The 144,179-nt window shown below is 44.3% G+C and overlaps 2 protein-coding genes across 2 annotated transcripts; one reads left to right on the forward strand and one right to left on the reverse strand.

Annotated features, from left to right (window-relative positions):
- Positions 1-1,321: 1,321 nt before the first annotated feature.
- On the forward strand, positions 1,322-80,509 carry LOC132590513 (eosinophil peroxidase-like). Its single transcript, XM_060263422.1, has 17 exons — positions 1,322-1,354; positions 4,719-4,839; positions 51,646-51,742; positions 52,315-52,490; positions 52,579-52,711; positions 53,911-54,040; positions 54,809-55,015; positions 55,140-55,500; positions 58,548-58,708; positions 61,997-62,255; positions 64,106-64,276; positions 64,392-64,629; positions 67,394-67,605; positions 69,262-69,426; positions 71,057-71,188; positions 73,647-73,743; positions 80,422-80,509. Exons 1-17 carry the CDS (start codon positions 1,322-1,324, stop codon positions 80,507-80,509), a joined length of 2,781 nt encoding a protein of 926 aa, XP_060119405.1.
- A 2,461-nt stretch (positions 80,510-82,970) lies between these two features.
- Positions 82,971-112,561, reverse strand: LOC132590518 (guanine nucleotide exchange factor for Rab-3A-like). The gene is made up of 9 exons (XM_060263428.1): positions 112,301-112,561; positions 110,412-110,507; positions 105,091-105,168; positions 100,435-100,650; positions 93,604-93,732; positions 93,363-93,475; positions 89,756-89,855; positions 88,400-88,466; positions 82,971-86,763 (listed from the first exon to the last, which is right to left on the reverse strand). Exons 1-9 carry the CDS (start codon positions 112,397-112,399, stop codon positions 86,681-86,683), a joined length of 981 nt encoding a protein of 326 aa, XP_060119411.1. The 5' UTR covers positions 112,400-112,561; the 3' UTR covers positions 82,971-86,680.
- Positions 112,562-144,179: the final 31,618 nt, after the last annotated feature.

Below are 144,179 nucleotides of genomic sequence, written 5' to 3' on the forward strand. Positions count from 1 at the left end.
CAGCCAGTCCACCTGCAGTCAGTACAGTAGCCTTATTCTCATCAGTTCATGGAAGGTACCATTAAAAGTTTTTCATGTCCATAGGAGACTGTGCGCTACCACTGTATCTAGGAAGTGACAGTTGATCTGGTGGTAGCTGTAGAAACTCCAAGCATTACTATTTAACACAAACAACAATGTTGCTGGGACAATCCATAGAAGTAGGGGCCAGTATGTAGCTGTACTAAGCAATTCCTTTATTGAAAATGTTACAGTGTGTCCTAAAGGGAACAATATGGGGACAGGAAAGCGACTCAGAAAAAGCTCTTCCTCTACTGAGACAAATCCAATGGCTGTTTTCATTCAAATCACAGAGGTATTCTTGCTCTTTTGGGGGGTGGGAGTGGGGTGGATCTCAGTAATTGAAATAAATGTTAGTTTTTACATTTAGGAGATATTTGAGTGTTCTGTTTCTTTCCTTTCATCCCAGGACGCAAATCACTGAATCTGCAGTTATGGCCAAGTATTTTATCAGTAAACTCAAATGCACTTGGATTGGTTATACATTTTTACACCAGGTTTGCCTTTCAGATCCCTCCCAATGAAATTACGTGTTGAAAGCATAGAGTTCTTGTCCATTCTCATCTACAGCCAGCTTGAAGGAATTTTATTATTCCCAGTGGAATTCATATCTGTAATTGCACTCATTTCAGATCTGCCACTTGGACAAAATGTCATTCTGAGGAGCAGAAGTTGCTCCATAAGACGCACTTCCCCCCCCCCTCAAAAAAAAAGTGGGGGGGGAGTGTGTGCATCTTAAGGAGCGAATATTACAAAAAATTCACACAAACGCCTCTAAATTCACACAAACGCCTCTAAAAACTAGGTGCGTCTTATGGTCAGGTGCATCTTATGGAGCAAAAAATTCTGCATTGAATTTGACATTCTAACTAGACTGCCTATGAGGTTTGCCAGCATTATTGGGCTAATACGATGATTGGCTCTAGTGCTGGACAATCGAGCTTCTTTTGGTCCAGGGATCTTAAGAAGATTTTGAGACCCTGAATGTAGTGCTCTCTGGGGTACATATGGGGAAAGGCGGTCCTGAAGGTAGACAGATCCCAGGCCATATAAGGCTTTAAAAGTTATAACCAGCACCTTGCAGCGAATCCAGAACACCATAGGCAACCAGTATAACGCTTTCAGCACAGGTTGAATGTGCTCCCGTACGGATTAGTAATTTGGCTGCTGCATTTTGCACCAGTTGTAGCCTCCAAAGTTGAGTCAAGGGCAGCCCCATGTAGAGGGTGTTACAGTAGTCTATTCTCGAGGTAACAGTCGCATGGATCACTGTTGCCAAGTCATTGTGTTCCAGGTACGGAACCAACTTCCTTATCTGCCTAAGATGATAAAATGCGGATTTGGCAGTGGCTGCTACCTAGGCCTCCATTGTCAGCGAAGGCTCCAGGAGCACCCCCAAGCTCTTGACCCTTGACACTAGTGCTAAGAGTGTCCCATCAAAGGCCGGCAAGGGGATATCCCCACTCAGGCCACCGTGACTCAGGCACAGGACCTCTGTCTTCACTGGATTCAATTTTAGTTGACTCTGCCTGAGCCATTTCACTATGGCTTGCAATGCCAGGTCCAGATCTTCCAGGGCGCAGCTGGACTGGCCTCCTAACAATAGATAGAGCTGGGTGTTATCTGCATACTGGTGACAACCCAGCCCATATCTCTGGGCAAGGGGGCACATGTAGATGTTAAACAACATCAGGGAGAGGACCGCCCCAAGGGACACCACATACAAGAGGTGGTGAGGCGGCGGGACAGAAGCTGGTGGCCGACTGTGTCAAATGCAGCCGACAGATCTAACAACAACAGCACTGCCGAGCTGCCCTGATCCAGATGTCTCAAGAGATCATTCATGAGGGCAACCAGTACCGTCTCCATCCCATGGCATGGCTGGAAGCCAGACTGAAATGGGTCTAAGACAGAAGCATCATCCAAGAATCCCTGTAATTGTACTGCCACTGCCCTCTCAATAACTTTACCCAGAAAGGGCAAGTTTAACTTTACCCAGAAAGGGCCGATAGTTTGCCAATATGGCCGGGTCCAAAGATGGGTTTTTTGAAGGAGAGGGCATAGCACTGCCTCCTTAAGGGGCGTGGGAAAGGTTCCTTCAATCAGGGACCTGTTTATAATCACCTGCAATGGGGCTCACAATTCTGTCCAGCAAGCATGTATCAACCAGGATGGACACAGGCCCAGATCGCAGATAGTGGGACAAACAGTACAAAGGACCTTGTCGACTTCCTTCAAGCTAAGTGGAGTGAAATGATCCAGGATCAAACCAGAAGATGCACTTAGGGCCTTGAGTTCCCTCACTGTGTCAAGGTTGGCAGGGAGATCATGGCAGAGCAGCAGGACCTTATCTGCGAAAGCCTGACAGCCAATTTCCTTATCTGTTCTGTGGCAAGTTTGTAAGCATCTGAATTGTGCTAAATAATTGGGCCAGGCGAGAATTCGCAGACGTAATCTGCGAAGTAAGTAATCTGCAAAGTAAGCCTTCTTCGCAGCCTTAACTGCCATCTCATAGGACTTCATAAACAGCCTATAACATGTTCTTGTTGCTTCGTCACGGGTGTACCGCCATCACCTATCTAGCTGTCTTAGTTGCCATTTCATCAGCCACAATTCTGGGGTATATCACGGTGCAAGCCGTGAATGGCAGCGAAGAAGATGCCAGGGAGTGATCTCGTTGATGGCTGTGGAGAGTTGTTGATGCCACGTCTCTGTTAGTTCATCCAGCAAGTCGCCAGGGGGCCAAGGATCCTGCAGAGCCATTTGAAGCTGCATAGGGTCCATCTGGCTTCACGGGCGAGTCGAAATATGCTTGCCACCTAAACAGGGTTGTGGCAGCACTACCATACAGGCCTTCAGGGCATACTGGTTCAACCATGGCACTGCCTAGGCAGCTATCTGGTCCACCATAACTCCTGCTGCAAAGATCAAATTCAGCGTGTGCCTGGCCTGATGGGTGGTAGTTACATGTTAGGAGAGTCCCATTGTCACCATGGATGACATCAGGTCCATAAAGAGTTCACATCATCAGCATGGATATTGAAGTCACCCAGGACTAAAAGCCACCGGTACTCCAATGCCCAGCCTGCTACAGCCTCCATCAGGGATGGTAAGGCACTGGCCAGTGCATTAGGTGGATGGTACACTAGCCAGATAGCCAACCTCTCCCCCACATCCCATAACAGGCCAGCACACTCTATGCTGGTAATCACTGGAGACAGGAGCACCCTGAAGGAGTAAGCCTCCTGTATAATTAGTGCCACCCTGTTGTAAGGAACCACACAAGACACGTGTCCTGGAAGAATTGCTCTGCACCACAGGGCTCTTTTTGAATCCAAATTAGCATTTTCTTTGGCCAATTGCATCATCAATTCTCCTGCTGCATCAGGATTATCAATCTGTCTGCTGATTGCTGCCTGAAGACAGTTGAGAAGGTTCAAATAGAGCTGTTGTGGCTTGTAACAAACCGTTGCAAAAATATGGGCTGGCTTCTCTTCTGTAGCTACCTTAGCAAAGTCCTGTAAAGCACATTTCACATTATGGCCATCAGAGAGTCCTTCTAAAAGATTTTGCACATTGGTTCCCTCTGTGGCAATATCTCTGACAGCCTTTTGAGTTTCACTCAAAACAGAGTGGGGCAACACAGTATAGTTAACAGCGTGTTGCCTATTTTCATTCTGTATAGATGTTACTGGGCATACTGATAAAGAGTCAGACAACTCTTCCCCTGTCAAATCTACAGGACAAACAGACAACATTTCTACCAATTCTGGGGCATTTTTCAATTTAGTCTGATCAAGTTCCTTCTCTAAAACTTCACAGACCATGTGTCCGGGGCGTTAGATAGTGAGCCCACGGATGGATCTGTTGGTGGAAAGCTGGCCTGCCTAGCCAAAAGTATGCCTCTGAAATAGACCTTTTCCCCTACATATGCATTTTCTGGATGAACAAAAGTTATATACTGCAATGTGCCAGTGTGAAAGCACCTGTCTCCTATTTCCCACTTATGACTTATCCAATACCCCATTTTTATCAATATATTTTTCTTATCTCATTTTTATGTTCCTTCATTCCTTCCTGGGGATGTCAAGCTCAAATTATTATTTCACTGCCCCTTGTATGCAGCCTTATAACAAACAAACAAAATAATAAAAAAGAATGGCATGTAGTACCATACAGCAGGAACATGGTCCCTTGACCCAGTGACACATAGCACTTACCCACCATGCAGCAGGGACTCGATATCTTGCCCCAGTTACATGGAACAGTTACATGACTTTTTGACCCAGTAACCACTAGACGAGTGGGAAGATCACGAGCCTAGCTACCCAGACTAAGGTCAACAGGGAATGTCCTAAATGTGGGGAAATAAAGATGTTCTCGGGTCGTCACGTAGAGACAAGTTATTTCTGGAGAAATGTACTAGGGTAAATTCCGGTAAATGCCTTGCATGTCTCATGGGAAGGTCTTGTGACTTCGGTGATGAAACCTAAGAACTGAACGCTATAAAATAAAGAGTGCTGGCTTGCAAGAAGAGCAATTGTTCCTGGACACGTGTCTTTTGTGGTTCCTTACAACAAGCATGTAGGAAGCAACCACTCTGGGGATACCATGAGCATCGTTGTCTAATTTCTTTAAGGAGATTCTGTAATTGATAGGAAGACACAGACCCGCTGGTCTTCTTCACTAAGAATCTCAGTTCCTCTACATGTTTCTGCTCAGCCTGTGATAAATTTGAACCCATTACTTACCAAGTGAAAGGGGTCGTTGAAAACGACGGTGAGTGCGCTGCTGGGGCCTGTCTTTCTAGGCGGTTGGTAAGTAGAGCTGAGCGGCTGCTGAAGCTTCCCTGCTATCGGAGCCGAAGGGCCCCACGTTGGGCGCCACTTGTTGTAAGGAACCACACAAGACACGTGTCTTGTGTGGTTGCTTCCTACACCACCCCTTTCCCCCGCCCGCTAGTCCGTGACTGGTGAAGGACCAAGTACCCAGGTGGAGCCATTTGAGAGAGAGCTACAGTGTCTCCGTCTCGCACCCAGGTCTTGGTTACACAAGCCAGGTCCATTGCCTGCTCCTGCAGGAAGTCTCATAGATGATAGAGTGTCCCCCATGTGATGTGCCCAGCATGATTACATCACCTCCAGGTGATGCTATCGCATTGGGCACAGCAGAGCTCTTCAGGATGGATTGTGCTGGTGGATTGGAGGGCCCAAAAGCAGGGGAACCCCGCCCCAGTTGGGGAAATGGGAACTCTAAAATGGTGAGTCCTGATTAATGCACAAACAGTAGTCGTATAGTACAACCCTATGCAGAGTTACTCTTGCCTAAGCATGTTGAAATCAATGGCACATGACTCTCCATTTTTGCATAATGTTAAAATGGGTTCAGAGTTATAGCAAAATAAAACAAAAATCCCGAAACACTAACTCAGAGCTCACTTCCTCAGATATGCAAATTTATATCCAGAAACAAACAGTTCAAATGCTAAACCTTGTTTTATAAACTTAAGTCACAATACATATATTTGCAGAGAATAAATTGTGTAATCATTTCATCAGTGACTGATCGATGCATGCATAATATTGATCGAAAATATGTTGCAAGGCTTCCACCTGAAATGTTGATCCTTGAAAAAACATCATACCCTGTCTTTCCTCCACAGACCAACAGTAAGCTACCTGATTCATGTATCCCTGCCAATTTCTCTAGGAGACGGTTTAGTAAAAGAGAGATACCCACTCAACAGGCAAGTATTTCTGGCTCAGTCATTCACAGTTTCTACATTTGTGCATCTACCAAGGGCTTCTTCTTCCTTTGCTGGTACTTTCTGGTGGCTGCTGCAAAGAGAGAAGATATGTCATAATTAACACATGACACTGCACACTGGGGGAGAGGCAGGCCCAAGAAATTACTCCTGCCTTTCCCACTGGCCTACCTCATAGGTTCTTTGTGGAAATCTATGGTACAGCTAGGTTGGGCAATGAACCATAAGCTACACTGATGCACTCATGTAGAACTGGTGTAAAATATTGGATTCTATTATGAGTTTCAAATAGGGTTGCCAATCCCCAGGTGGGGGCCTGGGATCCCCCGGTTTGGAAGCCCTCTCCCAACTTCAGGGTCATCAGAAAGCAGGGGTGGGGGGAATGTCTGCTGGACACTCCATGATTCCCTATGGAGACCGATTCCCATAGGCTATAATGGAGAATTGATTTGCAAGTATCTGGGGCTCGGGGAGGATTTGTTTGAATTAGAGACACCAAATTTTCAGCATAGCATCTGGTGCCTCTCCTCAAAACACCCTCCGTGTTTCAAAAGGATTGGACCTGCGGGTCCAATTCTATGAGCCCCCAAAGAAGGTGCCCCTATCCTTCATTATTTCCAATGGAGGGAAGGCATTTAAAAGGCACGCGGTCCCTTTAAATGTGATGGCCAGAACTCCCTTTGGAGTTCAATTATGTTTGTCACAACCTTGCTCCTGGCTCCACCCCCAAAATCCCCAGATATTTCTTGAATTGGACATGGGAGCCCTAGTTTCAAATTCTGTCATAGTTAAGGAGTGTTTTATCACTTATGTCAACAACAGCAGCTAAAGTTAAAATTTAAATTGTATCTGTGCCAGAAATGCATCCAGTTATTGCAATGTACATATACATAATTTATTTTGCTTTACTGTTCAAGTGGTTAGTCCTTTGCCTTGGTCCCCGTCAGGAACACTGGATGTACTTGTCTTGCTGACGGAGTGCGGTGGGGGGTTGGCAAAATCCTAACTGACATTTCCATTGAAAAGGAATCTCAAGGTTAGCATGATAATATGATTAAGGCAGAAAGATTATCTCTCTGTGAAGAAGGGAATTTAAAGACAAAGAAGGCTGCTCCTAAGCTACATTATCACTGGCCTTTCAGGAAGGAGGTTTATAGCTGTAAGTGGCTTGAAGGCATATGAGAGCTACAGGAAATGCAAACCCAGAATTAGGCATATACTCTGCAAATGTTTTTTAGAGCATAATAATAATTATGATCTGTCTATTTCCAATGCTACAAAGTCTGTAAGGGACTGCAAAAACAGGGGATATGGCTTTGATCACAAGCCCTTAAATAAAGATTTCTTGAGGGCCCCACATATTTATTTATTTGCTTGTTTCCTTACTCTTCTATACCTATCTCTCTGACACTCAAGGCAGAGTTCAACTAAAACAATGGCGTCAACCATACAGAATATACTACCAACAAAATTAGAAAACAGTTTACTAAATATCACAGAATAAATATAGGCAATAAAAAAGGAGTAAAAGATTGGAGAACAATGCAATAAATAATGAAATAAAGAGGGATTACAAAAATAGATAATGCAATAAATTCCACATCACATATAGACTGAAGACTACTTGAAATTCCACAGACATTACCTACAACTTCATTAATTTGACAAAAGCACTCTCTTGAAAACTGCCATTTTACACTTTCTGTGGAACAATAGGAGAGTGGAACAAAGCAGTTGACAAGGAGCACCTTTAAGACCAACCACGTTTTATTCAGAAGGCAAGCTATTGTATGCTCTTAAACAGACTTCATCAGACAAAACCTGGAATCAGACAAAAATTCCAGTTTTGTCTGATGAAGTCTGCTTAAGAGCATACAAAAGCTTACATTCTGAATAAAACTTAGTTGGTCTTAAAGGTGAAACTTGTGTACTGCTTTGTTCTATTGCTTCAGATCAACACGGCTGCCCACTTGGATCTATCTAATAGGAGAGTGGGGGAGGCTTCTGAACCTCACCAGGCAGGCCCTGATTTCTTGTCTTGCTTATTTTGGAGTTCCCTAATCCTGCTCCCCCACCACTACTATACAGTGCTAGATCTTATCTGTGAAGTTTTTTTGAAAGGAAACAGTAACCTCAAATTCATTAACAAATTCAGAACAATGTACCTCCAGGGCTTAACAGGGACGTTTATTTATTAATTTATTTAGTGAATTTTTATACTACCCTACTCCGCAAATGGGCTCAGGGTGGATCACAACAAGTTCGTGGTACAATAGTTAAAATCAATAATTAAAACCATCTAATTTCAGAGCAGGAAACATAAATTAAATTACGTATAGTTTCAAAGCTGGAGCCGATGGATTGGCAAGATGTAATCAAAATCTAATCAAGTCACCTGAAAATGGAGTACTTCAGCAAGCGAGGCCAATTTAATTTGGACCCCCACTGTCTCATTCGAAGGCCTGGTGGAACAGCTCTTTTTTGTAGGCCCTGTGCAATAGTAGCAGATCCAGCAAGGCCCTGATGTCTAATGGGAGCATGTTCCACCAGGCTGGGGCCAGCGCAGAGAAAGTCCTGGCCCTAGTCAAGACTAGGTGGACTTCCCTGAGGCCAGGGACAACCAGCAAAAGTTGATTTACTGACTGTAAACCTCTTTGGGGCACATATGGAGACAGGTGATCCCTCAGATATGTCAGTCCCAGGCCACACACGGCTTTAATACCAAAGTCTTGAAGTGAATCCAGTACTCAATAGGTAACCCCTGCAATTGGCGTAGCACAAGCCAAATGGTCGCCCACAAAGGCAATGCAGTCAGCAGGCATGCCACCACATTTTGCACCAGCTGGCGTTTCTGGTTTAGCCCCAAGGGCAAGCCAATGTAGAGCAAGTTACAGTAATCCAGCCTGGAAGTGACCATTGCATGGGTCACTATAGCTAAGTTCTGAGGGGAGAAGTAGGGTGTCAGTTGCCTGATCTGCCGATGATAGCAAAAAGCTGACCTGGAACCTGTGGTGACCTGGGCCTCCATAGAGAGTGAGGCATTCAGGATCACTTCCAGGCTCTTCACCTTCTGGGCCGGCACAAGTGGTGTGCTGTCCAGGACTGGGAGCCTGATACTGATTCCACCACCCTGGCTCAGGTATAGGACCTCCATCTTCACTGGTTTAAGCTTCAGTTGGCTCTGCTGCAGCCACCCAGGCTTGGCTCTCAATGCCGCAGCCAGATGTTCCAGGGTGGAGTCTGGGAGGGCATTGCTAACTCACCATAACTGCTAATGTCTCCCATCTCCCACCCTTACACGTAGTAATTTGTTCCACTACTGTTGTTCTATTGGCTGTACTGTTTTTTTTCCCTTTTGTGAATGCAATCTGCTTTGATCTCTCATCTGAGAAAAGAACAGAAGTTACACGGAAAGAGCAAGTAAACACAATTGCCAGTCCCAAATTCCCCAATTCTTGAGAAACAGCTGTAACTAGGTGGGTTATTTGCAGTAATGTAAAGATTATCTTGATGTGATGGTTAATATGGTTCAAGGTCCCCCTTCCCCCACCTCCCCAGGGTGCTGTTGGCTGGTTTTGGTGGAGTGACTACACATTTACATAAATCCCTGTTCAACTTTAACCATTGACGTTGGCCTTTTAGAGAAGTTATGTGACAGTCCAAAGTCCAGCTGCTCGGATAGATAGAGTGACCTCTCTATTTCAGTGGTGTTTTATCAGTCTTTTATCAGCTAGATAAATAATTCAATAGCTCTTGTTTAAACACCTAACAACTCAAAGCATGTCTAATCACAAACAGGGGAAACTGATCTCTTGCTCCAGCAGATGATAGCCCAAGGGACAATACCACCAGAACACCTTTGCAGTGGCCTAGACTTGTACCTTCCTGGCTTTCAAACTCACAGACATTTAAAGGGATAATAAGGGGGGACATTTAAAGGGATAATTAAGAGGATCCTTTCCCTTCCATCCACCCCAGATTTGTCTCCCTCCAACCAGCCCCAGGATTGGAGCTATGAAAGCAAGGCAGGATGTTTCAAACTGTTTGAGAGGATCCTTCCAATGGGAGGTGAGTCCCAGCAGAGGAACCTGGCAATGCAGAGCAGCAAGGCAAAGCATCCTTGGCAGCAGCCCCTGTGCCCTCCTCTCCCTGCCACCTGCCACTCACCACATCTGCTCCATGGCCAGGAGGCAGCCCTGGCAATCTAGGAGATGGAAGGTGAGTGAGTGGCTGTACCACAGAGTCTGGAGGCCTCTGGGGCTGGGGCTGGATCTCACTCCCCTCCCCAGCTATGTGCAGAGAGGAGGGGGAGAAAAGGAGGGGCGTTAATTAAATTACCTTAAATTAGATTAGCCAGTGGCCCCCTAGAGATATAAATGCCCCCAAAGCAAAAAAATTCTAGCTACAGGCCTGCTTAACAGGTCAATTGGAGAGAGCCCTCAAAAGCTGCAACATGTTTGGAGGGTAGTGTTCCTAATCCAGGAAGATGCCTGGAGATCTTCAACAATTACTGCTGATTTCCAGAAGACTGAGAGCAGTTCCCCTGGAGAAAATGGCAGTTTTGGATGGTGGACTACATGGTTTTGCGTCTCTGCTGAGCTCCCTCCCTTCCCCAAACTCCACACCCAAATCTCAAGGAATTTCTCAACCCAGAGATGACATTCATTCAGAGGGGTTCAGAATATGAGTCCAGGGCAATGCTGGCCCTAGTGTGCATGATACCCTAGGCAGGCTTCCTGCTTGCAGCCCCCCCTCCCCGCTGCTGCCCCCACTGCTGCCGCCTCCGCCTTCCATCCTCCCTCTGCAGCATTGTGTTCCATTGCCCCTCCCCCCCATCAATCAGACGAGCGTGTGCCACAATGAGGCTGGGCCCTATTGGCTTTGAGGTGGCCAGCATCTGAGCATTCTTTAAAGACAGCACTTCTCCCCCCTCCTTTCTGGAACCGGAAGTGAAGGAGGAGCAAAGCCTCCTCCAGCTCTGTCTTCAAAGAACACTCAGATGTCGACTGCCTCGAAGCCGGTAGGGCTGATCCTCATTGCAGCCTGCTCCTCTGATCGTGCAGGGGGCTTCAGGCAGAGTGCGGCATGGTGGGATGGAAGGGAGGGGGCTGGCGATGGCAGCGGTGGTGGGGGGGAAGAGGCAAATTTAGGCATTTGTCTTAGGTCCCGCCCCCCTCCTGGCACGCTAGTTCACCTAGTGGGCGAGCCGACCCTGGTTCAGGGGGAAAGTAGAGCTGTATCCCAGTGCAAGAGACTTTACAAAGACTGTTAGGAAAATTTCTCCTGAACATGAAGGGAACAGAAACCACCTGGATGCGTCCTTCAAGCATAGTCCCTTCTTCTTTGCCTGGTGAAGAGCAGGGCTTTTTCTGTAGCAGGAACTCAGTTGCATATTAGGCCACACACCCCTGATGTAGCTACATAACACCCCTGATGTTGGCTACATAAAAGGGGTGTGGCTTAATATGCAAAGGGTTCCTGTTACAAAAAAACCCTGGTGAAGAGGAATCACAGTTTAGTCTTAAAGGTACCAATGAACTCAAATTTTGTTCTGTTGTTTCAGACCAACACAGCTACCCACTAGAATCTTAGTTTATATGGTCACCATTTTTTGGATTTAATTCCAGGTGAGGTTGGGGAACATAGTGAAGCAAATAAATATATCAAAATTGGAAAGTGATGTTTAAATGTACCCTTAATTGTGGGATACTGACAGTAATTAACTGAGACCCTGTTGTTATGTTTCATCTGTCTTGAAAGAATGTTCAGTTATCAGGTCAGACTCTTCGGTATTATGTTCACACAAAACTAAATAATCATTTGTCTTGGAATTAAAACTGGATCATCCATGATTTGGAATAACATGCTGGACTTGCATAATTTCTATTAATAAATAGATTTTTTATCTACAAATAAAACCTGCTGTGCTCAGTTTTGAACTAAAACAGACAGTAAACCTTTTTACATAAAGATCACCTGTCGATCACCCAAGGGCAGGATCTCTAGTTTATCTTGGTCTAGTGACTCTATCAGATTTGATCCTAGACATATTAAAATTTTTGCCTGTGATCCCACTCAAAGAAAAAAAGTTTTTTAAACTTCGTTCTCTCTCTCTCTCTCTGTATTGTGCATATAATACAGTTACCCAGGGGTTGTTTTGTAGAAAAATAGGTGGTGGAGCTCATTAGCATAACTCATTAGCATATGCTGCCCCCCCACCAGCCAAAAGCAACCCGATGTAAGAAAGGAGAGCCCTGGGCGAGCAAGGCCTGCTTGGGCTGGCTAAAGATCCAGCCAGCTCAAGCAGACCTAGTTCACCTGGGGCTCTCCTTGGCTGCTCCCCCCACAACACTCAAAAGGCCAGCAAGCCCCCCGCTGCCCAAAATCACATAAGAAGTGGAGAAAGGATGGTGTGGCTTTCTTCAGGGGTTAATGAGGGCTGCTGGGGATGGCTGGCTGGCTGACTGCTCTCCTAATCCAAGGATTGTTATGCAGCTGCACCTACTATTCAAAGGACAAGATAGGTGGGGAGGAAGAGGGCGAACCATCAGAAAGGTTCAGGAGCTTCACTCCTGTGAGCTCCTGCTCAATTCCAGGCCTGCAGTTACCTCAATATGTTTCAGGTACCTGAAAGCACTCCTATCTGGAGGACAAATTAGGTAGCAAGAAGACAAAGGACAGATATTTCTGCTCCATAGGTCTGTCTAGGAAAAAAAGCATCACATGTTTCTCTACAATCACCAATGTAGACTCTAGACTTGAGTGACGAACAGTGCATTCCTAAACAGAGTTACTTTTCTAAATCTATTTAAATAATGCGTCTGAAGACTGACTTTGCACAGCATTTCACAGTTAGTGTCAGGATTACAAATTTTAAAACAAACATACCCCCTCGCCTTCGTGTTTAACAGCAGCAAATGCTACTAAATCCCATTCCTCTTTTTGATTATCCCCACTTTTACTGTATATTAAATCCCAAGCTTTCCTGTAACACAAATCTCTGGTCTGCATCTCCAGGGACAACCTGACCTACTTTGTAGAGCTTACCTGCTTTGGAATCTATTCAAATCTTCAGGATCATTGAGAGGAGGCGGCCTGGGCAGCTAAGATCATTCTAGAGGATTAGTGTTAGCTACCTGCTACTACTTTCAGACCTGAAATTCCACTTCCGTTTTGCCCACAAAAATAAAAACATTATCAAATATGTACATCGACACATTAAGCTGCCTAATGCTGAACCTAACCACTGGTTCATCAAGGTCAGCATTGTCGACAACTCAGACTGGCAACAGCACTCCAGGTTCTCAAGCAAGAAGTCTTTCACAGCACCTAAATTCTGCATCCTTTTTTAAACTGGAGATATTAAGGGATTGAACTCGGGACTTTTGTACATGCCAAGCAGATGCTCTTCACTGAGTCATAATTGTTCCTAAGGATTCCAGTAAGGAAAGGGACAATGATACAATGTTTTACAAATTACCAAATAAATCATTCACTTCAATATGTAGTTTTGTTTTTGTTCTTTTTGCTGTCGTTGCAGCCAATTTATGGTGATCCTGTAGAGTTTTCAATGCAAGAGATGTTCAGAGTAGGCTTCCCAACCCGAGGTCCCAGCGGGGGATCCCCTGGTTTTACAGGCTTCCCCCCTCCCCCAGCCAGCTGGCCAGCGGGGGAAGCCCCACCCCCACAGCCATCATGCACCTCCATGAACAATTCCCATAGGGAATGATGGGGAATTGATCTGCGGGTATTGGGGGCTCGGGGGGGGGCTGTTTTTTGAGGTAGAGGTGCCAAATTTTCAGTATAGCATCTAGTGCCTCTCCCCAAAATACCTCCCAAGTTTCAGAAGGATTGGACCAGGGGTCCAATTCTATGAGCCCCAAAAGAAGGTGCCCCTATCCTTCATTATTTTCTATGGAAAGAAGGCATTTTAAAAGGTGTGCTCTCTCTTTAAATATGATGGCCAGAACTCCCTTGGAGTTCAATTATGCTTGTCACACCCTTGCTCCTGGCTCCGCCCCTATGTCTCCTGGCCCGACCCCCAAAGTCTCCTGGCTCCACCCCCAAAGTCCCCAGATATTTCTTGAATTGGACTTGGCAACCCTAGTTCAGAGGTGGTATGCCTTTGCCTGCCTCTGTGTCACAATTCTGGTATTACTTGGTGGTTTCCCATCCAAATACTGACCAGGGCCAACCATGCTTAGCTTCTGAGATCTAATGAGTTCAAGCTAGCCTGGGCTATCCAGATCAGGGTGGTAAATACTTGTAATTGTGGCACAAAATTAATTTAACACCTTACTTCACATTGCCAAGGCTGTGCACCTGATGGTTTGTATTTAGCTGTTGTGGGAGTGTGCATTCAAGCTGAGAATTTTGTTTCCATGTAGAGGTTCTGGAAACCTGTTCCATCACATTCCCCCCAGAAAAAAACCGACAATCCTGCCACCAAGATGTCTTAAATTTGAGATTGGTTTTCAGTGCTGGACACTAAGCAATGTGAAAATTTGAAACTCTTGCCCGATAGGCGCCTTGCATAAAGCTTACTCACAATAGAAAGCAAACATTGGGTGGTAGTTTTTTTTTTAAACAGGACTACAGTTTTGTTGATCATGGTAAAAAGAGTCACCAGATGAGAGGCCCACCATTCAGAGTTGTATTTTTTAAATATGCCAATAAAGGTGCTGAACTGAACTCTTACCCTAAACCATGCTATAAATTATTCAGAGGCTGACAAGTAATATAAGATGAAAAGCACAATGCAGATAGGTCATTTGCTTGCTTTCAGAAGCCATCTCAGCCACCATGAGGTCTAAACTATTATTCTTTGAAAAATCAATAAAATGATTATACAATTCTTAGAAGAGCCCATTGGATTTCATAAAAGTACATTAAAAGCTGCATGTGGTTCAGGACAAAAGCCTCAACTTGAATGCCCATAGACTGTTGGTTTCTTCACCTTGGCTTAAAAGGACTAAACATTTATTATTATTATGTTCATGAAGCTGCTATATAAAAATGCATTTTTATTTTCAATCCTGACTTGCAGCTCTCCTGACTATGCCAGTTTTTGAATTCTAAGATATCATTTCTAATGCTTGTCTTTTACTATTGTGAACATTGTTTTAATCCCAGCTGTTCCCAGCATATCATGGAACTAGAACAAACCTTGTTATACTTGTCAAGAGAGCTGACCTCTCTAGAGTACAAATAGGAGGCTAGTAAAGGATCCTCAGGGAAGTAAATAAAGGGGAAATTGGGCTAAGCAAATTAGATGAGATTCCTGAACTCCAGGAGTAGATGACTAGCTTTCTGATGAGCAGCAGTTGCCCAAAAGGTAAACAGGAAAGAGCTCACCTAGTACCAAAGGGAATGCTGCAAGGAGGTAAAACTGGTAGGGGGATTTTAGCATTCAAACCCTGTTTGTAGGCTTTCTGGGGCATTCTTTGTAAAACTGGGCTCTGGCTAGGTGAACTGATCTATTCAGCACAACTGACTGTGTGTTCTTATGTTGGCCTTAGTTAACTTGAATAGGTTTAATTGAACTAAAGAGAAGCTGTATAAGAGTGCAGTAAAGCTCACTCACCATTTCCTCTCATCTCTCATTTCCTCTTGTCCTCAAAATTAACTCAGCTGGGTTGGAGGAAGGTGCTGGGAGCTGGAACAGAACTACTGGTGAGGTGAATGTTAATTTTGATTTTTCTACACTGCTGGGAAGCATTAACTGATGTTGCTGTGTGAGAGAACTGTGAGAGGGTTGCTGCGTGACAGGTGAATGCTTGGAGCCTGCTGGAGAAGGGTTTCTGATTGCTTCTGTGTGTCTTTTTGACTGGTTTGTTGCTAAGAGAGAATAGCCTGTTTGCCTGGGGGTGGTTGCTGGCCCTGCCCTCTACTATTGCTCTGGCTGTTGAGTCAGAGGTACTGAGCTTGAAAGAAATTTTTCAGGACCCTGTGGATAAGAAGACTCGAACTTCTGCTCCCCAATATAGAAAGAAAGTTGTTTTGAGAGGTATGCTGTCTACTGGGTGCATGCATCAAGGATGTAACAGAAAGAATAGGAAGACTCATCAAACCCATGGGTTATTATCCTTTATTGCTGATCCATGTGGGAACAAATGATACTGCCCGACACAGCCTGGAATCAAAAGAGACTATGTGGCTCTGGGTCAGAAGGTGAAAGAGCTGGGAGTGCAGGTTGTATTTTTGTCAGTTCTTCCTGTCAAAGCCTGTGGTTTAGGATGGAAAAGAAGAACACTACAAATAAATGACTGGCTTTATAGATGGTGTCAACAGGAAAAGTTTGGATTTTTGGACAATGGCTTTCAAGATGAAGCTCTTCTATTGGGAGATGGTTTGCACCTCACAGAGGTGGAGGAAAAGGTATTTGGTAAGAGCTTTGCTAATCTAAAAAGGAGGGCTTTAAACTAAATTGTATTGGGGAGTGAGACAGGCCCATAGCCAGAAAATTTTTGGTTGGGGGGGCGCAGAATAAAATTTCCATTGGAGGACCCCCCTACTCTGGCAGCTCCTGCTCTCGCCGCCGCTGCTCTTGTGCCCCGATCTCCCCCAGCTCTGGTGGTCCCTCCCCCCTCCGCAGTACCTTCCCTCTCCCTCCCATCCAGTAAAGCGCAGCTCCTGGGGCTCTTTCAAGTCCCCCCCACCCTGATCAGTCGATCCGTGGGAAAAGCTGCACCGAGGCCAGTGCTCATATGCCAACCTTTGGGCGCTTTCTGGACTAGCAAGCTGCTGAAAAAGCGGCTACTGCCTCTGCTCTCTCCCGGGGAGGGAAGTAGGGAGGAAGCAGCAGAGGCCACTTTTTTAACAGCTTGCTAGTCTGGAGAACGCCCGAAGGCCGGTATAGGAGTGCCAGCCTTGTTGGGGGGGGGGGACTTGAAAGAGCCCCAGGAGCAGTGCTTCACCGAGTGGGAGGGAGGGGGTTGCCAGAGTGGGGGGAGATTGGGGCATAAGAGCAGCGGTGGAAGAGAAAGCAGGGGCCATGAGAGTGGGGGGGGGGAGAGCAGGGCTGCCAGGAGGGGCCATAGAAGTTGAAGGGTTTTTTTAGTGGGGAGGCCAGTCCCCCCATCCCCCCATGGCTACGGGCCTGGAGTGAGACAATAATTCAAAGCCTAGTATGATGCCAATAACTAGAGATGAGGATGCTAAAGTTTTGCAGGGAGTGGCACATACACAAGGTAACATTAACTCGCAGGTATGTAAGGAAATGAAAACATCAGGGTGTATAAAACATGGATTCCAATGTCTCTACACTAATGCACAGAGTATGGGAAGCAAGCAGGAGGAACTTGAACTCCTAATACAAGAAGGAAACTATGACCTAATAGGCAACTACTGAAACTTGGTGGAATGACACTCACAATTGGAATATTAGGATTGAGGGGTACAACTTATTTAAAAAGGACAGACAAATAAGGAAGGGTGGAGTCATAGCATTACATGTGAAGGTAGAATATACTTGTGACATTAAGTTGAGAGTCTCTGAGTGAAAATAAAAGGAGTAAGAAATAATAGTGATATTATGGTAGGGATAGACCACCAAGCCAGGCAGAGGACTTAGATGAGATACTCCTACAACAGATTGCAAAGTTCTCAAAGAGAGGGGACACAGTCGTCATGGGAAATTTAAATTACCTGCACACCTTCTGGAAGTCCAATTCTGCTAAAAATGAAAGGTCAAATAAATTCCTGACTTGTCTTGCTGACAACTTAATTTTCCAGATAGTGAAGAAGGAAACAAGGGGATCTGCTATCTTGGACTTTATTCTCACCAACAGGGAAAAACTGATTGATGAGGTGGAAGTAGTGGGCACCTTGGGTAGTAGTGACCATGTGATTTTGGAATTTACAGTCTTGAGTAAGCGAAAAGCTGTACATAGTCAGACATATAGGTTGGACTTCAGGAAAGCAAATTTTGACAAACTTAGAGTGATGCTGGGTAAAATCCCATGGTCAGAAATACTTAAAAGAGAAGGGAGTTGAAGAGGGGGTGGAAATTCCTTAACAATGAAATATTGAGAAGGAAAAATGGGAGGAGCCCAAAGAAGCCAAGGTGGCTCCATAAACAGCTCTCTAAACACATGAGAAATTAAAAAAAGAAATTCGTTTAGGAAATGGAAAGAGGGTCCTAGGAGGAATATAAATAAATAGCCAGTCTTGTAGAGAAAGAGTTAGGAAAGCTAAAGCTCAGTATGATGCTAAAAACAACAAAAAAGAGTTCTTTTCTTATGTTCAGAGTAAGAAAAAGAGCAAGGACATAGTAGGTCCATTGCGGGAACAGGAAAGTGAAATTGTAACAGGTGATGAAGAAAGGGCAGAACTGCTCAATTCCGACTTTTCCTCAGTCTTTTGTGAGGGAAACGGTGCTCAACTTGGCAAGAACAGAAAATATGATGAGGGAAAGGAGTTGCAGCCTAGGATCAACAGAGGGGTAGCACATAAACACTTAGTTTCTTTAAATGTAACTAAGTCCTTGGGGCCAGATGAATTGCATCCAAGGGTACTAAAACAATTTGTGGATGTAATTTCTGAGCCTCTGACCATTATGTTTGAGAATTCTTGGAGAACAGGAAAGGTGCCAGAAGATTGGAGGCAGGCAAATATCGTATCCCCATCTTCAAAAAGGGGGGAAAGGAGAATCCAGGTAACTACCAACCCATCAGCTTGATGTCTATACCTGGAAAACTTTTAGAAAAAATAATCAAACAGTCAGTCCTTGAGCATTTAGAAAATATGTGATTACTAAGAGCCAGCATGGATTTTTCAAGAACAAGTCAAATCAATCTAACCTTATCTCTTCTTTTGAGAAAGTTACTACCTTGCTGTATCAGGGAAATGCTGTAGACATAGTTTATCTTGATTTCAGTAAAGCTTTTGATAAGGTTCCACATACTGTCCTTGTTGACAAGTTGGTAAAATGTGGTTTGGATCCTGTTAGTTAGCTGGGTCTGTAACTGGTCGACACATCACACCCGAAAAGTGCTTGTGAATGGTTCCTCATCCTCTTGCAGAGGAGTGACAAGTGGAGTGCCTCAAGGATCTGTCCTGGGACCTGTTTTGCTCAATATCTTCATAAATAATTTGGATGAAGGAATAGAGGGAATGCTTATTAAGTTTACAAATGATACTAAATTGGGAGGGGTTGCAAATACAGTAAAGTGGCCCCCAACCTTTTTGGCACCAGGCACTGGTTTCATGGAAGACCATTTTTCCATGGACTGGATGGAGGAGAGCAATAGTTTTGGGATGATACAATTGTGCACTTTATTTCATTTGTTACATTGTAATATATAATGAAATAATTATGCAACTCACAATTCAAATAGGCCTCGGACTGGGACCGATCTATGGCCCGGGGGTTGGGGACCTCTGCAGTAGAAGAAAGAGACAGGATACAGGATGATCTTGGTAGGCTGGAAAACTGGGCTAAAACACAAAAAATGAATTTTATTGGGGATAAATGTATTTATTTTATTTAAAATAAAATAAAAATGTAAAGTTCTGCATTTAGGTATCATTATAGGATGAGGGAGACTTGCTTTGGCAGTAGTTTGTATGAGAAGGACCTAGGGGTCTTAGTGGACTGTACAGTGAACATGAATCAGCAGTGTGATGTGGTAGCTAAAAAGACAAATTCAGTTTTGAGCTGTATCAACAGAAGTATAGTGTCCATATCACATGAAGTGATAGTATCGCTTTACTCTGCTCTGGTTAGACCTCACTCAGAGTATTGCATTGTTTTGGGCACCACAGTTCAAGAAGGATATAGACAAGCTGGAATGTGTCCAGAGAAGGGCAACAAAGATGGTGAGGGGTCGGAAGACCTAGTCCTATAAGAAAAGGTTGAAGGAGCTGGGTATGTTTAGCCTGGAGAGATGACTGAGAGGTGATATGATCACCATCTTCAAATCCTTGAAGAGCTGTCATATAGAGGATGGTGCATAAATGTTTTCTGTTGTCCCAGGACATTGGACCAGAACCAACAAAGAGTTTCCGGGAAAACATTAGGAAGAACTTCCTGACCGTTAGAGTGGTTCCTCAGTGGAACAGGCTTCTTCCGGAGGTGGTGGGCTCTCCTTCCTTGGAGGTCTTTAAACAGAGGCTAGATGGCCATCTGACAGTGATGCTGATTCTGTGAATTAGGCAGATCATCAGAAGGAGGGCAGGACAGGTTGAATCAGTACTTAAGTTTTTATGGCTCTTCTTACTCACCCAGGGAAATGCTGACTGACGCTTTGGGGTCAGTCAGAAATTTGTCTCCAGGCCAGATGAGCAAGGGATCCTGGAGGTTTTTGCCATCTTCTGGGCATGGAACAGGGGTCACTGGGGATATATGTGTATGTGGGGGAGGTGTTTGTGAATTTCCTACATTGTGCAAGGGCTTGGATTAGATTACCCTGGAGGTCCCTTCTGGCTCTATGATTCTATTATTCTACCCTGGTACCACACAGTGAGATTTAAGACTACAGACCCAGGTTGAACAATTTCATAAAAATCATGATGACTTGAATACTTTGGTTTGATTTGCAGTCTTTCTCCTTGTAGATGAGGTATAAGAATTGTAACTGGGGGCTATGGGAACAAATTGTGAGCAAGGAAGATGCTCTTAGGTAGTCACTGTAATCCATGCAACAGTCACCTCCAGATTAGACTACTGTAAACTGTATGCTGTAAACTGTAGACTACTGTATGCTGGCCTGCCCTTGAGACTCACCGAGAAGCTCCAACTGAATGAATGTGGTGGTGTGAGTCCTGATGAAAACATCATGGACAGCACATATGCAACCTGTAAGGAAATGCCCCTAATTTACAGAACATCGTAGTCACCCATCTGGTTGCCAGAGTGCCTGGAGACAGAGCTCTCACACATCCGCCAGAAGGACATGGGTTTGCCTACCAGACTGGAAAGGACTTAATGAGTACCAACAGCCGCTAAAGCAGCACTCCGTGTCCCTGGAAGAGCGCCAGCAAGGAGAACGGATGGTTTCCAGTTGTTTCGGGCGAACACCATCTCTACCTTGGAGCAGAAGAAAGTGTGCCGTTAGGAGCTATCCAGGCCATGCGGTTTTCAGCCTTGACCATAGAATCCATTTGGGGAGGCTAATACCAGCTATCCTCCAGCAGTGCCAAGACTCCATTTCAGCACAGTGGGAAGCACACGTACACAACAGAGGTTACCCACCCATGGAGCCATCAAGCTTATCCAGGCATGGACCCTGCCGAACCACCCAAGCATTTGTCCAACGGAACCCAGGACAAAGACTGGTGGCAGGAAGAACACTGAAGAAGAGGAAGACCATCTTCAGCCAGAGCCAAGTTCCTTTGTGCAAACTGGGTGTTACCTAGGTAGTAATTTGGCCATCTATTGTCACCTTTTTAGATAAGTTTAATAATCTTAAGCACCCCTCCACCCAGTAATTTCTTCCATTCTTCTCCCCAACTGTCAGTCTGGAGCCTTCCCCTTGACCCATGGTTACCTGTACAGTCAATCAGGTAACCCGGGCCCAAGCTTGTTCATTGGTCAGTTATGGGCACCCAATTAGGTGCCACCAATTAACTTGCTATTGGCTACTGCAGAAGTCCAGCCCTTATGGTCACTGCAGAGCCTCCCCTTTTTCCTCCCCTGTACCTCCCATCCCCAGAGGGTCTAAGGTAGTCTATTTAACCTCTGACCCAACTCCACTCAGGTGTGAATCTAGCAGTACCCTATCTCCACTGTCTAAATCCATCCCCGATTCTTGGCCAGTTGAGGGTCCCATTTCCCCCGTCCTCTTACGTCACCATTGGAGCCTTCCCTGAAGACTACGATCGGTAATTATCACCCTGTTTGTCTACCTATGTGTTGTCTCTATATCTCTCTCTATTTTTCCTAGGACTGTATGGATGATTTTATGAGTATTTTATCTTGTATGTAAGCCTATATTTTCTGGAATAAATTTTAATTGTTTTACTTAATTAGAGTCCCTAATATTTTAAGCATTAATTTCTGGACGTGGAATCCTGTATACACAGGTAAAAGATCCTGATTAAGCCAGGTGCCCACCTGACAATTCCCCACCCTCGTTTTGAGGGCATTTTGGCTTACAAACCTGTGCTGCATCAGCTGCACTGGCTCAAAGTGGACTACAAAGTCAAGTTCAAGGTTTTGGTGTTGACCCTTAAGGTTTTGAGCTGTCAGGGATCAAGGTGAAATCAAGTCTCTTTTTGTGGAAACAAATCACATTGGTAATAAACTAGCAGCAACACAGGATACCTATTTGACTAATGAATAACTGTCTTGAGATAAGTTTGAGTCCAATGGCACCTTTAAGATCAACAAAGTTTAATTCTGGGTATAAGCTTTCAAGTGCATGACCACCCTCCCAAATCTGTCTTGAGACAAGAAAGAGAAGAGTGAAAAGAGGAGCCTTGCTGTTGTTTCTCATTCATTCCACCAAACTGCAGGATTCCCACAAGAAAGGGAAAGTGTTTTCTGCTTGCAAATCACATGTGGGGGCAGAGAAAAAAACCTATGGTATGAGATCATTGCTTCAAGGTTAATCATGGTTAACACTATAATTAGCTTGCAAATCAGGAGATAACAAAAATAGCAAACAGCAGGAACCGGAAACAACTGAGTGAAAGCAGCAGCCCGAAGGGGCCATGTAAGGTTGGAGCAAATGAGGAACGAACCATACTTTCTTTTGGGTGTAATCTCCTCCCTACTCATTCGAAAGAAAGATTGAATTCTTTGACAAAAAAAAAGTCTCAGAAATCACTCTATCACAACAGTATCAGCCTGTGCAAAATCAATCCTATATTATCCTGCATAAAAATTCTAAGTAAAAATAGTCTAAATGATTCCACAATGTACCCATGAGTCTGCATTAAACCGAGTGAAACTACTGCTGTTTTGCAGCGCATTCTGACAGGCAGCAATGCCAAAAAAACCTCCCCCGCCACAAGATCCTTCAACAAGAGATCCCAGGGATTTAACTGGGAACATTCTGTCCTTCAGGTATGTTGGCCACAAACCGTATAGGGCTTTGAACCAGCAAGGCAGAGCTCCTGACAGTGGATTAAGTTTATTCAACTATTTGACCCAAAAACAGCAGAGAGACTTACTTCAGGCTACCTTGCACACCATGGGTCAATGTGCTAGTTGGAGCTAGTGAGGCCCAAATGTGGGGACAAGAAGACGGGGCCCCGCAGAACAGTCAGAATGCTGACCAGAACTGGCTGTGGCAGCATTTTCCAGCTCAGCTGCTGCAGTGTCCATAGTTTCTGTTGCATCATTCTTGCTGGAGGCCACCACTGCCTCCATCGCTGCTGCCTGCAGGTCTGAGAGACTGAGGGCAGAGAGTGTGGTGGTTTAGTCCAATCATTGGTGTGGCCTCCTTGGAACATTCCAGCTTTATCTAGGGGGCCAAGGAAGGAGAGCCAGCCTGCCGATGGGTGCTACCACTGTGGCGTTGCCCAGCTTTGCCACAGTGTGTATTGCCCTTGCCTCAGCCTCTTCCAGCATTGCCATAGCACCCACCTCTGCAGCAAGAAACAGGTCAGTGGTGCCTTCTGACACAACCAGGACATTCTTCACTCTCACCATAATACCCCCCATCACCAGGGTGGCCATGGAAGAACTATTGGGGCCCACAGAAAGGTCTGCTCTGTTCAATCTGTTCAGTGGACTGGGGGACCTGTAGGTTAACTGGCCCCAATCTGGTGGAATAAGCTTCCACGAGAGATGAGGGCCCTACGGGAGCTTTTACAATTCTACAGGGCCTGCAAGATGGAGCTATTCTGCCAGGCTTTTGGATGAGGCCGTGGATGTCAAATACTATCTGGACCCTCCTGTTATTATCTACTACAAGGTCTTCAGTTTTCAAGGACTCAGTCTGGACCAGTCTGAGTAGACAATACTGACTTTGATGGACCAAGGGTCTGATTCAGTATAAGGCAGCTTCATATGTTCATGGGAAGGGATGGTGGCTCAGTGGCAGAGCACCTGCTTGGCAAGCAGAAGGTCCCAGGTTCAATCCCTGGCATCTCCAAAAAAAGGGTCCAGGCAAATAGGCATGAAAAACCTCAGCTTGAGACCCTGGAGAGCCACTGCCAGTCTGAGTAGACAATACTGACTTTGATGGACCAAGGGTCTGATTCAGTATAAGGCAGCTTCATATGTTCATATGGACCACTACTCTCTCTAAGCTATGGAGTCTTGTGAGCAAAAATTCTATTTTGTGAGCTATTGCCATTAAAGTTGTGAGCTATTGAATAAATTAGTTTGTTCTGAGACCATTTTTCCTGAGCTAAGACAAAAATGTGTGAGCTGGAGGCTAAAAATCTGAGCTAGCTCACACTAACTCACCTTAGAGGGAACACTCCTCTGAACAGCAACTCCCACCTTGACTTAGCTGAGGGCAGGGCATCTGCCATCTGGAATCCCTTATGGGATTTAACCCTCTCTATTTTTTTTCGGTTGAAACAGTCTGAAGTAGTTGAACAGTATTGTTTCAGGAGGTTAACGATTCTAGTTTTTAAAGTTTGCTTTTATTTTTTATAACCAATGTTGTAACCTGCCCTGAGCCCATTTGTAGGAATGATAGGATAGGATAGAATATGAACCAAATAAATACATAAAACAAACATCTTGAGACCTGACCTGGATAGCCCAGGCAAGTTCAATCTCAAAAGCTAAGCAGAGTCGACTCTGACAAGTACTTGGATGGGAGACCTCCTGGAAATACCAGAAGTCAGGAGGACAGAGGCAAGTTTATTCAGCCACCTCTCTGAATATCCTTCAGGCTCCAAGTAGGGGTCACTCACCAGAAGTCATCATGACTTCCAAGTGTAACACACACAACATACCAAATGCAACCTCCCCCCCTCAAAAAAAATCCCACTCTAACACCTTGAATTGTGCTCAGAAACAGACTGGAAGCCAAAGAAAATGGGCTAAGGCTGGAGTGATATGATCCCTACATCACACTCTGTTCAATATTCTGGCAGTAAGCAGGGCATGGACCCCAGCAGCAAGTTCTTTTTCTTACCAGGAAAGGCTGCAGCTAGCTAACCAGTCAGGTTAGTAAAAGGCACTTCTGGCCACAGCTGCTACCTGCTTATTCAAGCAATAGGCCTGGCCCCAAGAGCATCCCCAGATTATGGACTTTTACCTTCAAGGGGCATGAGACCCATTCAGAACTGGGGACACCTTAAATCCTGGTCAAGCCTTCTTCCCAGCAGTAACACTTCCAGTTTGTTGGGATTAAGTTTCAGTTTATGAAGTCCACCACCTAGCTGTGCTCCAGTTATATCCTAAACTATTAATATACCCCTGAGAAGTGTTCCTCAGGGTTTTTATTTTATAGTGTGAGAGTAGGAACTCATTTGCATATTAGGCCACACCCTCTGGCACTGAGACAACCGGAACGGCATTCCTGTGTGTTCCTGCTCAAAACAAGCCCTGCTCCTTTCTACTCTTCTTTTACTGAGTATTATTGAATTGTTTTTTCTTCAGTCTTTTTCAGACTACATTTGTGGACTTGGAGGCCACCTATTCAGTGTCATTTTCCTCATTTTATTTAGGTTTTTGCTCCAGTAGTTCTACTAGGCCTCAGAATAGTGTGGGTTTTTTTAATTAGCTTAACAGAGAGTTTTTATTTAGGTCTATATTTTAAAAATTTGCTAGCAGCCCTAAACTGTGACTTTAAAAACGTTATGTATTTTATTATATGTATTTTATTTATTGTTAATTGCCTTGAGATCAGGGCTTATTTTGTAGAAAAATAGGTGGTGGAACTCATTAGCATAACTCACACTTTGGCAGCTCAGCCATGGCAAAAGAGAGGGGTGGGCAGGCAGCAGGTGGAGAGGAGAAAGGTGGAGTAGTGGGAAACCACATGGAATGGGCCAGGGAGCTGCTGGCTGCAAAGTGTCAGGGTAGGGGAGAGAGAGGTGAAAGGAAACCGCCTTGCTTGCATGCACAGTGCAGTCCCTTCTTGATTCCAAGGTTTTAGGGTTGACTGCCTCAACTTGGCCACTTTCAGAGCCTCCAGCTTTTGCTCCTACTCCAGAAAGCTTCTAAGAAGCAGCAAGCCCTGCAATGAATGGGAAAGGGTGCCCCCTGACTTTTAAAATCCTGACTACGGCCCTGAGGTGAGTGAGCAGAAAAGGGGCTCTGGGGGGCAGGGCAGTTGGCAGCCCAGGGAAGGGGCCCTGTGATTCCTCCCACTCCAGGACCCCTGCTTCCATGACAATCCCCTATTCCTCCTGATTTGCTACCTTTAAATATTTCTTCTCAATATAACATCCCAGGCATTTCAGAAATCTAGGGTTCTCCCCTCTCCCCCTCAATTGTGGTGGTATTTGATTTGGCTTCAGGGATTCCCCATAACATAGTTGTGCTTCCAGAATCTTTTGTTTTTCCTCCAGTTTTTTTGCACGTTTTCTCCAAACCTACTTTGGTATAAATTTTTCCTGAGAGAGATTGTACCCACATTGGGTTCAACAGAGCATGGAAAAGGTCTCTTGGTCTCAACCAACATTCTGATGTGGCACCCAGCATTATACTCCCCATTCCACTGGGATTTTTGCCTTTTAAAAATTATCAGTACTTGCACATATTACAGATAATTAGATGACAAAAGCCCTCTTGCACTGGGGGTGGGGGGGTGGGATGGCGGGCAGGAAGGGAGAGTGTGGAAGAAATCTCCACACAGAAACAACATTGTTGAAGCTTTTGCATGATGTGTGGGAAACAGGAACTTACCCCCATACTGAACTAACCTTAGAAAGAGTATTAATTAGATAGCATTAAAATAACAGACCCAGAAAAAATACATAAGTGGAAGGAAGGAAGGAAGGAAGGAAGGAAGGAAGGAAGGAAGGAAGGAAGGAAGGAAGGAAGGAAGGAAGGAAGGAAGGAAGGAAGGAAGGAAGGAAGGAAGGAAGGAAGGAAGGAAGGAAGGACTATTGGACAGATATTAAAACTGCAGTTCAGACCAGATTATCATTGGAAAATGTCTGACTGTACATGAGTCCTGTCCATTTGTGCATCTGGTCACTGTAGTCCTCATAAAAGGACATGTGATTCTGTTTCAGGGGTGTATTAAAACTGTAGTCAGGAAGGAGAGAGGGAAGTCTTTAATTAGTCTGTTAAGAAAATTATTTTTTTTAAAAAAAATCACATTGTCAGCTTTCTCCTTAAGAGGCTCTGTGCTAGGCAGTGCAGGTAGTAGAAGACATGATTTATAGAAAGCAGTAAATTCAGTCTTATTGCGAAATCTTGATAAGCATGTTCTTTATGGTAGGGAAAAAGGATTACTATACTAGAGGTGGGGGTGGGGGGAAACAAAGCAGTTGTTTCTGTTGGTTTTGCCTGCTGGCCACTGAACAAAATAAACACTGAAGTACTTTCCAAACTTCCGATATCTCTGGCAATTAGACTCAGACACACTTCTCTCTTACACCTAAGAGGATGATTTTATGGTCAAAGTAGGCTTGACATCTGCAGATAAGTGTATTGAAATACAGATCTACTGCAGAAAAGGGGAAAAGAAAGCCATTTTAAACAGCAAAAGCGGCATGCAGATAGATTATTGCAGAACCCTCCACTACTCTCCCCAAGATCCTTTCTCTGAGATAAGTGCAATTCCCTAGGCATAGCATGAGGGGAGTGTTAGATCACAAGAAGGTATGTCATAGGAACTGGGAAGGTTCCTCATTCTCCATTTGTGCATCCCTTTTGACATTAAAATCAGACTCTTTTCACATAATCCCTGTTCTACAGCTGATGTAAAAGGTAGGGTTTACTGGCCTGTAGAGAGGCCCAATCCTTTTTTAAACAATCCAGTGGATTCAGAGAAGCAGCAGAATCATCTGGCATCTGTGGTTGATGCTTGAAAAGAGTCACTGTGATTAATGTTGTGTGGCAATGAGCAGCTTCTACTGCGGAAGGAGGCATTTTGGTGCACAGGAGCCTTCACAGCCATGATTCTATAGCCAGAAAACATAGACATTGTGGGAATTTCAGAAACTCGGTGGAATGAGGAGAATCAGTGGGACACGGTGATTCCTGGATATAAGTTATATCAGAAGGATAGGGAGGGAAGGGTTGGAGGTGGGGTGGCTCTGTATATCAGAGAGGGTATATGGTCCAGCAAGACTGAGGTAAGAGAATTAGATTCCCTTCTAGAAATGCTTTGGGTTGAAATAGAGGGCCCAAAAGGAAATTTAACTATGGGAGTTTGTTATCGCCCACCAAATCAAAAGATAGAGGACAATTATAATATGATGGAAGGATTAAAGACAGCGGCTAAACGTAAAAACTGTGTCATCATAGGTGATTTTAACTACCCGCAGATTGATTGGGTCCATATGTGTTCTGGTCGAGAGAAAGAGATTGAGTTTCTTGATGCTCTCAATGACTGTGCTATGGAGCAGATGATCTCAGAACCTACCAGGGGTGGGGTGATCCTGGATTTGGTCCTAAGTAATGCCCAAGACTTGGTGAGAGATGTAAAAGTGATCGCACCGCTTGGGAGCAGTGACCATAACATTATTGATTTCACCGTTTGTATAAATAGAGAGTTGCCCCAAAAGATCGGCACAACCACATTTAACTTTAAAAAGGGTAAATTCTCTGAGATGAGGAGACATGTGAAGAGGAAACTGAAAGGAAAGGTAAATACAGTCAAAACCCTTGGGGAACCTTGGAGGCTATTTAAAACTACAATCCTAGAAGCTCAGATAAAATATATACCACAAGTTAGGAAAGGCACAAACAGGTATAAGAAAAGGCCTGCATGGTTAACAAAGTAATGGAAGCTGTAAAAGGTAAGAAGGACTCCTTTAAGTGATGGAAAGCTAGTCCAAGTGAGATTAATAAAAGGGAACACAGGCTGTGGCAAATCAAATGCAAGACTGTGATCAGGCAGGCAAAAAGGGACTATGAGGAGCGTATTGCAAAAAACATAAAGACCAACAATAAAAATTTCTTCAAATATATTAGAAGCAGGAAACGAGCCAGGGAGGCAATGGGGCCCCTGGATGACCAAGGGGTAAAAGGATTACTGAAGGAGGATAGGGAAATGGCTGAGAAGCATTTTTTGCCTCTGTCTTCACTGTGGAAGATAAGAAGTGTTTGCCCACTCCAGAACCACTAATTTTGGAAGGGGTGTTGAAAGACCTGAGTCAGATTGAGGTAACAAGTGAGGAGGTCCTACAACTGATAGATGAATTAAAAACTAATAAGTCACCAGGTCCGGATGGCATACATCCAAGAGTTCTGAAAGAACTCAAAGTTGAACTTCTGGATCTCCTGACAAAAATATGTAATCTTTCATTGAAATCTGCCTCCATTCCTGAAAACTGGAAGGTAGCAAATATCACCCCCATCTTTAAAAAGGGTTCCAGAGGAGATCCGAGAAATTACAGGCCAGTCAGTCTGACTTCAATACCGGGAAAGTTGGTAGAAACAGAATGAGTAGGCGCATTGATGAACACGAGTTATTGATGAAGACTTAGCATGGGTTCTGTAAGGGAAGATCTTGCCTCACTAACCTGTTGCATTTCTTTGAGGGGGTGAACAAACATGTGGACAAAGGAGACCCAATAGATGTTGTTTACCTTGACTTCCAGAAAGCTTTTGATAAAGTTACTCATCAAAGGCTCCTTAGAAAGCTCGAGAGTCATGGAGTAAAAGGAAAGTCCTCTTGTGGATCAAAAACTGGCTAATTAATAGGAAGCAGAGAGTGAGTATAAATGGGCAGTCTTCGCAGTGGAGGACGGTAAGCAATGGGGTGCCGCAGGGCTCGGTACTGGGTCCCATGCTCTTTAACTTTTTCATAAATGATTTGGAGTTGGGAGTGAGCAGTGAAGTGGCCAAGTTTGCAGATTACACTAAATTGTTCAGGGTGGTGAGAACCAGAGAGGATTGTGAGGCACTCCAAAGGGGTCTGTTGAGGCTGGGTGAGTGGGCGTCAACGTGACAGATGAGGTTCAATGTGGCCAAGTACAAAGTAATGCATATTGGGGCCAAGAATCCCAGCTACAAATACAAGTTGATGGGGTGTGAACTGGCAGAGACTGACCAAGACAGAGATCTTGGGGTCGTGGTAGATAACTCACTGAAAATGTCAAGGCAGTGTGCGATTGCAATAAAAAAGGCCAACGCCATGCTGGGAATCATTAGGAAGGGAATTGAAAACAAATCAGCCAGTATCATAATGCCCCTGTATAAATCGATGGTGCGGTCTCATTTGGAATACTGTGTACAATTCTGGTCACCGCACCTCAAAAAGGATATTATAGCATTGGAAAAAGTGCAGAAAAGGGCAACTAGAATGATTAAAGGTTTGGAACACTTTCCCTATGAAGAAAGGTTAAAACGCTTGGGGCTCTTTAGCTCGGAGAAACGTCGACTGCGGGGTGACAATAGAGGTTTACAAAATAATGCATGGGACGGAAATCAGATCTAAAACTAATAAATTACTTTTATTAAAGGAAATACTGGAGAGTGCAGGTAAGAGATAGAGGTAGATTTATTCTAGCTAACTAGATGGTGTTGGATGCTGGACACATGTTCAGCCCTTATAGTACAAGATGAGAGATCATGTACCTTCTTTGTGTGCATGTGAGAAAAATAGTGAGAGAGCAGAAACAGAGGAAATTTCCCATAAGAGTAGCATTCTACTTCAAAGGAAAGGATACCCTATATGTTCTAACCTCTTTAATCTGTCTAACCTCTTTGGTTCCATCTCTCAAGTCGGAGACAGGGCAAAATCCTGCACTTCCAACATTAATCAGAGATAAGATGTACAGAAGACTGCAGCCATAACTGTAATTCCATACAGCACACGAAGAGTTTTCTTGCAGAACAGTAGTCAGCTGTGGCACATATTTTTGCAATTACAGACTACCAAGCTCCTGTGGTAGAATCCAGCTTGCAGTCAGATGTTTTGCTTTGGGAGAACTTGCACAGGGGAAGGGGGAGTCATCATTGGGACCACAGCAAATGAGGGGCATCAGGGGCCAGCTCTCCCCACCCCCCGTAATGGCCAGCTCTCCCCACTCCTGCCCCACACACCCCTTTCAAAAGGCCAGCTTGTGCTGCCAGGGCAGTGAGCAAGCTGAGTGGGCAGGCCTCTTTGCAGTGTGCCTGCGTTGAGAGGTCATGTAACAAAGGTCACAAGTCCTTGGTGTCTAAATCTGCTCACTCCTTGACTACCCACTTGACTTCCTCATTGTGCTGCCAGCGCTCCTGAATGAGCTGGCCTTTTGGGTGGAGAAGCGTGGCGGCAGGGGTGGGGTGGGGGAGAACTAGCCAAACTTTGTTGAAATGAGTGTGGATGTGGCTATTTTTGTATTTTATTTTTGTGATGTCAGTCAGTGATGTCATGTCCCCTCTGGTGCCCTCCCACAGAAAAATTCCTGGCTACAGGCCTGGTTATCATTATAAGTTTTTGTTTTACTGAGTCTTCTTCTTTGCCATTAACAGCAGCCTGATGTGTGGTATTTTAGTAGGTAAAGCATTTCCTGGCATAGAGATGATATGATGGGAGAAGTTCTACCTACATTGGCAGGTTGATGTTAGAGGTTGAAAACTTTGTGAGGCAAGTCAGCACAATCAAGACTGCCAACTCTGATTTAGTAAATTCCTGGAGATTTGGGTGAGGTACCAGGGCAGTCTGGAGTCTGGAGAATGAATTTAGGGGATTGAGATTCCATAGAGTTGTAAAAATCTGCTGTCTCACACTCAGGTCCCTGTGTATGAGAAGTCTCCAAGGGCAAAGAAAAATCCACAAACAATACTGCTCCATGCTCTCATATCAAAGTCCAACAAAAGTTTATTTTAAAAGGTTTCTCACATACTTCAATCGGTATTTCAGCTAATGACAGACACATCTAGTCTCCTCCTCAAAAAAACACTTTGTTTGATCCCCAGCAGATGAGTTCCTTGGGGTTCCCTCCTGGGCTGCTCAGAAACAGCTAATTAATCATTGTGCCCAACTGAACCTGATCAGCCTCACCTTAGGAGGGCCAGGATCACTGAAGCAGCTTACAATTTTAGGTTGCAACTCAAATACCAGAAAAAGATCTAAATACAATTGGTATTTCCATACAAGAGTACATCCTCTAAAGCCACTATTTCCTGCAGGGGAACTGATTGCTGTAGCCTAGAGGGCAGTTGTAATTCCAGGAGTACTCCAGGCTCCATCTGGAGACTGATACCTTTATGCACAAGTGCAACAGTGCCCCCCCCCCCAAAAAAAGTTGGGAAATGTGGCTGTTTAAGTGCTACATCAATGGTTCTGTCCAGCATCCTTCTTTAGACTTTAGTTGGTGACTGGATGCATTACATGCCATGTTCTGCCATTACTTGACTCCTGGGACTTTCACTGGGTCTGCCAATGAAAGCCACCATGCAATACATGTCTTCTTGCAGGGGACAGTGTCCCAAGCGTGAAGATGTGTCTCTTGGGGTGGTCCAAATATTGTTTTGGGGTACATCCTGGCTCCAGTGTCTGCTTGTTTGAGTGTCTTGGGGGCAGCTTGCTTAGGAGCAGCTAGTATAAGAACTGCTCTTTGGACCATGAAGCAGCACATGCCCTCTCAAAGGACAGAGTCTCCTGAACAACAGGATGTATAATATATGGGGTTCCAGACCTTATTTTGGGGTTCAGAACTTTCAAACTCTCTGCAGTGTTTTTGGTTGAATTCACGAATAAGGAATGAATAAGGAACTGTGAATAAGCAATCGACTTCAGCCTCCTGCAGTACAGTCCTATGCCTGTTTTGCTGAAATTAAGCCCCACTATGTTCATTCTTACTAAATCCTTGGTAACTGAGCCTTAATTGCTATCAGAAGTCATTTCAGTCATCAGTGAACAACCAACTTCAAAGATAACATTCAGGATTTCCCCGAGATTTGGCAAGGAAACTTATGGCTAAAAGCTTGCATTGTATCTTTTTCCAATATAGCATATGCTATTTTTCTTTTTAGTGTTGAAAAGTATGGGTATGTCACAAGATTTTTCTCAATTTGAAGGTGAAGTTAATGGGGGAGAAAAGAGAACTAGTCATATGCACATAATATAGTAATGCTGATATTATGCCAGTTTTTAAAATCATATCTAGTACTATGAAGTATAGTGTCCAGATCACATGAAGTGATAGTATCATTTACTCTGTTCTGGTAAGACCTCACCTAGAGCCTTGTGTTCAGTTTTGGACACCACATTTTAAGAAGGATATAGACAAACTGGAACAGGTCCAGAAGAGGGCAACGAAGATGGTGAGGGGTCTGGAGACCAAGTCCTGTGAAGAAAGGTTGAAGGAGCTGGGCATGTTTAGCCTAGAGAGGAGGCAGCTGAGAGGTGATATGATCACCATCTTCAAGTCCTTGAAGGGCTGTCATATAGAGGATGGTGCAGAATTGTTTTCTGTGGCCCCAGAAGGTAGGACCAGAACCAACGGGTTGAAATTAAATCAAAAGAGTTTCCAGCTGAACATTAGGAAGAACTTCCTGACCGTTAGAGTGGTTCCTCAGTGGAACAGGCTTCCTCAGGAGATGGTGGGCTCTCCTTCCTTGGAGATTTTTAAACAGAGGCTAGATGGCCATCTGACAGCGATGTGGATCCTGTGAACTTATGGGGCAGTATTTGTGAATTTCCTGCATTGTGCAGGGGGTTGGACTAGATCAGGGGTCCCCAACCCCCGGGCTGTGGACCAGTACCGGTCTGTGGCCTGTTAGCAACCGGTCTGTGAGTTGTATAATTATTTCATTATATATTACAATGTAGTGATAATAATAATAATGACAACATTGGATTTATATCCTGCCCTCCACTCTAAATCTCAAGAGTCTCAGGCCTGCTTACAATCCCCTTTATCTTCTCCCTCCACAACAGACACCCTGTGAGGTGGGTGGGGCTGAGAGAGCTCTCACAACAGCTGCCCTTTCAAGGATAACCCCTGTGAGAGCTATAGCTGCCCAAGGCCATTCCAGCATGTGCAAGTGGAGGAGTGGGGAATCAAACCCGGGTCTCCCAGATAGAGTCCACACACTTAACCACCACACCAAAATAAAGTGCACAATTGTATCATCCCAAAACCATCACCCCACCCCCACCCCCGGGCCATGGAAAAATTGTCTTCTACAAAATCGGTCCCTGGTGTCAAAAAGGTTGAGGACCGCTGGGCTAGATGACCCTGGAGGTCCCAACTCTATGATTCTATGAGTCTATGAACACTTGCCGAATTCTGACTGAGTCATAGAATGTGGATGAAATAATCCAGGGGTGGCCAGCAGTAGCTCTCCAGATGTTTTTTGCGTACAACTCCTATCAGCCCCAGTCATTGGCCATGCTGACTGGGGCTGATGGGAGTTGTAGGCAAAAAACATCTGGAGAGTTACTGTTGGCCACCCCTGAAATAATCCATAAAATAGAGCTAGAAACAGACAGGGGAGATTTCTCCACAGACCTGAATGAAACCCCCAGGTTTGCAGAAACAAAAAGAGGGGAATTAAAACTCCCCAAAATAATAGAAACAACACTGTAACATTAAGAACAGACTGCTCACTGTGACTACGTTTGAGTTCACAGGGCAATTCTGGGGCAGCGCTTGGCAATATTGCCCAGACTTCCAATCCTTAGTTTCTATAAAGCAAAGATGTGGGGAAGCAAACAGCTCTGAAGAAGGTCCCTTTCCCTTCCCCTGTCTTGTGCCTAATGGAGGAAGACCTGCTGGGGACAGGACAGGCAGCCGCTGCACAACTCATCCAGGCATAGTGGATGATGACCCCCACGCAAAACTTCTCAAGGAGAGGCTACTAGAAGGAGGGACAGCTGAAAGCAAGAGGACAGATAAAAGTAGGCTGATAGTTAGAAGGAGAGAAGAAATCAGGAAAGGGAGAAGGGGCTATGGGGGCTGCTAGGGAAGGGAAAGAGGAAACAGTGTGGGGAAGGGAATACTTGGAAAAATGAGATGCCCCCTGAAAGGAATTGTGGGCCCCCTCCTTCTAAATATTATCAATCCCATTGACTGCTGTGTTATTCCAGTGCAGTGCAGTCCTATACATGCATTTTTTAAAAAATGAATTGGGAATTCTGGCTAAGGCTGAAGGTCTGTGCATACTTAGTGGGATGTCTTGATGTGAGATGGAAGCAACACTAAAGGACAAAGTGAGGTGAGCCCATGGCAGAACCATTGCTTCTTATCTCTAACCCAGTCCAGTTGTTGCTGCAGTAACCTCTTGTTCCAGCAGTGGTTCTTGCCTGAGTACCTACCAAATATGTTCTCATAATAAAAATCCCTTTTGGTACTAGAAAAGAGGGAAGAATGTATCTGAGGCTACTGTAGGTCACAACACCTGCTTCTTTGGCTTTCTGTTAAATGAAGCTCTGCCAATGGTCAGGATTCTTTAATCTGGATCCAGCCCACATATTTGAGGAATGCTTTATGAGCAGCTTGTCTTTGAAATCTGCCACCCCTTGCAAAGTTGTCAGCACTTATAATTAATATCTTTTCCTTAGCCTTCAGAGTGTCCACTGAGGTTCCACTTCACTAGAGTCCTGGACTCAGTGAATTAGGAGCATTACTCTCGCTTCTGAAGAGGTTTAAGTTTTGCATTCTATATCTGTTCCCTGAAGAGGTTTAAGTTTTGCATTCTAGATCTGTTCCCCCCACTTAGAAAATGTACTGCATGAAGGGTAACTTGATATGGCTGAGGGGATTCTCCTTCAATGAAGATATTGGATTTATATCCTGCCCTCCACTCCGAAGAGTCTCAGAGCGGCTCATAATCTCCTTTACCTTCCTCCCCCACAACAGACACCCTGTGCGGTGGGTGGGGCTGGAGAGGGCTCTCACAGCAGCTGCCCTTTCAAGGACAACCTCTGCCAGAGCTATGGCTGACCCAAGGCCATGCTAGCAGGTGCAAGTGGAGGAGTGGGGAATCAAACCCGGTTCTCCCAGATAAGAGTCCGCACACTTAACCACTACACCCAACTGGCACCAAATGAAGAATCCCCCAGAATTGTTTTCAGTATATTAAATACTTTCTCTTTGGTTCACCATCAACTGTGTTTTCAGGTAGCCGTTTCTGAGTGATATCCATTGCCATCCATTCTCTGTTTGCTCAGAAGTAAATCCTACTCTTTTATCCTCTGCATAATTGCTGAAAGTAATCGTACCAAATCCACCTAAGATTTACCTCCAAGCATGTTTAGCATTGCATTCTCACAACTCAATCCTGTATGCTCATTTATGACGTTCAATTGGATTTTTTTCTTAAGTATTCAGTAGTAGCAGGGCTTTTTTGTAGAAAAAGCCCAGCAGGAACTCATTTGCATATTAGGCCACACCCCCTGGTGCCAACCCACCTGGAACTGAGTTCCTGTGCATTCCTGCTCAAAAAAAGCCCTGAGTGTTAGTATGATATTCTGATAAACTGCAACCCACGGTCAATAGGACAATATCCTATCCCTGCATAATTCAAGATGGAGGCAGATCATTTTGTTGCAGCCGGGTCGTCTGCTATGTAGCCTTGGCTGGCAGGAATACCATTTCAGATTTTGAGGTGCGGAGAGGCTGAACAAGGCTGTCAGGCCTGCATGCAGGTATATACGAGGTTAAATAGGTGGCATCTGTTAGGAGCACTTGTGATTATTTTCATTTTTATACCACCAAGATTTGCCAGCTTTTAACTTCTGCTTCTGTGCCACTTTCTATATCCCAATACAGAGAAGTGTAGCTTGTGAAGCTTTTCTTGAGCTGGGGATGAAGCAATTGGGCAACTTTCACTTGTGGACATGCATCCTGGGGCTGCTGAGTGAGGCTAGCTGCACAGGCAAGGTGCCCCTATTGTTGCCTCTTCACAATAAGTGCAGGATTGCAACAGTACAGCATAAGGCAGGTTGCTGTTGGCATTTTAAGCCAAAGGGATTTCAAAAGGGACTTAGCACTGAAGGGGAAAAAAGTAAAACTGCTTCCATGAATAAACCAGGAGCTCACAAGATAACTTGGTGGCATAAATAATATAAGTTACGTTGGCAAAGGCATCTTTTGCCCATCTTGTATTCCTCAAATTCTAACAGTGCTGGGGGTGGGGATCAATTTCAATTGACGATACCATGCAGAGTTAACCTCCCCCCTCCTCATCCGGAAGCAGTGCTTTGTACAGCTGCTATTTCTATTTTTAACATTCTGGGAAAGATCTGATCGCAGATCTTCCAGTGTTTAGTTAAGAATGGATTAAATGGCTAAATCCATTTCTGAGAAATCTAATATATTTGGGAAACAGTGAAGTAGGCGGATGGTACATCACCACAATCTCACACTGACTAACGCTCCCCCTGCTGGTTTAGACTGCTCACTGGAGTTTCTTTCCTGTTTACACATTGTGAAAATTGTTTGACCATTTCTAAATATATCCCTTTCCGGGACCTCATATTTGATCTACTGTGGTTTTATTGAGAGACATGAGTTGTTGCTTGGGCGGGGAGGGGTGGAATGCAAGTTGACAGAATATCTCTAAGCCCTATACAATTAATGAAGTCTCTTTGAAGTCGCCTTGAAAGGACATTCTTCTGGCAAGGTGATAACATTCTGAAAATACCTCCTTAGAATCCAGCAAATAAAAGAAAGGCAGCTGGGAGAAAGCCTCAGACCTTGCAAGGCCTTCAGAGGCTTGGCGGGGGCGGGGCTTATGGATGACAGGACACAACATTGTGGTAAGTCAGAAAAACTGTCTCCATTTGAGTGGTTCTGAAAATCCTGAAGCAACAATAGGAAACACAGGGAATTTGCATTATCAATGTATGCTATATGAATTGTGTGTAGAGAATTCTGATTCTGTCATGATTCCTCAAAACTCAGTTCTCCTTTTGGCTGTTGTGGTGTTAAATGTCTCATCTATATTGATGCCATTCAATTATATTCTTGTTATTAAAATTACATTCAGAGCGTTCATTTGCACAGCCTTTTTTAATTTCTGTACTTGTGTATCATCTCTTTCCTCTTGGTTACCTAATGCCAAAGTAGACATGATGCACAGTTTCCCAGGTGTGTGTATTTTCAAAAGCAGCCTAAGATGTCTGCAAGCTTGAGCACTGAAATGGCCAGTGGGAGCTGTTACGTCCCTCCATCCATTTCCCCACTCAAAACTATCAGTGGTTGCTATGGGAGCCCAGTTGTCACTGGTGTGGGACCTATCCCGTGGAGCTCCACAGGTCACAGTTCTATCCCCCATGCTTTTCAATCTCTATGTAAAGCGCTTAGGACAAATCACCCATAGCTTTAGGGTTGGATATTATAAATATGCAGATGATACTCAGCTCTGTGTAGCCTTATCCAAATCCCCTGGTGATGCAGTAAAGTTCCTGAATTGCTGTCTGGCTGCTGTGGTAAATTGGCTAAGAGTGAACAAATTGAAACAAAACCCTGAAAAGACAGAGGTAATGCTAGTTGAGAAGGCAGAGGTCTTGCTGACCCAGTTAAGTGGCTCAAAGTTGTACTAGACCCAATTAGGCTTGCCAATCTGATTGAAAGACTTCCTCTTGGGATGGTGTGTCTGTGTTACTTTGAAGAAGTTGGCAGCAACTCGTGAGGAGAGTCGCCAATCCCTTGCTTCAGAGTTGCCAGAAACGGGGTGGGGAGGGAAATGTCTGCTGGGCACTTCATTATTCCCTATGTGGAGATTGATTCTCATAGGGTATAATGGGGAATTGATCTGGAGGTATCAGTGGCTCTGGGGGGGCTGGTTTTTGAGGTAGAGGCACCAAATTTTCAGTATAGCATCTAGTGCCTCTCCTCAAAATACCCTCCAGTTTTCAAAACAATTGGACCAGGGGGTCCAATTCTATGAGCCCCAAAAGAAGGTGCCCCTGTCCTTCATTATTTCCTGTGGAAGGAAGGCATTTAAAAAGTGTGCTATCCCTTTAAATGTGATGGCCAGAACTCCCATTGAGTTCAATTATCCTTGTCACACCCTTTCTCCTGGCTCCACCCCCAAAGTCCCCAGATATTTCTTGAATTGGACTTGGCAACCCTAGACCCAGTGTTATAACTGGAGAAGTTAATGCAACCATGGAAAAATACTTTTTTCCAACTCAGCCTAACCCAAAAGATGACCCCTTACCCTTCCCTTGATTTGGCTGATCTGGCAGCCTAGATCCTTGCCACAGTAACATTGAGACTGTAATGGTCGGTAAGTTGGTCTACTGCCAAAATCAATTCAGAAACTCCAGTTGGTGCAGAATGCCACAGCTTGGCTATTATCAGGAGTTAAATGGAAGATAAATATTACTTCCTTCCTGCAGGTACTTCACTGGCTTCCTATCAGTTTCTGAACACAATTTAAGATATTAGCTATCACTGGCTTTGGACCCTCATATCTGTGAAATCGCTTCTCCACTTATGCTCCCCCATGACAGCTGCATTCATCTGAGCAGGGTCTTCTGGAGGGGCCAGCCTACAATTGGGCAAAACCAGCAATTGCCCCTGCACATGCCCTCTCCCCTGCGGCCCCCACCTCATGGAATGGCCAGCCTGAGGAGGTCAGGAAGGCTCCCCCTCTCCTGGCTTTCTGCAAACAACAGCAAAGCTGAATTATTCAAGAGGGCTTTTCTTGAATAATTCAGGCAGCAGAGTCGCACTGTACTAAATGTTTCACAGAATTACTTGGTTGAGTTATTTGGGACTGTGGTCTATACTGGTGTGTGCAGTTTGCTGAAATGAGGATCCTACTATGTAATTTTTTCATCATTTAACGTGTCATGTTAATACTTACGTTTTGCTTCAGTTCTGTTTTTACAGTTCTGGTTGATTCTACAACAGTAATTCCAGTTGCATTGTTCAATGAATGTCTCATCTTGTCAGTTGTACTGATTCACACTGATGTCTCCATTGAGTACAAGTGAGAAAGGCAGATTATAAACTACTTATATTCAAATAAACAAAATAAACAACCTACTCCAGAAAACACACCCAGAGGAATGGGTTCAGAAGCCCCACCTGTTTCTCAGAAGCTGCTGTTCCTTAGTTCTAATGCTTGATAACCTAAGACTGATTTGGTTTCAAAATAGGCTTCCCAATCCCCAGGTCCCAGTGGGGGATCCCCAGGTTTTACAGGCTTCTCCCCGCCCCCAGCCAGGAAGCCCTGCCCCCCCCCCCCAGTCACCGTGTACTTTTAGAGCTCAGGCAGGTTTAGAAACCTGCAAACAGCTCCGTTTTTAAAATGTGTGCCTTTAAAGTTGAGCAGGAAACAGGAAGCGCTTCATGGGGAAGGGTCAGCAGCAGTTTCGTCAGAGCACAGACCCTCCGTTTGTTTTGCTTTCGTTTTCAGAGCAAGTAAACTTGTGGAGGAACCAGACCCAGTAAGTGTGTGTGTGTGTGTGAAAGAGAGAGGCAGGGGGCAGGGGATGCCCCGGTTTGGAGGCCCTCCCCCCACTTTAGAAAGCGGGGGGAAAGAGGGAAATGTCTACTGGGCACTCTATTATTCCCTATGGAGAACAATTCCCATAGGGAATAATGGGAAATTGATCCGCGAGTATCTGGGGCTCGGGAGGAGGGATGTTCTTTGAGGTAGAGGCACTGAATTTGCAGCATAGCATCTGATGCCTTTCCTCAAAACACCCTCCAAGTTTCAAAAGGATTGGACCAGGGGGTGCAATTCTATGAGCCCCCAAAGAAGGTGCCCTTATCCTTCAATTATTTCTAATGGAGGGAAGGCATTGAAAAGGTGTGCAGTCCCTTTCAATGTGATGGCCAGAACTCCCTTTCGAGTTCAATTGTACTTGTTCCAACCTGGCTCATGACTCCACCCCCAATGTCTCCTGGCCCCATCCCCAAAGTCTCCTGGCTCCACCCCCAAAGTCCCCAGATATTTCTTGAATTGGACTTGGCAACCGTATTTAAAAAAAAAAAGTTTGTGAAAGATATTGCACAAAACATTTAGTTGCAGTCTAAATTCTTCGATGTTTTCGCTTTCTATTGATATTTCCTATTCTTTAAATTGTTCTTTTTTTCTCAGCTAGATAGGCATGATTATTTTCCTGTTGGTTTGCTCTCATCTCATCTTTACCCTCTTATTTCTGTTTTTCATTCTTTTCATTGTCTTACATTGCATTCTGAAACAGACTTAAAAGGGTATAACTCTACTTAGGATTGCACTTCGTTACTATGGCCTGTGATCATGTCAGTCCTTTGCTAGTTCCCCTTTCTTCTATATTCATCCAGATTTTTATTAACTTTAAAGTGCATCAGTCCCCATGACTTTTCCACTTATTTCTTCTTTGCTTTCATTTTATTTTCCTCTGATTTCTTCCTTCCCTGGAGGTGTTTTTAGTATTTTATCTGTTGTTCTTTTTGTCATATCTTTGTCTTTTTGGGGGGGGTTGCTCCCTTTGTTTGGAATTGTCTTCCTGTTAGGATCTGCACTGAAGTTGGTAAACACTAAATATTACTATGGCCTCTTCCCTTAAATTCTTCCTCTTTTTCTCCCTTCATTAACCCACAACCACAAATAGATCGCCTGTCTCCTGAAGGTGCCATGTAGTTATTCCACCCAGGACTTTTTTTTGAGCAGGATCACAGTTCCAGTGGGCTTGGCATCAGGGTGTGTGGCCTAATATGCAGATAAGTTCCTGCCAGGCTTTTCCTACAAAAAAAAAGCCCTGATTCCACCCAACATTTTTCTCAGCTATTTCATTGTATCCAAGATGCTTCTCCCCAACGTAAATGTGTGAGCTGGAGTGGGTTTGCCCTTGCTGCTATAGGAGGAAGGAAACGCAAAGCTCCAGGGACAGGAGATGGAGGATGCTGAATTTAGGTATACCTTGACAAACCACCCCATTAAAAAGTCTGCCGTGAAAACATTGTGATGTAACCCAAGAGTTGGAAACAACTGGTGCTTGCACAGAGGACTACCTTTACCTTTCCATCACATAGGAGACCTTTCACTGTGGCAGCATTCTTCTGCCCCCACCCCATTGCAGGAATATCTGGCTGCCTCAGGGGTGATGAGGAGTTTTTCCAACTCCATACTCTGAGTGAGACCTTGAAGGCAGGTGATATTACTGAATGTTAAGGCTGACCAGCCTGAAGGGTGATTATCATATTTCTGGACCTTCTCAACTCTGGTGTGCAGGCACCGAAAGGTGAGGCGTGGTACATGAACTGTGGATTTGGCTGGATGATGCAGACTGCTTGCCTCCCTGGCTATGAATAATCTCCACAGAGCAAAAGGAGGAAAGTGCTTTAGCAAGAACTACTTGTTGTTGATCTGCTGTTCAGTTAAGCTGATCTCAGTTTAACCAAACAATGGGTGCATTCACACTACACTAAATAATGTGTTTTGCAACCGGATTTTTTGCTATTCTTACACAGTAAAAATCCAGTTGCAAATTGCATTATTTAGTGTAATGTGAATGCACCCAATGTCACTGGCTGAATAAGGCTTGCATGCATTCTTACCCCCATTACCCTTTGCCCCAAATGCCAGCTCACTTTCTCAACTCAGCTCCTCTGCTATCTTAATTCCTGGGGGCAAGAACTGCCATTGATAAGGGAGTGCTATTATCTGGGCAACTTGGAAATAGCTGCTGTTACAAAACACACAGTCAAAACGAGTTAATTTTGTATTTCGTGAGTAACTCATTGAGATCTCTGAATACACTCTCATCAGCGTAATCTATCCCAGCAAATTGCCTGTAAGATAACAGATAAGTAAACACTGCAGAGAGGGAAACTGGGGCCATGAACATTTATGTTTCTTAAGGTTACAAGTTAGAAACAGAATGCAGAGATTGCAGCTGTGAATTTCTCAGACTATTAGGATTTTTAAAACAACAAAGAAGCTAAGATTAGATGCAAACTCAGCCCCATCTCAAATATAGTCATTCTTCCCAATTTCTGTACCATATATCCAGCTTGAAAACTGTGCAAAACTGAACAATTGTGAACACTGAACAACTAGCAATGTACAGTAGGTATAGCTATCTAGGTGGTTCTGTCGGAGCGGGAGTAGCAGAGTGAGGGAGATGACTTGCCCGACACAGGGCTTCAGGAAAGAAAATCAGGCAGACACGTGCAACTAGTGCCAAAAGGTGTATTAACATATATACACGACAAGTGCTCTCTTGTGCAGTCTATACAATATCACCTCCACGGACAAAGTGCTTCGCCTAACCACCATCTCACAGGGAGAGACCTGTGTGATGCACACACAGATCATATATAGTCCAAGCAGCCAATCCTGGCCGTGCTGACTCAGCAGATTGCATCACTTGGCTTCTGCCGGCTCAAGCCGGTCTGCTGATCAGGTCACTGTGACCTAGCCTGGCAGCTAGATCACCAGCTGTCATACTGTAGCTGTCAGACTGGGTTTATGTAGATTCTTGCTCCAACACACCTCCTAATCTATTTAAACCCAGTGCACCAAAACACTTTACACAGTTTACATACATGTCCACCAGCAACATTACAGTTCATATTTACGTAGCTCGGAACCCTTTCCGGAATTGGTTCAGGAACTCATCATGATTGTAAAACACATCATCGTGTTCCTGTTCAGCCAGCTCTTTCAGACGCTTGGCTTCAGCCTCCTTCTCCCTTGCCTCGCACTCTGCCACCCAGGCTTTCCATTTCTTAGCCTTATCTTTTAACATTTCCTCAAATCCGGGTGGGTCTGGATTGACAGTCAGAGTGACATAGGGACACTTGTACCTAGCGGGACGTTGGCCTTTGGTGGACCTGGCAGACACCCGTGGCCCTGTGCTTGGACCAGCTTTGTCTTCTTCGGGTTGCTCTGTTCCCACCTCCTGGGCTGGTTGCTCTGCCCCTGTAATTGGGTGTTGAACCTCCTGACTCTCACACTTTACCTCCAGTTCCTGCATTTGAGGCTCTGCCTCCTGACTCTGCTCGTCAGGCTCTGTGCCAGCATTCGGCTCACCTTCTCCAGCCCCACTGGGTGTCACCTCCTGGGCTGGAGTTCTGGGCTGCGCTCCAACATCGTTATCGCTACTTGGCAGCAGGACAAATTGTTTCTGCAAGGAGTGCAACCTTGGCCAGCTGCTTTCTTCATTGAACTGGGCACTCTGACTAAGTGTTATCTTGCTTTTGCTATTGCAGAAACGATAACACCTGGCCCTTGGCTTGTAGCCCAGAAAAATTAGGCTCTCTGCCCGGACATCCCCCTCCCCGCTACTCGTGGAGTGGATGCCAACCCGAGCCCGTGACCCAAAGACTTTTAAAGAACTCAAATCTGGGGTCTTGTTCAGCAGTAACCTGTAAGGCACATTTTTCACAGTATTACACCAAACCCTGTTTTGCAAAAAAACAGCTGCATGTATGGTTTCTGCCCAATAGGTCATTGGCAGTTGTGCATCCTCTAACATGCAATACATCACATTCTGCAATACAGCCCCATGCCCATTTTCTCGGGGCGTTGCCGGGTTCGTCAGACGGTGGGCGATGCCCTTGTTCTCCAGCCAACGTTTCATCTGGTTAGATAAGAATTCCCCCCCTCTGTCGGTTTGTACAGCTAGGAGATTAACCCCTAATTGTCTCTCCACTGCTTTGACCCACTTGGTGAATGTCTTATACACCTCAGACTTATGCACCATGGTGAAAACCCACGCGTACCTCGTGTGGTCGTCGGTGGCCACCAAGCAGTATCTTCTCCCCGACAGACTCTTTGGCAATGGGCCAATAACGTCTAAATGGACTAGTTCCAGGGCTCGTGTGCTTTCCCTTGAGCTTTCTTTAGCAACAGCACACGCCTTGCTTTTGGTCTTCTTGCAGACCTGGCAATCCAAGTAACATTTGCAAGGATTTACTTTCAAACTAGGCACAAGCTCCAGGGTTTTCTTTAACGCCCTAAATCCGCAGTGCCCAAGTCTCCTATGGAGCAAATGTATACAATTATTGTGCACAGGCTCATTCGACACCTGAGCCACCTGGGCACAATCACTCTGGACCACATACAGTTTACCTTCCCTCTTTCCTGTCACAAGCAACTTTCCCCCACCTCCCAGGATTTTGCAGCAGGTTTTCTCAAATCTCACCTGGTATCCCTGGTCAAACAGTGTGCTAACACTCAACAGGTTAGACTGCAGTGAGGGTACATACAATACATTTTGCAACATACATTTCAGTGCAGGAAATTCCACATTGCCTGAGCAAACAGAATTGGCAGTGGTCCCATCAGCCAATCTCACATACTTATGCTCAGGACTGTCAATGTTTTTCAACAACTCCTTCTCGCAGCAGAGATGGCTCGTTGCCCCGGAGTCTAAAATCCAAGCAGACCCTGTGCTCTCTACTGCAGACGTGACCAGCCGGGTTGCTTCCTCACACGGGCTGGCGGTCCTCCGCTCTCGCCGCACACGCCCCCGCCTCTTCTCCCTCTCAGGGCAAGCTCGGAGCAGGTGCTGCGACGACCCGCATCCATAGCAGCGACGGACTGCAAACGCAGTCGGCTCCACTTCCTCCACCTTCGGACGCCTGCCAGCAGCAAAAGCTGGCTCATTCTTGGCTGTCTTCCCGGACACACCGATAACAGCACGCTGCCCGGCCGACACCCCCGGACAGCTCACGGCCGCAATTCTCTCTTGGAAGTCAAGCAGGTGGGCACAGACGTATTCCATGGTCAGGGTCGCTACGTCCACCGTCTCCAGAGAAGTTATCAGGGGAGTGTACTCAGGTGGCAACGACGACAGCAAAACGTACACTCTGTCGTCTGGAGCTACAGTCTTGCCTCTTGCCTCCAGCTCAACGAAACAGTCCGTTAGCCGTTTGATGTGATCTTTCACACACCCTCCAGCCGGCATAACGGTGCGGAACATCCTCCTTGTCAAGGCCATGAGGGAGCCAGCAGTGGTGCTAACATGCACCGCACTCAACGCGTCCCAGGCAGCCTTGGGAGTGTCCTTCCCTCGCACATAAACCAGCTGGTCATCTCCTATAGACAGCACTATGTTGGCCAGTGCCTTATCCGATAACACAGTCTCGGCAGGAGATAAGTCAGCAGGGGGGTTACTCACGAACAGCCATTGCCCTTCACGCTTGAGGTAGTGTTGCATTCTCAGGCTCCACACCGCGTAGTTGGCTGAGGTGAGCTTCTCAACGGCTACTCCAAGCTGTTGCTGAGCCATCGTGCCGACTCCTCCTCACGGCTGGCTGCCGACGTCCCTCTGGCTCTCAAACAGAGAACGGTGGTGCTTCTGTGTCCTTCACCGGCGTTCCTCGCCTCCGGCTCTTTCCAACCTCACAGTCAGCTCAACTCTCAACTCTCTCCTCCGCGCAGCGGAAGCGCCCTGGGCCCATAACCCTGTCGGAGCGGGAGTAGCAGAGTGAGGGAGATGACTTGCCCGACACAGGGCTTCAGGAAAGAAAATCAGGCAGACACGTGCAACTAGTGCCAAAAGGTGTATTAACATATATACACGACAAGTGCTCTCTTGTGCAGTCTATACAATATCACCTCCACGGACAAAGTGCTTCGCCTAACCACCATCTCACAGGGAGAGACCTGTGTGATGCACACACAGATCATATATAGTCCAAGCAGCCAATCCTGGCCGTGCTGACTCAGCAGATTGCATCACTTGGCTTCTGCCGGCTCAAGCCGGTCTGCTGATCAGGTCACTGTGACCTAGCCTGGCAGCTAGATCACCAGCTGTCATACTGTAGCTGTCAGACTGGGTTTATGTAGATTCTTGCTCCAACAGGTTCTAGTACAATCTGATGAAGGATTACATCCTTCTAAAGCCATTGACCCCTATGGATTGAGAAAGGTGTAGCTCTGTTTAGGACTGCAGTCAGCCTCAGCAGTTATCCCAATATCACATTTGTACTTAAAAGGCTTCTTGTCTGCGGCTACCTTTCATTAGCTGCCAGGTAAGGCAAGAGAAAAAGGGAAGCTCCCTTCCTTGTGTCCTCTGGCAGTAAACTGGCACTGTGTGGGGAGGGAGGTCTGCTCCTCAGACCTCATAACTTGGACAATGCATATGTGGTGGCAGACACCCAGACCTTTGGCCCTGCTTATTGGTTTCTCTGGAGCCAGTACTTTTTGACACTACTTGAAAGCAAACTCTGTTCCTTCAATAATTGTGGGAAGGGTTGGGAGACATGCTGTACTGGGGATCGCCTATTTTAAGGCCTATTTTCTAATTCTGGAGAGTGGCAGATAGGCTTCCCAATCCCCCGCCCCAGGTGGGGGACCCCACAATTTGGAGCCTCCTCCCTCGCAACCCAAAAATCCAGAAGCGGGGGGTGGGGGAAATGGCAGCCCTTCCCTTCCCACCCAGCCCCGATCGCAGCAGCTTCTCCTCGCCCTTTCCCTTCCCTTCCCACCCAGCCCTGATCGCAGCAGCTTCTCCTTGCCCTTTCCCTTCCCTTCCCACCCAGCCCCATCGCAGCAGCTTCTCCTCACCCCTTCCCTTCCCACCTAGCCCCATTGCAGCAGCGTCTCCTCGCCCCTTCGCTTCCCACCCAGCCCCGATCGCAGCAGCTTCTCCTCACCCCTTCCCTTCCCACCCAGCCCCATCGCAACAGCTTCTCCTCACCCCTTCCCACCCAGCCCTGATCGCAGCAGCTTCTCCTCGCCCCTTCCCTTCCCACCCAGCTCCATCGCAGCAGCTTCTAATCGCCCCTTCCCTTCCCACCCATCCCCGATGGCACAGCTTCTTCTCGCCCCTTCCCTTCCCCTCCCACCCAGCCCCGATGGCAGCAGCTTCTCCTCGCCCCTTCCCTTCCCCTCCCACCCAGCCCCGATGGCAGCAGCTTCTCCTCACCCCTTCCCTTCCCCTCCCACCCAGCCCCAATCGCAGCAGCTTCTCCTTGCCCCTTTCCTTTCCTTCCCTTCCCACCCAGCCCCATCGCAGCAGCATCTCCTCGCCCCTTCGCTTCCCACCCAGCCCCGATCGCAGCAGCTTCTCCAGCTAGATCTTGGGCAGGACCTGCAAACATGTACAGTTTTAAAATGTGTGTGTGCCTTTAAATTGGAGCAGGAAGTACTTCATGGGGAAGGGTTAGCAACAGCAGACCTCGTCAGAGTGCAGTCCCTGCGTTTGTTTTGCTTTCGTTTGGGATGAGTTAGTGTGTGTGTAAAAGAGCAGCGTAGCCCCTGTACTTTCCAGACCTGGTTGTGGAGGCACCAGAGATTCCTGCTTTGTTCTACTGCTTCAGACAAACACAGCTGCTCACTTGCACCAGAGACAGTTAAGCGTGTGTGAATGAGAAAGAGAAAACGGGGGGGAGGGGAGGGAACTCTATTATTCCCTGTGGAGACTTATTCTCATAGGAAATAATAGAAAATTGATCTGTGGGTATCTGGGGCTCTGGGGGGGGGGCTGTTTTTTTAGGTTGAGGCACCAGATTTGCAGCATAGCATCCAGTACCTCTCCCCAAAATACCCCCGAAGTTTCAAAAAGATTGGACCAGGCGGTCCAATTCTATGAGCCCCAAAAGAAGGTGCCCCTATCCTTCATTATTTCCTATGGAGGGAAGGGATTTAAAAGATCTGTGGTCCCTTTAAATGTGATTGCCAGAACTCCCTTGAAGTTCAATTATGCTTGTCACACCCTTGCTCCTGGCTCCGCCCCAATGTCTCCTGGCTCCACCCCCAAAGTCCCCAAATATTTCTTGAATTGGACTTGGCAACCTTTGTGGCAGACCCTTAAAAGCACATGAGATACTTGATAGGGAACTCAAAATGACATTCCATTGAAGGAAGGGTCAACAGTCTGGCAAACCAACCTTGTCCTGAATTCATCCATAGACTTAGAAGGCAGGCTTAAGCCTTTATGTACTTTGCCCTTATGCAAGAATGCTGAGGGCCTTGGAATGTTCTGCGCTTTCACCTCCTTCCTGGAATACACATTTGGGGTAAAAAGCTAAGGTAAACATCTGTTTCCTTACCCTGCATACTTCTAGTAAATGATTGTGTAAAGACAAGTGTATAAAATAAAACGGCCACTGTAAAATAGAGAGACCACTGTCAGACGAGACAGACACAAACTGGTGCGAGATCCTCAATCCTGAGTCGTGTGACATTCCTACATTCCATCATTGCAGGCCTTAAACAATTGGTTTCCCTTTGGGAAGGTAAGGGTTTGACTCATAAAGCAAATAAGTACTCTCTCTTGATTAAATATAGCTAGAAAGATAGACTCACATGAGCAAGGGGAATAGTAAAGGAGAAGGGTTTCCATCTTTCAGGCATGCTCCACCTCCTCTAATGCATCACCTCCACTGATCTGTTCTAATCTCTTTCCTGATTTCTTTAAGGAAAGAGGCAGAGAGAAGGATGGCAGAGTCAGGCTGCACTTTTCCTTTGTGTTCACCCTTTTGAATATCACTTGCTAAGTATTGTTCAAATCCTCCCCTGGCCAGCAGCTTGTAGGGGGAATGCATGCACCACCACCAGCCCTACTGATCTCGCAGTGGCAGGGGAAGCCAGTTTAACCCAGATGTGACATTTGTTGTTGCATGGAGCAGCAAAATAGCTTTTGGACTATTATCCTGGTTCCAATCCTTGAGTCTGCTTGAGGATCAACCACAATAAGATGTGATGAATGTGCATTTAAAAATACACACAAACCCATATAGAGACTGGTGTGTGTATGCATGCATGTGTACATGCACGTGACTGGCAATGTCCTTGGTGCTATTCAATAGTTGCCCTGGACAGTCATACAAAACCATATATACTTAAATCAAAGGGGTATTAAATATGCTTCAGAGAGAGGATTTGCAATATTTGCAGGAAGGGCAGAACCTTGAAAAACTAGTGTGATTCTAACAGTCATATCCTGTCCCTAAAGTACGGAGCAGGTCACAGTATTTGGAATTTTAAGTTCTGAATGATAAATGACATTCTGCTTGAACCTATGTTTTGTCATCTTTGACCTTCAGGCATATTTTATGAATATACTTGCGCATATTCATTATATATCACAAGTATATGGGAGGGATGGCAGCATGGGATAGCCTGATCTCATCAGATCTCAGAAGCTAAGCAGGGACAATACTTGGAAGGGAGATCTCCAAGGAAGGTTTTGCGGAGGAAGGCAATGGCAAACAGCCTTTGCTTCTCACTTGTCTGGAAAGGATCTTGTTGAGGTCGCCATGTCAGCTGTGCTTTGACAGCACTTTACACTTTGTGTGTGTGTGTGTGATATCTGTATTGTTCTTCATTTGTCCTTTGAGTTTAAGATCATCCAATCAAAACCTGCACCAACGATTATTGTTCATTTATTCATGCTCTGCTGCAATTATTAATCTGCATTGTATCCATTCCACAGCACTTCAAGCGGGCTTTCCCCATCCAAGTAATGGTATCTGGACTTGTAGTATTCTTGCTTATATTAGTATTCACCTTTTCTGCTCATCTCACCTATGCAGGTAAGCAGCACACTGCATTATTGAACATATGAAGCTACCTTATACTGAATCAGACCTTTGGTCCATCAAAGTCAGTATTGTCTTCTCAGAACTGGCAGCGGCTCTCTATTACTTCAGCTGAAGTCTTTGATACCATGATTGGAGGAGGAAGAACATTATCCCTGAATTCTGCTGCACAAGGAGATGGGCTAGTAAAAAAAAGCTGCCTGTTGTGGCCAAGAAGCAGAAGATGCAGTAGGAAGCAACCCTAGAGGAGTGGCAGAGTTATGTTCTTATAGCCACTGATGGGGCAGTTCTGTTCTCCATTATATATTGGAGGTTCCAGGATGAAATAATTTAAGAGCAGGCTTGATTGCTCTCCTGCACCCCTGGGTTTTTTCCAACTTCCTACCATCCAGGAACTCTTTCCATGCACTGCCCCCAAACCCTCAGTTCTTCTGCCATGGAACATTACAGAGGGTTCTGAGGAACATTCTAGGGCACACTCCACATCCAAGCCTGACACTGAGCGTCCTGGAGGGGCCTCATCACACCCTGTAGGAAATGAAGATGAAGCTAGACAAGATGCTGGATGATCCATGACTAGATCTTCTCAGCTATTTGAAAATATGAAATACAGTGTGTGACTCTCTGCAGCACTGGCTTGTAGCACCACTGGAGCCACTCAGCTTGACTTGCTCCAGAGCCATTTTCATTTTCCAGTCTACTCCTGACAGATAACCTTTTTGCACATCTTTTTTATTTTTTTGCTTCCAAGGCTATTAACTGTTGTGGGGTTTATGTGCGTCAGATCTGATGACATGGTGAAGGGTTATGACTAAACGCCTCACCCTCCTGCTCCTTGCGTAGCCCAGATCTGAACTGGAGTCAAACACAACTACCCTTTACTGTTAAAAAAAAAAAAGCACTGGGAAGAATCAGTGAAAGATCATCCAGCTTCTTGTTGACATTGAATACGCTAAACACTCCCTGTCCAGTGAGTGATCAGATCCAAGGAACTGAAATGGAGATCAGCTTTCAGTAAAGCTTATCTACTGTTATTGAAGCTTGCTTATTTCTTACATTATCTTGGATGGCCTTAATAAAGGTATTGCATGGCTTTTATGTTTGGCTTGTGCTGTGACTGATGTTATCACTGAGGAAGCCCTGATAGGCTTCCAAGGAAACCCTGTGTTTTCTGGAACAGAACTTGAAAACCACATACCTAGGTTGTGCCCAAGATTGTGTTGGTCTCTGGCAACAGCAGGGAACATCAACAGATGCCAGAATGATGTGTTAATTTTTTCCCAAAGCCCACTGTCTTGTACTTTCTTCAGATGCTTATGTCAGTAAATCTTTGTTTAGATGGCTGATAACCCTGCAATCAGGACATGGATCCCTGTATTTCTTTTCTTTCTGCTATTTTTTTTTTATTTTTTGCTCAGCCCCAGAACATGAGAACCTTGAAAGTTCATTGGTGAAGCAGGCCGTGGAACGGGCAAAGCAGCTAGTCTCTTTGGCTTACTACCGCTCTAGAAACAGGTACCAGCCTCCTGAGGCGGAAGCAACTGTGACCTAATTCTTTTTCTATTCCTCACCCATGCCCCTATCCAGGACTTTTTTGCTAGAAAAAGTCCAGCAGTAACTCATTTGCATATTAGGCCACACCCCCTGACATCACCATTGTTTCACATAGGGCTTTTTTGTAGAAAAAGCCCAGCAGGAATTCATTTACATATTAGACCACACACCCCTGACACCAAGCCAGCTGGAACTGCATTCCTGTGCGTCCCTGCTCAGAAGAAGCCCTACCCCTGTCTAAGAATACCAGAGGAGTAGCTGTGTTGGTGTGATACAGCACAATTGAACAGCAGCCCCTTAAAATTTATTCCAGTGAGTCAGAGCTTGGCTTCATTTCCTTCCAATGCAAAGGGAGCTCTAACTGATGAAAGCTGATGCTGGAATACACTTTGTTAGTCTTGATGGGGCCCCTGGACTTCCATACCCTTGTTTTGTCATACCGCCTGCTCACCCATTCACTCCATTGACCTATGTCCCCAGCCTTGGCAGAGTTTTCAGCCCCCTCTGTTCAACCTTTGATTCTATAATCACAGAGGGAAAGCAGCGCTGGCCAAAGGATCACTGAGTGCCAGTGACCTGCTGAGCCTGTTTAAGCACCCAGAGGCAGAGACCAATGTGGCAGTACAGGCAGCCGAGTTGATGGACACAGCAGTGGAGCTCATTCGGCAGCTTGTTTACATGCAGGAGAAGCGGAACAGCAATATAACAGGTGTGTGCTCCATTCTTTTCCTGACAATGCCCCAAGCACCTACTCATGACCCTCTGGAGTAGCTCCTTTCTTCTTTTTCTTCTGCAAGGGATCCTGGGAGGCCACAATCTCTCCAGCTTGGCAAAAGTGACTGGCTGTGCTGCCCAGCTCAGGCCCATCAAGTGCCCAGATTCCTGTTTGGCTGATAAATACAGATCCATAGATGGAACCTGCAACAACAGGTAAATCTACACGTTAGACTTGGAACTGGCACAACCCTCCCCCCCCCCCCACTGGCCAAATTATTACCATGGAGAAAAACTCATCTTTGTTGAACAGCGCCACCTTTGCAGCCAGTCTAGTAGATACACAGAGAAGTCACTGAGGCATAGAGGCTGCTTTACACACACTGATCTCCACAAGAGGTTATGATATGCCAGAGCACTTTATATCGTTTGAAAAGAGAGTAATGAAGAGTCATACTTTATTTTATCAACGTACAAACTGGTAAGAGGAGCAAGCCAGCCACTATCAATACTCATGAGACAGCAGGAGCCTCCCAAAAGCAAATTTAGCCACCTTGGAGTCCCTGTCACTCCCTCATATTTGTAACTTTTCCTCACAGTGGATAAAACTAGCTGGGGTAAGGGGGCATGCTTTGCAGTAGTGAAACTGTGTGAAGTGGAAACGATGAGAAGTCCCTTTTCCGCTGCATCAGTCTTCTGATTCAAGCCACATTCTACACTCTACTTGTCTGTAATCAAACTCCCCCCAAAGGAATCCACATGGAATTCCACCTGTGAGAAGGTATCTAACATGACAGATTCTTCCTGCCTTTTCCCTTGAACTGTTTGTACCAACAGTGGATGAGAGAATAAATATGCTCAGAGTTCAGACTGCAAGTGGAGATTGCATGGCTGTGAGGTTTCCTGTGAAGAGGGGCGGGAGAATCTCTGCGCATACCAAGGCTAACATATTAGAGAAAAGGCTTGGCCTGGGCAAGAATTTTCCTTCTTGGCATTTCATATTTTCTGTGAATTGAGGGTGGGAGAGGTACATTCATTCATGTGATCCTCCAGCTATACTTAGACAGTTAGGTTGCCAACTCTGGTTTGCAAGACCCTTAAAGATTTGGGGGCAGGAACTAAGAGGGCAGAGTTTGGGGAGAGGAGGAGAGGGAGCGCAGCAGGGATGTGATGCTGCAGAGTCCACTCATTGAAACTGTCATTTTGTCCAGAGTAAACTATCTCTGTAGTCTGGAGATCAGTTGCAATTCCCAGAGAATTCCAGTTTCCAGTTGGAGATTGGCAATCCTACTTCCCAGTGGTACAGCCGAGCAATGGTTTTACAACATCTTCATCTACTTATGCAAATTGCATTGCCGTCTTCCCATTTTCTGTGATCTGGTCAATGAGCTTATCCTCTCCCCTTTCCCTTGCAGGAAGAACCCTCTTTGGGGAGCAGCAAACACAGCCTATGCCCGCTGGCTCCCTGCAGACTATGAAGATGGGTTCTCTGCACCAAAAGGGTGGAATAAATCAAAGGTCTATAAGGGCTTCCCATTGCCTTTGGTATGTGGCCATGGATTCTTCTGTGAATGGTGCTGATGGGTTTACATTAAAAGGAAACACTTTTTAAATGAATGAAACCTCACTTTCCCTTATATAAGAACATAAGAGAAGCCATGTTGGATCAGGCCAATGGCCCATCCAGTCCAACACTCTGTGTCACACAGTGGCAAAAAAATTTATACATACACACACACTGTGGCTAATAGCCACGGATGGACCCCTGCTCCATATTTTTATCTAAACCCCTCTTGAAGGTGGCTATGCTTGTGGCTGCCACCACCTCCTGTGGCAGTGAATTCCGCATGTTAATCACCCTTTGGGTGAAGAAGTACTTCCTTTTATCCGTTTTAACCTGTCTGCTCAGCAATTTCATCGAATGCCCACGAGTTCTTGTATTGTGAGAAAGGGAGAAAAGTACTTCTTTCTCTACTTTCTCCATCCCATGCATTATCTTGTAAACCTCTATCATGTCACCCCGCAGTTGACGTTTCTCCAAGCTAAAGAATCCCAAGCGTTTCAACCTTTCTTCATAGGGAAAGTGCTCCAGCCCTTTAATCATTCTAGTTGCCCTTCTCTGGACTTTCTCCAATGCTATAATATCCTTTTTGAGGTGCGGCGACCAGAACTGCACACATTACTCCAAATGAGACCACACCATCGAATTATACAGGGGAATTATGATACTGGCTGATTTGTTTTCAGTTCCCTTCCTAATAATTCCCAGCATGAATAATTCCCTTACCTCTGATATCTCTGGTTTTTTTAAAGGTGCGCCAGGTATCCCATGAAATCTTGCATACTCAGAATGAGAACATCTCTCTGGACAGTTCCTATACACACATGCTGGTGGAATGGGGCCAGTGGATTGATCATGACATGGATCTCACACCCCAGAGTGCCAGCGTAGTCTCTTTTGTGGATGGAATAGATTGTTCCCAAGCTTGCATTAACCAGAATCCATGCTTCCCTATCCAGGTAACAAAAAAAAGAAATATGAGGCCAAAGAATGGAATCTTCCATATTCAGCCTGTTTTATAGCAAGCATCTCTTTGCACTGGTAGGTAACAGGCCACTCACCACTGTGCTTCCCTTGTTCTAGATCCCTGCAGGTGACTTGCGTCTGGGTGAGGGGGCGATGGAGTGCCTGCCTTTTATCCGCTCCTCTCCAGCTTGTGGCAGTGGTGAATCCAGCTTCCTTGTGGGACGGCTGCAGCCTCGAGAGCAACTGAACAGCCTTACTTCTTTTGTAGATGGCAGCATGATATATGGCAGCACAGCCTCGCTAGCTAGCAGACTCCGCAATCTCTCCCAGGAGCTGGGTCTGCTAGCTGTCAACCAGGAGTTCTCTGATGGCGGCCTTCCTCTTCTGCCTTTCGCTGAGAGGAAATTCCCAAACCCTTGTGCCTTGACACGAAACTCCTGTCTTGCCAATGTGTCTGACATCCCCTGCTTCATAGCAGGTAAGCAAGAGGTACCTCTGTTGTTGTTTTTGACATATCCACCTACTGGCTACTCCTTACAGGGTGGCCAGATGAAAGAGAAACAGGCCTCTTGGTCCTTCCATGGTTGTGGAGAAGAATGGGATTTGAGCAGGTCCAGTTTTCTCCAGCCTACTTGACAAGCTGCGCCTGCCAAAATTACCTCCTCAACACAATCGTGAAAACTGCAGGCATCTTCTCTTTTGCACCTGCATCTTAGGCTATACAAAATATAACTGTTTGTGCCAAGCAGCACTAAGGCATGGCATTTTACAGATGAATCTGTAGTGACTGTGCCTAAAATGGTTATAGGAAGTTTGTATTATTGATGCTGTAATAAGTACAGCAGCACCAACTGGTGGCCAGAACTGCTCCCTAGAATGGATCCTGCTTTGTCCACAGTGGAGCCCTGCTGGAGGATCTTCAACAGTGGATGTTAGGAAAACACTGTTTCAGTCCTGCTTAAAGTTACCAGTGGCCATGCAGTGCCCCCCCCCCCCCCAATTTGCTGTTAGGATTGCCAAGTCTGACTCAAGAAATATCTGGGGACTTTGGGGGTGGAGCCAGGAGACTTTGGGCGTGGAACCAGGAGCAAGAGTGGGACAAGCATGATTGAACTCCAAAGGGAGTTTTGGCCATCACATTGAAAGGGACCACACTCCTTTTAAAAGCCTTCCCTCCATTTGGAATAATGAAGGATAGGGGCACCTTCTTTTGGGGCTCATGTAATTGGAAACCCAGTCCAATCTTTTTGAAACTTGGGCAGTATTTTGAGGAGAGTCACCATATGCTATGCTGAAAATTTGGTGCCTCTACCTCAAAAAACAATCACCCCCCTACAAGCCCCAGATACCCACGGATCAATTTTCCATTATACCCTATGGCAGGGTTTCCCAAACTTTTCTTTCCCGTGGCTTGGATATTTTTACACTTCTCCATTGTGGCCCACTAAAAATTGGGGGTGGAGCCAGGAGACTTCAGGGGTGGAGCCGGGAGACAGGAATTATGTCATTTCCTGTGTTGTCAAGGACCAAGTGATGTCACTTCTGGGGCACACTGAACCAAAACTCCACTTTTTCCTGTGATGTCACTTCCAAGGCACTCCCCCAAACCTGCCTCTTCTTCTGAAGTAAATTTATTTTCAGAAAAATCTCTCTGAAACCCATACTGAACCAAAATGGGGGGAGAAAGTAGGTGGTCCTCACTTTCCACCCCCACACCTGCATGCACCTATCTGCGTGTGTGTTCTTCTCCAGCTTGCAAGCACTCCTAATGCCCATGTTCAATTACCTGCACCACGTACACACCGCTTCCTCAACAGCACTGGCCAGTGTATGCAGTTGGGAGTGCTGTTGCTATTGCCAACAGGAATGCCAGCACTGTGTACCACCCACACTGGACCCTGGCAGCTACCTCAAAATATGCTGACACATTTAGCAGGCCCTTCCTTCAGTTGCTACTAATGAGCCCTGCCTCAAGCTACAACCAAGCTTGCTTGGTTTCAAGAAAATCTTTCAGCAGCTATTTTTCATACTTTTGTTTGGTTGAAACACTGGGAAATTGCTGTGAAAGGTAGCAGAGAATTGTACTGCAAATAATGAATTAATTTCAAGTTATATGAAGTTCATACAAGCTTTTCTGCAGTTATCCCAAAAAGGATATTTATGAGGGCATTGCAGCTTTTTACTGGCTGTGTTTCCCATGCCTTTAAACATAACCTGTTGTGCAGATACTTAGCCAGTGAACTTCTTTCATCCTTTTTAATATCTATGGGAGGAACTTAATTTTGGTGTCAGACAGCTGTTAAAAGCAGGACCAGTAAAATGGTGCCAAGTTCATAGTACCATTATTTCCAGTGCTGTTGAGATATACCACAGTAATCTCCAATAATCTCTTTCTGTGCCACACCTCTCACTCTCACTCTTACCCACTCACACAGAAATCTCATAGAAGGCCAGCTGGTTATAACTTGGGGTGCCAACTTTTCATTGGCAGAGCTCCTATGTCTGCAACAACAGTATGATGAACAGAAAAGTTTCATCCAATAAAAATGGAAGGAAAGAAAGAAATAGAAAAAGAAAGAAAGAATGGAAAAGAATGAAATGGAAGGAAAGGGAGAAAAAGATATGGAAAGAAAGAACATAAACATAAGAGGAGCCATATTAGGTCAGCCCAGTGGAGTATCCAGTCCAAAATTCCCTCATACAATGCCCAAAAAGCACCAGAATGTCCACCAGTGGGGCCAGGGCACTATAAGCCCTCCCACTGTTGCTTCCCCCCCTCCCAGCACCAAGAATACAAAAAGAGCATCACTTGCAGGGAAAGAAAGAAAGGAAGGAAGGAAGGAAGGAAGGAAGGAAGGAAGGAAGGAAGGAAGGAAGGAAGGAAGGAAGGAAGGAAGGAAGGAAGGAAGGAAGAGCAAAGGGGGAAAAGCCTTCCTCACCCTCAGATGACCCCAGCCAGCAACAATTCTGCCCAGGGGTCATTTCGTAAAAAAAAATAGCTACTGGAATGCCCACTCCCTGCCCCTTCTGGCTGAAACACACACACACACACACACCATTTTTTGCCTCCCAGGCCTCCCAAGGAAATCTCCCCAAAAGAACATACTGTAAGGCCCATGAAAGCCCATACATTGAAGAACACTTCATGGGTCTAAAGTGCCAGTGGATGCCAGCTTTTCTCTCAAACACTGGAAGCGGGGGAGAAGGAAGGAGAGGCAGCCCAGCTACTCTCTGCACAACACAGAGATGGGGCGGGGCTAGCTTTGGCTTTTCTTGGGACCCAGTAGTAAGGCTTCCGTGGCCCGGTACCAGGTCACGACCCTGCAAATGAGAAACACTGCCCTATGGGAATCGGTCTCCATAGGGAATGCTGGAGTGCCCAGCAGACATCCCTCCCCCTCCCACACTTTCTGATGACTCTGAAACAAGGGGGAGGGCCTCCAAACCAAGGGATCCCCTGCCCCCGCCTCGGGATTGCCAGCCCTATTTGCTGTGTACATTGAAATAAAGTCTCTTTGTTTTCAGGAGATTCACGGTCCAATGAGCATTTAGGAATACAAGTTCTACACACAGCATTTCTGCGAGAGAGCAACAGAATCGCTGCCACTCTCCACCAGCTCAACCCTCAATGGAGTGGGGAGATTCTGTACCAGGAAACAAGAAAAATCATTGGTGCATACCTCCAGGTCAGAGCCTCAAGCATCTTTACAACACCAGTGGCCTTTCACAGAGGGCTGTACACGATGCTAAAGAGCTGATCCCCAATGTGGTACATGTGAGTGCCTTGAGTGTCCAGTGTGCTTCTACATGCCATTTTGTGGTGGTGCCGCCTTGTGTTCTGAAATTTTCTAAAGCGCTTACAGGCTCAACAAGGTTGTGGACCCTGCTGTTAAAGGTATGTCAGTTGTCTAAACAGAGTTGCCAATAGGCTTGGAGAAAAAATGTCCTGTCTCTTTAATAGAGACTTAATATGTGGAAATGGACAGTTGAACCTTTTAATGGCTTGGAGTTAAACAACAGTGACTGATATAACATTCCACTAAGCCTCTATTAAAGCAACAGGAATTTTTTTTTCCTTCCAGGCAGTTGGCAGCCCTACACACCAAATGACATCAATTCGTTTAGATCCCCACATCCATGTCTACTCATTTAGTAAATTCTAACACTACTATTTATTTATTACATGTGTATTCTGTCTTTCCATTCGTGTGTTCTAAGAGGCCAATAAAAATCAAAGCTGAATTGGTACCAAATAGCCACTGGTGTGTTGGTACTTCTCTCAGCTTCTGGCAGGTACTGATGTCAAATGGTTGTATAGGGCTGGCAAACAGAGAACTCTCCTGGAGCTAGGGTTGCCATGTTCCAGGCAGGGCCTGGAAATCTCCAGGAATTGCAACAGCTCTCCAGATTACAGAGATCAGTTCCTCTGCAGGTAATAGTTGCTTTGGGAAGCAGACGCTGTTCCATTATACCCCACCCTCTGCAGACTCTACTCCAAATCTCCAGGAATTTTCCAACCTGGAGCTGGTATCCCTACCTGGAACTGTCCCTGGCCACTGATGTTCTTTCTGCCACCTTATGATGCGATGAAGGAATGGGGAAACACTCAACGCTGTGATGTCAGGAGGACAAGAGTAAGTTCAACTGATGCATGGGAAGGAAGAGCTAAACAGGCCACTGGTGTTTTGAGAAGCAGTGTTACATACTTCATGTGAGTAAGGCTACCGACTCCAGCTTGGGAAATTCCTACAGATTACATAGCAATGCCTGGGAAGGGTGTAGTTTGGGGAGAGAAGGGTATATAATGCCGTAGAGTCTGTCCTCCAAAGCTGCAATTGCCTTGAGTGGAATGGATTTCTGTAGTCTGTAGATCAGGTGTAATTTTGGCAGAACTCCAGACCCCATCTGGAGGCTGGCAACACTAGGTGTGACATTTAAGAACATAAGAATATAAGAGAAGCCATGTTGAATCAGGCTAATGGCCCAACCAGTCCAACACTCTGTGTCACACAGCGGCCAAAAAACCCAGGTGCCATCAAGAGGTCCATCAGTGGGACCAGGACACTAGAAGCCCTCCCACTGTTGCCCCTCCCAAGCACCAAGAATACAGAGCAGGCCCGTAGCTACGAGGGGGCCTGTGGGGACACAGTCTCCCGACTTCTGGGTGAGGCCCCAACCAGTCCCCAGGGCCTCTGCCATAGCTCCGGGGGCTGCCACTGGCCCCATGAGCAATTTGGCCGTCCAGGGGCAGAAGCAGTTTAGTTTGGTCTTACTAAAAAAGAGAGTCAGGGCTTGCATTGTCCTCTCACTGCCCTGCCTTGGTACACAGAGCCTGTTGTTATCAGATAAGAGCTGGTAACACTGGAAACATTCACTCATGTTAACACACACAGGTATGTTTGTATAAAAGCCACTCTAATCTCAAGAGGCCTCTTGTGAAGATATGCAAGAACCACAAGCTAATGCCAGGATCAAAGTGCATCTGGCTAGGAAGTAGAAATGCTTGCAAAGAATTGAGCTCTCGCCTGGGACCAAAATTATCCTTTCTATAACCCTTTCTTAATGTGAGGGATAACAGAAATATTACCAACAATTTTTCCTATAATGAACACTTCAGTTTTACCAAATATGGCAGGCTCAAATTCAAATGTCACATGATTATCTCACCACATAAAAAAATGGGCATAACACATTTGTTGTTAGGCACATGCCTCATTTTTCCCAGTTGCAGCAAGAATTCTTACCCACCACTTAAGTATGTAGTTATATGGGTTAACCAGAGTGAATTTTCCATTCACTGGCTGAGATTCTAAACCTGGATTAAACCCTGGTTTAAGATATTGGTTAGCAGGAGGAGTAATTCCAGTTGCTTTGTGTGTCTGCATTTGTGTGTCATGGATAATTGGAATTAGTGTCTAACCACAATTGGTGTGATGAGGAAGACATGAGGTGTGTCCAAGAGCCAGCAAGCAGCAGGGTTCATCATGTCCATAAAGCATTACATTAAAAGTTTTTGTTTTGTCTTAAAAAATCAGAATCAAGTACTGTATTGTGATGCTGAAGCCTCTGATGCTGACTGGCTGAGCCAGTATGATAAAGCATCTGTTCAAGGAGAGGACAAGTACACAGGATTAAAATGTTCAGAATATTTGCAATCCAGTTGGTTTTAGTAAATTAGTTTGGTTGGGTGAGTTTGGGGAAAGGGAAAGTTGCCAGTCTGTCTGGGTTTAAAGTATCACCCAATCCTTAGAAGAAGAAATCGTTTTATGGAACAGGTGAGACCCAAAAAGAGATACATGGAGGTATGGAAACTACAAGGCCGATAGATCAGCATAAGAGAGATGAAAAAAAGATGCAGAATAACTGATATACTGGGAGGGTAAATAGAAACAGAAAACTAAGGTGAGAAGGAGATATGGGCAAAAATGGGACAAAAGAGTAACTTAATGAACTTATTGTTCATTTAAGAAATAGAAGTTTCTGAATGCAAAAATATACACCCTTATTTAATGCACAAGTTTCTAACAATTCATAGAAGCTAGGATGCTCACCGTCATGTGGTTTTGAGAGTGTTTTAGAAGGCTATGAGCTTTTCACAGAATTTATGCTTTTTTGGAAGTCCCATCTAAAAATCTGGTAGCTCCTACTAGTGAAGAAGGCTGGTTATGGCCCTGCACATAGCAGGCAGTAAAATTCTCCTTAGCACTTGAAAGGATGATGCTGATACAAGCTACCAGTTTATAAACTGTGACATTCATGCTTGGGGTACATCATTACTTGGCAAATGATCATCCTTAATTGCCCAGAGTGGTGAAGCATCTTTTCCTCCTCCCTTTCATACAGTGAAATCTCATCCTCATTTCCTCCTATATTTCTTTATTAAGGCATTGACTGGATTTAGAAAAAAATAAATTTCATAGGACATAAGATCATGTTAAGGCATGTGTTTTCCTCTTTCTGTTTGATCAATGTAGATTATAAACTGGAGGGATTATATCCCAAAGATCCTTGGCCCAGAAGCCACCAAGGCCTACCTGCCTCCATACTCTGGTTACAATGAGTCCGTTGACCCCAGTGTCTCCAATGTCTTTGCCACAGCTGCATTTCGTTTTGCGCACGTCACCATCAATCCTTTCCTTTCCCGTCTGGATGAAAACTATGAGGAGAATCCCCATCACCCCAGCATTTCTCTTCATCAGTCTTTCTTCTCCCCATGGAGGATCATTGAGGAAGGTACAGAAAAAGCACATGGAGGGATATCATTTCCTAGTTAACATCAAAGGATTTGTAGATGGATGCGCATACAGCAGTCTACACACACCGAGGCTTGTAGCAACCCACCAAGTAAACCAGTTGTGCTCTAAATGGTTGTGCACCTGAACCATTGGTTACATAGAAACTGTGGCATAGTGTAACAATTTTTCAAAAGTATGAATTCCAGAAAAGTGGGCTTTTTTGTCTGTTGCAGTAAAAACAACAAAGAGCTTCTGAAATATCTTAAAAGCTAACCAATTAACCAGGTAGTATCTCCAGGAAGCTGCTCTTGTGTTGGTGATTCTAAGTAGATGCAGTACAGTGAGCTAAGAAGACAGTGGGCATATGATTCCCAGCATGTTTGGGGAGGGACGGTGGCTCAGTGGTAGAGCATCTGCTTGGGAAGCAGAAGGTCCCAGGTTCAATCCCTGGCATCTCCAAAAAAGGGTCCAGGCAAATAGGTGTGAAAAACCTCAGCTTGAGACCCTGGAGAGCCGCTGCCAGTCTGAGAAGACAATACTGACCTTGATGGACCAAAGGTCTGATTCAGTATAAGGCAGTTTCATATGTTCATTAAAAATAGCTAAAGAACAATGTGTGCTGAAGGATAAATCCTGAATTACAGTGACACAAGATTCATGACTCTATGGAGAATGCCAAGATACTGTATGTCCCTGTGACGACATTCAGAAATGTGTAGAATGCGTGCTACTTGTGTGAGCCATTAGAATTTGCACAGATTCCATTTACAGGTGTGCTGTGAATTCTGTGAGTGGCTACAGTCAACTATTCATAAGTTACATGTTCTCATAGTGTACACTTCTGCTCAAGGATCTCTCCTGTATTACTCTAGTGTGGTTTCTACATACATTGTAAAGGTGATAGTCAAAAGCTTTAATAATAAAGTATCATCAAGGCATAACTGACTCCTGGCAACTCCTCCTGGGACTTTCAAGGCAAGAGATGAGCAGAGGTGGTTTACTACTGCCTTCCTCTGCATAGCAACAGCCCCAGTCTTCCTTGGTGGCCTTCCATTCACATACTAACCATTGCCAATCCTGTTTAGCTTCCAAGCACTGATCAGCTCAACCTAGTCTGGGCTATTCAGGCTGCTATAGGCTTTCTGAAAAGAGCTCATACTGCAGCCATGCTATAGTTCTTCCCTGCACCAGTTTGGTGCAGGGAAGAGCCAGTTTGGTGTAGTGGTTAAGTGTGCGGACTCTTATCTGGGAGAACTGGGTTTGATTCCCCACTCCTCCACTTGCACCTGCTAGCATGGCCTTGGGTCAGCCATAGCTCTGGCAGAGGTTGTCCTTGAAAGGGCAGCTGCTGTGAGAGCCCTCTCCAGCCCCACCCACCTCACAGGGTGTCTGTTGTGGGGGAGGAAGGTAAAGGAGATTGTGAGCCGCTCTGAGACTTTTCGGAGTGGAGGGCGGGATATAAATCCAATATCGTCTTCTTCTTCTTCACCAAAGCTGTCACTCCAAAGATAGCTGATGGCTGAAGGATCATTTGATCTGGGCCTTAAGTTCAAAGGGGGGGACCTCAAATGTAGACTTGTTTTTATGCACATCATGCATTATAATTTTTAATTTATGTTATGGCTAGGGGCCTCAAAAGCTGGAGGTGTCCTAGGCCTCTCTGAACTACTGAGAGGGCCTGATATGCACATGTATTTGATTTAGACTTGGGTATCTATACCAGGATACAAAATGTGTGAACACTGAAAAGTCATCCTTGCCCTACATCACAGAGTTTTGTTATAATGCAGGTCTATGCAGCTTTATTTTAACTGAGTTTGAAGTCCTCAATTTTATTCCCGGCCTTAGGAGGGATTGATCCTATCCTGAGAGGAGAGATATTCAGCTGTGCGAAGCTGCAGACACCCACTCAAATGATGCCAGAGGAGTTGACTGAGAAGCTGTTTCATCCCAAGAAGGCCCTGTCCCTTGACCTAGCTGCACTGAACCTGCAAAGAGGCCGGGACCATGGACTGCTAGGTATGTGATACTACTCAGAGGTGCCTGAGAGGGGATGGTATCAATGGCAGTGCGGACACCTCCCCTTAGAACGATAATACAACATTCAGATGTTATCTTCCGGTGCTACCTGCAGGTTACAACTCCTGGAGGAGATTCTGTGGTCTTCCAGAGGCTCACACTTTCTCTGACTTACAGCATATCCTCAACAGCAGCTACTTGGCTCACAAGCTACTCAAGCTGTATGGGACACCTGAGAACATTGATATTTGGATTGGTGCCATAGCAGAACCTCTCCTCCCTAATGCCCGAGTCGGAGAACTTCTTGCTTGCTTGCTGGGAAGGCAGTTCCAGGCCCTACGAGATGGGGACCGGTAAGGCCTAGCACAGCAGCAGTTAGTGACTTCCCTGTGGGCTGTATTCATGTATTTATCACAATTCCGCAGGGCCTGTAAGACATATCTGTTCAGGCAGGCTTTTAATAACTAAATGGAGGTACTTTTAACATCTGCGGGGGAGTACTATCTACCCCACAATATCATCGCAAATTAATTCAAAACAGACAGAATGCCATCGGCACTGTATTTAAACTGTTTTAATATTTTAATCTTTTAATGATGTTTTATTGTTAAGATGTGAATCTGTCATTGAATTGTGATGGTTGTTAGCTGCCCTGAGCCCATTTGGGGAGGGCGGGATACAAGTGCAATAAATAAATAAATAAATAAATAAATAAAAATATTGTTTATCTCTTTGTAATGCAAATACTGGTTATTTAAAAAGGTGCCCCATCACTGCAGAGGACAGCAAAAGTAAATCATTCCTCATGGCTAAAAACTTTTTAAAAGTGTACCCAAAAACCCATTAGAGAAACAAACCTACTATTTAAATACCTTATCACCATGTGGTAGAAAGAAACCTGCTAAAGGCTTATGGGCATTTCTGGATGCACACAAGAGGGAAGCAATTTAGTATACACATTGCTTTTCTTTTTATAGCGGAGCCAGCACCAGGAATATTTGATGTCCATAGTTCTAGGAATGCTTCTGAGGAGTTCATTTTAAAAGAAATAAATGGGATAACAACTTTTCAGGCCTTTCCGGGACTTAGTCAGGATTGCTTTTCTAAAGGTTCACAGTTTCAAGATCATTTAATAAGGCTTTTAGCTACTTTCAATTACCATGCACAGTGTTCATAGTCAGGATTGCTCAAGAGGGTTTCCCACCCCCTGTCCTGTCAATGTAGATTTATGTGTGAAGCGGGAATTCCTAAACTGTGTCAGTGTTGAAGGGTAGCAACTAGGGTTGCCAAGTCCAATATAAGAAATATCTGGGGACTTTGGGGGTGGAGCCAGGAGACATTAGCGGTGGAGCCAAGATCAAGGCTGTGACAAGCATAATTGAACTCCAAAGGGAGTTCTGGCCATCACATTTAAAGGGACCGCAGACCTTTTCAATGCCTTCCTTCCATAGGAAATAATGAAAGATAGGGGCACCTTCTTTTGGGGCTCATAGAATTGGACCCCCTGGTCCAATCGTTTTGAAACTTGGGGGATATTTTGGGGAGAGGCACTAGATGCTGTGCTGAAAATTTGGTGCCTCTACCTTAAAAACAGCCCCCCCCCGAGCCCCAGATACCCACGAATCAATTCTCCATTATTTTCTATGGGAATAAATCTCCATAGGGAATAATAGAGTTCCCAGCAGACATTTCCCTCCCCTCCCCCTGCTTTCTGATGACCCTGAAGCAGGGGGAGGGCCTCCAAACCGGGGGATCCCCTGCCCCCACCTGGGGATTGGCAACCCTAGTAGCAACACAGCTAGGGATGATGTTTATTGTGAATAAATTAATGTTGAGTTCAAATGGGCAATTAACATTAACTTCAAAGGATGTGTCTTGTATAGAGCAGCCTTAGTGGGTTAGTGGCCTTGCATGTGGAGCAGTGGGGCAGAACATGCTGGCATGTATTAAACACACTGCTTGTTTCACAGGGAAATAATAGGCATTGTTTTTGCTGTTTATTTTATTCTGCTCCACAGGTGTGCATGGTCCTTCAAAGTGAGTCAAATTCCCAAAATAGTTCGAGTGCAGTTGAGGGAAGGAAGGGGGAGAGAGAATAGAGAAGTAAAGGATGAATGTGAGAATATGCATACCATTCTCTGTGAGAGACTGAAAACAAATCAGCCAATATCATAATGCCCCTATATAACTCTATCGTGCAGCCTCATTTTGAATACTGTTACAGTATTACTGTATAGCAGGGGTGGCCAACATTAGCTCTCCAGATGTTTTTTTGCCTACAACTCCCATCAAACCCAGCCAGCATGGCCAATGGCTGGGGCTGATGGGAATTGTGGGCAAAAAACGTCTGGAGAGCTACCATTGGCCACCCCTGCTGTATAGAATTATGACCACCACACCTCAAAAACGATATTATAGCATTGGGAAAAGTGCAGAAAAGGACAACTAAAATAATTAAGGGGATGGAACACCTTCCCTATGAAGGAAGGTTAAAGAGGTTAGGCAGGGCTTTTTTTTCTCGAAAAAGAGGAGCTGGAACTCTCAAGAGAAAAAGGAAGGAGAAACACATTGGTGCCCCTATCGATGAACTTTTAAATGTTTTTTTGAGAATTGCAAGCCATGCCATAAAAAGGATCATGCAGGCCTCATCAGTGCAAACTATGCTTCCCAGTTTCAAAGTGTGGGGAGGTCTCTTGTGGGTATTTGTGGGTGGATGCACTCACACACTTGAAGTCATGGTGACCTCTGGTGACTGACCTCTTCTGGAGGATATTCAGGGAGGTGGCTGAATAAAGCCTGCCCCCTGTTCTCCTGACTGCTGATATTTCAAGGAAGTCTCCCATTCAAGTACTTGCCAGAGTTGACCCTGCTTAGCTTCTGAAATTTGATGAGATTAAGCTTGCCTCAGCTATTCAGGTCAGGGCTTTAAGACTTGTTTTGATTCTGCTTTAGTGTAGCAGTGCTAAGGTGATGGTGCAGAAATCTACCACAAATGTAACGAATATATTTACTTCATTCATAGCTCTCCTTTCTCACTTAAACTCCCTGAGATAAATAAATTGGCCACATGTAGTGATGAAAGGGTTCTAGCTTTCCAGTATTGCTTATATTTTGCAGATTCTGGTGGGAGAATGAAGAGGTGTTCACTCCTCGCCAAAGAGAAGAGTTGGCAAAGGTAACCTTGTTCCAAATCTTCTGCCAGAATACACACCTCAGCCACCTCCCAGCAGATGTCTTTTCAAGCAGTCATTTTCCAGATGACCTTGTATCCTGCAAAAGCCCCCAAATTTCAGGAGTGGACCTGGCAGCATGGAGAGAAGATCCAACAGGTAGAACCTGGTTTTATGGACAAAGGGTGTCCAGGAGGGGTCCTTACTTCATAGCCCTGTTCTCATCTACAAATTGTAGCAAGCCTTCTCTTCCCACCAGTCTGGTTCCCTGATCTCATTCATCCAGTTGTGGCTATGCTGGGTAAAGTGCAGCACAACTCTCTTGTACTTGTTTTATCTCCACAAGTGCTAGCAGAGTGTAAAGGAGTCAGGGTTGCATTCTCCCAAGTCTTCTTTCCATCAGAAGAAGGCCTCAGATAATGCCTGTGATGTTGCAGGAGCTTCTGGGGCAATCTCCCATTTCTTGGTAAGAAGAGGCTACCAAAGCAGCAACAAAGTCTACGATTCTCTTGAGCCCTTCTTTCTCCACTGTCATCCGACATTTTTCCCACTGGGAAATGGGAGAGGAATCTAGCTAGTTAGGGTGGGCATTCAGTTGGGTCCTGATCCTAGTTAGGGTGGGCATTCTGTTGGGTCCTGATCTTCAGCAAGTGCCTTACCATAGCATTTCCTGAGGAGGACCCCAAAACCAAAATGCCAGTTTATGAACTTGAGGAAAAAGCCAAGTTCTCATCTACAAATGTCTCAGGAACATTTGGGCTTATGCACAGATCTGTAGCTATGAGGGGGCTGGGGGGCTAGGACGCTCTATTAAAAAAACCCTTCTCTCTTTAGGGGCCCTCCACTGGAGGACCTCCAGGACCCGAGAAAAAGGGAGGGGGAGATGATCTTGATCTGCTCCTTTCCCTTGGCTTTGGAGGCGGCTGGCAACCCTTCAGCAGGAGAGGACACAGAGGAGGAGATGGCAGAGGGGGAGGAAGTCCTCTTCGACTTAGCTGACGTTCTTTGGGAGGTGCTGGGTGGGGAAGAGGACACAGGCAGGTCAGGAGAGCTGACTGACCCCTGAACAATGCCCGTCCCCATTCTGTTTCAACCCCCCGGAGCTGCTGCGGCTGTTGCTTCCCTCCCAGCAGCACATTTTGTGCTCGGGTCCCTGTGGCAGTCTGCCCTGGGCATACTCCAGTGCTGCCATCTACTCACTGGCAACTGTACTGGGAAAGCCCAGGCTGCAGGCAGGCAAGCAGACAGGCAGCAGAGAGAGAGAGAGAGAGAGAGAGAGACAGTGTGAGAATGAGAGAGCGACAGCGAGGGGGAGGACGGCAGCAAGAGAGAGAGTGTGACAGGGAGGAGGGAGCGTGAGAAAGTGGCAGCGAGAGAGAAAGCGGGAGAGTGACGGCGATGGGGAAAGAGAGAGAGTGCAAGAGAGAGCTGGCCACTGGATGGAAGAAGCCCCCCCCCCCCGCCATTTTTTGTTTCTCCCAGGCCCCTCCACTCAAAATTTTCTGGCTACAGGGCTGCTTGTGCAGGAGTTTGAGGAGGTTATCTTTTATGCACTTTTATGCAACTTTTTTTTTTAAAGGTTTTACCTATGCACAGAGAGAGGCAACTGTTTTGCGTTCTGCTTCATACAGTTATCTCAGTGCGTGCAGACTGACTTCTTGTGCAGATGTCATCATCTTATTTTTTTTCTTTTAACACTTCCCTGTTGTTTTGGAAAATATGGTGCATGAAACCTATTCCTGAGAAATACAGTGTAGCCTTCAAAAATTATCCACCTCCTGGTAAAGTCCTTTGTGTATTCTTTGATTGCCACAGATATACTATGTGGTCCAGTCCCAATGGTCAAAGGTGCCTATTTTGTACGCTGCAAATCACTGGTGTTCTTTGAATGCCAGAAAGGTTATACACTGAAGGGTCCTTCCTCTATTGCCTGCAATGCTGAGGAAAGAGAATGGAGCACCAACTTGCCTGTTTGCCAAGGTGAGACCTACCTAGAAACAGTAACTAACTTGTAACCTGGGGACAATCTGTGAAATATTTGACACTTTTAAAGACCTTTTGAACCTCTCACTCTCACTTCTTGCCATGTTATAACTACTGTTTCTGCCCCTGTCCTGTCAATGCTTTTCTGGTCTCCACATCTTGACCGCAATTCATGTGTTCAGTATATTAAGAGCATTTGTTGTTGTTTTAAATATTTCATAAAAGAACTTCCTCAGTGTTGTTGACATGTGTCTAACAGCAATTTTGCAAGACTTTTTTAAGTAAAAGGATTTGAGTCTTTAACATTCATGGATAGTATGTGGGTCATTTCATTGTTTATATCAGCGATCACTCACTATCAATCACAGTGTGTTGTTGGCCAAGATTGTAAGATACTCTTGAGGAATACTTGCATGCAAACGGAGAGCAGCAGAAAAATTCATACCACTCTGTGGCATTCTCTCCCCTCTCCACAGGCTCCCAAGAGGCTCCAATTCCCTTCTTTAATATCAGGCTGGTCCTCAATCCTAGGCTTAATTTTGACCATTGTCTTTTTGACCATTGCCTTTGGCACTGCTGAGGGGAGGAAGGCAGAATCATCCTAGACACACACTTGAGACAAATCTACCTTACTCACCTGTCTCCTGCCCCACATTCTAGTAACCCTAAGGACTTTGTCCTGCCCTAGCACATATACTGAGACATGGATACTAGTTTATTTTGTATATTTGGATTCTCATACTTCCGTGGTTCCTGTAATTTTTGCCAGCACATATACTGACATGTGTTGCCGTCACTCTTACGGAGGTGAAGGAAAGGGGAAGGAACTATTAGGGCTGAAATCAGGGGGATAAGAAATCCAGTAAGGAGTCACCCTGGCAGATTTTGCTGATGAGATTGTGAAGATAAAGTGGAGTACAAATATTTTAATATTATCCAGCTGCTTCACAGCATCTGCCTTGACTGTTCTGTATTTTCCCTAAGTCTTAGTTATTTTGTAAAGGAACAAATTTGTTAGACCTCTTTCATTCATCTGTCTTTGTACCAGTTTTTAAAAGGGTGGTAGAAAAGCAATGCCAGCTTGGGAACTATGAAAGCTTGTTTCTTTTCCCTCCTCCATTTCTGCCTCCTCCAGTCTTGCTGCCTTTCTTTTTTATTGGTGGGTATAATATAGTTTGAGCAGACTTTGGAGGATGGTGGAAGACAGGAGGGCCCGGCGTGACTTGGTCCATGGGGTCGCAAAGAGTCGGACTTGACTGTGCGACTGAACAACAACATAATGTAGTGGGTTCCACGCAATGATGAGGCAAGGTAGTAGTGAACGTAGCTCTTTATTTAGTACATACTAACTCCTGGGCCAACAGAGCCAACTATATATACATTCCAGGTTCCTGCACTAGTGTCCTATTGGACCTTTCAAACCAGCAGAGGCCCCGTGATTGCAGCAGGGTAGCGGGGATTTGGATCCTACTGCCCATAGTTCCCAAGTCCCCAAGCTCGGTCTTACAGGCTCCAATGAGCCAGGCAAGAACTCCATATAATAGACACGTTACCGATCACATATATAACAGTGGGCGATGCTCTAACAGTTCTTTTCTTTTTCTCTGCCATCCCCAATGTCATTTAGACATCAATGAATGTGAGCCCAGCCGGATGAATCCATGCCCCTCCTCACTGATATGTGTGAACACACCAGGGGGCTTCAAATGTGCCTGTGAGGGTTCCCTGACTCTGTCTCAAGATGGCACCACCTGCCTCAGTAAGTTTGAGATCAAGTGGGAGGTGGGTGGAGGGATGTAAGCTGGAAGTTTTGCAAATGATGGGCTGCAGGGTAAACAATGACCTAATTTCTCCCCTGTCCGCCTGAGGGGTTCCCGATAGAAGGGACTGAGGTGTCTCAGTGTAAAACAAATAACAATGAGTCTATGCTGCCTTGAAAAGCTGACTAATTCACTGTGACATAAGCTTTCATGAGCCAGAGGCAACTTCAATAGATGCATAAGTGGGTTAGAGTATCTCATTCAAGTGTTTCCTCCTCCAGCTTCTCCTGTGTGGCAGAACATGCAATGTCACTTTTTCACAGGACTAGAATATATTATACCAAGTGGGCCCCCATGCAAGAGGGGGTTTCCCCTCCCACATCATCTGCCTCTTTGAACTTTCCTGTCATCTTCTAACTGGCCAGACTGCAGGGGAGCTTGGGGACAGGGAGAGAATTCTCCTTATTCTTCTCCAGGGCTTTTAAAAATTATTATTATCCAGCAGGAACTCATTTGCATATTAGGCCACACACCCTGATGCCAAGCCAAGCATTCCTGTTCAAAAAAAAGCCCTGCTTCTTACACCCTCCCCACCACCTCCAGCACTGATCACTGCAGTCTGGTTCATTAGAAATGTGGGAGTTTTAAAAGGATAACCATGACAGCAACTGCAGAGGTATGTGAGTGGGCGAGGTAGCTCCTTCTCACCCCCTCCTGTAGTTACCAGCTAACCTACCCTTTTTAAAACTTTCCTGCTGGTTTCTGACTGGCCAGCCTAAGAGAAGAAGCAGTGCTGGAGCTTGGGAAGGGGAGTAAAGAATCAGGGCTGGATTAACAATTAGGCCAAGTAGGCACTGGCCTATGGGCCCCCATGCCTTTAGGGGCTCTGGGCCAGTTTCCCACCCCCCAGTTCCACCCCTGCTCGCAGCCCTCTCAGCCTGCATGTGCAGCCAGCAACTGAGCCACTCTTTGCCAGATTTGTTTAGTGAGGCTGCTGCTGGCGTCATTGCCAAGTTTGCCTCTCTCTGCCTCTCCCTCACAGCTTCGTCAAAGGAGTTTTTGAGAAGGTGCCTGCAGACTGCAATGGGGACCATGGGTGGTGGAGTGGGCATTCTGACTCTGAGATAATTTGCAGGGGGCCCTTCAAGATTTTGACTGCCTAGGGGACTCCACAGGGTTTAATCCGGCACTGTAAAGAATCTTCCTTGTCCCCCCATCTTGCTGCTTCTCCTTAAAGTCTGGGCAGCAGTTAGAACAGGGTGGGGAGAGCCTTTAAAAGGACAGCTGAGACTTGCACTCATCTGTAGTTGCCGGCTTTGCTGTCTTTAAAAGCTTCCTAACAGACCAGACTGCACAGAGAAGGAACTCTGGAGATGGTGACTGGAAGACCGCCCCCCCCCCCACATTTTTTCTCCCCTGAGCAGCCTGGCCACTTAGAAGGCTGTGGGGAAAATTTAAAAGGGCAGCTGAGCCAGAGGCTATAGGGGCATGCAAGTGGGCAAGGAGGCTCCTTCTTACTCCAACCTTTATAGCTGCTGAACGACTCAGCTGTCCTTTGAAAACTTTCCTGCAGGCTTCTAACCACCCAGACTGTTCAGGGGAGAAGCAGCGCTGGCACTGAAGGGAGTAGGAAGGAGGATTCCTCTCCACACGTCTTTAGCTTTGCTGTTCCTCCTTCACTTCCCCTCCCCTGCTGCAACAGTGCTGCATCTGAGAGGGTTTTAACTCCTTTCTGATGCAGAGGGTTAAGATTTTTTTTGCAACCTGGGGGTGGGGATGGTCCCAGGTTTGAAGGAAAATATCTCTTCTCTTCATGTGGGCTCGATCAGCAGATATAAGTATCTGTATCCCATATGGCTCTCTTGCAGCAATTGTTATCCTATTTAGCTGTGACAGGGCCCAGTATTAAGGTTGTCTTTTAGAAGCAGGAAAGCAACTGGGTCTGTGGCAAATCTAAAAAGTCAGAGACCTTTTTAAAAAAAATCAACACGTTTTGTTGACAATGCTAGCGTAAAACCACTTTGGGGGCATTGCATGCTGACATGTTATGCAGAACTGTTTTGATAAAAACAGACATGCCATCCTGCTCCACTAATTCCTCTCTCGTGCTGAACACAGCAGGCCCACAGCTACAGTGGTCAGCAAAGGCCACCACTGCTGCTCCAGATCAGATGGGGGGGGGCACTAGTATCTCCTTGTGGGAGGAGGAGACAATCTACTTCCCTGGCAGAAACTGGTGGAAACTGCCTGCCAGTGAGGTGCACATGGGAGGGGGTGTCCCTTCCAGATATCCAACAAGGCCCCCCCCCCACCAGAATTCCAGCTCCGTCTTGGTAATACTGGTAATACTATAGTACAGGGGGTCCTTATTTTCTAGGCATCTATTTTTTTGCTGGAGTTACTACAGTCTGGACCTGTGCAATTGAATCCACACTAAAGTCTCTGTTTCTGTTCTAGAGGCTCAAGGTTCAACTGCCACTACAGTGGCTGTAGCAGCTGCTGCTATTGCTGGAGCAGTCTCTCTGATCACAGTAGTTGTGACGTTACACAGAAGGTATGTTTGAATTAACTGGCTGAAAGGTCTTCTCTCTTACATTCTTTCACATCTCCTGATTCTGTGGCTTTCCTTTGGAAATAAATGGATTTCACCCCAGCACTTGCACTCCCAGGCCCAGCACTCTTGGGTTTCATGCAAAGGCTTCATTCATATTCTTTCTCCTTGTGATTAAATACAGAGGCATGTGAAAAGGAAGTACAGATAACCCAGAATTCTTTCAACACTTCCTTAGAATGGTCCAAAACTGCTTCCAGATGGAAAGCAAATAATATTACTGCAGCCTATGAACTTCTATCCAACCGATCTGTTTACAGTCACATTGAACTCAGTGAAGGTTATTTTTTGTTAGAGTGTTCAACCAGGTTAGCCTTCAGAAACTTAAAGATCTGGGGAGGGGGGCCTCTCCATGTAGAATCCAGTCACTAACTGATGGTTTATAGTCTGCAAGCCTATGCCCACTTACTTTGAAGCAAGTCCACTTGAACTTACAGGGACTTATTCATCAGTGTTGTTGTTCAGTTGCACAGTCGAGTCTGATTCCTTGCAACCCCATGGACAAAGTCACGCCAGGCCCTCCTGTCTTCCACCATCCTCTGAAGTCTGCTCAAATTCGTGTTAGTTACATCAGTAACTCTGTCCAGCCATCTCATCTTTTGCCGTCCCCTTCTTCTGTTGTCTTCTGTCTTTCTCAGCATCAGGATCTTCTGCAGTGATCTTGGATCCCAGAAATGTGAAGTCTGTCACTACTTCTATGTCTTCCCCTTCTATTCGCCAAGGTGTGATGGGACTGGATGCCATGATCTTGATGTTGCATTTCAAGCCTACTTTTGTGCTCTCCTCTTTCACCCTCAGCAAGAAGTTCTTTAGGTCCTCTTCACTTTCTGCCATTAGAGTGGTGTCATCTGCATATCTGAGGTTGTTGATGTTTTTCCCAGCAATCTTAATTCCGGTTTGTGCTTCATCCAGGCCAGCATTCCACATGATGTACTCTGCATATAAATTAAATAAGCAGGGTGACAATATACATCCTTGTTGAACTCCTTTTCCAATTCTAAACCAATCAGTTGTTCCATATCCCGTTCTGACAGTTGCTTCTTGACCCTTATACAGGTTTCTCAGGAGACATGTGAGGTGACTGGTACTCCCATCTCTTTAAGGACTTGCCACAGTTTGTTGTGATCCACATAATCAAAGGCTTTAGCATAGTCAATGAAGCATAAATAGATGTTTTTCTGGTACCATGCTTTCTCCATAATCCAGCGAGTGTTGGCAATTTGATCTAGTTCCTCTACCTCTCTGAAACCCAGCTTGAACTTCTGGTAGTTCCTGATCTACATACTGCTGAAGCCTAGCTTGTAGGATTTTTAGCATGACCTTGCTGGCATGTGAAGTGAGTACAATGAACATTCCTTGGTTTGAACATTTCTTGGCATTACCCTTCTTTGGGATTGGAATATAAACTGACCTTTTCAAATCCTGTGGCCATTGTTGCATTTTCCAAATTTGATGACATAATATGTGCATCACTTTAACAGCATCGTCTTTTAGAACTTTGAATAGCTCAACTGGGATACCATCTCTCTGCTCACTTTGTTGTTAGTAATGCTTTCTTTTATTTGTAGATTTAAAACAATTTTATTTAGTAACATATGGTAACAATATCTATTTCTTGCATCATTAATAACTTCTTTTTATCTATCCCATATATTACTTTTTAAACACCCTTCCCCCCCGCCGGTGTTATTTACTTAGAATACTAATATTTAAAGGTACCCTTAACTAATAAAAACAAAAATTAATATCTTTCTTCCTTCTAATATTTAATCATTATCAAAAATTGTCCAATGTCCTTTTATTTTCCACTCTTTTTCTACATATCTTCTAAACTTTTTCCACTCCATCTTAAAAACTTCTAGATCATAGTCTCTTAAAATTCTTGTTAATTTGTCCATTTCACTCCGTGTCATAACTTTTACAATCCAATCCCATTTTTCTGGTATTTTTTCTTGTTTCCACAACTGCGCATACAGTGTCCTAGCAGCTGAAAGCGAGTACCAAATTATAGTTCCGTCTTCTTTTGGAAATTTTTCCATTTGTAATCCCAAGAGAAAAGACTCTGCAACTTTCTTAAACTCATATCACAAGATCCTAGAAATTTCTTGTTGAATCATCCGCCAGTACTTTTCAAAAGTAATTTATATAGTTTTGAAATTAATTTTTCATTATCTCCAAGCAGAACTTTTCCATTTCTGTTTGCTCTTTTCTTATTCCTTCAGTTTTAATATCCTTTTCCCACCAGGCTCTTTATTTGTTGCATTTGGAACCAGTCATATTTATTATTCAGCTCTTCAGCAGTTTTCAATTCTATTTTGCCACTTTGTATTTTTAATAGTTGATTATATGACAACCACTTTTCTTCACCTGTCTCAGCTGTTATTTTTATTACTTCTGCTGGCACTATCCATAACAGCTTTCTCTCATCCCCATATTTCTTATATTTCATCCACATATTTAACAAATTGTTTCTTATATAACGGTGAGAAAAAAAGCCGTCCATCTTTTCCCCCCCCCCATAATACATATAAGCGTGCAGCCAAATTTATTTCCATGACCTTCCAACGCTAAGAGTTTTTTGTTTAACAGCGTCACCCATTCTTTTATCCACACTAAACAAGCTGCTTCATGATACAATTTTAAATCTGGTAATGGAAATCCTCCCTCTTCTGCGTCTGTTAAAATTTTCATTTTGATCCTTGGTTTCTTTCCAACCCACACAAACTCTGAGATTTTCTTTTGCCATCTATTAAATTGTTTACTTTCTTTCACAATCAGAATAGTTTGAAACAAATATATTATTCTTGGCAGAATATTCATTTTAATTGCAGCTATTCTGCCCAGCAATGACAAATTAAGTTTATTCCATTTTATCATATCTTCATCCATTTTACGCCATAGCTTCTCATAATCGTTTTTAAACAAATCAATTTTTTTCATTCTTATCTCTACACCCAAATATTTTACCTTAGAGGTAACTTCACAACCCGTTAACTTCTGCAGCTTTTTTTTGTTTATTTACTTGCATATTTTTATATAGAAGTTTTGATTTTTCTTTATTAATATAAAGTCCCGCCAGTTCTCCATATTCTTGTATTTTAACTAACAACAAAGGTGTTACTTGTATGGGATTTTCATTTATAAACATTATGTCGTCTTTAAATGCTCTATATTTATAAATAAATTATCAAATGCTTTCTCTGCATCCGCAAAGAATAATGCAACTTCCTTTTCTGAATGTCTTTCATAATATTCTACAATATTTACAACAGTTCTAATATTGTCTCTTATTTGCCTTTTGGGGAGAAACCCCGCTTGATCCTCCTTTATAAAATTTATCAAATATTGTTTAAGCCGTTCTGCCAATATTCCCGTATATATTTTATAATCATTGTTTAATAGTGAAATTGGTCTATATTTTTTTATATTCGTGACGTCTCTATCGTCTTTTGGAATCAATGAAATAACAGCTTCCTTCCATGTATTTGCTATTTTCCCTTTTATTCTTATAATGTTCATCAATTTCTGAAGTTTCGGTATTAGTTCCTCTTTGAAGGTTGCATTTTCCAGATTTGTTGACATAATGTGTGCATCACTTTAACAGCATCATCTTTTAGGACTTTGACTAGCTCAACTGGGATACCGTCATCTCCGCACGCTTTGTTGTTAGTAATGCTTTTTAAGGCCCATTTGACTTTACACTCCAGGATGTCTGGCTCGAGGTCAGCGATTTCATTGTCATGGTTGTCAAGGACATTGAGATCCTTCTTGTATAATTCTTCTGTGTATTCTTGCCATCTCTTCCTAATCTCTTCTGCTTCCGTTAGGTCCCTACTGTTTTTGTCCTTTATCATGGCCATCTTTGCATGAAACGTTCCCTTGATTCTCCAATTTTCTTGAAGAGATCTCTTAAGAACATAAGAGAAGCCATGTTGGATCAGGCCAACGGCCCATCAAGTCCAACACTCTGTGTCACACAGTGGCAAAAAATTTTATACACACACATACACTGTGGCTAATAGCCACCGATGGACCTGTGCTCCATATTTCTATCTAAACCCCTCTCGAAGGTGGCCATACTTGTGGCTGCCACCACCTCCTGTGGCAGTGAATTCCACATGTTAATCACCCTTTGGGTGAAGAAGTACTTCCTTTTATCCGTTTTAACCTGTCTGCTCAGCAATTTCATCTTGTCCTTCTTGTCCTTCCCATTCTATTATTTCCCTCTATTGCTTTGCGTTGTTCCTTCAGGAAGGCCTCCTTATATCTCCTTGCTGTTCTCTGGAAATCTACATTCAGCTGAGTGAGTCTTTCCTTTTCACCTTTGCCTTTCACTTTCCTTCTTTCCTCGGCTATTTGTAAAGCCTCATCAGACAGCCACTTTTCTTTCTTGCATTTCTTTTTCTTGGGGATGGTGCTGATTGCTGCCTTCTGTACAATGTCACGAACCTCCGTCCATAGTTCTTCAGGCACTCTATCAACTCTAGTTCCTTAAACCTATTCTTCACCTCCACGGTATAGTCATAAGTGATGTGATCAAGGTCAAACCTGATGGCCTAATGGCTTCCCCAGTTTTCTTCAGTTTAAGCCTGAATTTTGCCATGATTAGCTCATGATCTGAGCTGCAGTCAGCTCCAGGTCTTGTAAGGAGCTTCTCCATCTTTGACTGCAGAGTATATAATCTATCTGATTTCTGTGTTGCCCATCATCAGTAAACATACGTAAAACAATATTGACTATGGAAACTGCAATATTTAGAAGACTGAAGAGAGAAATCAGAGCAATGTAAATATCTGCTGTCTACTATATAAATATCTGCTGTCTGCAAATGGAAACGGGTGCTCTTTCGATATGTAAAGAGTATTTAAGGTGTAGGTAATCCAGAATCCCATTTCCAAATGTTTCCTGTAACATTTGGGGTGTTGCAGGATATTACAGAGCTATGTGTGAGAGTGCTTCTTCCCCAGATATAACTTTCTTTGTCCCCATTACAGTGCAGTCCTAGGCATATCAACTCAGAAGAAAGGTGCATTGTGTTCAGTAGTGAGCACTGCCAGGTAAATGTGCACAGGATGAACCAGTAGCTGACCCACTCCTCCTGCTTCTGCTGTTGCACATGCCATTCTTTGCTCCTTTCTACTGCTGTCTGCTGTGCTTCCACCTTCTCCTCCTCATTTCAACACAAAATAACTGAGTGTCACATTTTATAAAATAGATACAGCCCAAGGCAGGAGATGCATGGCTGCGTTTGGGCCTCCCTGACTGAGTGCTGCCAGATGGGGCTTAAATCCTGATACTCAAGGTCTGGCCCTGATGTTTCCTCTGCCCAGCACCTTCCATGTGTTCTTTAGCATGTGTAGTTTGCACCTAAAAAGGAAAGAGTTTGTATTCAGAAGCCTTTTGAAGGGTACATCCGAAAGATCTGCTTGGTCTTTGGACTTGTAGAACTACATATTATGTTGGTTCTATTTCAAACACAATGGACTCTTTTTGTACCACTGTAGTGTGTTGTGCATGGAAGAAATGTTACAGACCACAGCCATTCATTCTTCTTTCATTAAAGCTGCATGACAGAATGTGACCAAAGATCATGGCTTAATGTCAAAAACTTATTTGCTTTTGCACAAATCCTTGTTTTAATTTAAAAAGAGAGCACTTGCATTGACATTTGTTTACTGCTTTTTTTTATCAAATACTTTCTTTAATAGATAATACTGAGCTAGAAGGACCAATGGTTTGGCTGCATAAGGCAGCTTCATGTTCCATGTATGTTGTAAAGAGCTTTAACCATATAAAATGCTGTACAATCATCCAAAACTGTAAATTCCATTGAATTCAATGGGATTTATTCCACTGTAAGTCTACATAGGATTAAGTGTAATAGCTGGATTAAATTTTATTAATCTTTAGTGGGGCCACTGGACTTGTATGTCATTTTACTGCAATAGACTATTGTGGCTACTCTTCTAGAAATGTTAGATTGCAATAAAGTTTGAGCACATTTCTTCACACTCCTCTTTGCATACAGAAGCTCATACCTTGAAAATAAAACTTTGTTGGTCTTAAAGGGGGCACTGGACTCACACTTTGTGCTGCTGCTTCAGACCAACATGATTACCTACCTGAATCTTTCTTCATGGGATTACAATGTTAGGCTTAGTTGTCTCTATGATAACCCTGTGAAGTAGCTCCTTCTTATGCTTGCGTTACCTAGGAGAACTAAGTGTCCAGTTCTCACTCTCTTTTTCTCTCGTGCACACACACAGTAAGACATATGCAAGAAAACCAGCCCAGGCCAGCTAGCCATGCATGGCAAGCCCATCACAGGACTATGCCTTGCCCTCAGCATGGGTCACTGAGTTCTATGCATGGGCATCAGATTTCACATAACTTTCTCTTTGGGTCAGAGTTTCTTTAGATCAGTGAGTAGTTTTTACAGTTATGTTTCCCCTGAGCAAATGTATTTCACAGCAAGTTGCTGCAATCTGTCTCAGATGTACAAGTGAGCCAGTGACTGAACTGATGCATCCCTACGTTTCCAACTTCCAGCATCCACCCTACTGAAGCAGCCATCTCCACTGTGTCTTTTCATTATGGATGACTTTGCAATTTGTTTCCCAGGTGCTTCCAGAACAAGAAGAAAGTGTCCATTTCCAGCTGTCCTCAGGGCAGCTCCAGGGAAGCTCAGAAACCTGACAAGTTAACTTGAACCACATTGTCCTTCAGCCCAGGCGTCTCAGGAACTCTAGCCACAGTGTCTTTCCAGGTATATTATTTTGTGGGCCAAAAAAATTCTTGCCACAGTAAAGTGAATGGATCCCATTAAAGAGAGTCATAGAGAGCACATTCATCAATGACCACTAGTCAAGATGACCAAAGGAAATGTCTGTGCTGAGTCAATAAACCTCTGGATGCTGAGTAAAGGGGAGGCCATCAGGTGAAGACCTTAGCCTCTGTGCCCTTATTGTTAGTGCTTCAGAGGAACTGGTGGGTCACTGTGTGAAAGAGGATGCTGGGCTGAGCATTAACTATGTTCATTATTCCATAAAACTACAGAGAAAAATAGGCTTTGTTCTCTGAGACGTATCCTGTGACTTAAATCTTGTATCTGACTTAAAATACGCAAAGGTAACCTTACACCTGGCTTTCCACTCCAAAGAAGGAATGTGCAGCAGCAGTGGAGTCCTGTAGTCTGCTGTGGTTATTCATAGCCACCAAAACCCAGTTTGTGTGTGCCATTTTCCAGCTCTTTCACATGAATATGTGTGATCAATACAAAGTCACTTTTAAATGTGCAAATATCAGCTTTCTAATATAGGAAAACCAGGCAGGCCATTCCAAATGTTCGTGCATGAGACTGATGAAGTCTTATTGTGTATGTTTTATTGTATTTGTGTGCTTTACAATACCCAGACCGTTTTGGTTTTTAGGGGGAAGCTGATTATGTATAAATTCATGCAATAAACCCTTGGGTAGTTTTTTTGTTTGTTTTAAAGAAGAAAGCTATCCTCTGGAGGTTTCAAGTTTGAGCTGGAGGGAACGGGTGGTAGAACCCTTTTGTCATCCCTGCAGAGCCGTAAGCAAAGTGTAAATGCTCCCTTCTTAACCATTTCTGAAGCAGAAAAAACTGGAAAGAGAGGCAAAGGTGAGAACGAAATCTTCCCTGCCATTCAGTTAGTTGTATGCTAAACTTAACAGAAAGAAGACGAAGTCATTGTTCCAATGACCATAGCATGACAAAAGTTTAGTAAGGCCCTCACCCCACACAGTTGCCCAAGCTGATTTCTAAAGCGATTTTGATACAGTATTTAACATTTGATTTATATGTACGCAGTTCTTGTACTAGATTGTGTGTGCCGGTACTTGAAAGAATATGATCATTGCATTTGAAGTCTGGAGCCTGCTCAGCCTAAACACTGACTGGAATATCAAGCCTCGGTTTCTGCACAATGTCCAGCATGCTAACCACTCCAGTCTCTGTTCCAGATCTGTATATCTCCATTAAACTGACTGCTGGGATACTGGAAACCCATTGCCTTCTGACTTTTCAAAGTGGAGAGGGGATTGATGGAGGAGTTCTCCTAAGCCCAGTAACATTTTGAGAGTCCCAAAGTGGGAAGTGTCTTCCTTCTCTTCAAGGTGAGCTTACAGCAAGCACTGCAGTGGGGCCAATCTCTACCTCATCATCTATCTAAGCAGCAGTGTCTTTCCCATTGCTTCTAGCTCCCAATTTATCTCTGGGGTAAATTTCCTCTGACCCAGAACTCTGTTTACCAAAGCAAGGCTTCCTGAAGACAAGGGTGTTGCCAAAGTTAGCCATGGATCTTATGTACTGAGACAGACCTCAACTTTGTTGCCTAGACTCCATAGCTGCTACTGTCTGCTGCTCAGTTTGAACTTGCGGCTTCTCAGCTCCTTAAAAAGATGACAGCTGCTGAGCTGGTATGCCCATGGCTGTCTGCCCAGCCAAGTCTTTTATTGTTAAAATGACCTCCCAGCCGTTTCCTTACCTCCGTAGAGTATCAAATGTGACATTTAAAGGATAAGCATATACGTGAGGCTACAATGGGCTGGGAAAGAAATGGTACAGGTAAACTTGAGCAGAAAAAGTTGGCGAAGATTTTAAATCAAGCTGTTTTCAAAAACTTGGTGGGGGGGGAGAGAGAAAGAGAATATTCCACTTTCACATCCATAAGTGGCATCAAGTCACAACCAACTTATGGAAATCCCACTTTCACTGCAAGTGATTAAGCAGAGGTAGTTTGCCATTGCCTTCCTCTGCAGTCTTCCTTCCAAGTACCAACCCTACTTAGCTTCTGAGACCTGACTGTACCATGACCCCTTTCCCCAACTTCTTCTTTGCCCTTTAAATTTCTCTAACCCCAAACTAAGCAAGGCAGGAAGATCTGGAAGAACCCTGGCCACACACGTCTTTGATTTCAGTTTGAGTTTAGCACGGTTTCTGTCAGTGGTTAATTACTGTTTAATCAAATCAATCCCCAGCTGAGAAATAATCTGGACACCAACCCCACCCCCTGCAGATCCAAGTGTGCTGTGCACTTGAATTCATTCTTGGCACACTCCAGCTCTACAGGGAGGTAATTTCTTCCTCCGCTCACATTTAAGAACTAATCCTTGCATGGGAGAAGAAAAAATAAAGCCATAAAAACTTCTGTTTTGAAAATGTGCTATTTATTTTACAGCTGGAACACATGCAGGCTTGAAAAGGAATAAAACAGCCTGAAGGCAGGAAAAACCAGCCCAACTCTGAGTACTGGTGTCTATTTATTAAATAGAGATCAGTATATTTTATTAAAATAGGAACACAAGAGGAGATAGTAATGCATCCAAGAGAATTGCAGATCATTGCCCCTTCCACCTAAGAAAATGCTTCTCAGTGGTCCAGGGAGGGTAGCAGGTATATGCCTTACAGGAAAGGAACGATCTTGATTCCCCCACCACCACCAAAAACCCCCAAATGTATAGGTTTTCAGCACCTGACTCACTAAACTGAGGCCAAAGACAAGAAACCCCACTGCAGTTTTCATTCTTATGAACCCAAACACTAACCTTACTACACGTGGAATGTTCTCTATAATCACGAGAAATCTAGATTGAAAAATATTTCATATTACCTCATTCCACCAGGGCCTGAATGGTCTGCTATTAAAAGCAACTCTCTTTTATGCGGGCCAGCTATTCAATAGAAACAAAGCTCCTCTGCTCGCTTGAGAGAGTGAATTACTAGCAAGAAGCCTCCTTTGGTTTCTTTCTGCACTGAAATGTTATATATGGATGTTATGGGGAACAGGGCAAGTACTGCAAGAAGAAATTGCATAACTCATTTGAGCCCAATAAAAAACTATCATATGGAATATGCTCACACACAACAGTGTTAAAATTATTTTAAAAGTCACCGAAGATAATTTAACTTTGAAATGTGCATGATGGTGTTGGGGTGGGACGTGCCTCCTACACTGCTGATTTACATGCACACAGACCTCAGTTGTTTGGAACTTTGAGAAATTACAGAGCATGGACATAGGTACTACAATTCTTGGTGGCTAGCCCATAAAACACTAACTTCTTTAACGCAAGTATACAGAGGATCGGGGCTATAAATGAAGCAACTGTGGAGTAGCTAGAATTTACTTTCCCAGTTAAATTAACTGGAGGAGAGGTGATTTAGATACAGTAGGCTTTCTGTGGGATGGAAGGGCAAGGAATGTGAGACAGACTTCCCTTATCTTCCCTCAGTATTCTTGTGACTGTTGAGAAGTCAGTGGGACGGATCCTATCAAAAAGATCACTCTGCACACAAGGGGGTGATTTTTGCAAGTTCCCCCTGCTGCCTTATCTCTACAACCCGTCATGCTGCCAGCTCCAGCAGTGGTCTCCTGCCCCTCCAGAACAGCATTTGAGGCAGCATTTTGCAATGTTAGGCTTAGTTGGGACATTTTAGTTGAGATGCAACCCAGTTGCATTAAGCTCTCCCAGTCCATAACACTGGCATTTGGGCAATATAGGGGGCTGTCAAGAGAGATGAGGAAAGTCACATCTGTAGACTCCTTGTCCTTGCAGTTCAGGGGATCTAACCTGATTTGGTCAACACCAATCCATTTGGCCCTGTGCCATCTCTGCCGACAGGAGGAATGGAACTGGAGCAACACAAGAATGGAGTGAGGCAAAGAGGTGTCTCTTGGCCATTAGCTGAAAGCAAGACTTGCCCAAAACAGGAAGGGGCAAGTGTTGTTGCAGTTTGTCCTCTTGGAAGCATCATTCCATTAATATTTCCTCCCAGATACATCTTTAGGGAGAACTTTTATTTTATGTATAAGTATGTATGTGTGTATATATATATTTATTATAATCCTTAGCATGCATATGCTTCTAGAAATGATCAAGATGATATCATGTCCTGGTTCAACTGCCAGGACCACCGTGCAGCAAAGCATCAGGGACCCCCAAACCAGATCCAACAGAACATTCACTTAACTGCAATGATAAGGAAAGACTATCCCAAAAGTCACTGCTGTCAATAAAGCCAAACAGCCTTCACCATTGCACACAGTCCCTATGTAGTACCAAAGACAGGCAATTATTTCTCTCCAAAGCTCATACAATGCCACTCCACCAGGGAATGGAATTGAGAGTACCAGCAATGACGTGGAATCAGGCAGATGCAACAGACATCAAGAGAAAAGAGAAAGCAATGCAAAGCACTTCTCTACCAGTAGGGCCTTTGTGCCCAACTGAATCTGAGATGATGGAACCAAGCATCATGGCAGTTGAGATTTCATTTCATGAAGGTTGTAGACTCAATGCAGCAGCTTTTGTGGGGGGGAGGGGCTTAAACAGTCTCAATGTCAGAGATCATCCATGGAATGTGGGGAGAAATGAGTGCATTTCAACATGAGATGAGGGCCTTCTCCAATGAATAAACCACTGACAAGTTCCCTTAAATCTGAGGATACGGAGAATGGCCTTCAGAGCAGAGGATGCAGTTTGCAAATGGAAGAGAGTGCCCGCAATGCTGGTCTTAACCGTCAAGCAGCCTGTCCTCAAGCGAAGTCTCAAGTGGTTTAGCCTCCAAATCAAAAGCTAGGAGAGACTTTTGCTTTGCTATCACTTAACAGGCCTCCCGCTTCTCCTGTGTGGTTTTCAAATTCAAAATCAAGTCTACTTGCTGTTTATAAAGTCAAAATTAATTTTTCATTCCAAAACCTATTGTGTGCTCCTGCCCATTCCATTAAAAAAGAGCAGAATTGACATTCCACACAACTCTATCTTTCTAGAAAATTTAAGAGCAAAAGTCAAGATGAACTCAATGTGTTATGCTCTGTATTAATTTTACACCTTTAACATTAATACAGCACTAAAGAAAAATGCTCTTTTATATCTGTCTAACGGGAAATCTGAGCACAGGAAAAGTGTCTTACACAAGTGTCTGTAGTAACACAATGGAAGTGAATCTCCAGCTGGTGCTTAGATGGCTACAAAGTACAGTGAAGGAATTCAAATGAGACACATGATGTCAGCAGATGAGAACTGCTTCTTTGAGAGCCAACATGGCAACCAAGTTCACCCACCAGATTGTGGAGAAAAACCATCTGCAGCCTCAGGCCACTAACCTCTACATAGTTTTGGGACATCCAATGTTATGCAACTTCCTCATTCTTGCATCATGACTGAGGCTCCAGTCAGAGGTTTGGCCAAGAATGCCTGTCTGTCCTCACAGGATCAAGTATGGGATCTCTTATACAACCAAAAAGGCAAACCCTGAGTTATAAACAGAATGAAAAGCATTCTTTGTGACTCTGCCTCTCCAGCCTGAATCTTGCAGGCACCTCAGAAGACAGAGGTCTGGGAAGCACTGGAAGAACACCCACTCAGTGGCTATAAAGCAAGGTCATTGTGTAGTGCTAGCATCTGGAGAGGGCCCCTCCCCTTACCAACAGCTGGAGCAACAAGCTGTGCATTACAGCTCAAACCTTTCTTTCTTTCTTTCTTTCATGTGGATATTCCCAGTTACACGCAGGATCAACAAGAGCGTAGTTCAGTGTATGGCTATTACAATTGCTGAAGCAAATAATTCAAGAATATTAGACGTAGGCTGGCTGAAGAATGCATAGAAAAATAATTCCATGAGTGTGGGTAACCTCACTTGATTGTGCCAAAGATCTAGAAGTCACTGGGCAAATCTGCATTTTGAAGGTGAACTCAGAAAGCGGCAAATGATTTCACAGGACAAATTGGTGCTCCTTTGGTCTTCTTGTTGCATTTGCCAGCTTCTATTCCTAATGGAGACGAAACACCAAACCATCTGTCTGTCTGATGGTGTATCTGTATGGTGACACCCTTTAAGACTGGCAGTGCCGAGCTACATCTCACTGGAATAGAACCCCAGCTTGGCAAGGGACATTTCTTTCCTGAGCCGCATGATTTCCCAGTACATCAGTTCCACTGCAAGACAAAAGCAAAAGGGGAAGCAAGTAAGAAGCCAAAGCAGTTTGTTCTGCATCCCACCCCAGAAATGCCATCTTGGGATCCAGAAATTTTTGGCCTGAAGAAGAGCTACAGGGCAAGCAGGCACTTCAGCTAGTCTTCTTGCACTACAGCGCTCCATTAACATGGGAAGCATCTTCTGTCAAATCCACTCTTGCTACATAGCTGTGGAAGGCTGGAGGCAGACAATTCTGCCTCCTTTCAACAAACTAATGTAAGGCAGAGTCACATCCAGAATGAGCCAGAGATCACAGCTCCTTATTTCAGCCAGTCTGCGGCAGACAGGCAGCATCTGAGACAGAAGCCAGAAACAATGTCTAGGAGCATTCTATTCTGTGACACAGGTTAGACTGAGAGAGTGACAAGCCCAAGGTCACCCAGTGAGCTTCATGGGGCTAAGCGGGGGCTTGAACCAGGGTCTTCCCAATCTTAAATCTAACCCACTGACCAGAGAGACTTTTGTCTTCTCTCCACCTTCCTTTGGTCTTTCTCCTATATCACACCTGTTCCTGGACTGATGTGCACAGTAGAACTTTCAAAGGCATTTTTGTCCAGTATGTGTCCTTGGCCTGCATGTGGCCGTGTCCTGGGGTAGCATGGGAGGATGAGTCCTGATTGGAGGAGGACGGCCTGCCCTCAAGCCCTGCCCTGGGAAATCCTCCCTGCATGGCAGATTCCTCAGTACCTCCTGAAAGGCATCCTTCACCAGCACTGACACTGCCCCCTGACCCAACAGAACCCTCAAGCCCGGAGGACGCAGCATGGACCTACCTGCTGGCAGACCCACTACATGACCCCAGGAGCAGAGAAAGCAAAGAGCTAGGGAACACGTAAGTGTGTGCTTGGCAGCCCAAAACCTCCTCTCATCTGAGGAAGCAGGAGTGACCAATGAGTAACTTCAGGATCTTGGCCCTGCTACTGCTCGTGAGTAGAAAAGCTGACTCGGGTTGTGAGATGGGCCTAACTGTGCAGCCAGCATCACCTGCTGGGAAACGCCTTTTATAAGCCTGCAGTGAGGCAGAACCCAGTGCAGGATCAAGTTGCCTACAACCTTCCTAATGATCCTACCAAGCTACTTGCATTTGCATTAGCAACCCTCTGAACCCTGTTGCCTGAGTCCCAGACTTGCTTTTGGACCTTGCCTCTGGACTCCACTCCTTGACTGCAGACTTGACTTGGGACTGTGACCCTAAGACAGTCTTGAACCCTGTCCAGCAGGCCCTGTTGTTGCCCAGGGCTTTGCCCCCAGCCTGGGAAGCAGGACATCAAGTCCAACTATTGCAGTCCAACCCAGACTTCTAACCAACCAATCTTTACTAACTTCTCTAACATTTCAACTTGACCCACCCACTCTCTAATGCACAATTTGTCTGTCACCCCTGCCGTCGTTATCCATCATTCAAAGAAGACAGGAAGACCACACATTGTAATCCCTCTTCCAGCAGTTTTTATGAAGGGGAAGAAGTGATTCCACAACTAGGGAGGGAAGGTCAAGCTCAGACCCATTGCAGGAAACAGGCTACAGGGGGCAGCAAGGCCTCCACCTTTAAAGATGGGGTAATAGGAGAGGAGAGAAGAAGAGACGTTTACCTACCGTCTTGCCTTACCAGTCCCTGCTGGATATAGCGTATGTAGGTGAAGAAGTTGCATACTGCTGTAATCTGGAAGAGAGAATAACTTTCTAAGACTTAACAAGTCCTGTTTTACTCCATCACCCAATTACACAGGCCTGGTGTACACACAGCAAAGTAAGACAATGGGAGCCCTAAAGTGGTAGCTCAAATGAGAGCACTTCAGACTGCATGTGGGACACACATTTCAACAGTATAAGTATATACATATGCCACATGTTTAAAAAGGCAAAACACACCAAGGAAAGTGCTATTAACCCCGTCCACTCCTTACTGTGCTGCTTCCACAGACCTCCTTATTTGGGGGTGTTTTCAACAGTGCAGTTCCTCCACCTGCAATCTGAAGTGGTACAGCTCCTTCTAGCACCCCATTCTGCTGTACGCACAGGCAAGGCTGTTGCCTTGCAGCCTCTTCCTGGTGCCCGGGCCTAGCACCACATGAAAGAGAGGCAGCAAGATGGCAGATGGGCATCTGGACTAGCCACATTATTTCAGTTGCCCATGAACGAAGATATGCTACTCCAGAGAAGGGCTTCAAAGTAAGAAAGTTACATGTAGTTGTGGGGGGAGGATATATAATGAAAAAAAGAGAGCAAAAGGAAAGTTTCAAAAGAGTTCTCAGGGTATGACCAGGAGGCAACTTTACTGAACTGAAGAGCTCAGAGTTGATCAGTGCTTGGGTACAACGCTTGGGCACAAGGGAATACTTTGTACACGGTTACATGATTAAAGAAAGATTATACATAACTGTAATACCGTACTTCAGGGTTTTGTCTTTAGAAACTGATCGTTTTTGCACACTCTGCATGCTCAAAAGTTTGCTTTTTACACATTTACAAGTTGCTGGGTACCAGTGTTTTAGTGCAAAATCATCACAATTTCATGACAATTATCAACTTAATCTGATGAAGCGCATTCTTGCCTTCAAATGCTCATACCACAGCAAGCTCATTAATCTTCAACAGACCAGGGGACTTTGTTGTTGTTTTTTAGATGGAAAGGGACATAAAAGAAGGCCTGGGATGCCTGGGAAACAGCACGAGGTCATCATTGTCTGATCAAAAGAGTAGAAAGCCAGGCATGCCACACCAAAGATTAGATTGTTTCACTTGGGAGCAGCTACCCAAGGCCAGGTTAAGACATACTGAGGGTCCAGGCTACATCAGCTTTAAGAGGTCCCATGGCATTACCAAAAATGATAATTTAAGGGGGGGGGCAAAATCTGAGGCTCTGACCTGTATCTTGCTCAGTTTGTGGAGAAATCCAGCTCTGCTGCTCCCCCTTGTCCCTATGCAGATGATCTCAGGTCTGAGACTTACCCTGGCCCTGCAGGAAGGAGAAATGTAGTAATAATTCCCAGAGTCCCCCAGTTTGATGCGATGTCTGCATGCTCGGGAAAGGCCGCTCAGAGCACACTTCCTGTAAAGGAAAGGAAAGGTGGGAAGAACAGTTTAGTGAAAGGCTCTTCTTCAAATTAAGAACACACCCAATCAGGCAAGCTGCTACAAGCCACAGCAGAAGCAGAAGCCTTAACTTCCATGTAAAGACTTTTATTATTGTGTTTTTGAGGATTTGTGGACATGTACTTTTTGAGAGACATTGCCAAGATATATTCTTTTTGGCATCATCTGTTTCAATTATTTTTTGTAACATTAGAACAGAATTCCTCTTCCCAGGTAGTAATGTTATTAAATGACGGGAAGGCTTTTCCAGGCTATTTATGAGCAGGTTCCTGCGTTGAGGCTTGATACTGGGAAATACCACTGAAGCTTTAGCTAAGGAGCAACTTTGGCTAAGGAGCAACCAGCAGCTCTGGAAGCAGAAGGAACTAGGTGTTAGTAACTTATTAGTGGAGCAAACATCTGTAATCATTCGGTTTTAAAAATCACTTACGTTACAATTTGGGACCGGAATCCACTGTGAAAAGGGACCAAAAAAAGAAAGGGTGGAAAAGGAGGAAACCAAAATCAGGATAAAAATACAAAACTCATTCATAACATGGGGTTGACAGGCATGAAAACAGCAAGGCGGATATGGGGAGGGGGCGATAACCCAAAGGCATGCTGCCCTGGCCCTACCATGACACTGTGAAAAGTGGCTCTTCACTGGCACTAGACCATTGCTCAGAAGCAGGAAATACATATCAGGCCAGCTTCAAGTTTAGATCTTGCCAATGAGGAGGAGCATTATCCCAAATTTCAAGGCCCTATAGTTCAGACCGCAGTGCTCTGCATCAAGTCCTTTCCTCATGGTTCAAGGTGGCTTACAACGTTACAAACATTTTCAGGTAAAAAGCAAGAATAAAAATAAAGTAACAAATCCCAAATCTCTCCCCACTCTCCCTCTTAAAAGATGCCTGCTAGTTCAGACTCCGTCAAAAGCCCTGGCCAAACGGGCAGGACTTGCAGCACCTCCTGAAGACCTCCAAGGTAGGGGGTCCTCTCACCTTTTCAGGCAGTCCATTCCACAGAGCCAGAACCATGATGGAAATGGCTGATGGGCCATCCTAAGTGGTGGGAGAGCCAAGAGATGGCTGCCTGTTGACCATAGTTGGTGCATAAGGACTTATGGAAAGAGACTGTCCTGCTCTATGACATGAGCTCTATGACATGCTCTGCCTGATTCATCCTAGTCTTCCACCAACACTGCTCTGCTTCATAACATTCAGCTCCCTGGTGAACCAAGGAGCTGGAGGCCTCACAGAGCATGGGAGAGGATGCCGAGGAGCAACTCTGTTTATGGCCCCAGTCAGCCCGTCATTCCATGCAGCTACAAGGCCTTGTCAGGGTCACCAGGGAGGCTTTCAAAATTTCCCAAAGCTGACTGGAAATCAACAGGATCCATTAATCCCTGAGGGCAGATCATTTAAATTGGTCCACAGCTCCTGCAGAGAGGAGGCAACAAACTCAGCCATTCCATCAGAAGAGAGTGAACAACAACAGCCAACCTTCCAGCCCCCAAATTAGATCACCAGCAAGCCACTCAGTGAAGAAAAGAAGGTCCAGCATATGTCCTTTTTCATGTGTTGGGCCCATTACAATCCAAGACAGACCCATGACTATCATGCCGGCTGTGAAGTCCTGAGCTTGACCAGACAAGGAAGCCTCGGAATGTACCTTGAAATCCCCCAGGACAATCATCTTTGAGGTCCTCAATACCAAATCCACTACCACCTCTGTTAGCCAAGCTAAAGATCCTGCTGGTAAGCCAGGTGGACAGTACACCAGCAGGATCCCTAATCTGTCCTTGGTGCCCAACACAAGGTACATACAATCAAAGCCAGCCTCTGCCTGCACCAGGTACCTAGTGATGGGAAAAGACACACCAAAAAGAAATGCTACCCTCCCTCCAATCCTCCAGTTCCATGTTGATGAAGGACTTTATACCCAGCTGGTGTGAGCTATGTCAAAGTGGCCACACATCAGAGTCATCCAGTCCAGTTCCAATTAAGCAAGCAGGTCAACCTGTTCCTCAAACAACAGGTCAGATATTGTTGCAATCTTACTGCTCACAAACTTGCACAACTCCAAAGTTGAAGTGGAACCACCTAAAAGATCCTCCCCATCCACATTGTGAGGGATGGGATGGAGATCAGACATGCAGCAGACATTATGTCTCCCTGTGTGTCTTCCTGCACCAACACTCCTCCCACTGCCCTCTCTTCCCATCCCCAACAGATGCTGCTGTTTTATACAGAATCAGATCATTGACCCATTCCATTCAGTATTGCTTGCTCTGACTGTCAGTTCTTCTCCAGGCCACTTGGACACAAGAAGATCTTGCAGCTGAGATTCTTAAATTAAAGATCTTGGGTACAGAACCTGGTATGTTCTCCCTGAAAAATAGGCACTGTACCACTGATGCATAGCCCTGTGGATTTCTGGCGTGTCACAGAATTCAAGGTGACTCAATTTAAAAAAAAATCTATAGAAATAAAATTTAAATAAAAACTCTGAAGGTGATGGCCAATTTCATGCTAGGATTTGTTTCTTGAAAGAAACCAGTTTGCTGGATTATCAAAAAGCAGGAAGGGAAAGTGAAAAAATCACTCTCAAAAGTGCCATTACAAGGATTTCAGCATCAAAAGGATGCAGGACTAAGGAAAAGGAGGTGGGAAGGGGGGGCGTTTATTTGAAAAAGTGCATTTTTCTCCATCACAAAATATCATTTAAAAGTCCTGGATATTACAGAATCTGTAAACAGGAGAGATGAAATAGAAGGTAAACAATCTAAACCTAGCATGAGAAGTTCTCTCATGTGTTATGGATTAAGAATTATCATCTGAAAATGGGGGTGGGAGGACTCCAAGGCACATAAATATATAATAGACAGGGAGCTATAAACTCAAAGACACAGTTTGGAAACTTGCCAAAACATTTGTTCATGAGGCTCTTGAAGATTTATATTCCTTAACGGTTCATGCTAAACTGTAACTCAGATATGGAACAAGGTTATCAGTGTATGTAGGTCAACTTATAGGACTCCATTGCTACACTTTCTAAAGCTATGCAACTGGCTACGAAGAACAGATCTTTCTCACTGGCGACACCATCCTTTGGAACTTCCTCCTTAGTGAAGCTTGCCAAGTATGATCACCACTGGCTTTTAGAAGACTAGTGAATATTTACCTTGAAAAGTCTTTAGGTGAGCAGATGTGTTGGGTTTATGTCAGTTCTGATTCCACCACCATTTAACTACTATGTTGTTCAGTTTCATTATTACAGTTTTAGTGGCAGTCAATCTTAAATTGAAAGGTTCATGGTACAGATTGAAAGCAAGAATACAAATAAACAAAACATCTGAATTCCATGAACATCTAAGCAGAAGGATCTGATTCATAAAAGAAACTGCAGGTGCACCAGTGAAGGAAGCCAAATACACATCTGTGAGGTTTAAAGAACAGAGACATCTGAGAGAGTTCCTTACTTTGGTCCACCACACTCAATGGCTGACACCTTCACCACAGGAAGAGTCTGAGTAGCCACTGGTTCAATAGTGAGTGTGTTCTGCTCCACGGCTGCCTGAACCAACTCTGACAGCTGCAGCAAATGAAACAAAAGGCAGGATTATTCAGATCGCCAAGATAAGGTGGTAAACAGGGAGCTGTTGTTAGAAGTAACCCAAGTGAAGCAAGACATGTGGGAGAAAAAACTATTTTTGAACTTGCCTCATGTTTGGTGAAGTCTAGACAAGGGCCCACATCTTCCTGGTATATTCTCTCCAGAAACTGACATGATTTATCCAAAGATGGAGACTCCTTCCAAGCCTGAAATTCTGCAAACAAGATGGAATCCACCTGCAGTGACAGGACAGACATGCAGTGGAAGGTAAAAGACAACAGCACCTGACAAGGCAGCAAGTTATTAGTACACACTAGTCAAGAAGTTACCTCAAAATAGATAGTATTCACTACAACCTACAAGGTGAACAAGCAGACTAAGTGTGACATGTGAACTAGAGTGAACTCCAGTGCCTAGGAGCTTAAAAGTCTCCAAACATATAGCAGCAACTACACAAAGAAGAGAGGGCCATGCCAACAAAACATCAGGAAGAGGGCATCTTTCAACCATGGTAATAAACAAACAAGGCAGCTTTGGTCATAAACTTGTGCAAAGCCCATAGTTATTGGGCTCTACATGCCACTGAATCAAAGTGGATAAAAATCAATTTTTTATTTAAATAGATTTCTTTGATTTAAATCAGATTTTTTAAATAAAATGCTTTTTGAGGAAAAATATTATCATCCAAAGGTTATTCCATCATGAAATAAGGATTAGTTTTTAATTCTGAAGCATAAGGCTGTATATTCCAGCAATGTTTAAATTTTTTGGTAATAAATTCTATTAATCCATTCACAATGCCATGCTCTTCCAGAGGTTTCTGTAAAATTACTGAGCAGTTTCTCTGCTAGATATTATCACAGAACACAGATGCTTGGTTTTGCATGCCTCTTCTACACAGCAAAAAATGTTATAAAATGAACAGAGTTGAGAAAAAGACCTTAATCTAATTGTTCTACAAACCTATGTACACAGAATCATCCCCTTAAGTGCTAAGTTTCAAAAAGTTAAATGAACAGAAAAAGATTGCTTGGAGTGGAATAGATTTGCACAAGAAGAAACTTAAGTGTGAAGAGGGAGGGGCAAGCAGTAAAAATGAAAGTGAAACTTTTTGAGCAGAGTACTCCACAAGACTTTGGATCTTTTGTGTTTATAACCCAAGGTTTATCACATTATTCTTTCCCTGGAGAAGAAAACCTATAATGGCAGCAGGTCGTAAAAGAGACCTGGTTTGGGAATATTTTAATGACGTTCCTCTACCTATTGGTAAGGCAGGCATGCGTGCAAAATGCAAACACTGCAACAAAGAAATGCAAGGCCTGGTGGCCCGAATGAGGCAACATCATGAGAAGTGCTATGATGAAGATGACAACAGAAACATGTTTGAACAGGCAGGATCTTCAGGTTGGTAAACATTTTTATTTAATCATATTTCTTAAAGAGTGCCTTGAATTGTCATGTTTGAGCAAAATTATATTTCTTATTATTACTGCATGTTACTGTCATTTTGATCCAGTTATGAAGAAAAGCAAATATTCCTTTTTGGGCAGTGCTGAATGGCACTGAATACAATAAGCAGAAATTGTATAAATAATAAAATAACAGCATTGATTTTTTTTTTTTTGTTTCGGGGAATTCATCATCAACACTACGGATTCTGGAAACTATCCTCCATCCTTCTGATAGAATAAATATAAGATTCATTAATTCAATGAAGAAGGAGATATAAAGCCCGAAGGCCTCCCCACCCCTTCACCAGCTTTTGGCAGATGAACTATTTTCGTGTGCTAGCTTCCTGATATGGTTTTGTGATCAAGCTATTTCCTATTGCAGCGTCTCAAACAGGTTGTTAGTTTCTGACCCACTTTTCCAACCCACTCCCCCTCATTGTTTCTTTCAGACCTTAGCCCTTCTAAACAAAGACCTTTTGCTTTAAGGTTTGTTATGATTTAAATACAGGCTTTTTATAGTTAATCAATATTTAGCATAAATAGGTGAATAGAGCATAAGACAAACACTTGATTAGCCAGGTAGGACAAAATCCAAGGAGCCCCCACCTTCTCCTTGACAGTTGAAGCTGCTATTGACTTCCTGCCTCCCTCAGCATGAGTCTGCGGCTAAGTCATTTCCTATTGAAGTTCTTAGCAACTCTAGTTTTAGGGTAAGAGTTAAAAACCTGTCTTAATTGCTTTCTATTCTTTGTGTGTTAAGTCTATAGTATAAGTAAAAGCATTTTTATAAATTTAAGTAAGCTAGACCAGTGTAATCTTAACAAGTAAGCCATTAGGGCAGATATTAGCTTTAAAGCTACACTAGGTTTAGAACTTTATACTCAATTGGGTTATTGCATGAACAAGGGGAAAACGTTGCTGAAAGGATGTTTGTGAGTGGTTATCTGTCACCCTTCAGTGGTTAGTGGTTCACAATATGGAGTCTGTTGTGCTAACTGAGTACCATTATAGCTAAGCATATAGATAAAGAAGTTACAAGTTCTGACAAGAGGAAGTGTTGCTGGGCGGAGATATTTGTAACTTTTACCTTATACGGCTAAAGCCCTCAGCCAAATCGGCCGGTCGAGGTAGATTGTGAGCTCCAATGGCAAACAGCCACAGGGTAAGATAGGGATATGACATCGGGGACCTATAAAAGGCGACGGCTTGGCCAAAATTGGCAGAGAGGTGACTCTGTCCTTTGTCTCTCTCTCTCCTCTTTTGCAAAAGTGAAAATAAAGCTGCTTTTCTCTGAACAACAAAGCCTCATGCCTGGTAATTGTCATTGGAATAGGAGCATTGCTCCTAAAAACCGGTTGACACTTCTGTTCTACAGTTTCAGAGTTATCTATCCAGGATAGTGTTTCAGTAACACCATATACATCATCATCAGACACCCGCAGTATATCACCTAAAAGAAAGAAAAAACCCTTCCCTCCTGGAACCACCATAGATAAGTTTTTGATAAAAACCAGCAGATTGGAAAAAGAGTTAATTGACGAAAAAATTGCCCAGTTTGTTTATGCAACAAACTCTTCTTTCCATGTAACTGAGAACCCACACTTCATTAGTATGGTTCAATCACTGAGACCAGGATTCAGTCCACCCAGCAGAGCAGATGTTGCAGGGAAACTGCTGGATAAAGTGTATGTTAGAGAAATGGAGCAATGTGCAACAGTTCTGGAGGGTAACATTGCTAACTTAAGTCTTGATGGGTGGAGTAATGTCCACAATGATCCAGTTGTATGTGCTTGTATAGCAAGAAGAAGGGAAAGTCTTCCTTGCACAAACAATTGATACATCAGGAAATGCACACACAGCAGAATACTTACAAGAAGTGGCAGCAAAAGCTATAATAGCATGTGAACAAAAATTCAAATGTATAGTATGCAGTTTGGTCACAAACAATGCTGCAAATGTATCCAAGATGAGAAGAAATTTAGAACAGCAGGAAGGGAATGCAAAGCTAATAACATAACACGGTTGCAGTGCTCATTTGCTGCACCTCCTAGCCAAAGACTTCAGTGTTCCAGAAATAAAGACTAATGTTGTTGATATTGCTAAATATTCCGTAACAATCATTTTGCTGCAGCAGCTCTGCAAGGAATAGGTGGAACCAAGCTAACGCTCCCACAAGATGTTAGATGGAACTCCGTGGTGGACTGTTTTGAGCAGTATATCAAGAACTGGCCTATTCTGATGAGAATTTGTGAAGAAAATCGAGATAACATAGATGGCACTGTCACGGCCAAAATCCTCAACATTGGGCTTAAGAGAAATGTTGAACATATGCTGAGCATCCTGAAACCCATTTCTGACGCTTTAAACAAAATACAGAAAAATAGCTGATGCTGTTGAAATTTGGAAGGAACTGAGTGAGCACTAAAAAACAGAACATGACAGAATTAAATTATAAGCACTAAAAAACCGAATGGGACAAGCACTGTCTCCAGCTCATTTTCTGGCAAATATTGTCAATATCCGGTACCAGGGTCAAAACTTAAGTACTGAGGAAGAGGAGTTAGCTATGACATGGGTATCCAGCAATCATCCATCTGTAATGCCAACTTTAATAAACTTCAGAGCTAAGGGGGAACCATTCAAGAAATATATGTTTGCTGAAGATGTTTTAAAGAAAGTCACACCAGTGAACTGGTGGAAGTAACTTAAGCACTTGGATTTAGGGAATATTCAAATAATGATTTCACTTTTAACAACAGTAGCTTCTTCTGCAGGTATAGAAAGAATATTCTCTTTCTTTGGACTCATTCATTCTAAATTGAGAAATTGTTTGGGATCCGACAAAGCAGGAAAGCTTGCTTTTCTTTTCCAGATTATGAACAAAGAAGATGATGAAGATGATGAGTGAGCTAAAGAGGGCAGTATTTAAGTTTTTCATGTGTAGGCTGCGCTAACAGTTTAAGTTTTTAAATAAATATATATATATTGTTTCACCACATCAGTTAACAAACATGGATGTTTAAGCAAACATATGCTATAATGTTATTGTTTTATTGGAATAAAATGATTTAAATTATTATTATTAAGATAATGATTATTTTTCTCCTTCCAATAAAGTACAGCAGAAAAGTTGTCCAAATATGAATGATCTATCTATTAAACTGGAGATAATTCACCTCACAATAATTTCATAATTATCTATCTATAATGTTTCTAATAGTATTAAAATCAATATTTTTATATAACTGTAAAACTAATATGAACAGTTGTTATTCTAAAAATGAAATCTTCATCTAATTGTGAATATTAAGGTTATACCAGCAAAAATGAGTCTTTATGTAGAAAACTACGATTTAAATCAAGTCTTACTGACTAGTGATTTAAATCGTGATTTAAATCAAATCCACACTGCACTAAATGCATGAAAGATTAATTCCCCTCTACTGTTTACCTTCAGAAAGGAACTCCCAATATATATGAGAGAGAGAGAGAGAGAAAGAGAGAGCACTGACAGCCATAAAATGTGTGAATCTCATTGGCAACCAGGAAAGGAAGGAGAACTTCAGTTCACTGTGAGCTTAGCTGCCACCCTGCTATGCCAGAGAGAATCCAATTCCCATCCTAGCAAACAAGGATTGTCAATATCCTGGAAGCAGGTGGGGGGAGACGACAAATTCAAGAAAAAATAATTTGAATATCTGATCTGCTGCTTTTTGGCTTAGTATCAGAAGATTTGGGATGCTGATGACTATGGGGCATATCTACAACTAGGCATGCAGGAAGAAAAAAGAAGGATGCAAGTCCCTCCTTAAAGGTCTTTTCAGGGAGCAGCTACACATGATCAAACAAATTCATGGCTTTAACTAGGTTGAGAAAGAGAGGATACACTCTTTCTTGCTTTCTTGTGGAGGAACTTCTCTGCATTCACTTGCTAGTTTCCAAGCACCTTACGTCTTCAGCAGCAGAACTGTGAAGTTCATGGGCAAGGGACTCTTTGAGAACTCAACTTCCCTTCCAAAATCCAGCAGATACCAGTTTCTTTCTTTGCCACCATCCTACTGCTCCAACTATTCCTAGCATGACCTTCAGTCTTAGGAAAACCCAGAATGCCTCAAATATAAGTCATGCTGCTGAGCAGCAAAAGCAACTGAGTTGTCCTGAGTTTGGGTGGATTTTCAAGGACCAGGCAGATTCCAAAAGTGTATATTGAAAGGAGGAGTTTTGCTCCTCCCTGACATTATTACTAAAGCCCATGTTTACTAATTAAAAGAAAAACAGGCATGAGAAGAACATAAGAAGTGAATGAAGCTGCCCAGCCCCCAGAAAAAAAGTGTGAACTGACAGCATGGAAGTGCTATGCTACAAAGACTGCTCACCTGATGCCAGGAGACAACTTCAGAGCCACAATATGGAAAAACAATTAGAGAAACAAACAAAAAAAGATGGGTGTTAGTATGGGGAAGAAAAGAACCAAAAAGGGTGGGAGCTGTAAGAGGCTGTTGTGCTCAAGCTTCACTGCCTTTCCCCATCTTTGTTACCTTATTCCCATAACAGAGTGGCCCAGTGAGAAACAAAACCAGGCCCCAGTCTTTTATACTTGCGAAGAAGAAGGATTTTCAGTATGCATAGTTTTTACCATATCTGTATAACAGAGTGCACCTGCCAAGCAATCCTTTTTCTCCCCCTACAACCACAGGAAACCAGTCCTCCTATGCTCCTATTGCTGCCCCAAGTTGAGAAAGATTACCTGCCGTGAAGGAGCAGAAGAGAAGGAAGAGTCTGTTGCCAGGGACTGCCAGCCTGGCTCATAGGTGATGTGGATAGCCTTCGCAGGAACGATGCAGAGAAGCAGGGAGAGGAGAGTGGGTACCCCAGACTTTGAGGAATGGGACAGTCAGAGAGATGGGCAGTCAAGGAAGAAAGAGACAGGAAGACAAGGAGAGGAAGCAAAATGGTGTGAGAAGGAAAGAAAGACCTGGTCATAACGGTGCTGAACACCTCTCAGGAAACACCAGACTGCCACAACACTGAAGGAGGTCATTGAGTGGTGGCTTACAGTTGGATTTAAAGAATCCCAACACACATTCCTAACAGCTTTACATTACTGAGCCTGGCCAAGTTCACACAATCAATGCAAGTCAGTTATTTGGTCACTTGCTTAAATGGAGAAAAGAAGGATTCACAAAACATTAAGACCTTTCCTTCCAACCTCTGATCTTCTCACCCCTGTGGAAAGTATGCAGTTAGCAATGCCTTAATAAGGTTGCCAACAGGCCTGGTGAAAACTGTTGCATCCCTTTAAGAGAGGTTTAGTGTGTAGAAATGAGCAAGAGAGCCTTTTCATGGCATGGAAGTAAATGCCTGGTAAACCACATCCTGTTAAGCCTCTATTAGAAGGAACAGGATGTTTTTTTCTCCAGGACTTGTGCCAGCCTTATACCTCCCCACCTCTTCTTAAGACTCCATGAACAAATAGACTGGACCCACCTCTTTGAGCTCACTGCCAACTGGCTCCGAGGGTGTGCTCTGGTTTGTGGCAGTGACAACAGCACTGCTGGTGCTTTTGTTGCGCCCGTGCCCTTTCCTGAAGGCTGTTTTCGAGGGGCTTTGGAGCTGGGGGTGCAGCTCCCGGTTTGGAGAGGAAGGGGTGGATGTTATCACCAGAGTCTTCAAGGCTGTCACTTCTGCCTGCAGCATGTCAATCTGGGTGTCAGAATGGAAGAGATTAGGGGTTTCCAACACCATGCTCTCTGGCCAGCAGAGGAGAAGCTCCTACAAAGTAAACAGATGCTACCTGGATTTCCTTCATAGCATCAGGCCACTGTCTCATCCTGAAGAACATTCAGTGGCTCACTCAAACCCACACAGCTCCATTAACTTCTGGAAATTCTTGAAGAGTCACACAGTGTACCACCTGTGTTTCAAGACCTTTTAGCTCCACTGCTATACACACATGAAGGCGCAGACAAAAGGGGGGGCAAAAAACCCCTTTCTCCCATTTTTTCAGTGTTTTCTTTTCAGTTCCCCAAAAGAAAAGAAAACAGAAATGCTAACAGAAATCCTCTAAAATTTTTTGAATGAGTGAAGTGCTTCTAAGATAAGATTTTGCTCACTCAACATGTACAGCATGAACATTTTTATACAAGGATCTACAACATTAGATAATAATACAGCTTGGTGTGGTGGTTAAGTGTGCAGACTCTCATCTGGGAGAACCGGGTTTGATTCCCCACTCCTTCACTTGCAGCTGCTGGAATGGCCTTGGGTTAGCCATAGCTATCACAGAGTTGTCCTTGGAAGGGCAGCTTCTGTGAGAGCTCTCTCTGCCCCACCTACCTCACAGGGTGTCTGTTGTAGGGGAAAATGATAAAGGAGATTTTAAGCCACTCTGAGTCTCTGAATCAGATAGAAGGGCAGGGTATAAACCTGCAATCTTCTTCTCCTATGTAAACTACCAGCATATACAACATTTTCAAGGATATTTTATTGTTTAAATGTGAATAATTTTTGCAACAACTAATAAGCTATAATGTGTTTGATATTATTAAAGAAGTCAGAGTTTCTTCATATGAACAAATCTTCATATGTTCATATGATGCCCTATAGGCCTATATAGCTCTTTCTCTGTCTCACTATAAGAAGCAAATTCAGTATGGAAAATGATACAACTGTGCCTTATCCATACGGGTTGCAGGATTCAATTCTTCCTGGTACATTATTTTATATATATATAAATGTACCAGGAATAATTGAATCCTACAACCCACATGGGTATATATTTTATATGGGTGTGTGTATATATATATATATATGTGTGTGTGTGTGTGTGTGTGTGTGTGTGTGTATATATATATATATATATTTGTAATTTTGTGCATTCACAGACCTGCACACCTACCTTCCACCCACTCTGAGGAGATTAAACAGTTCTTTTTCACTAAGTGGAAACAGCTTGGTCAGAATGTTCTACTACTACTCCCGTCCCCTCCAGTCTCCTGACCTCCAGCACTACATACAGCAAGCTACCAGGGCAGAACATACGGAAATGAAATGCTACCTTCCTCAAGGTCATCTATGTCTGTCTGTGGAGGCAGAAATCAGCATCTTTAAACCTAACTGAAATAGCTCATTGCCCACAAACTGTCACAAAGCAGTCAGTTAAGTCTCCAAAAGGAATTGGAAGCCCAAGTTGCCTCCAATTTTCACTCATATTGGAATTTTGTGGCAAATATGGAGGTTTCTGCCTGGATGAAAAAACTTCTTTAAAAGAGCTCCAGGTTTCCCTTGTGCAGGGACTGAAAAATAACACAAGCTGCTAGATCAGCTATACTATGGAAACCATTTGACTTTCATTAGCACTAGCACTGGCTGACTTGATAAGAGCCAAGAATGGGTGAAGAAGGTCTCTACATAGTGGGCAAACTTGGCAGGACCCAATTTTGCCAATTGTAAGTGAACGTTTGTGGTGATATTATGCAGGAACTATCAGAAGAAAGCTGAGGCAAGCAACAGCAACAGAAAAAAAAGAATTTCCAGTAGTCAGTAATACTAGCAGAAATTCTTTGGTGATGGTGGAGCGTCCATACCAGGGATGGCCAAACTTGCTTAACCTAAGCGCCACATAGAAGAAACATCAGATGTTTGAGAGCCACAAGACATGAATGCCAGATATCTAAGAGCCACAAGACAGGAAGGAAGGAAAGCAAATAGGTGAGGGGAGGGGGAAAGAAAGCAACTTTAGCTTTAAATGTATTATCCAAGCCGCCATCTGGCTTGGCTTGGAGAAGTGATTTAAAGAGAGAAATGCTTTCTCCAAGCCAACCAATGGGGTTGGGGGGCTTCGAGAGCCATGCAATGTGTGTGAAAGAGCCACATATGGCTCCTGAACCACTGTTTGGCCACCCCGGTCCATACTTTTCTGATTGCCTCACTTTAAAATCTAGCCAGCTAATCCTTGTTCCCCCTCCCCTTTATTTCTCCCACAGTCAAAAAATGTCAAAATCTCAGGACCATTAATTCAGCATTTCTCATTCACTTGCTTGATGAGCAACCAAATACACTCAAGACTGCAGCAGCAGAGACACAATCTTTGGGTGCTTTACTTACACCCTGCCAGTAGATGGTGCTGTAGCCACATTACATTTCTCCACAACTATCTGTGGATTATTAGGGTTTGTAGAATCTTTCAGGCTCAAGTGCCGTGTTCTACTGGAGAAAGTTTTTCTTCCAGATGTTTCGTTCTCAGCCCGAAAGATTCTACAAACCCTAATGATGATGCCAGCCGTGAAAACCTGAAATCTTTGATATCTGTGGATTCTTTAAAACCTTTAGCATTTCCTCTGACCTTGGGGTATACTAGAGATGCTGGATAAGCTGGTTCTAACTGCTGAAATGAGTAGTACACAGCTAATATAGTCCTCAACATCCTCCTTTCTTATTCACAGATTGGTTGAACAAGACCTCTACCATCATGTTCACTTGGTTTCAAAGTGGGTCTGCACTACAAAAACCTGTAGCTCTGCTCACAACATTCTCCAGGGATCTCCATTTGTGAAAACCAAATTTTTTTTTGTATATCTTACCTATTCTCTGCTTTATGTAAGTTGTGTGAATTTCAGCTGGAATCATACCTCCTTTTATTGACTTTGCTATCAGTCCTTATTTCCTAAAAGTTATTTGGGACATTGATTTAATGGAACATTAACAGTAACTTCATACCTTTCCACAGAACCTCAAAAAGAAAAAAAAATGGCTGCCTAATCCCAGGCCTTAGATGGAGGAGTTGGCAACATCTCAAAGTTGTTGGGGTTTTTTTTAGTGGAGGATCCAAGCTGAATTTGTCTTACTGGAAGCTGTATGTTCCAGACACAAAATGTCTACAAAAAAGGGCCCTCTAACTCCCCCTTCTTCAGTTTCTGAGAAGGAGGGGGAATGGAATAACCTAACAAGCAGAAGGCACAGGACCTGGAAGGGTTAGGGGATGGTTCCATCACAGATAAAACCAAATTACCTTTTCATTTTGCTCTTGTGCTCTCTCATTGCTCATTTTGCTGTCTCTCTCACACACACATATATGTATACAGCCAGAGGTCCACAACCTTTTTGAGCCTGCAGGCACATATGGAATGCTGCCACAGAATGGTAGTGCAGCAACAAAACGGATACCATGAGAGGCAGTGCCAGACACAAAATTATTGCCACAGACTTACTTCAGTATCACAGTGCAGATTCTTGTGCTGTTGTGGCAGCTGCTGCCAAAGCAACATTTTAGGAAATCTGCACAGTCAATCAAATCTCCAGTAGTCAATCAGAAGCCTTGTGCCCCTACCTGGCCCTGTTCACTTCCTAACAACACTTAGCAGGCTCCAGAAAAGGTGTTGGTGGGTACCATGGTACCCATGGGCATTACACTGGGGACTCAGACACACAATTTATGATGGATATCAGCACTTTGTCAACTTAATGCATAAGCAAGGTTAGTTTAAAATAATACCTAGGAAGAAGGTATTCTTTTTCAATTTTTTTAAAGAACCAGACCAGGTTCAGTAAGAATGATAATTCAGCACAATAATATTTAACACCAGGCTATTCAAAACGAAAATTACAGGCAAACGTGTTGGAAACATCAACATTGCTATAAAAGAAGCCAAGCAATTTTGGATTCAGACCATGCAAACTATTAGCTCTATTTTAAAACCAAACATACACATTGTCATCCTAATCTGTTTGTTAATCTACAACAAAGAAACTGATCAATTCATTCTAACTATCAGAAGCTCTCAGATATCCCCAGGCTTTATGGATGAGATGTTAAAATCTGGGACCTAGCTTTAATGGACAAGATCACATCTTGTATCCAGACTGAAAAAGGCCATCAAAGCATGAGCCAATCTAGAGAAAACCAAGTTAGAATATTTTGACAGGCTAAACAAAAGCTGAGATCATTCTATTTTCATGATATGAATCTGTTAGAGAGTGAATGTGGTGCAGTGGTTACAGTGAGGACTAGGATCTGGGAGATCCAAGGTCAGATCTCTTCTTGCTCCATTTTCATACTGAATAATATATTTATAAACTTTAAAGAGAGACTCCTTGTGTAGCTAATTTAAGCCTCATGTATAATGGCAGATTGACAGGACTCACCTTCCCTCGTGCTTCCCTCAGCTGTTTTTCTGATGCTGCCTGTTTGGTGTTTGCTTCCCGAACCATCTTATGTGCCTCCTGTAACAAAGAACGCAGGAAATATGAAGAGTTATACCAGCAAATGACTCAGATATTCAACAAAATACAATGGACTGCTCTGAGTGCTTGAGTCATACTACAAAAAGTTATATACACAACCATTTTTTAAAAATAGCATGTCTGATAAAAGTGTAAGGCAGTCTTATCATTTTCACTAATGTAGAACGAGGGGGGGGGGTGGGGTGGATGTTGCAGCATCTCAGCTATAGAACTTTTCCCCCAGGTTCAGCACTTCCTTTTATGCCAGCCTTCTCACTGAGATTGTTTGATGTAGGTGTGGATGGGAGAACAAACTAGGAACCCAAAAGGCCAAGCAACTTTTACTGAATATTCAATAGTCAGGAAGTTATAGTCAAACTATCCAGACAGCATCCTGTCAACTCTGACCATGCTTATCACAGGATATCATCCTTCTGAGGGGTGAGGAGAATTTTACTACACATCAGGTGGCAGCTGGTGAAAGAATCATGTATTTTCAGATAGACTGTTCTGCAGAATGTAGAACACTTCTGCTATCAAGGTTTTCCAAGTTTAAGGAACGATGGAATTTTATTTATTTATTGGATTTATATCCTGCCCATCCCGCCAAGGCAGGCTCAGGGTAGATAACAACATAAAAACCTATACATTAGTTCATTTAAAGTTCCAAAACAAACAAAAAAATAAGTAATTTAACAATATTAGTCAACACAGGTGGCCATATTCCATAACTCTGCACAAAACTGCTGATAGTAGCTAATAGCACAGACATTCCGGACAATAAGCAGGAAAGGCAGGTCAGGTCAATATACAGCAGGGGGGCAGATTATAAACATATGAAGCTGCCTTATACTGAATCAGACCCTTGGTCCATCAAAGACAGTATTGTCTTCTCAGACTGGCAGCGGCTCTCCAGGGTCTCAAGCTGAGGTTTTCCACACCTATTTGCCTGGACCCTTTTTTGGAGATGCCGGGGATTGAACCTGAGACCTTCTGCTTCCCAAGCAGATGCTCTACCACTGAGCCACCGTCCCTCCCCACAGGTTGAGCCAGATGTCCAGATCTCTCCTAAAAGCCTGGTGGAAGAGCTCCATCTTACAGGCCCTGCAGAACTGCAGTATTCAGGCCCTGATTTCCATAGGAGCTCATTTTACCTCATAGGTGCCAGAACCAAAAAGGCCCTGGCCCTAGTAGAAGCTAGACGGACTTGGTATCTTCCGCCTTTAATGCTCCACAGATTTAATAAAGGCATTGAGGTCTCCTGCAGAAAAGAAAACCTGTAGTGAAATGGCAGATTATTTCCACGGTTGGTGGACTTCAAAAATTTTGGTGATTCAGCCCAATAAACTTATCACAAATGTTGATATTCCACTGTCACCCATCATTCTACTTCTTAACAAAATCCAAGCTCTATCGCAGCAAAGTGGACAGAAAAACATTCACCTACTACATCCCAATGGTTTAACTGCATTTGGGACCAATTTAGCCTAAATAAAATAACATATACTATAAAAGAGAATGATCCAGAGCTTTATGAATCCAAATTCATGGCTGTATGATTTCCCTTTTTAACTTACACAACAGAGAGAGCTATAAATCCAATAAATCCTCTATATAGACAAATGATATTTTTTTTAGGCTGGAGAAGTTAATCCATGCAATTTGGTTTTTTGGCAAGATATGGTATTGTTAAAGTTTTGTGTTATTGTTACTATTATTGTTTTATTGTTTAAGTGATTGTATTCCACCTTGATATGATGTACAGTATGTCACAGCAGTGAGTACACCCCCTCACATTTTGTAAATATTTAAGTGTATCTTTTCATGTAACAACACTGAAGAAATGACACTTGGCTACAATGTAAAGTAGTGTATAACAGTGTAAATGTGCTGTCCCCTCAGAATTACGCAACACACAGCCATTAATGTCTAAACTGCTGGCAACAAAAGTGACTACACCCCTAAGTGATAATGTCCAAATGGGGCCCAAAGTGTCAATATTCTGTGTGGCCACCATTATTTTCCAGCACTGCCTTAACCCTCTTGGGCATAGAGTTCACCAGAGCTTCACAGATTGCCACTGGAGTCCTCTTCCACTCCCCCATGACGACGTCACATAGCTGGTGGATGTTAGTGACCTTGCGCACCTCCACCTTCCGTTTCAAGACACACTTGTCTTTGTACTCCTCACCTGGTTGCCGCCAAACACGCTTGACACCATCTGAACCAAATAAATTTATCTTGGCCTCATCAGACCACATGGTTCCAGAAATCCATGTCCTTAATCTGCAGCAAATTGTTTGCGGGCTTTCTTGCGCATCATCTTTAGCAGAGGCTTCCTTCTGGGACAACAGCCCTGCTGACCAATTTGGTTCAGATGGTGTCAAGCATGTGTGGCGGCAACCAGGTGAGGAGTACAAAGACAAGTGTGTCTTGCCTACAGTCAAGCATGGTGGTGGGAATGTCATGATCTGGGGCTGCATGAGTACTGCCAGCACTGGGGAGCTACAGTTCATTGAGGGAACCATGAATGCCAACATGTACTGCGACATACTGAAGCAGGGAATGATCTTCTCCCTTTGGAGACTGGGCTGCAGGGTAGTATTCCAACATGAAAACGACCCCAAACACATCTCCAAAATGACCACTGCCTTGCTAAAGAAGCTGAGGGTAAAGGTGATGGACTGGCCAAGCATGTCTCCAGACCTAAACCCTATTGAGCATCTGTGGGGCATCCTGAAACGGAAGGTGGAGGTGCACAAGGTCTCTAACATCCACCAGCTACGTGACGTCGTCATGGGGGAGTGGAAGAGGACCCCAGTGGCAACCTGTGAAGCTCTGGTGAACTCTATGCCCAAGAGGGTTAAGGCAGTGCTAGAAAATAATGGTGGCCACACAAAATATTAACACTTTGGGCCCCATTTAGACATTATCAGTTAGGGGTGTACTCACTTTTGTTGCCAGCAGTTTAGACATTAATGGCTGTGTGTTGCGTAATTCTGAGGGGATAGCACATTTACACGGTTATACAAGCTGTAGACCAGGGGTCCTCAACCTTTTTAAATAGGGGGCCAGTTCACTGTCCCTCAGACCGTTGGAGGGCCGGACTGCCGTTACTGTACAAGGCCGCGGGCCGTCAGTTCTCCGTCTTCTGCATCTCTCTCCCTTCCCCACACCACACACCCCGGCCTGGGAACTCGCCTCACCTCGGTATCACCTCACACTCTGTCTCCGCCGCCTCAGCCCAGTGCCGGAAGTGTGCGTTGCTAACGCAAGTTTAGGTCGAACGTCACTTCCGGTCTGATTTTGCCATAACCCGGCGGGCCGCATAAACGTCCTCAGAGGGCCGCATCTGGCCCGCGGGCCGTAGGTTGAGGACCCCTGCTGTAGACTCACTACTTTACATTGTAGCCAAGTGTCATTTCTTCAGTGTTGTCACATGAAAAGATACACTTAAATATTTACAAAATGTGAGGGGGCGTACTCACTGCTGTGACATACTGTATATGGCTTTATAAGATATATTTTTAAGTATGCAGTTTTGTAAGCTGAGAAATATTTAATAAAAGTTCTGTTTGATTTTTTTTTTTTTAAAAAGAAAAAAAAGCTAGACAGATATCTTTTGGACTGGAGACTACCAGCTGACATTGATCAGCTGATCTTAAGACCCTCTGAGGGACGTATGGGAGAGGCAGTCCTGCAGGTAAATTGGTCCCTGACTGTTCAGGGCTTTAAAGGTCAAAACCAAGACCTTGAACCTGACTCAGAACTCCACTGGCAGCCAATGCAAGCCTCAGAGAACCAGCTGGATATGAACCCATAAAGGCACCATCACCAGCAGGCGTGCTGCTGTGTTCTGCACTAGCTGTAACTTCTGAGTCAGGCGCAAGGGTAGGCCTGTGTAGAGTGAATTACAATAGTCTATTCTGGAAGTGACCATTCTGTGGATCACTGTGGCCAAATCACAGGAAGAGAGGTAGGGAGCCAGCTGCCAGGCCTACTGACAATGGAAAAAAGCAGATTTAGCTGCTGTTGTGACTTGGGCCTCCATAGATAAGGTGGCACCCAATGTCACTCTTAGGCTCCAGATCTTGGATGCTGGCACCAAATCCCTCCAAGTAATATCACCACCTGGAAAAGGCTCTTATAAAGACTGGGAGTCACCAAGTAATGAACAGAGCCCTATACATTTAAGGGAATAATAATAATAATAATAATAATAATAATAATAATAATAATAATAATAATAATAATAATAATAATAATAATAATAATAATAATAATAATAATAATAATAATAAATTTTATTTATATCCCGCCCTCCCCGCCGAAGCAGGCTCAGGGCGGCTAACAGGACATGGTATATACCATGATTATTGTATAAAACAATTGTAAAATACAGTTAATACATTTAAAAAACAGTTACATAACATTTAAAACTACAATAAGTTAAGGTGCTACATTCAATAAGTATATTCCGATGGCTAGGTGTCGCTTTCAGGGTTCCTTATAAGCTTGCAGAAAGAGGGTGGTTTTGCAAGCCCTGCGGAACTGATTAAAGTCCCGCAGGGCTCGCACTTCCTCCGGTAGTTGATTCCACCAGTGGGGGGCCATTATAGAGAAGGCCTGCTCCCTCATTGCTTTCAGGTTGGCCTCCTTTGGTCCAGGGATCCTTAAAAGACTTTGGGAGCTAGATCTTAGTGCTCTCTGGGGAACATGTGGAGAAAGGCGGTCCCTAAGGTAGGCAGTAGGCACAATCACATTTGTGGAAGATGGGCCTTCTGTAGATATACAGTCAGCACTAAGCTGTGTAAATCAGAAGAATTACTGGTCTTATGGCCCTTTGCTCTCTTTCAGATGGAGTTAATTGCTCATTTTGGGGCTCCCTAATATAACAACTGCCTGACCACAGAAAACTATTTTACACCAAAGGGGCTAAGCCAGAACTTTTCTCCCTAACAAACTGGTTTTCTCCCTGCAGGGAATTTATTCTCTAAGTACTCAGACATGTAGCTCTCTCACCTACAGTCTGAAGCATTACTTGCACAAGCAATTTGGCTATTTGTATAAATTTGGCTCTCTGCAGTCAGTACTAGGACAGAAGGAGCATGAGAATTTATCTGTAGTGGTGTGTATGCATGTGTGTGCATACAGTCATGAACTCCACATGTAATGCTTGAATTTGGATCCAGAAGAGTGGGAACATTCCCTTGGGGTCCAGGCACTAATCTCAGGGGCAATACCTCAAACAAGCTTGCTGTTAACTCTTCCAGTTCCTGCTCCAGCTGTTCTCTCACTTTGGAAAGCTTTTCACATTCTTCATCTTTTAACTTCAGCTCCTGCAGAAGAAGAACACATAAGAAACCAAAATTGCAGGTATGAGGCAAGGACTCCCCCCCCCACATAATTCATAGGACTCCCCCTACAGACGCTTTGTAAGGAGGTGACTTGCCTTAGTTGCCCAACTAAGCCAGCACTATCTAAACCAAGGGTGTTGAACTCATTTGTTAGGAAGGCCAGATCTGATACAAATGAGATATTTTGGGGCCAGGCCATGTGTATCATAAAATGTCATGTGAGGTAGTGGAGATATAAACTTTATAAAGGATACAGACAACACAATTAAAGGCATTATTTTTTAACTTAAAATACAAACATGCTTAAAACTCTTGTAATATTTTGTTTCAAATGGAAAGGTGGAGGAATAGTGAGATTTGACAATGCAATTTTAAAAATAAAACATCAAGAAAAAGCACAGGGATCACAGCAGAAACTGAACATACAAAATGCTCTAAGCCTGGGAAACAGCATTGCAAGCTTCTCCCCACCCACTCCCAGGGTCTACTCAGATTGGCAATGGCTCTCCAGTATAACATCTCCCCCCCCCCCCTTTGGCTGTAGGTTCCCAGGTTAGAGTACTCACTAGGTCAGGTCCATTGAGTAGAGAAAAGCTGGCTCAAAGCATCAACTCTTTATTTGCAAGGACACAACTCCAGGATGCCTGAGCTTCAGCTGTCTATATAGGAACTGGAAACACATTGCAGCATGGACAAAGCTGCAAGGAAAACATGGAATGAATCTTCCATCAAGGTCCCTGGGCCCTATCTATCTGGGCACAGAGACCTTAATGGAAATTCCCTCCAAGTTCTCCTTGCAGCTTTGATACCCCAAAGCCAAGTAATTTAGAACTTTCAGCATAAAACCTAGCACTTTAAATTTTGTCCAGAAACCAACATGCACATATTCCAAGCATCTGGAAGTCAGAACTATTCTGCCTCTGAATATAGAAATTTCAGTTTTAAAATAACTACTAGGCACAGAGGGAACATAAACTTATCTAATCCTTTATTAGAGCCAGTTTGGTGTAGTGGTTAAGTGCTCTGACTCTTATCTGGGAGAACCGGCTTTGATTCCCCACTCCTCCACTTGCACTTGCTGAGATGGCCTTGAGTCAGCCATAGCTTTCATAGAAAATATCCTTGAAAGGACAGCTGCTGTAAAAGCACTCTCAGTCCCACCTACCTCACAGGGTGTCTGTTGTGGGGGCGGGGGGAAGGTAGAGGAGATTGTGACCACTCTGAGATTCAGAGTACAGGGCAGGATATAAATCCAAAATCTTCTTCTAATCCTTTATTAAGCATCAAACACATAACAATGGGTCCTGTGGTATAAAACCACACTTTTAAAATAAGAAACAATAAGATAATTAAAGGAAAGTTCAGGTTAAAAGATTAGCATAACACATTTGTCATAGGTATAAAAACACAAGACCACCAATGATCTGAGGTGTAAAACACACTTGTAGAAAGAAAGAAAAAAACAGTTCACATAATGTTTATAAACTCCTAAAATGTTGTACAATAACATGTTCAACAAAGGAAGCTTAAATATACCAAATACTAAAAGATTGTTTGTGTGGCCTTTTTTCTCCAGTGGGTTTCTAGTTTCTTCTGCACTTAGTAATGGCCGTATTCAAGTGGCACAAAAACATCACTGGTCCCAAAAGCCATTTCTTAAGGAATGCTCAAAACATTTACTGATGAGCAATTCAAAAGATTCACATAGACTTAGGTTTGTGAGCACATGATATTGCTCCCAACTTTGTTGTCCTCATTTCTTTGCAAAAACTTACCTTCAGAGCTCTGCGGAGCTCCTCTTTCAGGAACTCTGACCCCTTCTCACGGATCTCCACAGAGGAACTGCGCAAGCGGGAGACATTGAGCTGAGCCATCGACTGGTTCTCATCCCCACTGTCACAGTCCTTGCCAGGAGGCTCCGAGTGCTGCAGCTCCTGTTCTCTAGTAGCTGTGGCAAATGGCTTCCATTGTCCCACTAGTGGCTGCTTGTGGACCTGATGCCGGGTTTCTTCAAACTGGGCATGGCTGTAGGAGAAGACCCATTGGATCTGGATTGATAAAGAGGACATAGAAAATGTGTTCCCACTTTCCCCACTCTGTGCTGTGTTCTACTGTCACAGACCTCTGTATTAGTGTGATTTCATCTCACAGCAACTTTAATTACCCAATTTTCCAAAATGAGTTCAGAGACGGCCAAGGACAGAAATGAGACACACTGCAAATGTGTACACTGTACACAACAGGGAAGGGAGGCAGATTAGAAACAGAAAATTGTGCAGGTCAAAGAAGCTCCTTCACTCAATGAACCGCAACAATGGGCTTCTGATAAGGCTGCCAATTTCAGACTGCAAAATTCCAGGAGATTTAGAGGTGCAGCCTGGGGTTTGGGAAGGGGAGGGGCATCAGCTGTGTGTAAGGACACAGAGTCCACCATAGAGTCCAAAGCAGCCATTTCCCCCCAGAAGAACTCTGAATTTTCCAAGATGAGTCTGTAGGGACTCTGTATTCTGGAGATCAGTTGTAATTATGGGAGATCTCCAGGCCCCACCTGGAAATTGGCAACCCTAGTTTCTTAGCTCTCCACCTGTGTGTGTTTTTCAAACTGATCCCTGAAGTTTGAAGCATATTTCCTCAAAGAAAGAAGCAGTGCAAAGGAGTTATACAGATTAAACAAATTTTAAACTTCCCTGTTGTTATACATGAGATGCTTTAACAAGAGAGCCCCTTAAAAAACAAAACACGGTAAGGCTATTCTTCCCCAGCATCACCACTAGGTGGCTTCCTATCAGATATTATTGATCAGACCCAGAACGGAGTAGTTTCAGCAGGATTATTTAATCATGCGCCCTTCAACCAAACCCTGGGGAACAGGCCTTCTCCCCACTCCACGCTTTGCAAGACTGTCCCCACAGCAACAAGCTGCCCCATCCTGTTTGACTTGTATAGCACACTCTATTGTTACCAATAATTGAACTTTTAGCACCTTAGTAGAGAAGAAATCACTCCATTACAAAGAAGTAAAATTCCATTCTGGTCTTTGGATCTCATACTACAGTATATGTGGCTATGTGCACAGAACAAGAGTGCACCCAACAGCCACACTCTTGCGAGATGCACATGGTGTCTCACAGACTGTCAGCAATCAGCCCACCATTATTTCTCATCCCAAGAATCAGCAGGTGCAAACGGCTTGTCCATATTTAAGAGCCATATCTTAAAAAAACACTGCTTCTGCTTAAGCTGAGAATGATGCAGCCTGACACTGAAAAAGTTTGTATCGAAAGTGTTCCACGCATGGACTCACAGCTGAACAGGATGGGTGGTTCCTTGGCAGTTCCCAGTGCTTCAATTCAGGCAATGATCCAAATTTGGCAAAGGCTGCAGTTCAAATGAGCACTAAAACTTATTAACAAACCCTGGAAGGACAACAAATTGGGTGGAGACACCACTTCCTACTTTCTAGGGAATATAGGATACTTTCACAAAATGCCGTGCAGTGAAAGAGCAAAAAAGAGGAAGTCTAAGTATCTCAGCTGCGGAAAGAGATTGACTTAAAAGCCAAGCAGAAGTAAATCACTGGGCAACATTCAGCATTACTTCGTCCATTGCCTGGGACAAAGATCTCAGCTGACTAACAAGCAGGACAGTTGGGACCCAAATGGGCTTCAGATACACCCCTCGGGATATTTATGATAAAGCCATTTTACCTCATTGAGTAAATATGCACTGGATTGGGCTGCATGAACTTATCCCTACAAGATGAGCCTCAAAGATCACACAGAGTATATAGAAGATTGCAGACATCCATCAGTAGCACTGACTGCCATTGTGCATCCTAGAATTGGAAAGGATCACTGCTTTCTCTTTTTATTCTTCACAGTATTGGAGGGAAATTTAAGGCAAAAGTCCTTTGACGCCTTAACTGCAGAACTCTCATGGAAAGGTCAGCTCCAATTGCTTGCAAGTTCTCACAAAAAGCAGATGGGACAAAACACTTGTGTTTGGAATTGTTGCACCACATGCAGGGGTCTATATGCCTGAATGCTTCTCCATACAAAAAGATATCCCTCCACGCAGAAAACCAGAATGTCAAGTGTTACCTTGCCTTCTCCTTGATATGTGATACTTCTATGTGACATTTCCATGTGATATCTCCTTGATATGTGATAGGGGTTGGTTTTTTTTAATATTGAGGCGCATTCAGACATAAGACCCTTACTTGCAGTCTGGGTACAACTCCAGAAACAGGTCCACCATCCCAGCACACCGTTTGTGAAAATCTGGCTTTATAATAGCTTCATCAGAGCTTTAGAAAAAACAGACTGGATGGAACAAAAAAAAAACAGATTACCACAAATATAAAGAAAAAACTGTGGATGAGAAAGTAGAAAAGGCAGATAGGGAAGGGCCCAAATAGTTCTGAAAATTACATGAGTTGATAAACGGCTAACCTGAATCCCGCTTTTTATGAAGAAATACAGAACATGTGCTGTACAGATATTGAGGAACAGAAAAGCTGATGATTAACACATGGCCTTTGCCTGGCTTGTGAGCAATAGATTAAAGGCTGTCAAAATACAAAAGTAAGTTTCAAGGGTCTTGACATGCAAAACTTAGCCTTGCTGCTATCAAGTCCCAAAGAACACATTGCCCCCATTCTGGGTGTCCATTTTATGCACAGATAATAATAACAATCCTTTGTCTAAAAAAAGAGAAAAAAATGAGCAGCAAACCAGAGAGTCAGGGATGGAATGCTGAACTTGGCTAGAGAGATCTAAAATGAAATTCCATCTTCGATGACAGCCACTCTGTGCCTCAGATTTTCAAGCACAGAAGAGGCACAAGCAATGATGAACAAGGCTGTAAAGCTCTTTATTTGTTAAGAGGGATTCATAAATAATTAACAGCAATACACTTATTGCAAAGAAAATATTCAGTGCGGGTGGGGGGGGGGGAATCCCACAGGACGGAGAACTGAAGAGCAAGAAGCAGAGATGGCTATGATCCAGAGAACCATATGTACAGTTAAGCTGCAGTATTACCTTATGAGATGCAAGCCATTCATTAGCCAACTGTAAAAAACTCAGGTTGTGCTTTCAGCCTTGGTCAGCAGATTGACCAAAGAACGGTTTCTTGAAAAGAAGCATGATATGAACAAGCACAGTGGAAAGCACATAAAAATGACATTGTGTATATCTGGAGTGTAATAGAAATATACATACTCTCTCAAACATGCGCGCGCACACTCAAACAGCAAGCAGCAGAACATCTGTATGGCTTAACTTTGGATTCAGATTTAAAATGGCCCAAAGTTGTTTTAAGAAGTTCAAAAGACCATCAGTTCCATTTCACTAAAGCAGATTTGATTAAGTGGTAAATAAATATCTAAGAAGATGTGAGACAGACGTGGGGAATATGAACCATATGGAGACAAAAAAATGTAAATGTAATTGTCATTTAACAGGAAGAAGGCTAATAAGAAAAGAAAGTCAACAGGGAACAAGTTCTGCAAAAAAAAAAATGGAAGATTATAATACCGTATCCAATTTCAGTTCCAAGTAAAATAGCACCAAGGCAGCCAAAGAACATGAGCAGTGAATAGATGGAAAAAGACCAAATCACATCAAAAAGTGTACTTTGTAGCTTGGAGCCAACTAGCAAAAAGGAAAAAGAGAACACTACATCTCACGTACAGATGAATGTTAGCCCAAACAATCAAGGCTTTGGTACACTGTCAAAAGCAACAGGGCCATTCTCCAGACCTATAGCAGAATTGTGCTTTCTCTTCCTGAAGCCCCCTCCTTTTCCCAGAGCAAATTCCCACTAGTATCTTCACCACATTTAATGGGACACATCAGTAGCATCATTAACCACAGGAAGCTAACCGGCACACCTACACATAACTTCATAAGGATTCAATACCACAGTATGTTAAAAAAAACAATTAAGCAGGCAACCTGAAACCCAATACATTAAATGCCAAACTTTAATTCACATGGCTCATATAGTATGCTGATTCCAATTTAAGGTGGAATCATTCTGCAGTCAGTCCACGGGTTACTAATCTGTTGCCAGGTTCAGTTCATTCGTGCTCTCGCTCTCTCTCTCTCTCTCTCTCTCTCTCTCTCTCTCTCTAGTATTTATGAGTGAGTGTGTGTGTTTTTGCATGCCTGGAAACCATGGTGACCTCTGGCAACACCTTAGTGGGGCCTGGATGTTTTTCAGACAGGTAGCTTGCTATTCCCTGCCTCTGCATCTCTGCCCTGGTATTCCTTTGGAATACTTGCCAGAGTCAGCCCTGTTTAGCTTTCAAGATCTCATAAGACTGGGCTTGCCTGGGCTATCCAAGTCAGGGCTCCAGGTTCAAATCAAGATACTAATTGTCACCTACAAAGCCCTTGGGCCCACATAACAGCAGGGCTGCCTCTCCTGCTATGCTCCCCCCACAACAGCTTTACGCAAATGAGCAACGCCTTCTGAAGGTGCCCTTCCTTGCAAATGGGGAAGACTGATAAAAGCTAGCACAGGTACATACTGTTCTGTGGCCCCGACCTTCTTGGATGGTGTACCTGAGGTCAGAAGGGCTCTCATTCTGTAGAATGTGCAGAACAGTAACATTCAGGAAGGCATTTTCATGAAGGGATTAGACCTGTAGTCAAATGGAACAGTCTAGGAAAACACCTTTATAATGGAGTAGGATTACAGTCTACAGCAATAATTATTTTTAAACCTTAGACTGTGTGGAATTACAAGAGGACCATCAGAACAAAGTTTGAGTTCAGTGGCGCCTTTAAGACAAACAGTAATACCTTCTCCTCCAATCCTTTGGCCTTACAAACTAATGATCTGTATTTTAATATAGCCTTTTTGTGAACTAGTTCACATAAGCTTATACTGGCATAAGAAATTATTAGCTTTTAACGTGCCACGGGCCTCCTAAATGCATTTGCTACATAAAACAAACGTGTATACCCCTTTAGAACTCATTTACTTTTTTGTAAAGTCCATTTGATAAATTAAGGTGTAGAAACTTCAAGTTATTTACTTCCTTATATGGAGATTTCTTGGAGTGGCAAGTTCCCCAAACTAACAGACTTTCTCATCCATTCCTCACATCCCAACCTGTTTAATCTCCAGGTCTAACTTAATGTGCTATTTCAATCATAGCTGTATTTATTGCTTAGCTAACTTGTTTATTATCTGTATGCCAATTTGCTGCTATCCACAGGTCTTACCGAATAGCTTAGCTGTATTTATTGCTCAGTTACTTATGCATCTTGACTTGAGCCAGTTTGGTGTGGAGAGCCAGTTTGGTGTAGTGGTTAAGAGTGTGGACTCTTATCTGGGAGAACCGGGTTTGATTCCCCACTCCTCCACTTGCACCTGCTGGCATGGCCTTGGGTCAGCCATAGCTCTGGCAGAGGTTGTCCTTGAAAGGGCAGCTGCTGTGAGAGCCCTCTCCAGCCCCACCCACCTCACAGGGTGTCTGTTGTGGGGGAGGAAGGTAAAGGAGATTGTGAGCCGCTCTGAGACTCTTCGGAGTGGAGGGCAGGATATAAATCCAATATCATCATCATCTTCTTCTTCTTAATTAGCACTTCTTAGCAACTACCCCACACACACACACACACACACATATGAACATATGAAGCTGCCTTATACTGAATCAGACCCTTGGTCCACCAAAGTCAGTATTGTCTACTCAGACAAGCTTATACCTTGAATAAAACTTCGTTGGTCTTAAAGATGCCACTGGACTCAAAACTTTGTTCTGATACATTTCTGTGTAAGTCTTCAGTTTTGCTCTCACTTTTTGCTAGCTAACTCATCCTCAGAAACACAACATAAATATAAAAGCAGAGCAAAAAATTCAACTAGCTGACCACTGCCAATAAGCCCATTTGTACTCTTACTCTCTGCAAATTAAACAAAACTGGAAACTGTTGAAAACATCAGCTAAAGAAAGAAAGAAACCAGGGGAGAACAGCCAAGAAGCAAACATCAAGTTTTCCAGGTAGAGCAAAAGCTAAGATGACTGAATAGCACTAATTCAAATGCTGATGGAAGTTGCATATTTTGAAAGCAATGTTTTAGATCAAAGGTAAGAGCAATATTAAGCTAGACACAATTTGATTGCATTGTAACATTTAGAGCTGAATTCAAAGACCCACTTCACACTGAGGTTGTAGACTTGTGTCTGGGCTGCAGGTGGGAGCTCACAAAATGGAGTGTTTCTCCATACCCCACCCCCCTCATTGTACACAGAAACTTAGTATGTCTGGGGAAAGACTAGGCTAGAATCTTTTTCCATGACATGCCAGTTTTCCAAATTCCATGTGAATGGAATCTCTCCTCCACCCTGTTCATAAGGAGGTATATTCAGTTAAGTGGCAGGTGAGGCTTTGCATGAAGTGATGCACCCGAGATATACCTTCTGAGAACCAGGACAAAGAATTAACATTGTCTCCTAACAAGGGAAGTAGTGGTTCTTTGGTTGGGTAGCATCGAACACGCCTTGCACATTAAAACTTCCCATTCATTTCTTGATTGCTTGAAGAGCTATGAGGACAGGGGCAGAAGTATAAATCGAGTTGATTTAGAGCATTACAGAAAGCATTCTTCTCTTCCTTCTTTGATTAACAGAGGTATGCTAAAAGGCTGGTGAGTGACAGCAAACATACCCATTCATAAGAGAGGAAGACTCAGAGTAGATGATCAACTCAAGGATAAGCAGTCCCCAACCTTATGCTGCTTTATAAATCTATTCAGTAGCATGGTTTAACACCCAGTCTGAAGTGAGTAAAGAAAGCCCTTGATACAGATCAGAACAAGATAATAAAACAATATTAGCAAGCTCTGTGTTTCAACAGGAAATACAGGAAAGTTAATTGCACCTCAATTTACAAAAGTATGGGACAAATCCTACAGGTTCTTTAGCACAAGTATTTCTCTACTGACTTCAGTCCTTTACTAGATCTCATCATGATCAACAATTAGAATCTTTTGGAATATGACTGACAGAACTGAAAGTCTGCCAATATTGGGAGGCTGGAAATAACAATATTGGTAGGCTAGTAATAACATTTTGGCCGCAGACTGGAAATTAAGCATAATTCCTAAAGCCAAAGAATAGCTTGATTTAAGTTTGGCAGTCTTTCCATTCCCACAACCTAACTTATAGAAAATTTGGCAAGATTTGCAGAATATTAGTAAATGCCGTATAGGCATATGCCAAATCAGACTTCTAATATTTTATAACTTTTGTTTTTTTGTCAAAATGCAAGATTTTGCAAAATGTCAGATGTTTTAGATTAAAATTAAAATTTAAAATAACAGAGATGTTTCTAAAGGAAGATTTAGAATAAGTAAGGCAAAGTTGGCCCCAGTATAACCCTATGGAAACGAGGTATGGTTAAACCAAAAACCACAATGGAAAGTTAACTAACTTGCCAATAGTTTCCCGCCCCCCACTGGAAAAAGAGGAAACTTGTTGTTTTTCAGATTTACTTCTTTTGAGAAATTCAAGAACTCTTGTTGCTCAAATAATGGCTTGAAACCAAAGGTTTGTGCTGCAGCCAGAGAGAGAAAAGAAAGTCATACTGCATGGCTAAATTCTTCTGTCTGAAGAAGCATTGAAAGAGAGAGAGATCTCAAACATCTTTTGGAATAACCACTGCATATGCAAGGAAGGAAAAAGAGAAACTGCATTCATGCATGACTTGCCCAAGACCATCCAGCTAGTAGTATTCAAAATTTAGGCTTCCCAAGTCTGACTGGTCCAAACACGCACTTCAGGACACTCTGTTGAATTTCTGTTTCTGCTGCTCATGCTGCTTGATGGGTACAGAACCAAAGCAAGTAAATCAGATTTCAGTCTTCAGTCCCATTTGGTAGATCTCTTAGAAAGTCAACTACTAATTAAGTGCTCAAGTTGCCAAGGCTGGCTGCCACTCCCTGTTCTGCCTATCATGTCCAGGGGTGGCCAAACTTGTTTAACATAAGAGCCACATAGAATAAATGTCAGACGTTTGAGAACCACAAGGAAGGAAGGCAAATAGATGGGGAAAGGGAAAGAGGTGAAAAGAAAGTGTTGTGTATGTGGACTCAAGGGAGAACTGAATTGGGTGTTCCTGGCTGGCTCATTGGAGCCCTACAAACAGAGCTTGGGGACTGGGGAACAATGGGCAGCAGGATCCAAATCCCTGCTGCCCTGCTCCAATCACAGGTGTCAAACCCCTGCTGGTTTGAATGGTCCAATAACGTGCTTGCGCGGGAACCCTGATGTTTATATATAATTGTCCCTCTTGGCCCCTTCCCCAGTCTTCAAGTGCAGCCTATACTATGCTGTACTATAATAAAGAGCTATGATCACTTTCACCTCGCCTCTTCCATGCATAAAACCCACTATATTATAGTGGCAACGAAGGTGGGATCCTGGTGAGTGGTCCCAGCAGCTGGCATCGCTTCGTGCATCGCTGCCTCTACATCCAGCACCACGTCCTGCACTGCCACTGCTGACGAGATGGCTGCTATGCCAGGAACGATTCAAGCCTTCAATGTAGCCAGCCTGGAAAGATAGGAGACCTGGTTGGAGCAGTTGGAGAACCACATCAAATACCACAACTCCATGGGCCGCAAGAAGGCGGCGCTCCTACTCAGCTCCTGGGGAATGAACACCCTGGAGCTGGCACAAGGCCTAATGGCGCCCATGACTCTCAAGGCAGCCATCTATGATGACATCGTCATGGCCCTCACGGCCCATTTCACGCCACAACCAACAGTCCTGGCCCACTGCTTTAAATTCTCTGAGCACCGCCAGCAACCCAACAAGTCCATGGATGACTTCATTGCCACCCTCCACCAGTTGTTGCTACATTGCGATTTCCCGATCCTGGACGAAGCTCTGAGAGACCGCTTCATCTTCAGCCTGCGGGACAAGAAGCTGCAGCAGAAGTTGCTCGGTAAAGACGACACCAACCTTGCAAAGGCAGTTAAGGAGATGATGGCATATGAAAAATCGCGGAAGGAGAGATCCACAGCCTCCGCACATCGAACTGCAGCCTCCTCATCCAAATCAGAGGATTCAGGGGAAGACGATGCACTCAAGCTCCAGCATGTGGCTCAAAAGCAACCACTGAAATGACCAACCGAAACTGCGCCTGCCTGTGAGTGTGCAGCTGTGGGGAGCCCCATGAGCAATCCTCCTGCAGGTTCAGAGACACAATCTGCCACCAGTGTGGAAAAACGGGACATCTGGCAAGAGTCTGCCACCCCAGAGCTAAGCAATCAACCCCAGGAAGCACCTCCCAGCATGAACAAAGCTGACGCCAAGAGTCCGCCTTCACAGAAGAGCTCCACTCCATCACGGCAGCAGGGGAACAGGTATGCCAACTCCCCCTGCCCTCCCCGGGAAAACTGCAAATCACTGTGCTAATTGAGGGCAAGCCTTATAAAATGGAGGTGGACTCTGGGGCTGGACATACCATAATCTCAGCCCGGACCCTCCAGCAGCTGTGCCCAGGGGGAGAACCCCAGCTGCAGCCAGCCCTATTCATGGTCCAGAACTACCAAAAACAGGAGATCGGAGTCCTGGGAGTTGGGGTTCTGTGGGTGAAGTATGGCCAATTCTCTGGGAGGCTGCCCCTGTTAGTAGTAGAGGGGGGCTTGTGCAGCTTGCTAGGTCGGGCATGATTCAGGCCCCTGGGAATTCAGATGACCAGGATACACCAGACCCCTGCAAGGTTGTGGGAATTCCAGAGCATCTGTGGGGAGTTCCCGGCCATGTTTGATGGCACTCTTGGGACGTACACCGGGCCCATGTTTTTCCAACTAAACCTGAATGTGCAGCCCATAAGGCTGAAGGCCTGGCACGTACCCTTCGCCCTCAAACATAAGATCGAGGACAAACTAGACCTCCTGGTGGCCCAGGGGGTGTTAGAGCTGATCACTAATGCCCGATGGAGACACCCATTGTCACCCTGGTCAAGCCCAACGGCCATGTCCGCCTCTGCGCAGACTATAAGTGTACAATTAACAGGGCACTACAAGGCCACACCTACCCAGTACCTGTGGCCACGTGTTAGCATCCTTAGCGGGGGCGAAGATTTTTGGGAAATTGGACTTGGCCTAGGCATACCAACAGCTCCTGGTAGACACTGCCACGGTCGAGGCACAAATGATTGTCACACACAGAGATGCTTTTAAGGCCAAGCACCTCCAGTTCAGGGTCAGCATGGCTCCAGGGATTTCCAGAGCTTAATGGATTCTCTTTTGAAAGGTATTCCCAGGGTCCAGCCATTTTTTGACGATGAGCTGATCGCCGCTGTCGTGGAGGAGGAGTTCGCCTCCTGCCTTCGCGCCGTACTCCAGCGTTTTGACTTTTGGGGGCTGAAGGTGAAGAAGGAGAAATGCCTCCTGGGAGTCCCTAAGATAGATTTCCTGGGTACTCAGTGGACGTGAACGGTATCAATCCCTCAAGGAGAAAGGTTGAGGCCATTTGCGATGCCCTGCCTCCCACTAATAAGGCGGAGTTACAGGCTTTCTTGGGCCTCCTCAACTTCTACTATGCCTTTCTGCCCCACAAGGCAGCGGTAGCAGAGCCCCTCCACTGATTACTGGAAAAAAGGACCCCGTGGGTTTGGGGCCACCAGCAGGCCACCACCTTCCAAGTAGTAAAGGACCTCCTCACGTCCAACAGTTTGCTGGCGCATTTCAACAAGTGGCTGCCCATCATCTAGGCGTGCGATATGTCTCCGTATGGGGTGGGGGTAGTCTTAGCTCACGTGCTGCTGGATGGCCGAAGGTCCCTGTAGCCTACTATTCAAGGACCCTACCATAACCAGAATGCAACTATGTGCAAATAGACGAGGGTTTGGCCATTGTACCAGGGATGAAAAAGTTTCACAATTATCTGTATGGCCAGCCCTTCACTATACTAACGGACCAAAAGCCCCTCTTAGGCCTGTTTGCCCCCGACTGCCAAACGTCCCAGATGTTGTCGCCCCGGGTTTTAAGGTGGCCCATTTTCCTCGTGGAGTACCAGTACAACCTCCAGTACTGCCTGGGGAAAGTAATGGTCCACGCGGATGCCTTAAACCAGCTACCACTGCCATCCAGGGACCTGGATCCAGCCCCAGCACACCAGATTATGTTGCTAGAGCCCCTTCCGGATCGCCTGGTGCATGCCAAGGACATTGCTCACTGTTCAGCCAGGGACAAAATCCTCTCCAGAGTTTTGAACTGGGTGTGGCCCACGGACCGGGTGGGCTTGGAGTCTTCAGCATTCACGTCCCACTGGGATGAATAGTCAGTGCATAAGGGCTGTTTGTTGTGGGGGAGTAGGGTGGTGGTGCCCCTGGCCCTGTGGCATAGAGTCTTCACCTCACTGCACGACACCTACCCAGGGATCATACAGATGCTATGTCTGGTGGCTGGGATCGATGACGCCATTGAGTCTTGGGTTGCGAGGTGCCAACCATGTCAGGAGACCCTGCCGGCACAGCAGTGGGAGTCTACACGCAACCCTAGGTCCCGTCTGCACCTGGACTTCACGGAGCCCTTCCAGGGACAGATATTTTTCCTCATAGTGGACTCCCATTCCAAGTGGCTTGAGGTAGTCCCTGTGGCATCCACCTCCTCCCAGGCAGCCATTGCTGCCCTCCGCAGGGTTTTCGCCACCCACAGGCTGCCGGATACCCTCATCTCAGACAATGGGATGGCCTTCACATCAGGGGAGTTCCAGGACTTCTGTGGCCAGAACTTGATCCGGCACATCAGGTCAGCCCCCTTCCATCCGGCCACCAATGGCCAAGCAGAAAGGATGGTGTGGTCCACCATAGAGTCACTCCACCGCATCATCCAAGGAGACTGGGAGGCCCGCCTTACAGAGTACCTGCTGACCCAGCATATTATCCCCAGCACAGCCACCGGCCACAGCCTGGCCAAACTCCTCCATGGGCCAGCGGCTATCGACGCTCCTAGACCGCATGCACCCAGATCAAGCCCCATACCTGCAGGAGGTGCCTTACGCGGTCCGAGCACCCAGGGGGTTTGATACGGGGAACTTGGTGTATGCAAAGAACTTTGGGGGTGGCCCAGCATGGATTCCGGCCTGAGTCTCCAGGATGTTAGGGTTGGTCATGTATGAGGTTACAACTGAGGGCGGGTTCACAATGTGGCGGCACATCAACCAGCTGCAGTTATGTGAGGCCCCTGGGAATCGATTGAGCGTGACAACAGTCCTCAGAACCTGCCTGCCATCTTGGCTCCTACAGTCACCGAACCAGCAGCAGCAGAGGATCTGATCCCTGGCCTTCCATCAGAGCTGGAGGCCTCTGTGGACTCTGAATCGCTGGCCAGAATTCCTGCATCACCGGCCCCTCCGCTCGCCACGCCTACGCCGCCACCCACTCCGGTGCCCAAGCAGTTGATGTGGGAGCACTGCAGGCCTACTTACTTGAAAGGCTGTGTGTGTCAAGGCTTGTGAACTGGGGGGGGGGGGAGGGATGTTGTGCATGTGGACTCAAGGGAGAACTGAATTGGGTGTTCCTGCCTGGCTCACTGGAGCCCTACAAATAGAGCTTGGGATCCAAATCCCTGCTGCCCTGCTCCAATCATGGGTCCCCTGCTGGTTTAAATGGTCCAATAGCGTGCTTGGCCCCATTGTCCCCTTCCCCAGTCTTCAAATGCAGTCTATACTATGCTATACTATAATAAACAGCTAGGATCACTTTCACCTCGCCTCTTCCATGCATGAAACTCACTATATTATAGAAAGCAACTTTAACTTTAAATGCATTCTCCAAGCCACCCCATCTCCAAGCTGGTTGATGGGGGTGGGGGGGAGGTGTCGGGGCTTCAAGAGCCACACAATGTGTGTGAAAGAAGATGAAGATATTGGATTTATATCCTGCCCTCCATTCCAAATCTCAGCGCAGCTCACAATCTCCTTTATCTTCCTCCCCCACAACAGACACCCTGTGAGGTGGGTGGGGCTGAGAGAGCTCTTACAGCAGCTGCATTTTCAAGGACTGACCCAAGGCCATTCCAGCAGGTGCAAGTGGAGGAGTGGAGAATCAAACCCGGCTCTCCCAGATAAGAGTCCGCACACTTAACCACTACACCAAACTGGCTCTCTAGAAAGAGCCACATGTGGCTCCCGAGCTGTGGTTTGCCCACCCCAATCATGTCTAAGGAACTTCAGGCAAGGTAATAAATGATCCAAAAAAGGCAAAGAACCCATTAAGCTTCATTTAGCCATGAAATGCATCCCTTATAGCTTACCAAGGCACAACACCACAGCAAGCAGAGTGACCTATTCAAAAAGGAATTCGAATGGCCTGGAGGGGGGGGTGGTTGTAGGAAAAAACCAGCAGAAACTCATTTGCATATTAAGACACACCCCCTAACGTTACCATTGTTTAGCATAGGGCTTTTTTGTAGAAAAAGCCCAGCAGGAACTTACTTGCATATTACACCACACCCCCTGACACCAAGCCAGCCAGAACTGTGTTCCTGTGCATTCCTGCTCAAAAAAAGCCCTGAGAATGGCTGCACAGTAACTTTCTTAACCAAGGTTAAGAAAGCCTCACAGCTTCCTTCATAGCACTGTCAACTAAGCAAAAAAGCAGAGGTTCCTACCATTTCCTAGAACAAACTTGGAAACCTATAGCTCATGTTGAAAGTTTCCCTTCAATTTCCACAGAAATGCCGCTGCCTTTTGTATGTGCATATATCCATTGTCACAAACGGAAATTAGGAGTGTATTGCAAATATGCAGAGGATGGACTTTTCTTGGCAGCAGATCCATAGAGCCAACAGAGCAGAAGTAGAACAAAGGGTCATTGGTTGCCTCCTTCCAGTTAAGGAGGTAAATTCTGAGACTTTCTTCAAGGGATACAAACAACACTAAGAATTGAATTATTTTTATGGTGGTGTTGAATATTTAACTTTATTTCCAGACACCTGTTCATTAGAACCCCTTTAATAAACACAAAAGTGCAACTTCCACAGGGGATAGAAGGTTTTAATACAATTAGCAGCAGTCCTAGTGATACTTGAAGAAATGCTCCTTTGCCTTTAGAAATATGTTTTCCCTTCTTTCAAACTTCTGTTTTTTTCTCCCTGCTTTTCTTACCTTCACTTACTTTTTCATTTTCTAGAATTACACCTTTTTCTCCCCATAGGGGTGGGGATGATTGAGAGGGAGGAAATAAAGAAGTCTTTGGACAGAAAAAAGCAACCATCCTTGTTCACCAATTACAAATAATTTTTTTTTAAGGAAGGGAAAAAGCTCAACTCTTTTTTTCTTTGTACATTCCCTTCTGTGAATGTCTTTTATAGAGTCACTGGGATGTCATAAAGGGGAAAGGAACGTGTGTCTTCAGCAATGGGCAGACCCATGGAAACCCTTTTGCTTTGCAGAAGTACCTTAAACAAGATAATGCTGAAAGTCACCTTGAGGAGGTAGGAGCCATTGCTTTGTCTCTAGGGGAGTGCTGGGCCTAGGCTTCCCAATCCCCAGGTCCCAGAGGGGGATCCCCCGGTTTTACAGGCTTCCCCCCTCCCCCAGCCAGCTGGCCGGCGGGTGAAGCCCCACCCCCAGAGCCAACATGCACCTCTATGAACGATTCCCATAGGGAATGATGGGGAATTGATCCGCGGGTATCGGGGGGCTCTGGGGGGGCTGTTTTTTGAGATAGAGGCACCAAATTTTCAGTATAGCATCTAGTGCCTCTCCCCAAAATACCTCCCAAGTTTCAAAACGATTGGACCAGGGGGTCCAATTCTATGAGCCCCAAAAGAAGGTGCCCCTATCCTTCATTATTTCCTATGGAAGGAAGGCATTTAAAAATTTGTGCAGTCCCTTTAAATGTGATGGCCAGAACTCCCTTGAAGTTCAATTATGCTTGTCACACCCTTGCTCTCGGCTCCGCCCCCAATGTCTCCTGGCTCCACCCCCAAAGTACCCAGATATTTCTTAAATTGGACTTGGCAACCCTAGCTGGGCCCTAGATGAGGAGGGAGGGCCCTTAGGACAAGTCTTCTACTGGCAATTCCTCCTCCAGATCTCTCTCATCAGAAATAGTCACATTTTCATTGGTTACTTAGTATATAGATTTCTTCTTTTTTTTCTCCAGAGGAACCCAAAGTGACTAACATTAATAAAACACAGTAGATAAGCATACATTTTAAATAAAATAAAGAAGCCAACTATAATGTTGACAGGTCTGGCATCCATGGGCAAGCTCATTCAATGCCATAGAGCAACAGAGCTAAAGGCCCAAAATCCTTCAGCTTCAGCCCTAAAGCTAATGCCTAAATTTATACAGAAAGAGAAGAAAAAAAGCACATCTTTGAGATGTTCATCTTATTCTGCCCTCCTTGCTCCTTTAGTCTTACACCTCTTGCAAGGACTACCTTACTCTCTAGAAACATGGAGCACAAATAAAATACAGTGCAAAAAAAAACCCCTCATGTCATGCTCTGGTGGTAGTGTTCAGAACCCGGCTGCTTTTCCATTCATGTAGAACTCTCTTCTGTGTTAGAATCTGTTGTTGCTGTTTTTGGTCAGTTGCGGGTTTTGCCCTGCAAAGTGGGAAAATTTCCATAGTTTCTACAACCAGAAAAATCAATTATCTGCCCCCAAACACTTTCAAAAGCTTCCTCAATTCACGGCTTATAGCAACAAAAACTTAACTGGAAAAACAGTTAATATCAAAGTGAAAGCAAAATGAGTTTTTAGACTTCAGGGTTTTACATTAACTTTTGTAATGAAATAATAGTAAAGAAGATGCTAGTTTGCATATTTGTGCTATTAGTCTGTGGATTCCAGATTTAGTCTGTAGACTCTAGATTCTACAATCTAGTTAAGGAAACCGGCATGAAGCTGTTTGCAAAGGGAAGCGTTAGCTAGATTTAAAAAAAAAATATCAGATTCTGCCACAAACTGAGAAAAATGTGCAGGATCTGCACTTTCACCAGCGGGCCCTGCCAATTTCCTGTGGAGCCAATCTGACAGGGCTGTTTCCTGTATGACTTGCCTGTGGACCACATTCAGCAGAATTCTGTGGGGAATCCACAGAATAAAGAATGCTTCAGGCTCATCATTTCCCCAGAAATCAGCCTTGAATGCACAACAGCATTGTGAGATCAAGAAAAAAAATATTCACCATGATGCAAAAAACAAACCTGTCCTTGCCATTTTACTAGCATTTGCACCCAGAACAACTGATGCAATCCACAGATCAGCTCTCTTTTTTCCATTTACTAGCTGGGACAGAATCATCATTCTTCTTATGTAAAGTTCCCAACATTAAATGAAGTCCTCTGAATACAGAATGTATTACAGTAGCAAAAATGGTTTTCAGTAGAATATTACTTCCTAGTGATGCACATAGAAATATTATTTAGAAAAAAAAAGATTGTTTTTTGCCTGTCTGTAATTTTGCTTGATTCTTTAAGTGCATAACAACACATTCAGATTGATCAGGTCAGTAGGCATTCCCATTGGTTTGAACTGAAAACGTATTCCTGCAAGTTAAACCCAACCTTCTCAGTTGGGGAGATTCTTAAGGATTGTATATATCACCCATAAAACCCTTCCTTGGAAATTTCAGATAAATAAGAAAAAGCATCGTTAATGCAATGGAAGATAAAGCCAAGTGGACAGCCGTGTTGGTCTGAAGCAGTTGAACAAAGCAGGAGTCAAGTTGCACCTTTAAGACGAACAAAGTTTTATTCAGAACGCATGCTTTTGTGTACTAAAAGCACACTTCTTCAGATGAGGGAATAAGGTACAGTGGGCTGAAATAGATGTAGCTGGTGAGTTAACCCACCAACTGTATCTATTTCAGCCCACTGTACCTTATTCCCTCATCTGAAGAAGTGTGCTTTTAGCACGCGAAAGCTTACGCAATGGAAGATAACTTTTTTTGGCTTTAACTCCCAGCCTCATTCAACTGACTTGAAATTATCAAGGACTGTAGCCCTCACCCAGAGAACCCTTCTGCTACATTACAGAGAAAGAAGTGTTTCCATTTTCCAGGCCATTACAGTTCTTCCATACCTGGGAGGAAGCCTCCCCAGTCCACCACTAGGATCCTGATGTGGGCAGATACAAACGGGACCTTCGGAGTCCTGAACCTACACACAATGTTCATTCCTTTTCAGCATGTTTTTGCCAGACCCTCCCTTACTTAACTTACTTCCTGGTATCCTCCAAGAAGTTGGCAGTTTGCATGGAAAAAATTAAATGCTTTGAAAGCACTGTTTGAAAGCATGGAAGGGCTTCCCTTCTCTTCACCAGCGATCTCTATTTTTTGGTGGGAAACACTCCTCTCAACCCCCTACTTTACAAAGAAAAGGATAGACTCATGCATGACCATGCCATAGCAGGGATGCTTCTCTCATTTGACCTTTCATTTGTTGTGTTGTTTTTTTTAAAAAAAAACTGTAAAGAAAGCAGAAGATTTATTTTTCACGATGCAAAGCAAGTGGATCTGCTTCTGGATCTTTAGCTGTCCTCCTGGTGGCACAGCAGTCCTTCCCACTTTACATACAAGCAAAACTTTTGCCATGTCCCCTGAAAGTGCTAGGCTTAGAGGTTTCTTAACACTGCCTAAAAAAAAACCAGGAGATTTGCAGAGGAAAGTGCCTGGAGAGGGTGGAGTTTCTCTGGTAAAAACAATACAAACAAGATCACCTCCCAGATCATCATTATGGAGTTCATTTTAATCCATCACTGTGGAGTTAATTTGAATCCAAATGTCAAATTTCATTAAGAATAGTTACCATTTGTAGGCTAATGAGATGAATATTAAGGTCAGATTTTGATTGGTTACATTCTGTAAAAATTTCACTAATGATTAGTTAAGTTCTGTTAAATGTTTTGCTAATGGTTTTATAGATGTACTCCCATGGCTGTCTTCTGTCCTCCTATCAGGCAATCTAAATATTATTAAAATTATGGCTTACGGTTTCTTTTGCAAATTTGTTATACTACACATCCCAAAATCACTTAGACTAGAAAATGTAAAATAACAGGGTTTAGAATGGAAATCCTTTGGTAACCTTATGTAGTTGCAGAGTGAATGGATACAATGAATTGAGACTCTTGTCAACACCCACACACCCATTCACTTCTACTTTCCTTTTAAAATGAACACATATATCTCAAGGACTCGATGCGACCCATTATTCAAACATATTGAGTTCCCACACATAAACGTCATACTAGTTCCTCTTTCATAGGATTCCAGAAATAAGTTCCCCATTTCTTAGGGGGCAGAGCCACCAATATGTGGCTATCACAAGTCAGTGGTAGTCACCTCAGATGTTCTAGTAACTTCAGAGGCATGGTGAGTTGACATTTAAACCCAGTCACCTCATGGTTTTCATTGATCTTTTTACCTACAATACAGTCCAAACACTGTTGCTGATTTTTCTGTAGCAAACCTGAGACAAGCACCATTTTTTCTATTTTAAGATCATTCTTGCATGTCTATATGGTTCTCCTGTTCTCCCTCTCCCTCAGTTAAACTGAGAGAAAATGACTAGCCCAAAGCTGAGCTTGATAACTGAATGAGGATTTGAACTGCAGTCTCCACAACCCTAGTCTGACAATCTGGTACTCCACAATGGCTTTTAAAGCACAAAAATATATGAGATTGCCCTTGGGCAAAATTGATAACATAAGCAACAGTCATTTAATTCTCTTTGGATCACAGATGAACCATTTCCTCAAAACTATGGTCTGGAACAGCTTGAGAGCCAATAATGTCCAGCATGTTGTGGATTAAACCTGAGCTACAAGGGGCTTCCTGGGTTGGTTTGCAGATACCAAGCATAAACCTGGGGCCATCTTTAATCTCTTATTTTGCCATTTGATTTTCTTATTCTCTCTCTTTTTTCCCCTCAAAAAACCCCTACCATTTGAAAAAAAGACAAAAGGGAAATTATTACAACATTTCTAGTACAACCTATCACTTTAGGTTGAGCAGCTGAAGCCCAGTCATGACAAGACACCTTACAAAGAAGTAGTCACACTAGTCTGTTGCAATAATGAGTCTCATAGGCAAAGACGAAAAATTTTGTATTGACATACTCAAACAGGGATATTGGCTGTTTATCCCATTACATATACTGAACCCATCTCCCACTAATTTTAATGTATTTTTCTCCTAATGGCAAACTATATGTATGTTACATGTTAAAAGGTAAATTAGTTGTATGGGAAATATGATATACGTAAATACCTTCCTTTTGACCCAGGCTTAACACAATATAGTCATTAACAGACATTCTTACATTTTGACATATTACTGTTTTATTGCTTTTGCATGCTCATGCTACTCAGATCAAAGGTTTGCTCCATTTGTTAATTTTACTATTCTGTCATTGAACCTTAAATTTGTACCATTTTGCATTCTAAACCACTCCCTACCAGATAATTTTACTATACTGTCATTGGATCTTAAATTTATACCAGTTTGCATTCTGAGCCACTGATTACCAGCTATGTGTGGTTTTGCTCACTGTACCGGATTCCTCGTCTGATGAAGTGTGCTGAAAGAGCACACAAAAGCTTACGTTCGAAATAAAACTAAGTTGGTCTTAAAGGTGCAACTTGACTCCTACTTTAGTCACGTATAAACGTACAGCTCTCTGTGGCCTCGGGATGAAATCACTTGTATCACCTATTTCTTGACTATTATTATTATTTTTTTAACTCAAGATGCTGGGGACAAAACCTGGGGCCTTCTGCATGCAAAGCAGATGCTTCACCACTGAGTCGTCACCCTGCAACCCTCTCTTCCACTGCTGAAAGGAAACTCAAGGGCATACAACCACCACATTGTGTCCACACTCATGCCTTGGGATCCTTGTCTCTCCCTTGCTTCTGTTTTCTCCCTCCATCCCACTGCTGAGACTCAGACGGAAAGCTTCCTGGGCTGGGGCAGATACCAGGAATTTCTCCACATTTTCCTTGGGAAGCTTGTTCTCTTCCTGCTCTTATGATTACCCCCCCCCCCCAAAAAAAACCCCGCTTAAGATAACCGCCTCTTCCTGTAGTTTCAGTAAATGTCTCCGATCCTTTCTTCGGAGTCCCCAGATGAATAGCTGCTGGGGCTGCGTCTCACACGAGAAACCACTGAGGACGGTCACCTCACCTACACGGTTCCTCCTCTCTAACAGCAGCCCACCTCGCAGGGTTGTCGGGAGGGGTGCCAGCTTCTGGAAAACCGAAGTGTTGCTCACGAATGGTATGGTGGTTCTGGAGGGTATCGACACTACCACCTCCACAGCTTTGCGCGTGTTCAACTCTGCGCGGACCCCCCAGCCCACCCGCGCGCGCCAAATCCGGCCAGGGGCGCGACCGACGAGCCCCGGAGAAAGTTCGCGGGTCAGGCAGCTGCGCGAAGGAGCGTCGGCTGCAGGGGGTGGGGCCGTGAAGAGCCCAGGCGTGCGAAGCCGAAGTGCGAGGCACACGAGAAAGCAGGCACGTCGCGTCACGCCGGCCGGCCAGCCAGTCCCAGCGCCTGGCACTCTGCCGCTCATTGCTCTGCGGCATTCCTAGCGGGGCGCACTTCTTTGGGAGCACGGCTCGCTGAAGTTCAACGAGACTGCCCATCCAGGCAACCGTGCCCGGCACCGAACTGCAAGAGAAGCAGCCGCTTTCCCCTCCTGCTCTCCCGCAAAGCGACAGAAGACCAAGGCCAGGAAAGTCACGCCCGGCCCTCCCCACACGACCACCTAGCGGGCACTTCATTGCGCGACCTACCCCCACATGGCTGGCTCCGCTGCGGGCTCCAAGGACGTCGCCCGGAGAGACTCGGGCAGCCCCTTTAGACGGAGGACGGTGCAGCAGCCATCTATCTCCCACCACAAGCAAGGCTTAGAAGCGACGGTCTCGCTCTCCTTTCCTCCCCAGCTCTGCTGCGGCAGTCGCTGCGAAGCCTCCTCGCCAGCTGCTCGTCTCTCTGCGCAGCTGGAGGGAAAGGGAGCTGGAGGGGTCACGTGACCTCTCGGAAGCCTCATCTCCTCCTCCTCCTCCTCCTCCCCCCCCCCCGCCTGAAAGATGCACGTGCACACCCGGCGCAGCAGCAAGTCACGTGACGTCCCATTCACTTCAGTTTTGTGCCCGGGCGCGAAGGGTGGTTGGGATTCGTCGCCTCGGGAATGCTGAGCTATGTGTGTTCGCTTCCCAGCGGCACCAGTTCTTCCGTGCCTGCGCACGCTCTGCCTGCATCCTCTAGTTCTCCTTCAGGGTGCTCGGTCTCCATTTCACCTTGAGCAAAGGAAGCAGGAGAGGCTCGGGGGAAAGATGCAGCACTCTAGACAGTAGAATCTGAACACCTAGTACATTCTTACATCGACCTTTACCCAAGGAGCTCAGGAAGAAACACCTGATTATCTTGTCTCCATCTGATTCTCCCAGTGGGCCTCCTAGATTCAGGTGTGCACTCAGCCACAATTTGAACATGGACACTGGTACCAGAGCTTGCAATAAACCCAGATGCCCACTTTGCTCCCACATATACACCCAGACGACACAATCAACTAACAACACCAACTACACTGTCTCAAGCTTATTCGCTCATTCATCTCCTAACATGGTCCAATAATGCCCTTCAATTCTCAGGACAAACTCTAAACCATTGGAAAAATAGACACAAATCTGGCATCAAGAATCACAAAACTGAGAAATCTGTAAGAGAACATTTTAACTTCCCAGGGCACTCAATGGGACATCCTCAAAGCAGCTGTTCTATTGCAAAGGAACTTCAGGAACAGAATGGAAAGGGAAATCAATGAATTACAAGTTATTACAACACTCAAGAGTCAGGCAATGGGAGCCCCTGGGTTTAACAGAGATGTCGGCTTCTTATCTCACTACACATGCTAAGTCACTCAGTTCTCACTTATACCCCCAAAATAAACTTTGTTGGTCTTAAAAGGTGCCACTGGTTCTCACACCTGTTGTTAATTCCTTTATTATCTGTATGCCAATTTGCTAATATTCACGTTTTACCAGTGTGTTTTTCTTAGCTGTATATATTGCTCAGCTACTTTTGCATCTTAACCCTAATTAGCCCTTCCTGGCAACTAAACCCCACCCCTACCTATATGTAATGGTTGAGGAAGTTCTGTTACTGTATCCGAAAAAGTATATGTGCACACAAAAGTTTATAACTTGGATACAACTTTGTTGGTCTTAAAGGTGCCACTGGACTCAAACTTTGTCCAGCAGCACTCCTAGGCAGTTTAGACTGAGATACAATGACTGCCTGAAAGCCACCCACTGACCTTTATGACTGGTGATTTGAACCACAGGCTAACTCACGACACCACTGGGTTGCTCCAGTGGTGTAGATTAAAGCAGCCTTTCTGTGTAGGGAACAAGCATTGTTTCTCTGGGCCCAGTTCAGACTTGGAATACAGCCCTCTATGCTTGTAATTCCCTCTCATACATACAACTGTGAAAGAAAATATGTCTCTTTTTGTTTTTGAAATGTTGAAGCAGGCCATATAATAATGAATTTGGAGTTGCATATTTTCCTCCTCATTCTTGTACTCTGCATCTTTGCAACCTTATTAAAGCACTGGATGGGCATTTGGTATAAATGGAGTTTCTTCCAGTGCTGGTCAAATACTTCTTTTTAAGTGTTAGGAGACTTCAGGAATGGGGGTGAACAGTTTGACCCTGTGCATGTTTACTGAGAAGTGAGCTCCACATACATCAATGGGATTTACTCCCAAGTAGGAGTGCATAAAATTAATATTGTACAGAAACAGTCTTCAAGGGCCCATTCTGAATTATACCTAGGGTTGCAAAGAAGCCTGGACAAAATGTCCTGGTCATATAAGAGCCCTGGGACACCCAGTGGAGAAGATGCATTTGATGAAATTGATGCATGGCTGCAAACCCTCATTACAATAAATATAAACAGGAGCCCTGTTTATTTTGGTGCAACATGAGCCACTGGACTCTTGTTTTGTTTTGCCAGATTAGCAGACTTTTGTAGCTGCCATGTGGGAATTAAGGAGCAGGCTATGTTGGGGTTTGCTACTACAGGAAAACACTGCTGGTGCATTTATTTCAGCAAGCCTTTACTACAAAGCCTCTTTTCCTGTCCTGCCCAATATCAACACCTGGAAAACTGCAGTGAAAATAAAGAGGTGCAAGTAGAGAGGGGAAGAAGCGGACGTGTATGCTGCATAAGGTGTACATATGAACATATATGAACATATGAAGCTGCCTTATACTGAATCAGACTCTTGGTCCATCAAAGTCAGTATTGTCTTCTCAGACTGGCAGCGGCTCTCCAGGGTCTCAAGCTGAGGTTTTTCACACCTATTTGCCTGGACCCTTTTTTGGAGATGCCAGGGATTGAACCTGGGACCTTCTGCTTCCCAAGCAGATGCTCTACCACTGAGCCACCCTCCCTCCCCGAAGACTATCTTTGGCATTTTGAGATGTCCTTGAAGGTAGTTTAAGGCAGGAGGGTGATATTTTGTCCAGATGTTGAGCTGGAAAGCCAGCAACAGATGAAAATGCCAGGCATAGACAAAGCCAAGGCCAGTCAATTTACCATATAGGAAGGATCAGTAGACAAGGATACCAACTGACCAGGAGAAAAACATCCTGTCAAATTAATGGTGAAAATATACTCTCGTGTGTAGAAATGGGCAGGGCATGGAGGTAACTAACATCCACAAACCTCTATTAAAGGTACAACACATTTTTCTCCAAGCTTGTTGGCAACACTACATAGCAGTAAAAGATGTTTTTTCTTGTACCAAAAATCCTGGCAATCTGATACCCAATCTTAACAGACCAATGTCATGACATCTGGCAATCTCCCTCTCTTGAGGGTCAGTTTGGTGTAGTGGTTAAGTGTGTGGACTCTTATCTGGGAGAACCAGGTTGGATTCCCCACTCCTCCACTTGCACCTGCTGGAATGGCCTTGGGTCAGCCATAGCTCTGGCAGAGGTTGTCCTTGAAAGGGCAGCTGCTGTGAGAGTCCTCTCAGCCCCACCCACCTCACAGGGTGTCTGTTGTGGGGGAGGGAGATAAAGGAGATTGTGAGCCACTCTGAGACTCTTGAGCGGAGGGCAGAATATAAATCCAGTGTCGCCATCGTCTTCTTCTTCTTCTGTCCAAATCTTTGAACATCCAGCTCCAGGAGTTCAAAACATTATCACAATGGTACCTCCCACCAGTACGTTTGTCATGCATTTTCCTGACGGTTTCTCCTCTTTGTATCAAAGGATGTGGAACACATGCTACTTACTTTCATAATTGGTGGTTATGCCCTATCGTTAAAAACTTTTGGACTCCCGTTTCACAAGAAATATTACATATTACCCGTCTCAAGTTACCCTTCTCCCCTCATGTATTCTTATTAGGCATTTGGAAGGGCATATGTATTACCAACCTCGTCAAATCCTAGTCTCTAAGATGCTTACTGTGGCAAAGTACGCACCCACCATCTATTAAAATGTGGTCTAACAAACTCTGGGGGTGCGGTCACACCTACCATTAAAAGCGGGTGTGCAGCGCTCAAATCTGAACTGCTGAATATTGATTCAATGCAGGGCAGTTCAGACGAGCATCCAAGAATGCGACTCATTCTGTTGTTGTGCGATCAGACATCCAATACTATCACACTCTTTTCTTGGAGCATGCGTTATCAGATGGTGATTTCTGGGAGAGGGGGGGTCCATTGAACATGCGCCCAACTGTTTGGAGCTGGGAAATCAAACATTGCTTCAGAGGCAGGGAGGAAGGGGGAAAGTTTCCAGAATTAACGTTGCCGACCCAAACCAAGGAACTGCCAGGAATTATTTTCCTAGAAATTGGCAGTGACAATGATATCTCGAAATCCTCCACATTGAAAAAAAAGAATTTTTTCCTGTTCTGAATAGTGGGATAACGTTCCCCCCCCCTCCGATCCTGTGTTGATTGGAGAAGCAGAAGCGTCACCTCAGATTCCCGGATAATCTGGCAATGTGCATGTCTGCTGGGGCTTTTTTTTTAAAGGTGGGAGGCAGTATCGCGTGTGAGCTGTCCAAACAACAAAAAGCCGATCTTGTGCCGCTGTTTTGAAAAAGGGCCGGAGTTTCCGTGCTGTCAAATTAATGCGCCATTCATGCGTAGCAAGCCTGGATGACCCCGGATGATGCTCAATTGCCAGTTGTGGATGTCTGAACGAACACATTTAATCCGTCAGCCAGACGGAGCTGTGTCATCACTAATGGTACATGTGATCGCACCCTGGGAATATTTCCTTCTGGAAAAAAATTACAGCCTAAAAATCACAGCACTTAAAGCAGGACACATCATCTTCATTCTCCCATGTTTGGACACCATACCTGACATGGAAATTCACCTAGGGGGGAAGGGGAAGGCTCAATTCGTCACCCCCACCCTGCCGGCGCCCTAGGCAACTGCCTAGTTTGCCTAGCGGGTGAGCTGGCCCTGCTAGCACTGACCATCCAACTCCTTCATTTAACTTTTACATACATAATTATTTTGAAATGACATTAATGCTTCAATTAGGGTTGATGCAGAAGAATTAAACAAAAAAGCCTGTGAATAACTTTCTGAAATGTCAAATTACTAAAATATCTGCCCAACATTATCCGACAAAGTCTTTATTGATTCTATGCAAGTTAAGTGAAGCATTCCCCAATGTCTTCTACAACTTTGTACATATTACATTCATATAAAAATCATCATTGCATTCCAATAATAAATTACTTCAAGAGACTTTTCTTTTTTAAATCAGACTAACCTCACTGAGGCACCCAGCAGTAATTTCACAGTCAGAAAAAGGACATACCATTATCTGGTCTTCTGTTTCCATCTGCTGTCATTTTTTTTTTTTTTTAAATGAGGTGGGGAGTGATTTTATTGTGTCTTTTTCAGGAGTAAAATGTTGAAGGCTGGCCAGGTGCAAGGGGATTGCAGAGTTCTGGATGTTTTGTTCTTTCTTGCATGTGATGCTAATTATTGTAAAACCTAAAGCTCCAGCCTCACTCATGATAACATTGTCATGGAGCTCAAAGTCTTGCCAGTAAACCATTCCCTATCACGGTGGTCTCTCTTCTTCAACTCATGAGCAGGACTCTCAAGTGAGTAAAAGAAAACCTTTTTTGTTGGGTCATGGGCACCTGTAGAGCTTTCAAAGTGGCCATTTTTTCCAGGAGGCTGGCAACCCTAAAGATCACTGAGGCAGGAGTTGTATTATAAATAATGAAGATGTGTTAGTTTTAAAGAGCAAAACAGCAGTACAGATCTCCAGATAAACAAAGGAGAAACCTGGCGGAGGCACATGAGTTTAAGCTAGTTATGGCTTCAGAGTGTGAAGCTTACAAGTACAAATAGGTTTTTACTGGCTAGCCACTAGGTTGGATCTGGGGTTGCCATTCCCCAGTTCCCAGTGTGGGTTCCCCTCGTTTTTGGAGCTTCTGATTGGCAGGGGAAACCCCGCCCCCAAACAGCACTGCACAACATCCCTGATGTGATGACATCACACAGAAGTGATGTAATCACATCAAGGACCTTGTGCAGCGACACTCTGATTTTGAGGCAAAACTCCGTTGGTCAACATCCCCTCCCACAATGTGTGATTTTCACAAAGTCTAGAGCTGCCTTATTTGATGCCTTGTGGAAGGACCTGCTACTTAGAGAACAAGGGTGTGATGCTTTCTGCCTTTTTGCAGTCATGCAAACAAGAGCAGCAGCACAGTGAGGTGAGCTCACTCAGTAATGGAGAGCATTCTTCCATGGCTCTTACCTGTGGTTTGTTCCTTGTTATAGTACACCTGGCAGATCCCGCCTTGTGTTTCCTGACCCCTCTGCTCCTTTGGTCTGGTGACCATCGTTCTGGGCCTCAAGACCAATGTCTGTCTCTTCCTGTTACATGACTCTAACATCACATGATTTCCTGTCACATTATTGCAGCTCAGCGTCCCTTGGGTCTGGAGAGATTGAAACCATTGCCCTACCACATACTGGGAGAAGGGATCTGCAGCAAAATCTCATGCTTGTTCACCTAGAAGTAAATAAATCCCACTGAGTTCAGTCGGTCTTATTCCCAAATAACTGTGCATAGAATCAAAGCCTGATAGTTAATCTTGGACATTTGTATATAAAAGTAAATCCAAAGGAGTTTAGAGGAATTTTCTACCCAATAAGTATACATAGGATAGGAGCCATATCTGTTTCTTTGTGGTTTAAATCACAATAACTGCAAACCAGAGAGCCCTTTTATGTACATAGATGGCTGTATGTGAGTGCAAAAAGGCTCTTTCTTTTCCAAGCTGTTTTCTTCCAAGAGTTTAAAATGCATTTAAGTATATTCTGCTGCGGAGGGAGGAAGACTTGCTTAGTTTATCGATCCATCCAACACACCTCTCTAGATTAGGGGCATTGCTTTTTGTCAACTATTTTCCCCTTGACATCCTCATAAACATTTGGAAAAGTGCCAGCCTACTTCCCCTTGAACTTTTTTAGTCAGCAAAACATATCGAGTTTGTGCAATGTTTGCTTGTATGATTTGTCTCTTAAACCTTTTATTATCCTCATAGCTCTGCCTGCAATCCTTTCTGACTTGTCAGCATTCTTCTTGAATTATGATTTCTGGAACCAAACCACACTCCCGATAAGGTCTTTCCACTAGTGAGTGTATCTTAGGAATTGCGCAATGACCATTCAAGATACCATTGGCTGATTAGTCAAAGAAAAGGTATAAATGTGGAGTGTTAGTGTCACTTCACATGTTGGTAAATTCAGTATATGGAGAAAGATGTGAATTCATCACCATACAGAAATCAGGCACATATACATTATAAGTTTGGTATTTTTCCAGTTTCCACAATCTTTCCATGTCAGATATCTGGAAAATTATGTTAATCAGGGATATTGATGTGCACATGTATGCCTATCTCACATGTCAGTCTGAACACATGAATACACATGAAGATGCCTTATACTGAACCAGACCATCAGTCTATCAGGGTCAGTTCCTCTAGAAAAAATGGCTGCTTTTGAGGGTGGACTCTATGGCATTATACTCTGCTGTGGCCTGTCTCCTCCCCAAATCTTGCCCTCCCCATCCTAAAGATCTCCAGGTATTTTCCAACCCAGTGCTGGCAACCCTACTCCTGCTGCTGTTGTATTGTTCAGGAGTCAGGTGAAGGTGATTTTGTTTTCTTTGGTACACTTTTCCCGAACTGTTTTTCCTGGTTATGGATGGTTTGTGGCCTTTATTATTGTTGTTGTTAGCTCTTAAACTATCTTAATTGTATAGTACACCAGTTTTGTTTTATATAGTTTTTTTGTGTTTAGTAAGCATTTTTGGATACTAATAGTGGAAAGAAATGACAGAGAAAATTCGAAATAAATAGCTAAATAAACTGGTTCAGCAGGAAAGACTGGAGTTTGGATAATGTACAGGGCGAAAGCTAGGGCTGAAGGCAGAAATCTTCACAAGGAGCTGTTTCAGGAGGTAAAAATGGTAATGGTATGGAAGCACCGGTTATTTCTGACTCTGGGGTGATGTCGCATCACGACGTTTTCATGGCAGACTTTTTACAGGGTGGTTTGCCTTTGCCTTCTGCAGTCATCTACACTTTCCCCCCAGCAAGCTGGGTACTCATTTTACCAACCTCAGAAGGATGGAAGGCTGAGTCAACCTTGAGCCGGCTACCTGAACCCAGCTTCTGCCAGGATCGAACTCAGGTCGTGAGCAGAGCTTGGACTGCAATATTGTAGCCTACCACTCTGCGCCATGAGGCTCTGTTTCAGAAGGAGTGGGATATAAATGTACAGAAATAAATATATAAATAAAGGTTAGGTGGTCAAGATTTGAAATACTCTGGACAACTGAGGCTGTATCAAAACTTAGGAAGCCTCCCCATATGAGCCTTGTAGGTCTTTAAGATCAGCAACTCAACATCTTCTAGCAGTCCCCAGCCCCAGAGACATCTACCTTGCCTCGACTAATGCCTGGGTTTTTTCGGCCCTGGCCCCTGCCTGGTTAGGGTTGTCAAGTCCAATCCAAGAAATATCTGGGGACTTTGGGGGTGGAACCAGGAGGGCAGCTAGGAGACATTGGGGGTGGAGCCAGGACCAAGGTTGTGACAAGCATAGCTGAACTCCAAAGGCAGTTCTGGCTGAACGTTTAAAGGGACCACACACACCTTTCCCTCCATTGGAAATAATGAAGGATGGGGCATCTTCTTTGGGGGATCATAGAATTAGACCCCCTGGTCCAATCTTTTTGAAACTTGGAGGGTGTTTTGAGGAAAGACACCAGATGCTATGGTGCAAATTTGGTGCCTCTACATCAAAACACACCCCCTACAGAGCCCCTGGTAACTGCAGATTACTTCTCCATCATATCCTATGGGAATCTGTATTCATAGGGAATCATGGAGTGCCCAGCAGACATTTTCCTCCCCCCCCACCCGCTTTCTAATGACCCTTAAGTGGGGGGAGGGCCTCCAAATCAGGGGATCCCCTGCCCCCACCTGGGGATTGGCAACCCTATGCCTGGTGAAATGAACTTCCCTTGGAGCCTGCAAAACAGAACAGAAAGGCTACTTTGCTTTATGACAAATGGCATAACCTTTTTAATGTCACTAGAATTGGAACCCCTCAAATAATTGGAACTCCTGGTCCAATCTTTTTGAAACTTGGAGGGTATTTTGAGGAGAGGCACTGGATGCTATGGTGCAAATTTGGTGCCTCTACCTCAAAACACAGCCCGCCCCCCCAGAGCCCCAGATACACGCAGATCAATTCTCCATTATCCCCTATGGGAATCAGTCTCCATTGGGAATAATGGAGTGCCCAGCAGACATTTCCCTCCCCTGCTTTCTGATGACCCTGAAGCAGGGAGAGGGCCTCCAAAACGGGGGACTCCCTGCCCCCATCTGGGGATTGAATACAAACCAAGGGAAGTCACTATAATGGATAACACAACAAAAAATACAAGCTAGTGACCAATTTACTAAGAAATATATAGAAACCAGTCCAATTGTCCAAAACATGCACATTCAAGTCCCAAATTAGTGTGGTGACAAGTCAATCGATTAAGTACTTGTTTCTTTCCAGTCTTCATCAGATCTGGGACAGCTAACAAAAGAAAATATTATACAAAAATATCAGAAGGGCATTCAGACACCACCAACCCTCTTCCAGTGAAAAAAATAGCATACTTACATATTGATTCAATTATATAGATTCTTTACATAATTTTTAAAAAAGGGGCACAGAGCATCTCCAACAGCAATTTCACCTCGGCTATAGCTCAGTATGTGGCTTCTTGTGCACCCTAATGGTGCAACTAACATGTTTAAAAAGGCAAACATCTCATTTACAGCTGCCATTACACAAACCTCTTAAAGGTAAAGTAACGTATTTCTAATGCAACATGCTAAAAGACACAAACACCACAAACTACATCCACAGCAGATACAACATTCAAAATATCCCATACAAAGAATGTCAAATCACATAATTTATACAAAAATGTGTTATCACACAGCCAAATTATGCACAGCACTCATAATATTATAAAGACCATTCATAAAAAACGTGTCAAATCAGTGGTCATATTCAGTCCATATGGAGAAATGCAATTCAACTGGTGTATCCAGTATGCCGCTTTTTGCAGCAGGATCTTGTGCACGTCTTCATTTTCTATCTGTTTGTTCATATTTGTATAAGGTGAGAAAACAAAAATCTTCACAGTCATGATTCTTTTGCATAAAATGACTGACCATAGGAGCTTCAATCACATGGTTCCTATGTCTGCTCCTGTGTTCCAGAATACGTACTCTAAGGGCTTGAGTAGTGCTGCCAACATACCTTAGGCCACACCCACAGATGATCAAATACACAACACAGCGGGTAGCACATGTAGAGTAATGATTTAGAACAAATGGTCTAGTCTTTTCAGCAAAATAATACTCTTTGACATTCATAGATAAATGACAAATTGCACTCCTTTTACAAGCAAAGTGCCCTTTAAGAGTATGCTTGACCGATTGGTATTCTCTAGATCTTACCAATTTATCCCTAATGGAATAAGTGCGACACAATCCTATTTGTGGTGGCATTTCACAACCTCCAATATCACTTACAATGTGCCAATGCTTCCTTACCACATTATAAATTCTGCTAGACAGTCTACTAAATTCTAGTCCCCATTGTAATCTAGTATTTCTCATCCTGGGATTTTGTTTTAGTAACTGTGTTCTAACTAGATTGGCAGCGCTTTTTCTAGCCATCCTAACATCTTTTTCTGGATAGCCCCTACCAACAAAATGAGATGCCAACTTATCACTGTCCTCAAGATAATCAGTCATTAGGGTACTATTTCTTCTCAGCCTTATAAACTGGCCATATGGTATATTCTTTTTCAAAGCACGTGGATGAAATGATGAATACTATAAAAAAGCATTCCTATCTGTTGGCTTTCTGTAGGTTTTAGTTGCCAACTTATTCTCAGTAGTTTTGTACACAACTGTATCTAAAAAAGGTACATCATTAGTGCTTTCCTGGTAAGTAAATTCCACTTTGTCATGCATTGTGTTCATCCAGTTCATGAGCTCTGACACATTTTGTGTGGCTTATCACA

This window comes from Heteronotia binoei, unplaced genomic scaffold, assembly GCF_032191835.1.
Source record: "Heteronotia binoei isolate CCM8104 ecotype False Entrance Well unplaced genomic scaffold, APGP_CSIRO_Hbin_v1 ptg000098l, whole genome shotgun sequence".
In the NCBI taxonomy this organism is placed as follows: Eukaryota; Metazoa; Chordata; class Lepidosauria; order Squamata; family Gekkonidae; genus Heteronotia; species Heteronotia binoei.

What these genes read in the sequence shown, in the direction of transcription:
- LOC132590513 (XM_060263422.1), top strand. Translation starts at nt 1,322, where the DNA reads ATGGATCACTGTTGCCAAGTCATTGTGTTCCAG. An exon ending in AGGGCTTCCCATTGCCTTTG is followed by an intron (nt 54,041 to 54,808) that starts GTATGTGGCCAT and finishes GTTTTTTTAAAG; the next exon opens with GTGCGCCAGGTATCCCATGA. An exon ending in CATCCCCTGCTTCATAGCAG is followed by an intron (nt 55,501 to 58,547) that starts GTAAGCAAGAGG and finishes CTTTGTTTTCAG; the next exon opens with GAGATTCACGGTCCAATGAG.
- LOC132590518 (XM_060263428.1), bottom strand. Translation starts at nt 112,399, where the DNA reads ATGGCTCAGCTCAATGTCTCCCGCTTGCGCAGTTCCTCTGTGGAGATC. An exon ending in TAACAGCAAGCTTGTTTGAG is followed by an intron (nt 105,169 to 110,411) that starts GTATTGCCCCTG and finishes TCTTTGTTACAG; the next exon opens with GAGGCACATAAGATGGTTCG. An exon ending in CTCCTTCCTGCAGGGCCAGG is followed by an intron (nt 88,467 to 89,755) that starts GTAAGTCTCAGA and finishes TCTCTCTTCCAG; the next exon opens with ATTACAGCAGTATGCAACTT.